This window comes from Juglans regia, chromosome 9 (genome assembly GCF_001411555.2).
Source record: "Juglans regia cultivar Chandler chromosome 9, Walnut 2.0, whole genome shotgun sequence".
NCBI classification, from domain to species: Eukaryota; Viridiplantae; Streptophyta; class Magnoliopsida; order Fagales; family Juglandaceae; genus Juglans; species Juglans regia.
Genome location: NC_049909.1, coordinates 22,693,957 through 22,832,617, shown reverse-complemented (window position 1 = coordinate 22,832,617; position 138,661 = coordinate 22,693,957). Strand labels below are relative to the sequence as shown.

The 138,661-nt window shown below is 34.6% G+C and overlaps 14 protein-coding genes, 1 non-coding gene and 2 pseudogenes across 20 annotated transcripts; 7 read left to right on the top strand and 10 right to left on the bottom strand.

The window, feature by feature from the left end:
* The first annotated feature begins 13,987 nt into the window (after positions 1–13,987).
* LOC108993291 (transcription factor bHLH123-like) lies at positions 13,988–17,068 on the top strand. Of its 2 annotated transcripts, none has more exons than XM_018968159.2 (7): positions 13,988–14,439; positions 14,624–15,212; positions 15,315–15,422; positions 15,554–15,619; positions 15,748–15,813; positions 15,980–16,033; positions 16,195–17,068. In XM_018968159.2, the coding sequence occupies exons 1-7, from the start codon at positions 14,138–14,140 to the stop codon at positions 16,342–16,344; spliced, it is 1,335 nt and encodes a 444-aa protein (XP_018823704.1). In that variant the 5' UTR covers positions 13,988–14,137; the 3' UTR covers positions 16,345–17,068. The 2 variants fall into 2 exon arrangements, with proteins under 2 accessions (XP_018823704.1, XP_018823712.1); XM_018968167.2 differs by having other exon boundaries at positions 14,007–14,439; positions 14,627–15,212.
* A 4,378-nt stretch (positions 17,069–21,446) lies between these two features.
* LOC108993306 (NAD(P)H dehydrogenase (quinone) FQR1-like) lies at positions 21,447–25,217 on the bottom strand. Its single transcript, XM_018968188.2, has 4 exons — positions 25,017–25,217; positions 22,608–22,701; positions 21,945–22,207; positions 21,447–21,864 (listed from the first exon to the last, which is right to left on the bottom strand). Exons 1-4 carry the CDS (start codon positions 25,037–25,039, stop codon positions 21,633–21,635), a joined length of 612 nt encoding a protein of 203 aa, XP_018823733.1. The 5' UTR covers positions 25,040–25,217; the 3' UTR covers positions 21,447–21,632.
* Positions 25,218–35,224: 10,007 nt separating this feature from the next.
* On the bottom strand, positions 35,225–39,184 carry LOC108993282 (G-type lectin S-receptor-like serine/threonine-protein kinase At4g27290). Its single transcript, XM_018968147.2, has 7 exons — positions 37,514–39,184; positions 36,974–37,105; positions 36,678–36,835; positions 36,400–36,610; positions 36,037–36,274; positions 35,807–35,957; positions 35,225–35,671 (listed from the first exon to the last, which is right to left on the bottom strand). Exons 1-7 carry the CDS (start codon positions 38,781–38,783, stop codon positions 35,369–35,371), a joined length of 2,463 nt encoding a protein of 820 aa, XP_018823692.1. The 5' UTR covers positions 38,784–39,184; the 3' UTR covers positions 35,225–35,368.
* Positions 39,185–45,487: 6,303 nt separating this feature from the next.
* LOC108992222 (calcium-binding protein PBP1-like) lies at positions 45,488–46,199 on the top strand. The gene has a single exon (XM_018966712.2). It carries the CDS (start codon positions 45,717–45,719, stop codon positions 46,077–46,079), a length of 363 nt encoding a protein of 120 aa, XP_018822257.1. The 5' UTR covers positions 45,488–45,716; the 3' UTR covers positions 46,080–46,199.
* Positions 46,200–52,016: 5,817 nt separating this feature from the next.
* Positions 52,017–52,754, bottom strand: LOC108993262 (universal stress protein PHOS34-like). Its single transcript, XM_035693878.1, has one exon. The coding sequence runs from the start codon at positions 52,752–52,754 to the stop codon at positions 52,017–52,019; it is 738 nt and encodes a 245-aa protein (XP_035549771.1).
* A 1,148-nt stretch (positions 52,755–53,902) lies between these two features.
* On the top strand, positions 53,903–53,984 carry TRNAS-AGA. The gene has a single exon. It is a non-coding gene; the product is annotated as a tRNA-Ser (tRNA).
* Positions 53,985–54,449: 465 nt separating this feature from the next.
* LOC108992215 lies at positions 54,450–56,091 on the top strand (annotated as a pseudogene).
* An 8,378-nt stretch (positions 56,092–64,469) lies between these two features.
* LOC108993240 (transcription factor MYB41-like) lies at positions 64,470–66,496 on the bottom strand. Its single transcript, XM_018968091.2, has 3 exons — positions 66,266–66,496; positions 65,910–66,039; positions 64,470–65,520 (listed from the first exon to the last, which is right to left on the bottom strand). Exons 1-3 carry the CDS (start codon positions 66,399–66,401, stop codon positions 64,728–64,730), a joined length of 1,059 nt encoding a protein of 352 aa, XP_018823636.1. The 5' UTR covers positions 66,402–66,496; the 3' UTR covers positions 64,470–64,727.
* An 8,870-nt stretch (positions 66,497–75,366) lies between these two features.
* LOC108993248 (vesicle-associated protein 4-1-like) lies at positions 75,367–79,244 on the top strand. Of its 2 annotated transcripts, XM_018968103.2 has the most exons (7): positions 75,413–75,929; positions 76,363–76,433; positions 76,958–77,039; positions 77,176–77,294; positions 78,365–78,442; positions 78,539–78,658; positions 78,770–79,244. In XM_018968103.2, exons 1-7 carry the CDS (start codon positions 75,656–75,658, stop codon positions 78,827–78,829), a joined length of 804 nt encoding a protein of 267 aa, XP_018823648.1. In that variant the 5' UTR covers positions 75,413–75,655; the 3' UTR covers positions 78,830–79,244. The 2 variants fall into 2 exon arrangements, with proteins under 2 accessions (XP_035550085.1, XP_018823648.1); XM_035694192.1 differs by lacking the exons at positions 78,365–78,442; positions 78,539–78,658; positions 78,770–79,244 and adding an exon at positions 78,115–78,358 and having other exon boundaries at positions 75,367–75,929.
* Positions 79,245–81,086: 1,842 nt separating this feature from the next.
* On the bottom strand, positions 81,087–82,153 carry LOC108991989 (annotated as a pseudogene).
* Positions 82,154–83,457: 1,304 nt separating this feature from the next.
* Positions 83,458–85,051, top strand: LOC108993228 (dynein light chain 2, cytoplasmic-like). The gene is made up of 2 exons (XM_018968069.2): positions 83,458–83,684; positions 84,721–85,051. Exons 1-2 carry the CDS (start codon positions 83,547–83,549, stop codon positions 84,907–84,909), a joined length of 327 nt encoding a protein of 108 aa, XP_018823614.1. The 5' UTR covers positions 83,458–83,546; the 3' UTR covers positions 84,910–85,051.
* Positions 85,052–85,833: 782 nt separating this feature from the next.
* On the bottom strand, positions 85,834–92,478 carry LOC108993207 (cyclic nucleotide-gated ion channel 4-like). The gene is made up of 7 exons (XM_018968037.2): positions 91,804–92,478; positions 89,993–90,208; positions 88,568–88,881; positions 87,603–87,711; positions 87,289–87,525; positions 86,738–86,824; positions 85,834–86,542 (listed from the first exon to the last, which is right to left on the bottom strand). The coding sequence occupies exons 1-7, from the start codon at positions 92,461–92,463 to the stop codon at positions 86,024–86,026; spliced, it is 2,142 nt and encodes a 713-aa protein (XP_018823582.2). The 5' UTR covers positions 92,464–92,478; the 3' UTR covers positions 85,834–86,023.
* A 6,478-nt stretch (positions 92,479–98,956) lies between these two features.
* On the bottom strand, positions 98,957–100,541 carry LOC108993220 (transcription factor ORG2-like). Its single transcript, XM_018968058.2, has 3 exons — positions 100,162–100,541; positions 99,476–99,853; positions 98,957–99,226 (listed from the first exon to the last, which is right to left on the bottom strand). Exons 1-3 carry the CDS (start codon positions 100,504–100,506, stop codon positions 99,095–99,097), a joined length of 855 nt encoding a protein of 284 aa, XP_018823603.1. The 5' UTR covers positions 100,507–100,541; the 3' UTR covers positions 98,957–99,094.
* A 4,590-nt stretch (positions 100,542–105,131) lies between these two features.
* Positions 105,132–106,803, top strand: LOC108993199 (chlorophyll a-b binding protein 13, chloroplastic). The gene is made up of 3 exons (XM_018968024.2): positions 105,132–105,452; positions 105,547–105,708; positions 106,105–106,803. Exons 1-3 carry the CDS (start codon positions 105,309–105,311, stop codon positions 106,612–106,614), a joined length of 816 nt encoding a protein of 271 aa, XP_018823569.1. The 5' UTR covers positions 105,132–105,308; the 3' UTR covers positions 106,615–106,803.
* Positions 106,804–107,455: 652 nt separating this feature from the next.
* Positions 107,456–120,641, bottom strand: LOC108993191 (myosin-2-like). Of its 2 annotated transcripts, XM_035694290.1 has the most exons (25): positions 120,507–120,641; positions 119,629–120,213; positions 118,845–118,946; positions 118,607–118,750; positions 118,360–118,510; positions 118,228–118,255; positions 117,905–118,070; positions 117,644–117,707; positions 117,501–117,514; positions 117,332–117,416; positions 116,500–116,603; positions 116,262–116,400; positions 115,319–115,437; positions 114,918–115,070; positions 114,742–114,831; positions 113,754–113,831; positions 113,299–113,457; positions 112,367–112,570; positions 111,918–112,123; positions 111,528–111,663; positions 110,407–110,533; positions 109,912–110,022; positions 109,726–109,832; positions 108,473–108,685; positions 107,456–108,290 (listed from the first exon to the last, which is right to left on the bottom strand). In XM_035694290.1, exons 2-25 carry the CDS (start codon positions 120,067–120,069, stop codon positions 107,841–107,843), a joined length of 3,591 nt encoding a protein of 1,196 aa, XP_035550183.1. In that variant the 5' UTR covers positions 120,070–120,213; positions 120,507–120,641; the 3' UTR covers positions 107,456–107,840. The 2 variants fall into 2 exon arrangements, with proteins under 2 accessions (XP_035550183.1, XP_035550182.1); XM_035694289.1 differs by having other exon boundaries at positions 119,629–120,641.
* Positions 120,642–127,195: 6,554 nt separating this feature from the next.
* Positions 127,196–128,962, bottom strand: LOC108993187. The gene is made up of 2 exons (XM_018967998.2): positions 128,145–128,962; positions 127,196–127,839 (listed from the first exon to the last, which is right to left on the bottom strand). Exons 1-2 carry the CDS (start codon positions 128,746–128,748, stop codon positions 127,451–127,453), a joined length of 993 nt encoding a protein of 330 aa, XP_018823543.1. The 5' UTR covers positions 128,749–128,962; the 3' UTR covers positions 127,196–127,450.
* A 4,176-nt stretch (positions 128,963–133,138) lies between these two features.
* Positions 133,139–138,398, bottom strand: LOC108993177 (ADP-ribosylation factor GTPase-activating protein AGD5-like). 3 transcript variants are annotated; one of them, XM_018967987.2, is made up of 11 exons: positions 138,159–138,398; positions 136,694–136,752; positions 136,335–136,425; positions 136,166–136,220; positions 135,961–136,051; positions 135,595–135,820; positions 134,762–134,951; positions 134,456–134,634; positions 133,993–134,196; positions 133,810–133,868; positions 133,139–133,514 (listed from the first exon to the last, which is right to left on the bottom strand). In XM_018967987.2, the coding sequence occupies exons 1-11, from the start codon at positions 138,207–138,209 to the stop codon at positions 133,355–133,357; spliced, it is 1,365 nt and encodes a 454-aa protein (XP_018823532.1). In that variant the 5' UTR covers positions 138,210–138,398; the 3' UTR covers positions 133,139–133,354. The 3 variants fall into 3 exon arrangements, with proteins under 3 accessions (XP_018823532.1, XP_035550056.1, XP_035550057.1); XM_035694163.1 differs by having other exon boundaries at positions 134,771–134,951; positions 138,159–138,379; XM_035694164.1 differs by lacking the exon at positions 138,159–138,398 and adding an exon at positions 137,668–137,778 and having other exon boundaries at positions 133,147–133,514.
* Between the last annotated feature and the right edge of the window lie 263 nt (positions 138,399–138,661).

The window sequence follows — 138,661 nt, the reverse complement described above, 5'->3', positions numbered from 1 at the left end:
TGTGCACCGGTACCCTTGTCGCTCAAGTGACCCAAAAAATTAGGGTACACTGTTTATGCATGCCTCTCATGTAAGCCACGCCGACATATTAGAATAACCCAGAATTATTCATATCTGATCTAGGCCTTTCATGACCAACGATCGAAATTAGGAACTACGTACCTATAACGTTATAATAAAGTCATATATACTTGCCGTAGTTGCCTCCGTCGCTTCAAAAACTCGTGTAAGAAAGTCAGGATATGCATGCATTAATTCTCTGTCATTGTAGGGCTACTGAAAAAATAATGAAGCTGTCATGTTTTAATTAGTATTTTGCATGTAGCCTCCTGACTGTGAATGGATGGGTTGGGATTCAAAATTCCAGCTGTGATCATGTCCGGAATGATTCATCTTTCATTGCCAACGATTAAATCAGTATTTGGGTAGGGGATAGGCACTGAATATACGGGTATTACCTGCTCATCACACATCAGTTCAAATTAATACGCTCCCAAATTTCGAGCAAGTGCAAAATATTAGACTTGCATGGACCAATTTCTCTCGTCACCAAAAAAGATGCACATGGGACTCATACACCCAACATTACTGTTCTAGAGAGTTACTTGATAACTGGGATTTCTGGCATTTGGATTTTCAAAAGAGAGAGAAAATGATGAAGGCACACTTCCAATGTCTGTGAAAATATTACTCAATATAACTACAGATGCTACTTTGGAATTCTTCGACTCACAGTATTATAGCTGGTACATGGGAGAACCCAATCATGTCATATAAAAGAAAGTAAACAGTATCCTTCACTGAGATTTTGTTGACTTGGACTTCATGGAAGGTGCATAAATGTTGCTATTGACACACTGCTCAGAGAGAGAGAGAGAGAGAGAGAGAGAGAGAGAGAGAGAGAGAGAGAGAGAGAGAGAGAGAGAGAGAGAGAGTGTGTGTGTGAAGAAAACCATCGAAAAAGCATACATGGCACACAGATTAATCTAGTTCAACTGCATGGGTTCTAGCTGTCCTCACCTTTCTAGCTAGACCTCGCGTCGACTGGTCATGACATTGATGATTAACATTAGCAAATCTTGTTTGAGGCTAAGATTATTAATAATCAGGTTAGCCAGGTCTGAGGAACAAACCGCAACGTCTTGATTAAAGGGAATTTATTTACAATAATAAAAAAAGAGAAAGTGACAGCACCAGATTAATGGCGCTATGGCCTACAGAGAAGACCTTATAAGGAATGCTTCCCGATTAGGAAAAAAACGGCATTAACAAAATCATGATTGGTCCTTGGCCGAATTTATTCAAATTCTGGAGCCCAACATAAAAGAAGACCAACCAAATGGGTGACTAATAAAATGAGTTTGTCGGCTACTTTTGCGGGCCGAGATTGGACAAGATGTGATAACCCATCGTGCCTATGTACAAACATTTTGATTATGGTCTAGCATGTAGCTAGGAGAGGATAAACTTTAATCTAAAGTTGACAAACATGACAAGATTGATAAAAAAGAAACTGCAATGCATGAAAAATCAGCAAAAGATAATGAAGGTGACCAGGGGGCTGTACATGTGATTCCAAAACAAGGATTCTCCATCGATCTTTAAGCATGAACTTGGATTCACTATAATTGTTGTTCCTGGTTTCCTAATCAAAAGCAAATGCATCAGAGTGACTTAAGACTATGGAGTTAATGTCCAATCCTAGAGACCAATTTGCCTAGGAACACCTTTCACCCCATCTTTTCCTGTCTCTAAACTCGCTGGCCAGTGCGATCTTGTGGCGAGACCACCCGCTTGATCACGAGTACGTAGGGGAAAAAATTTCTGTTTTAAATTATTATTGCAATCACATAGAGAAGGGGCATACTTGAGGTTGCATTCAATAAGTTTCAATTATGATTGCAGTCACATAGAGAAGGGGCATACTTGAGGTTGCATTCAATAAGTTTCTTCCTTTCTCTTTCGAGCTTTTAATTCATTTGTTTTTAAAAAAATAGTGCAACAAAAGGCATGAATTTAGACAACAGATCAGACGGGAGGGGGAAGGGGGGGAGGGACCAAGTAAGGGGGGAACACATTCATATAGCAGTTGAAAATAAATAATGCAGATCATAGGCAAATAGGCTGCATTACAGTGTCCCTTGCTTTGAATGCGTTTAGAGATTACAATATTTTCCAATAAAAACAGATTCTGGGGGTGCTTCGAGTGGACCACAGACGTTTGAAAGAATATATAGCTGGTTTGTCTAGATAGTGCAATGGAATAAGGAGATAAAACCCTATTTTTAATGTTGTCTTTGCCATTATTATTTGACTTGTGCTTGTGTTTGTGAGGTTGTGTTCAAAGATGGGGGCTTGGAGGAGGAGGGGTTGGTCCCATTTGCATATGCATCTAAAGGAAGAGTGTCATGTCATGTCCCTATGATCTACAATTAATACCCATGATGAAATGGAAAGGAGATCGCGTAATTGTGTCCTGTAATTGTATACTTTTGGCCCCTTAGCTACTCTGATCGATCCCCTGCTAGCTTTCTCACCAATTAGGAATGTGGAGTAACATATAAAGAACATGATCTCGTTGTAGGGCCTCCACGTACACACCACCTGCCTCGCGAGATGACTCACATATATATGTATTTAAGACAATATTGGTGATATCTCCACCAATGCCAAACTGCCACATAACTAATTGCTCTCAATCTCTTCTTCATTTTCTCTTCCTATCAGAAAAGAAAAACTTACTTTCATGCATATAATATGCTTTATACAAAATCTATATATATATATATAATATAGGAGCTTCCCATGTCAATACCAAAGGGCGAAAATGATAGTCCGACTGTCTGAGTACTTGAATCCCGAGATCCGGCCGGGGGACTGATCATTCAATGTGCAACCCAGCAACTCACAATTGGACGACACTTCTGGTGATGGTGCTGTCGTTTACTCATCAGCCATTATTTATGAAAGCTTGTTTAAGACTCAGAAATCACACTACCCTTTCAAGAAAGTCAGACCCTTGCATTTTCTGTGCAATCTGATCAACATGTTCTTGGGTGGGTCCTTTTTGTTAATTTGGATTCATGGAAGAAATTGCTTGATGGGATTTCCATTAACAAGCGGGACAACAAAGTTTGTAACATACCTCTAGTTACTTAGGAACAAAATATATTGAAATTATTCACTTCAATAGGAGCACCTCTAGAAAGAAAATGAAGAAGAAGCTAAGAGAAATAAAGTAGAATTTTCATTAAGTTTCTAGATGAAGAACTCTAGAACCGTTGGCTCGTACATAAAGGAGATGATCCCTACATTGCCCAGACTAACACACTCAAAAGCATACAAGAAAATAAAATCAAGATCAAGGGCCACTAACTATATTGTAGTCTAAATAACGGATAGTATCAAAGTAAATGAAATTGTAAATAAAATTAAATTGGCCCATGGCCCAGTATTCGGTTGGTGGACTTGTGACAAAGTTCGTCAGAAAATTTCCAAACATCATCTTTTGTTTTCATTTATTGTAATCTATTTTCGAAGTACAAGCTAGAAGACTACTACTTTTCCTTTTGATATATAGATGCACAGCACTTGAGCATTGATGCCCAAGTATGCGGCCCATTGTTTTCCTTCTGTTGTTTACCTTGGGCAACCTATATGGGCCGCTGAGCCGTCTCAAATCGATTCCAAAAGCGGGTATTTGGGTCTTCGAATTCTCTGTTCATTGTTTGGGTTTTTCTGTCGGGTCTAGAGGTGAAGCCCATTACAAAATCCTACATAATCGGGGTGTACTCTCTCTCTTTCATAGTCCAGTTCATTCTTGTACTCCCTCCCTCGAATCCTCCCCTAACTCCCATTCTAGGTTTATTTATGACCTTTTTCTGTTGCTCGATCTTGAATTCTCCTCCCTTTTCACCCATCAATTCGCTCTGTTCTTGCACCTCCACGGAGAGGCTCAGCTTTTATCTATTGTCATCTACAGAGGCTCCAAGAATTTTTCTTTTTGAGTCTTTTACATCTTCCCCTCCATTTTAATCGGCACCCAAGACCAACGTCTCATGATCAAAGTGAAATGATATTTACAAGATATGCAAATTCCGTCCACTTTCTTTAAAAAAGAAAAAAGAAGTTGATAAATATATGCCTATATGAAAAAATCATTTTTTTTTTTTATATAGTACTCAAGTCAATTTTTTTCAAAATGAAATGAATGCATGAACTTGCACATTTTAAAACTGTACCTAGTATATATCATTTCTCAGCAAATTTTGCCATATACCTATCATTTCATTTATTCAATAATGATCCATGATGATATATATTTATTTCTCATTTATATAAACTTTTGAGACAGTGATTTAATCGTGCATTAAATCAGAATTAGGTAGTGTCGATCAAATGATTCTGCTACGCTTATAAAAACAGCTATTATATTACAAAAAAAAAAAAACTATTGAGAGTTATTAGGCTACGCTAGCTAGCTAGCTGCTGATATCGATCGCCCATTGGATGAATGAAGCAAGAGCAGCCCATTTGTTTGCCTTAATCCTTTTTAAGTTTGTTTGAGTTAAAGCCTACCTTTAATTTGTTGATTCTGGTTACCGATCGTATAGACCCTTTTTTAATACTGCATGATGGTCATGTGAACAGAAAGATCAGGGCGGCCTTCATTTTAATCATGACAAGCGAAGAAAAGGAATTTAAGTAGTAGTAGGTCCACCCAATCCTTCTTGATCTTCATACTACCATCATGAATTTGGCCTTTTAAAAAAATAAAAAGGTCGAAAATTCTCGGTATATGATGCAAATATGAGGTCACATATATATGCTCTGCAGTACCTGTTGGACAAGGAGGATCAGACCTCGATCATGATCAGTACTCTGATCCAGTTCGCTAGCTTATTCTCCCAAAAATCGTGATCTCAGGTCAATTAATTCCACATGTTTCCGCTTCAGAAATCAATGGGCAAAACATGACTTCTTGATCATTTGTAATCTCTTAACTGAATATATATTTATGTTTTTCACAAATTTAGAGATCAGGCAGTACTGCATGCATGATGCAGTCGATTACACTACTGATGAGTTTGAGTTAGTAATTGGTGTGGAATAAAATGACAATGTGGTATATAATTAATTATAATAAAACCAAAAAAAAAAATCAACAATGGAGGAATCATGCTCACCACGACAAGGTACGTACTTAGTGGAAATTAACGCCATGTTCAAGTTAGGTTTCACTCGCTATTTCTCACAAGAAGAGGAAAAAAATTAAAAAAAAGAAAGAAGGAAATTTTATAGGCCACACGTACAGGACATGAAGGAGATATTAGAATAGTTATGGTTTTTCAAGAAAGCAAAAGCAGACAGGAAATAATATATATAGATTTCAACCAAAGTCTTCAAATATTGTAGGATTAAAACGGCCAGGTTTTGACAGGCCGTGGGGACCCATTGATTACCAAAGGAATGTTTCATGAAAGAGGGTCAAGATCCATGTCAACCCACCAGGGTAGGGATAGAGACTATATATTTCAGTGACAAGACACCAACCCACTAGTCAAATTTGTTTACTTGCTTATCATCATCATTCTTTTGAAACAAGGGCTCCTTCCTTCTTTCTTTTATGGTTGAAATTGCAGTAACAAATTTTCAAATGGGAAAAACTCGACCTAATATTATAAGTCAATGACAAGAGAGATGGTCATTTAAGCTAAGGCGCCACACATGCAAGCCTGATCAGATCGATATATATTAGAACAATTTGAATCATCATGAGGTCCAATTGGCCGGGTCAGTAGTGCAATGGAGATGATGAGCCATGGAGGAAGAAGTTGGTGAGGATAACTAGCATTTGGACAAGTTTAACAAGGAGACAATTTTAGTACGTTAATTTTCCCAATACCGCACGTTTAAACGTTTTGTTCAATATCAAATCATCATGATCATGCCAATATATATATATATATATATTCGATCGAAATGGCAAGCTGAGAAAATTAATTGTACGTACACTGGTTCTAATTATATATAATTACTAGAATAATTAGTCGAAACTATGATATATATATATATGGATACGTATTCATTTTGTAATGATCTGTATGAATGAATTATTTATTATTTTTAGGTCTTCATCAAAGTTCAAAGGTTCTCTCTCCCATTAGCTAGAGCCTAGACCTTTGTCCATTTGGAGAGGCAACTTAATTTCCAAAAGTTAGCGCAGACTACTCATGTCTTAAGATTACATGATATATTATAATAAGCTAATAGCTAGCAAGCTGGCTAGGGATTGGCATATATGGTGCAGCCAGCGAAGATCATGAAGAGAGTGGAAGTCTTAGTTGGCGGTTAAAAGAAATCAGTATTTAATTTGATGAGTGGGGCGGAACCACGGGACCATATTAATAGTATTCTTTTGTAATGAGTAATTAAGCGACGAAATACACTCAAAAGATAGAGAAAATATCCAACTTTACTGCTATATATAATATAATATAGCCCTGTTTGCGCCCTTGTTAGCTCTACGCGGCCGCTGTGTTTATTATATATAATGCTATTGACTGTTGCATTTTTTGTTTTTTTTAAGATATCTTTGTCCCGTAAACAAATTTGTTTCTACTTTAAGAGATGGGGTTGCAAGCACCCTTCTTTGAGGTGGGTCTTTTAAGTTTTAAGTCGTGTTTTGTCCCAATCGATCTGCAGCCAAGTGCATGTTTTCAGTAATCGCTGTTTATTTCCTTCAATTTTTATGTGATACCTATGAAACAACCTAGTTTTTTGTTCACCTACCAAGTTTTATGCAGTTGAAGAGATTATCTTGGTTTCCAAGAGTCAGTGTTTTCCAAGAGTCGAAGGAAAACCACGAGACGGAGGAGTACTGGCGGCTGTTCCTCAAATCATGTCATTTTAATAATAATAGATCAGAGTCAAAACCAATTGAGCTAGCTAGACCATTGAATTTGCTTGATCCCCAGGCTGCTCCCAAGTCAACCTCAAAATTAATTTTATGACTTGTCTCATATTTTTAACTAATTGACTATTAATTTCGAGTGTTTCTCTTGCTTTTTTTATTTTTTATTTTTTAGAAAAACTCTCCATCCTCTCTAAAAAATTTAAATGTCTTCGAATGTTTTCATCGGAAAGGAGTGTGGAGCTATATGTATATGCTTTGTCTTTCATGATAATGTTTTTATTCCTTCCCTTCCCTTAGTTCGGTTTTGGTCACTCTCCGCTACGTTCCAATTCCGATACCGTTTTGTGTATATGCTTTAGTTTTCATGGTAATGTTTTTATTCTTTCCCTTCCACCGGTTCGGTTTTGCTCAGATCTACTGCACTCCAGCAACCAAGAGTCGACACACGTCCTACCACGCAACCCTATAGCTACCGATCTACTGGTACGATGCGGAATCGCGTCGAGAATCCCGGTGAGTGACCCTCACACACGGCTTGATTCAGCACATGCCTTCACGCGCCACCGCACCCTGATGAGTCCGTCGGCTACACGCGCCACACTAGCAGATCTCCCACCTCAAAATTTTTTAGATTTGCCCCACCTCTCCTCACAACCATTGACATGTGGTCTCCACACGCCACCACATGTGTGCAGGAAGACAAATACTTTGCCACAAATTAGTCCATCTAATGCTGATTTTTCTATTATGTTATCGATTTTCCTAATCAATGATCTTGAAAAAGGGATTACAAATCTCTTTAAAAAATATCTTAAGATAACAAACTGCAGTGCACCCATACCTTATATCGCCTCAAGCGATGACTTATTTAGGGTGAGTTGAGTTGAGTTGAGATGATAAAATATTGACAAAATATTATTTTTTAATATTATTATTATTTTGAGATTTGAAAAACACTACAAGAAAACTGCTTATTTGTGGCCATTTAATTCCAGCGAAATGACTATTTACAGCCAAAATGAGTCTGTTTTGGTCACAAATAACATTTTCGCCGCAATTAAACGGCCACAAAAGCCCATTTTTCTTGTAGTGAAAGTTGAATTGTTTATTATATTTTGTATTGGGATTTGAAAAAGTTGTAATGATGAGTTGAGATGAGTTGAAAGTAGTTTACTAACCAAATGCAGCCTTAAAAATTATCTTTTAAGATGGCACCATCTTTGTAGAGTATGAGTAGTGGGGACTAAGAAATTGGTCTCAAAATCTGTTTTATTTTCATTTTTTTATTATTTTTGTACTGTAATTATTGCATTGAGATGTTTATTGGAGAATCCTAACCCCTCCTATGTATCATCTTTTCATTTTTTAATAAAATTTGATCGCGTAGATTTAATAAATAAATAACAAAAAAAAAACTAATTGACTTATTAAGACTTGATGCAGCATGCATGACCCATCGGATAATGATGATGATCACCGCAGCAGTCTATCACATATATAATTACTAATAATTAAGACTCCGCCAGTGTGTTCTGACTTGTTATTTTGGATTAAGCAACTTGAGAGAGACTGTGTGTCACATCGAAGTCAACCGGACAATGATATAAATTTATTTACTACTAATTAATTCCCAATCAGTACTTAATTAATCCGGTTGACACGAGAGAGAGAGAGAGAGAGAGAGAGAGAGAGAGAGAGAGATGGGGTTGAGAAACTTAACAAGATTTTGGGAAGATGGATGGAGTCCATTTCAGAACTCGCGTGTGTTTCAGTACTACTCATATTTATCTTTCTTGGGCTGACATAAAACAAAGAATGTCATGATCAACAATGAATTAATTGGGAAAGAAACATTCAGAGATATCAAACTCAGGACTCGGGCGGGCTGGCATGTGTGTTGAATTGGGAAAGAAACATTCAGATGGAACATAGATCGCTCAGGTGCTTTTGCATTTGTCTCTGCTTCAATTATCCAATGCTACTCAAACAAGGGCATACGATCAGCTGGTACGTCATAATCTCACTGAATCTTCCTCATTCTTCATCCAGTACTCGTACGTACGTACGTGTGGATTGTCCTCTGAAATGTCGGGAAAGAATCGAAAGATTACAATATAGCTACTTCGTGTCTGAGTTTAATTTAATCTACCAATTAAGTCTCTAATTCGATTAATCATGACTTTGTAATAAAAAATCATATGCATATATATATATATATTATATATGTATGTATGTGTGTATGCGCGCGCATGCACCTCAAGCTTACAGCAGTATGACATCATTTTCTATTATATGACGATTGAAGGGATCAATATTTCTTTTCGTACATGTGAACAAGTAATAATATTATTGGTGAATATTGAAAAAGTATATTTTGTGATTATTTTGATGAATCTAATTCATGGTGTGGTTGCAGTAGTACAAATTAAAGCTGATGTACCCTAGCTAGCAACCTAGCTATTGCCACTCAACAATGACTAAAATTATTAAAAATAAAAAAAAAAATCCACTAAGCAGTAAACTAATTCAGAAAAAACAAGTCCAACGACAAATTTAATAAACCCGACTAAAGAATTTAAAAAAAATTGCCAATCAGACGGATATTAATTGCATGATTAAGCACTAAAATATATAGTGAAGTCTGAGTTATTTCTCCCCCCACGATGGACTTTTGACAGACTCTACCAACACATATTTTTCATGACAATAACGATAGATCATCAATAGATGGTGCTACAGTTACCGACCGAGAATTTGTCCCGACAAGGTCATTTGGCCTTTTTTTCATACATTTTTTAATATCTTTAAACATTAAAAAAAATTCATAATATCATTAAAAAATATTTTTTTAATCATTAAATTAATAAAATAAAATAAAATCAATCGAAAAAATGTCTCAAGACCACCTCTCGGTGCCCAAGCATTTTCATCACATCAAGCTGGTTATACATACGTACGTACGTGTGGTCATTAAAGAAAACATATAAAGCTAGAATCATGTATTGATTTTTAATTAATTTGCAAGCTGGTCAGTGAATCAAAAGATATGATGTGGATCGACCATCCATCCAGACCTTAGACTAGGCTCCTCCGAATAAAAGGATCATTATATATATATATATATATATATATATATGCAACAATAAGTTTCGGTAAAATATGGTACTACTCCTAGCTAGCTCTTTTATTCACTCATGCATACACATACATATATTAATATATGGGCATATTAATTTGGTATCTGCTTGATTTTAATAGCTAGTTTATGTAATGATTATATATATATAATGGCTAGAGAATATGGGAAAATTTAGTATAAAAATATATTAAAAAGAATAGATACACAACTATTTTTCAACTTTTTATATAACTATAATTTAAATAAGGAGTATTTTTATAAAATATTTATAAAAATAACACGGGTATCAATATTACTCAAAATATTTCCTTCAAACAATTAATGGACGTGGGTCTGAGCAACAAAATAGTCTACAAAAGTGCCCTCGCTAAAACACATGATTCGCAATTCAAGATAATTCCTTATATATATATATATATATATATAAGATGTTATCAAGTTACTAAGATGTCTTAGTACAGCTTGTACTCCTCATTGTTTATGGAGCAAATTAAAACCCTATGCACGAAAATCTCCTCCTCATCATATGAATACATTCAAATTTTTTGAAATGTATTATGTTTTATTTTTTAAATTCATTCATGTCCACGAGAAAAACGTTTTTGTCACTCTCAGTCACATAAATTCAGAGATTGATGGCAAATAAAAAAGAAGAGAGATCAAGAAGAATGAAGAGGTGGATGACCGATGATGGATGTGGGGTGGTGGGTACGTGTAAATACTGAAGGGTAGGCCAAAATGCCAAATGATTAGGATGGAAGAATATTATGCAATAATCAGTCACTTTCGGGGCTCTGACTCTTAGGTGAGGTTTGAAAAAAGAAGTGGATCCCACGTGTCTTCGCACGCCTGCACGCCGTGTGGACCCTACTCGTTGACCCTTTTTTCTAAGGAAGTCATAATATTATTAGTATGATACCAGTGATGGGTCAATGTTTATAAATATATATATATATATATATATATATTTATATATCAGCCCCTCATGTATTCAATTTCAATTTCCTTTCTTTTTGTTTTCTTCAAGTCAAAACAAATTACGGCAGCTCGCAAAGAAAATAAAAAGGTATAAAGTGAAAAAACCACAAAAACTATAAATAATTTGGTGTGGTGAATATTGGTAGGTGCATGATTTAGGTTGATCTAAATTAATTTGTAAATAATAATATTTTATGAGTCTTATTAATATATATTTGAATATAAATAAGTTAAGATATGTGTTTGAATGTATGAATTAGATTGAGATGAATTTAACTTTTTATGAAAAGTTAAAAAAATAATGAATTTCATTAATTAATTTTTGGTTTGAGATGGATTAAAGTGATCTTAACATTCAAACATAACCTTGAGATCCTTTCGAGTTGGATGACCCATATTGTTACTATCTTTTCAAATTCGTAGGGCTCGTTTGGATACAGAAACCATCTCACCTTATCTCATCATTTATCATCTCATCATTACAACTTTTTTAAATTTTTACAAAAAATATAATAAATAATTCAATTTTTTAGGGCTCGTTTGGATAGTGAGTCGAGATGAAATGAGATGAGATGATTTTAGATGAGTTGAATAAAATATTATTAGAATATTATTTTTTTTAATATTATTATTATTATTTTGAGATTTGAAAAAGTTAAATTGTTTATTATATTTTGTATGAAAATTTGAGAAAATTGTAATGATGAGATAATATGAGATGAAATGAGTTGAGATGATTTATGTATCCAAACGAGCCCTAATGTTAAGTTTATAAAACAATTATGAAATAAAATTTACAAATTGATATGTCTTAACGTAAAAATTAAAAATTGAAACCAAATATCTACTAATAAGGCAAAAATGAGTATAAATATATGATTTGATAGAAAATAACTAATATTGCCCTTAATCCAAAGAATATATTAAGTTTTTCCTTTCATATTTGTACAAATTTATCTTCTTAAAGTAGTACTTCAATGCAATCAACGTAGAATTTGGGCCTAGATACCCCATATTTATCAATTTGGGTTTGCAAAAGAAATCCTCTTATCAAATTAATTCTCAAAATTCTTGACTATATATAATATATGTATGTATGTATAAATACTGATGTCAACGCGATCTTATCCTTGACTGAAAATAATCACCTCACATTTGACGCTAACTTTGAATTATTCCAACTTTCTGATACATGATACTGATCAGATCATCAAATAGGTTTGAATTAGAAAAACTGGTGCACGCGTCATAAATTGTCATTGTAATTAGCAACCTAAACAAAACAAAACATGAGACATTCACCCAACATTTATGCTCAATGTGACGTCTTTTCGGTTGTTCCCATGTCAGATTTTCATTACTACTACGTTACAATGACCCTTAATTACTTGGTATATACGACGAATTTGACCCTCCCACTATATCATGTATATGTTCTTTGACGAGCTGAGACGTACGTTGATAATTAATCACAAAAATCCAGCTTCCAGGGGATCCCATTTTTTAAATTGGTTGTGCTTCATGAGTTGGCTGACTTTTTATATATATATTGGAAAATATTTTCAATGAAAAGATATATAATTATCAATACTTTATGATTTGCCTTGAAATCAAGAACAAGTTGCGTACGTATATTTATATTATAAGAAGTGCTATAGTTATAAAGAGATTTTATAAAAATAAACTTACAAATTGACATGATTTTATATGACAGTACGTCATATCTATTTTACAATAAAATTAATTTTATAATATGACATATCATATTAAAATACATTAGTTTGTGAGTTAAATTTTATGAAATTCTTATGTAGAGATCAAAACTAATTAACTTACGGCCTTCATGACTACCAAGTTTTACATTTAATTAGATACTGTCGGTCGTTTTACACAAAGTTTAGTGATGCTGTGGAACACTTTGCTGTAGATCCGGCCTGCTGGCATGGGCTAGATAATTAAGCTGATACATATTGGATTTGGTAATTATTAATCCAAATGAGTGCATGACTTAATGACGACGCTAATTCCCATAGATCGAGTACTCTATATATATATATATGTTAGCTACCTTGACGGTAATCACAGCTTTTGGCAATTATTATTATTTATTTATTTATTTATTTATTTATCATCTAATTAAATTACTTTTTTCTGTAACACTGTAGATATGTAATCCACTCTTATATATATATGCAGTTTGCAAAATGAGTAGTAATAAATATACACACCAAAAATCCAAATCATATGAACGATTAATTAATGATACGCGCTCGCGTAGATCAAAATCAATTATAATATGGTTTTCTGTATGTAGCCATACCCTTGGATCGTGTTCTTTGATTGGGAGAGTGATTCTCACGTGGAGGCCTATCTAGCATAGAGTCGGGCTACTCTGCTATCCGTTCTACTTGATTGTTGTTTTTTAATTTTTTAATTTATATTTATATTTATATTTTTAAATAAATTTAAATATTTTAAAAAAATAAAAAAATATATCAATACACTTAAAATTACTTTTTTTTATTACTAAATAAAAAAAAAATTACTAAACAGTACATTTAAGCGATAAATTTAGGACGGCATAGTAGTTTTTCATCTGCATAACCTGACTAGTTATATATATAACCTGATTAGGTATATATATATATATAACGTGGCGATCGATGTTATTTTCAATTTTCCTTTATTATTTGTTGGATCAGAGTAAAGAGAAATATTTATAATAGAATTTAATGGAATTTTAAAAAAGAACTAATTAATGAGACTTGAAAAAAAAAAAAAAAGCTTCAAAAAGTAAATATCAGAGAAGGGAAAATTCAACCCCAAAACGACCTTCTTCTTTGATATCAAGTACCGCGGACATTCCGGTTACTTAATTCTTTCATTACTATACACACCAAACGGGAGTAATCGAAACTATAAATACCGATAGAAGCAGCAGACCGTTTTCATTCATTTTATCGAACCATTAAGGCTCAAAGAAAACAAACAAAGAAGGCGAAAGAGTTGAAGAGTCTGAAGCCAAACCAGATCGGAAAAGGCTAGAGGAGCGAATATACAGCATAAATTAACAAAGAAGCAGTCGAGCTTATTAATCTGTGATCATGGCGGACGAGTTCAATACAAGTGGGAACTGGTGGAATTCTTCAAGAACCAGGTTCGAAAGCGGGACATCTTCGTCTTCGGCACTCAATAGCTTAGGGAGCTTTGGATGGCCAAATGATTTAGCGGAAATCAAAGCGAGGACTACCATGGATTCTATGTCGGTGTCGGGTAGCTCAGTGGTTTTCCAGGACACCCAGAAGCTGCAAGGACATGAGTCAGCTGGTGCCAGCGATGATCCCAACTTACATATGATGGGTTTAGGCCTTTCAACTCAGGCCATGGATTGGAACCAAACTTTACTGTAAGTGCCAGAACTCTTTCATGCATGTCTACTAATTAAGTAAAGAACCAATGTTCTTTCAAGTTCGGTTTTTTTCTTGATATAATTTCTTTGTTTTGGAAAATAATATATGAAATTGAATGATTTGTTACTAGCATTAGTTAATATAATCGAGCTTTATTTTAACGTTTATATGTGGCGACAGTAGTAGTCGTGGTGAAAAGGCGGACAGCGGTTTCCGTTCGATGCTTCAAGAAACTGGGAACATGGGATCTTCTCAAGTTCAGTGGAGGGAAAGACTGTTTTCTGGGATGAGTGGGAGCGAGTCCTCCGCCAACGAGTTTAAGCAACTTAATCGTGGCTTTTCTTTAGATCAATCCCCATTCAGTCCTCAATATAGTTCCGGGGATAGCACTGTGACATGCCAGGGCTTGCCTTCTAGTTTTCAGATGGATTCGGCGTTGTACGGAAGCCCTTCGGCCATACTGCAAGGTCTGTTGGGACCGGATAATCAGCCTCATCAACAGCCTTCACTCGAGAATAGGCCGATGAGTTTTCCATATCCGGCAAACTATGGCTTGAATTCTACTGAATTATTGCCTTCTTGGTCCAAGGTTCCTCAGTTTTTGAGAACAACTTCACCTCCGAAACAGACACCAAGCAGTCACTTGCATCTCTCGAACAACGCCCCGTTTTGGAATGCGTCGGAAGCGGCCATGAAGGACGTTCGGCCGAGCTTTTTCCCATCCCTGCAACAGCAGTTTCCCACTCCAAACTTTGATGAAAAGCCAAAGGTATGATGAATAGGATAATTGAGAAAGGAAACCTCGTTGTATTCGTGAGTAGGGTTTAAGTATTGGGTTTGAAAAACTTCATATATATTCATTATTGAGCAGAACATATCCGAAGTTCGGGACTCATCCACAGTGGGGAAGAAAAGCGGCAACGAAGCTACATCTAAAAGGCCTCGTAATGAAACGCCATCGCCTTTACCAGCTTTTAAGGTACAATAAGTGCAATAGGCCTTTTGACAAGAGGAAGCTTTAAGCTTTTGGTTGTTTCTTTTTTCTCGAAAATTAAATCCGATTTCATAAACATATTGGCCGGATGAGAATTCTTAGCTTTGGTCTGATAGGTGAGGAAAGAAAAGATGGGGGACAGAATCACTGCACTCCAACAATTGGTATCACCTTTCGGAAAGGTAAGCTTCTGAATTGATCAATCGATCCTTTACTTTCACAAAGATTGGAGTGAGTGATCATTTTCTTTCTGAATACATGAAAAGCGATTTACTTTGAGAGATCTTAATATCATGCTATATTGTGTCAGACTGATACTGCCTCGGTGCTTTCTGAAGCCATTGAATACATCAAGTTCCTCCATGAACAAGTTAGTGTAAGTCCATATATATATATGAACCAAGCACCTCGTAATTACATTGTCGTTCTGATAATTAATTAGTTAATAACCATATATAATGAGAAACCAAGTTCAGCCCCCTTATATATGGATCAGATTATCAATCGTTTCTGATTAATGCCTGTGTTTTAAATAATATTAGGTCTTAAGTACTCCTTACATGAAAAGTACTGGAGCTCCCATACATCATCAGCAGGTACGTACAATATTCTCCAGCATCCTGATAGCTAGCTAGCTTATTATAAATCCAATTATGACAATAATTTAGTTCTTTAATTTATTGCGTAATTGAAATTATTTTGGTATTTTCTTTTTCCTTTATAAGAAAGCGTGCTTTTTTTTTCTCTCTTGATACAGGATTTTGATAAATTAAAGGATCCTGAAGGACCAAAACAAGATCTTAGAAGCCGAGGACTATGTTTGGTACCGGTTTCAAGTACATTCCCTGTCACTCACGAGGCCACGGTTGATTTCTGGACGCCAACATTCGGAGGAACTTTCAGATAGAGCAACAAGAAATGGTCAAAATCCAGCGCCCTCTTCTCTCATGTAATTAACTAGTATATATATATATATATATCAGACGAAAACCCAAGCCAACTTGGGAGTGATAGGGTCAGAGAAAAAGATGGAGAAGAAAGGCACAGAAAGCCCACATTATCGTACGACTAGTAAGAGTGGGCAAAGAAATTCAAGAAATGGTGAAAGGTAGAGAAAAGGAAATGACTTTCCAAAGGACAGCCATTGTTGGCCAGTTACAGGCAAAATGATATTGCAGGTGTGGCCAATATTGGAAATGACGCTCCAAAGGACAGCCATTGTTGGGAAGCTACAGGCAAAATGATGCTGGGTGTGGCCAATACTCGGGACCGATGGAATTAGCAGCATGCATACTAATTATTTGTAATAATAGAAGAATTATGATTAGAGGTGGTTAATTAATTAAGGTATATATAAGAAAAAAAGCTGCTGAATTTAGGGAAAGTTGCAGGCTGATCTTTAGAGAGAATTTGTTGTTATTAGAGGATAAAGGAGCTTTTAATTGTTCTTAATTAATTATTAATAGACCTGGCACTAGCCTTTAATTAATTTAAGAAAAAGCTAGGGAGGAGAAAAATGTGAAGGAATAATTGAATTATAGAATAGAAGTGAGTGTGGGGATGTCATCTGATTGGAAATCTCACTCTTGATTTGTTTATGTGTTTGGAATATATATGTTAGTGGTAGTCAGATGCTGGCCCACAGCTCCTCCTTTCATGTTTTCTCATTAGTTTTTTAAGAACATTGAAAATTGTTTTTTCAAAAGTACATTAGAAATTGTATGTCCAGGTACGGGTGCTAGCTACCAGCTACTTGTTAAGCTTTCGTGCTCTTTATCGACTGGTCACATTGAGGGGCTTCCATTGGAAGCTGGTGGTGATCATGAAGAGAAGCCAAAACCCCCCTATTAACAAAAGGGATCGAGAAAATTATATATATATATATATAATCCTGCAAACATTCAAGATCATGGTCAATTTGCGTGCATTCCAAACAAGCATAACGCAAATTTATGTGGACAATCAAAACCAATTAAGGTTATGACAACGAACGAACGAACGTGTTTGCCAACAATGTCGTTTCACTTTATAATCATGTACTGGTGAATGATATTTGTTCCACTTTTGAACGCTGTACCATTAATTAGCTTTAATTTGTTCGATCCCTTGATCAGTATTTGCATTGCATTAGCTAAAAAGAACAAACAAATAATTGCCAGTTTCCACTCCCCGCGATTTGTGGTAATTATAGCTAACTTTTTTTGTTTTTTTTTATTAATTCCATACAAGTTTTTCTTATACCTAATTTGGATAGCGGAAGATGAATTCTTATTTCTAAAGAGTTAAATGCGAAATCTTATATAATTCTTTTGTTTGGCAGCATTAATGTATAATATGCTTTTTGCATTAGATCGAATTAAGATTTCTAAAATATGAATTAAGCTCCAAAAACTGCCGTTTTCTTTCTTTTTAAAAGGAAGAACCCTCTAGTACTTATTATGGGTGGCTAGCTATCTCCCTAAAATTTTTTTAAAAAAATGATCACCAATCCTTTTGGGATGATGATCCGATCGAGCAACCCAAGGCCTATTGGGTTAGAAGGGGGACTGGTCCAACCAACTCTGCACTTGTATACTTCATCTATCTCGAGGATGGAATTCCTGCCCAAACTATGGATAAGAATAGCTTTCCCATTTCAAGGATATATATATATATACGGCAAACTAGTTAACGTATTTGTGTTAGTAATAAATCAAATAGTGCAGAACCAGATTGAAAGCTAATGGACATGGTGATGAGATGGACCAATGAGTACTTTCTGAAATCTACAAGACGCCGAACCACCGCAAGATTTTAGGGAAAATGCATGTAGGGGACTGTTAAGGACTAAGGAGAAACCATGCAGTTTGTACTTAGTTTGAATACGAGATTTCCTCCTTGCATGATTGCATCGAGAACTAATTAACTGCATGCTGAATTAAACAAACAGGATTTTCTTGAACATGAGCAAACTACTATATATATATATACCTCTTTCCCGTGGCCTTGAGGTTAATTTCATAATTAAGGCTGACGGCCTACTCCTTAGGGGTTTTTTCTTAAATTCATTTGAAATCTTGGAGGTGTATGTTCTATAATTCGGTATTTCTGAGAAAATTATCATGGAAGTCTAGATGGATGTGGAAGAAGTTAGAGAACAGTACTACTGACAAGTGGAAGAACTTTATGGCAGGCCACAATTAGATAAGATTGCAAGTTGTTGTCTACCACTCTATATACCATATATCCAAACCAAGTTGCAAACTCTCAGGCATTTTCTCTCTTTTTCCAAGCATTTCGAATTGAACAAGTGGATATGGCGGCCAGTTGCAGAAGATCATATATGTAGACAATAGGCAGTAGAATTCGCTGAATAATATGTGACTGATTTTTCAATGAAAATAATGGAAAAACTAGTTTGTATTAGTTCATATCTAATTCTGATCTGCAAGTGCTACCTGATCGACAGTCTACTTCATATATAAGATTCGGTTGGGCGAAGGGCTCTAATGCTGTTTTTTGCTAGCTTGTGATCGATATGATCAGATAATGTGTTTCTGGCAAAAGAAAGATCCAACTATCTAACTTACCAGAAACTTAGACCTGCTCATCGATGCCAGCATTCTACAACTGGAAGGAACGCTGCTGAAAAGAGGCTCCTAGTTAATATAAATTAGGCCATGGATTTGGAGCTTCTCTTTTTGGATCTAAGGAATCACAACACTGAAAAGCGAAGTAAAAAGGGTAGGTTTGGATATAAAAAGTATCCCATTTCATCTTATTTAATTATTATAATTTTTTTAAATTTACGTATAAAATATAATAAACAATTCAATTTTTTTAAATATTAAAATAAAAATAATATTAAAAAATAATATTCTAATAATATTTTATTTAACTTTTAAATTTATTCTCGTCTCATCTCAACTTATTATCTAAACCTCCCCTAAAAGGCGTCAGTTGATGGTGAAAAATAGAAGCCAATTTGAAGGCTTCTCGTTTAATATTGCTTATATTTTCGAAGATCAAGTCGAAGGTATCAAAATTTCTTCAGTACGTACTGTTTAAATCCTAGAAGATCAGAATAAGGTGTTGGGCTACGGAAAAAAAAAAAAAAAAGGTGTTGGGCTACGGATCCAAAATTAACATGAAGATTGATTGTCGTGTAGACCAAAAGATGCAATGAAGAATCAAGACTTGGCATCTATATCCCTTTTGGCCCAATGCTCAGAGCCTAAACGACTACCTTCTGCAATCCATATACTATTTTTTTTTTTTTTTTATAAGTAATAGATAAATTTTATTGATGTGAATGAAATAGGCATGTATCATGTACATAGGAAGTATATAAAAAAACACCTAAATACATTCTAAAAACGATGAACTAAAGACAAGAAATCATAAATATCCTCCTCGTTTAATACAATAACGGAAAACCAAAGTAATAAAGTTTGTAGAACAAAATTCTTCAGCTCTACCATTGTGCGTTCTTTGTCTTCAAAACAGTGCGCATTCCTTTCTGTCCAAATACACCACATGATACACAACAGAATCATCCTCCAAGTTGCTGCCACTTGATGACTACCTTGCAATTTTCTCCAACAACTCATCAAATCCACCACCCTCAAAGGCATCACCCAAGCAACACCAACCCTTCGAAAGATCTCATCCCACAACACCTTTGTTACATCACAATGTAGTAAGAGATGATCCACCGATTCTCCATTCTTTTTACACATGTAGTACCAGTCCAACACTACACATCATCTTTTCCTCAAATTGTCTATGGTCAAGATCTTCCCAAGAGCAACATTCCAAACAAAAAAAAAACAACTTTAGAAGGCACCCGAGACCTCCAAATGTTCTTCCAAGAGAATGGAGTGTGATCATGTGTAATCAAAAGGTTATAATACACCTTAACTGTACATTTCTTTTGATCCTGAACCCTCCACTTCAAGCTATCATGTTGTCCCATAGTAGTCCTCGAGTAATGTAATAGGCTGAAAAAATTTGAAACCATAGATAATTCTCAATCATAAATATCCCTATTAAACAATACATTCCACTGCTGCGAACCATGAGCCAAAAACCGCACATCCGCCACTGAAGCCTCCATATTAGTTGCAATACAATATAAAACCGGAAAAACTCTTTCCAATGCATGATCTCCACACCACACGTCTCGCCAAAAACTGATTCGGTTGCCCTCATCGGCTACAAAATGAATATGTTTTTCAAAACATGTCCACCCCTTCCTTATAAACTTCCATAACCCCACTCCATACCCCCTTCTCACTTCTTTGGAACACCAACCACCCCAAGCAAAACCATATCTAGCGTCTATAGTTTCCTTTCACAAAGATCTCCCTTCCAAATGATATCTTCAAAGCTATTTCCTCAAAAGCGCTTTATTAAAAGCTCTCAAGTTACAAACACCCAACCCCAATTCACAATTAGGGCACATACTATTTTCCAATTAATCAAATATAATTTCTTCTCCTCCCCTGTGCCTCCCCATAAAAAATTTCTAAACAATTTCTCAATCTTATTCACCACCCTTATTGGCATAGGAAAAAGAGATAAGACATAGGTAGGAAGTTTAGTGATCCATATACTATTCCGACGATTATTCTGAGAAACCACCAGTTTTTTTATCAGGACATGATTACACGGATTTCAATACCATAAACACGGTCGTTTTTTATTTTTAAATCGGCTACTAATTGACTTCAATCAATAATCAATGGATTGTACGGTGAAGATTTCGTGCTCGAGTAGTGCGATGTCTATCTCACCAGGCATTAGCTTTGACACCAGTATAGAAGTAGTTTTGTCATGTTCTAAATTAAGAGAAATGATTTCTAAATAAACAAACTCTATATAAGCTTTTATAAAAAAGTAGATCTCATTTTAAAAAAGTGTAAAAAAAATTATTATTTATTAATAAGACTCATTATTTTATAAAAGACTTATATGAGACTTATCTATTTATATATAAGCGGAAAAGAGAGCAATTATGCACAGATGGGATGTTCCAGCAAACTTTTACCATTTATAACAACTGAACTGTGTGTAACACATACAAACCGTGCATCAAACGACACAGTAATTATTGCTTGCAAACACATATAGGATAATAGGAATATGAAAATCTAGGAGTATAAAATTGGAAAATGGTTTCAAATGATATCTTTATGGTGAGTTACTTCGGAAACTTTAAGCAGCGCCCTTGAGTTTCTTTGTGATGGTGGCAATGTATTTTCCCTGGTGGAATGCTTGCTCCAACTCAAGCTCAGATGGCTGTCTCGAGCCGTCTCCAGCGAAAGTTCCAGCACCATAAGGACTTCCACCCTTCACTTTCTCCATTTCAAACATGCCAGCTCCGAATGTATATCCAATGGGTACAAAAATCATTCCATGGTGAACCAGCTGAGTAATTGCAGTTAACCTAAGACATATTGATGGTAAGTCAGTTTTATTTTCCTGGATTCAGAATAACTCAGTTAGTTTAATGATTCATGAACTCACGCAGTTGTCTCTTGTCCACCACCCTGAGATGCGGTGCTGTAAAAGATCCCAGCAGGCTTGCCTGCTAGCTGTTGTGTTCTCCATAAACCTCCAGTTGCATCCAGAAAAGCTTTGAATTGAGCAGCCATCATTCCAAATCTTGTTGGGAAGCCAAAAACAAACCCATCAGCCTCAGCAAGCTCATTGGGCGAAATGATTGGTACATCAGTCTTTGGTGGTGCACTCAGCTTCCCAAGCGCCTCTTCTGGTAGTGTCTCGGGCACCTGCTCCACAAGTCCACTATAGTCAGTCAGGGAATTTATCAACCAATTACTGAAAATGAAGAGATAAATCTAAAAATAGATTTTCTCTAACTTATTCAAGAATGTAAAGCTTTTGGCCTTCTACTGAAAACCATGGCCCACCCAAGACACCATTGCTTAGCCATAAACAGCCCCAGTTGCTTGAATTTGTTGAATTGTGACAACCAATAACTTGGACGAAATTCTGATTTCTAGATGTACTGATCGACAAACTTTGGATGACATTTTGAGCATATATATAATAATATGCAAACCAGAGACTAGGTTATTAAGATTAAAAAGCAAACAGAAAATGAAAAAGATAAAGAGATAAAATGGCAGAGCATGCAATGCAGAGATGATGAGGAATGGACATTGTTACCTGCCATAATTTGGCTTCCACACCTTCAACAGATGCAGCCCCTTTCTTTATCTCTTCTGCTAGTTTCTCTACATGTCCATACATGGAATAGTACCTGTAGCAATAAGACAACAAAAGATTATGAGAGTTGTATGACAATCCAATCCCCACGGTAGCAAAATCAAGAATAGACTCTACCGAGAGAGAACAACAAACAGGGTGAAAAACAAATCACCTTACATGGATGGTATCTCATGAAAAATAATAATTTGCTTTTACAATTATATAATATTGTATTTGATTGAGAATTAAACGAAAAAAATGAGAGCATTAATGATTAAAATGCCATGAATACTTGCAAATCTCCGGGAAAAACAACTTGCTCAGATTTGACATTTAATGGATTGCTGAGAAGGTTCTTTCGGAAATTTCTTGCAGATTAAAGGCCAGTGGCAAATCCCCAAGGTCCACATCGCAGAGAAACAGTTGACTGACAACATTTCAAGTAACAAAATGGCCCTAAAAATGTCACTATTAACATTACAGAATGTTCTTGACCACCTATAATGCTCAAGCTAAGAGACAACTTCAGAAGATCACAAACATCAGAGCTTGGCAATTAATTTTTGCAGAACCGTAAAGAGAAAAGGGGACGCAGAATGGCTTGGATTAGTGGCAAAGGAAGAGAATTTATGGTGACTTGGGCTTTCAACAAGAACGAAGAGCAATGATAACGCTCCCACAGCAGACATTGGCTGGCTGCAGCCACATGTAGAAGGAACCGTTTAGCCAACTAAACACAATACCATTTGAAAGAGATTTCTAAAAGTTTATTTCCATCCGAATCACCACTCTTAGAGCATTAGAATTGGTCTATGTATATACATATGCAAAGTCATATTTGCATAATATGACCTTAAAATCTTCCACATTGACTTATACATATCTAAATATTTAGCTATCTATGCATAATTTGGATAATTACTATTCACCCTACAAATCATATTTAAATAATTATTTCTCTCCTCCCACTCTCTCTCACACAATTCTTTCATTTTCTCCCTCCTTCAACAACAAAACAAACCTTCACTTACACATTCATTTTATTATTATAATATATTATATATTTTTTTTTATTTTATTATATTTTTAATATATTATTATTAAAAAATTATATTTTTTATTATTACATTTGTATTATTAATGTCAAATGTATGTAGTGGATATTAATTGTAAAATTTATATAAAAAATTGATTTTAACAAAAAAGTAATAATAATAAAATATAAATATTATTATTTTATCTCAAATATGGATAAGTCAATATAAAAATTTTGCTTAAATAGTAAAATAAATATATAAAAAAAATAATTTTATATATGCATATGCATAAACTAACACTAATACTCTTACGCTTTTCTAGATCTAAACTCGGGACTTTAGGTGTGCTTGAACTTTCCATGCTTCTTATTTTGTCCTACCAAGCACCCAATCAGAGGCAAAGCCGAACGACTACAATGGATGACCACATTTGATTGTACTTTTCACGTTCAACCTGTGCATCCTACACCTACAACTCCTGAGACATGTGGATAAATAATGCCGACACCCAGCTAGGAGTGTAAACCACGTCACACAAAAAGAAGATCAAATCAAAGCTTTTTTCACTAGGGCCCACATCAAAGCACAGACTGTTAAAAGTCTTTTTTTTTTTTTTGAAGAAAAGACTGTTAAAGTCTTAATTAAACGAAAAGAATGGTGAGAATTGCGCAGGATTGCATTGCAGAATTTATAACCAATGGAAGCTATGTTGACTAGGCTGTTCCTGTTCGTCATTGGTGTCCTCAGATCTTATATTGCAAAAGTAGAGCAAGAGGCCCTCTACATTCTGCAACCTTTCCAGTTACAGGTGAACAAGGAGATTATTTTAATTCGATTTCTTATGAAAAAAGAACAGCTATAAAGTAGAAATGCCAAAACAGAACGAACAGAGTCGAACCGGTATCATGCCAACAAGATAATTCAAAACTGTGAGACTCACTAGCGAGAACAATTCAACGTGCAGAGCTCTGACCTAAACAAAAGCCTCTTGCGTACCAAAACCCTTTTTCTTGGATTTCAGGTCATTCTCCGTTCATCAAATTAAAAAACACGTATTTAAAAGATAATCCTCACGATAATTCTCTCGGATCAATAACAGTTATTACAACCAGCAAAGAAAGATTCCAAGAAAAATTACCTTTGCAACTCAAACAAAAGTTTCGGGAATATATTATAGAAAAGCAACCCGCAAATCAATCGTCGAAAGAGAATATAGAATTCGCGGAATCAAATGCAAAACCGAAGGATAAGAAATCCCCGCAAAGAAAAAAAAAAGGAATACAGAGAAAAAGGCAGAGTATTAGACGAAATAAGGTTGAGTGATGCATACACAATATACACTTTGGTGGCCATTGACGGAGTTGTGAAAGGTTCTCTGTGATTTCTCTCTGTATTCTTCTCTCTGCGATTCCGCGATCCAAATCTAGGTAACTTTGGCTAAATGCGTAGTGTAGGGAGGAAGGGAAGCCAACAGCTCTATTTATAATTGCACATTGCCCATTGGCTTAGTTTAAGCAGTCTAACTTTGGCGCAAAGTAATCGGTAAAATCGATTAATATAAAGGTTGAGACTTGAGACGGTGTCGTGTTCTTGTGGATTTTCCTCACCAATTATGACCCTTTTTTTTTTAGAGGGGGGGGATTAAAAGGATTAATGATGGTATGGTGGTGTCGGCTCATCATCATCATTCTCGCTGCTAACTTAAATAAATCCTCTAGAAGATGTAATAAACTCTTTCTCTCATAAAGTAATGTTAGATAAATAGTACAAGCGTCGTGTATTTTTTATTTTTAAAAAAATATAATTTATAATTAAAAATTTTAATTTTTTTATATTTAACTTATTTTATAACTGTAAATATCATTTATCTTATTTAAAATACATAAAAAAAATTTCCAATAAAAAGATAATTTATTTGTAAGCACTCAATATATAATTAAAAAATATGCAAATTAATTGATTGCATATATTAGTGCGACTGGGAGGATTTATCTGAGGCGTTGCTATTTGGGACAGAATTTGATTTCAGGTTAATTGGAGTAGTGGTCCATTGTTCTGATGGATGGATTGAATTTGACTTTTGTAAAAGCTGGAAAATCGCCCTCCCAAAAAAAAAAACGAAAACAAAAACAAAACAAACAATACGATTGGGTGTGGGCAAAACGAGATGACGCATCTCACGCTGCATGCTGACGAAAATTAAATAAAATAAAATAAAAACATTAATTAATTGACATTTATGTCCTACCAACAAAATTGAGCAAACTGTGAGATGGTCGATGGATTAGTTAAAAATTAAATTTATTGAATATTTAGTTATAAAAAATTAATCATAAAAAATTAATCAAATTTTAAATAATTAAAATTTAGTTACAGTTATATTTAAATAATTTTTAAATTTGAATATATTTATTCATAAATCAAATTATTATTTTATGAATTATTTCTCTCTCTAGCAAACTAACATATCTAATTTTTAGAAATGTTTGTTGAATGGATGCTAAGAACGGTTCATGTGCACGAGTTCATAAATATTCTGTCCAAATTTAATAAAAAAATATAGTTAGATGAGAATTATAGAAATTAGTAAAATATGATAAAATAAAATAAATTAATAATTAAAAAATTAAATATTTTTTTAATTATTAATTACTCATTATTATATAATGAATAAATAGATAATTCAATGTGAAAATTTGATATGAATAGCCAAAGTCAAATTCATTTTATATTATTTTATTGTTATATAATGAAAAAATAACTATTCCAATGTAGAGACTTATGTGAATAGAATAGTTAAAAGTTAAATTTATCTTACATTCATAAAAAATATACTTTAATTTTAGTTAATACATTGAGAGTGCTTTGAGAGACAGAAAGGACCACTCTTCAAAACTTCTTATTTATGAAAAATATCTTAGTTAAATTAGATCCATAAACTGGCATATGTAGTACGTCAGATTATAAAATTATGTTTAATATAAAATAGATCTAACACATCACGTAAATGCACGTCAATTTATAAATTTAATTTTACTTAATTTCTTAATATCTTTAACAGTTATTATTTATTTATTCTCTCTCCCCAAAAAAAGTCAATTCTTATTTTGCAATAAAAAAGATATACTCCCTGTTATCTTATAGCCAGTCTGTATGCACAAATTAAATTTCACCTAATTATTCGGCACTATTTTATTATAAATATATATAAATAAGGAGGAGGCCGCCTCATGCAGTGTCTTTTTGGGGGAAATGAAGAACAATGAGCTCGAATCGTTCCCTCACGTAACATAAAATATATTTCGAGCAGGAAGCCAAGTCCTCTGTTATTATTATTATTATTATTTTCGGTCAGCAAAAGCCTACGGCTAAGGTGTTCATGTCCATTCCAATTTATCTATTTTTATTTTTTTAAAAAATGCAAGATACTTGCTCATTTTAAAATTATATGTCCATTCCAAAATCTTACGGCCTGATAATCTCATTTCGACGTCAGAATTAAAGGTTTGCAGAGTTGGGTCCAATACCACCATATGTATGTATATGAACACGAGAAATGCTTTTGTTTGACGTACATGGCGTGTAGTCCTTGTTAATCTGATCAGCTAATGACATCATTTTTAGCTCGTTTGTTTTTTAAGATGAGATTAGATGAGATTAAAATTAAAAAATTAAATAAAATATTATTAAAATATAATTTTTAGTATTATTTTTATTTTAAGATTTGAAAAAGTTGAATTGTTTATTTTATTTTGTATTGAAAGTTAAAAAAGTTGTAATGATTAGATAAGATGAGATGAGATGTTTTTTCAAAACAAACGAGACCTTTCGGCAACTCTTTTTATCTTCTCGTTGAATTACAACTGACCTTCTACAAAAAGACATTTTTTTTTTGTTCCTACCACCAATATTAATTGTTGTTTAGGGAGGCTTATTAGAAGTCTCAGAAGAGCACGATTTAGGGCATATATTATAGGCAATCTTGACGTAGATCAAACTATTTTTTATTGGCAAAGGATTATCCAAGAGAATAATATTGCAATAATAATCTTCATGGGGCCGTTTAGACGTCCTACTACTACTGCCCGTAAAGTAGGTAGTTAGGCCTTTTCAGTTTTCACACCGTGATGGGAGTTCAGTAAGGTTTAGCTGATCGAGGAGGCCCCCCAACCCCCACCATTAATAATGACTGAAAAATGAAAAACAAGCTTTGGCTTCACGAATTTGTTTGCAATCACTCGGTCTATCTCTTCTTCCCCCACATAATGTTAATCAGTCATGTTGCCTTGTTCTGAAAGTCATGCATGCAATGATCCATCATTGGATCAACAGAAAAATATTATATATTAATAATAATAAAATATGGATATGGAAAATGCTACTCTTCCGCTGGTGCACTCATTTGAACAGGTCTTCACGTTCATGAGTACGTCCCATTTCAGCATGATAGTTGAAAGCAACTGCACACTCGATCGCTAGCTGGGAACGATCGATGCCAAGGTTGGACTTGGAAATTAATGGCCGTCATCAATATATCGTCCTCGTCGACTTTTATACGATTCTGACCGACGAGTTCTTTCACAGATTACATATGCACGCATGCGCTATAAATATTTGACTAGTCAAATATTAATAAAATTTAAAATATAGTTAAATTCTGTATAAATCACTTTCATTAGACTAGTTAAAATCTTTTATTTTAGATTTTGAACTACATGAATGACATTAAAGGAATTTTTATATATGAAGACTTACTGTTTATCCATTAAATTCATATTTTATTCACAAATAATCAGTAAATGTTTATTAAATTCTTTTTAAAATTTTCATTGGTAAATAAAGCTATATTATGTCTAGATTTTTCAAGAAATGTTTTTATAAACAATGTTATAGGATAATTAGGTTGATATAAAAAAAATAGTTGAAAAATAATAATTTTAAATAAAATTTAAATTATTAATTAATATATAAAATGTATTTGTAAAATACAAAAATAAACTTATTAAAAAATATTATTATTAAAATATAGACTATTATATTATTATACAATATATATTAATATCTTCAATCACTCTAACTTTAAGAAAACTGGCATTGGACTCATAGTCCAACAAATGAGTCCAATATTTAAAATTTGATGAATTTCGCTCAAAACACATGGCATTGGATTCACCTTTTACTTAAATGTGAAGCTTTCAGCTCCAGTGGAGTCTCATTTATCTTCAAACTTGATGAACTACTATTCAACGTCCATCGGATTATTTTATTACGAAAATCACTCTTTTGCACGCGAAATAGTTCTTTCTTCACTTTCTACTCTGCTTTCTTCCTCTACTCCGAAATCTCCAAATCCCCAAATCCATTTTCTATTCTTCATCTCCCTTTCTTTCTTTATCTCCTCTCCCTTTCTTTCTTCCCGAATCTGGGATTTTATTCTTTATTCCCTCTCTTCTATGCTTTCTTCTCTACACCCAAATCCCTTTTCGATTCTTCATCTCCCCTTCTTTCTTCCTCTCCCTTTCTTCCTGATTCCCAGATTTCCCTTCTCCCTCTCCCTTTCTTCCTCTCCGTTTCTTCCCTCCATTTCCTCTCCTATTTTTCGCGAAGCTTGTATTATATCATTTGCTGATAAAGTGACCAATTCATCTTCGTGAAGCAGATTTTCAAGTTCGTACGAGGTGTTTCAGGTGAAAGACGACCTCCATCACCTCCATAGGCGCACCGTTGCCGCTCCTTTCTCTTCTGCTCCGAACGTTAACGTTCTCCATCTCCGTGAGTTCACTCTCTCATATATGTATGTATGAGAAATTTTGCACTACATTTATATGATTTTAGATGAGACGTAAATAACTGGGATCCACAAAGCTAAACCCCAATTAACTAGTATTACAGCTTGGTTAGGTCGTATAACTACTTCAGTTTTATATGGCTTTTGAGGCATACAATGTCAGCATGGTGGATAAAGATGATATCTAGCTATGACCCAGAAAATATGTTTCAAGAAGATTATCTACTTGCTTATAGTCAGCAAAATGATTTTGAATACCACTGGTTTACAACTACCAATAACAACAATAATATTAAAGGAATATTTAATTCAATTTCTTTATAAAAAAAATTTAGAGACTTGAATCAACTTGGGGATGCCACACAATAAACCTCTGATACTATCCTGCAATGCCGTCTGTTAATGTTATTCGACCATTGCGTTGTGTGATTGAAGTCCAAACGTTTACAAGAACTGTTATTCTTGATTTTAAAATTACATCCTATTTGGTAGTACTTATAATTGTTAACCCGATTTTTTATTTGATTGCTTTTTAGTTCTTATTTTCTATTTTCTTATTATATTTGCCTTGAATAATCATAAGATGTTTGAAATTTAATTAATAAATTTACTTATAACAGATAAACGTTCTTGATCTGACAGATCATGACACAATGTCAGGCATCCTCGAGGCTCTAGAAGCTGCTCGAAAATTTAGAATCAAGATAATTCCAGGTGTTGAAATTAGTACAATATTCTCTCCAAGGTAAATTTCTGAAGTTGTGGCTTTGGAAGGCTTATACATACAGACAAGTGTGTTCCTGTAGTTGCTTGGAGTGTTTAATTTTAGTTTCCCCTTACATTAGAGAGTGCAGTTGCCTAAAACCATAATTGTGACTGGAAATGGCAAGAATTGTGAGAACCTAGTTTTTCCTTATATATGTCTATGATGTTTGGACACTGATATCAGTGCTCAATCTGATAATGTAATCTTAATTGTGACTTTTTGTGGGCTGTTGTGATCGAAACATATTCAAAGTATTATCCCATTGTCATGAAGTTGCTTTGAACAATTTTTTTTTATAATGTATACTGTTCTATTTAATGCTGTAATTAATAAAACTCTGTCTTTGCTGGAATTCAATACTGGAATTTTTTTCGGGTATTGCTAATTGTAATATTGTGTAAATGAACTTGTTGTGTAACTATTAGCACTTAACAGTTTAATCAAAATGAACTTTGGGAAAGTAACATGCAGCATGGTTTGATATTTTTTAAAAATGTGCTGCCTTATATCTATTTTCTTGTGCTGCCTGGTATCTATTTTATTGTACTGCATTGTATCTATTTTCTTGTACTTATTGTGTTGTCCTGTATCTATTATCTGATTCTTAAAGGATGGACACCCCATATGAGGAGGACCCATTCTTCACCACTCTCTTACAAAGTGGAGGAGAAGGTTGCACTCTAACATATGAGCAATATTCTAATGTTATGATCCAAACAACTCCCCTTTACGATGAAAAAAATAATTTAATTGAGGAAAAAAATTAACCGAGAAACAATAATTTAATTTATTAATTAATATATAATTAGTATAATTGTAAAATATGAAAAAAAAATTATTATTAAAAAAATAATATTATATTATTAATTTAATGAATTTAATGACTAATTCAATATAAATTTATGAATAAAAAGATTTTAAATATATAAAAAATATGTATTTTTTATTAAAATTTAAAGATAAATTTGATGAATTCAATCAGGTAAACTTTAACCAAATTTTAGACTTGAGATTTGAGAATGACTGGACTGGATGGTATAACTCTGCCCGTTCTGATCTGTCTCCGTCAGATTATTTTGCTTTTCGTTTTCCAAAATGACAGGTAGCTTTTTTTCTTTTTCTTTTTTCTATTTTAATTTTAGTTTTGTGTAAGGTGAACGTAATGATGACATTTTGTATGAGATCCACGTCAATATCAGCAATGTCAGATACGGTGGAACATTATCTATAAAAGTAAATAAATATAAAATTTAAGTAAAAAAAAAATTATTATTTTCAACAGTAAATTTTTATTTTTATTTTTTTTAACTAGAATATATGATACTTGCACAATCTATAATATTATTCCTCTAATATTGATTACTCTAGAAAAAACATCTAATATTGGTTCTATTGTTTGCCAAAATAACATTTTGGAATTGTTAATAATAGAATATATTCATAATATTTTAATCCATGTGGTAATATGACTTATTCTCTATCATATTTAATTTATTAGGTAAATCAATCAGTATCATCGATTTATTGTATTTTCATTTTTTATCTAATCTCATTCTGCACATATGTTATATGTTAAAAAACAATTGAGAGTAGCAAATATGTAGCTCTCAAAGTCTCACTCCCAATTTCTCTATTCTCCATCTCCTTTTCTATTTTATTTTAATTTATATATGGTATCAAAGCCCTTTGACGCCGAACATAATTTAGATTAATTCTGGTGACTAGTTTCAACAGATAATCAAAACAAAGAAGACAATAGATTCGCCCAAAATATAGAGAAAACAACTCTATTTTCAATTGAAAATGATCAAAACTCCAGAATGTCCAACCAAACTCACAAGCCCGAAAATAGTTTTAAATCGAAAAATATCATGATTTTACCAAAAATAGAAAAATCTTAATAAACATACCAAAAATAAATACATAAATAAAGAAGCAATCTGACAAAAATCTGGTCAAAATCGGGCTAAAAATCAATTCCTAACCGAGAAACAAAATATTACTATAAAAGGCAAAAATATCTAAAATTAGAGTTTTGAATTGGAAAACAGCTAATTTTGGACTTGAAAACAATGCTCACCAAACATAACTTGGTGATCACGGCGTATGCGCCGAAAAGAACTTTCCGAATTGAGGTCATATGCACGAATCCGATACATGTAGCCAAAGTTATGGTTAAAATACTAATATGTGCTCAAAACTTCCACAAATCAAGGAAAAGTCACTGTTTTATATTGTACCTGTGCTCAACTACTGTCTCAAGGTAGTTCAATGCCACCAAGGTACAATCTGACAGTTCAGCATCATCTGATTCGGGTTCCCCTACATCACCCTTGGCTAACGTCAGGCTCAATTCTATGGAATATTTCTCTTAAAGTTCTTCCACAGGCTTTACGTCTCACAAATTTTTCTCAATTACGTCCATTTTTCAATATAATTTTTCTTATATCAAAACACCAATCAACTGCATGAGTTGTTTTCGACATTTGGCATTAGAGCCACCAACTTCTTAGTGTCTCTCGTAATGTTTTTTCTTTCTCATTTATGATAAGTCTCATATTTAACGTAATATTTGGCATTTTTTTCGTTCACCACACATTTTCCAAAAACTTCCTACGCATTTAGCGAATCACTATTTGTGATAAGTCTCATATTTATCATGTTATTTGGTGTTCTTTTTTGGTTCACCATACATCCTTCAGAGACTTCGTATGCACTTAAAGGATTGATGCCCTCCTTTTCATCATCAATCTCGTACATCGATTTGTTTCTGTTTGCCATCCACTTGCGCCATAAGCCACCGAGATACCTTTTGTCAGGTCGTCAGTCAAATCCCCAAGTCTCATCCGCCTAGTCGAGAACGTGATCTTATTTACAAACTCAATTTAACGTCTTCATCAGCATCCTAAGTTTGAGGCGGATGTTAGAATATTATCATACATATTAGTACATGTGGTAATATGACTTATTCTTTACCGTATTTAATTTATTATGTAAATGAATCAATATCAATCAATACCATTGATTTATTGAATTTTCGTTCTTTCTCTAATCTCATTCATTTATAAATATAAACATATGCTATGTACTAAAAAATAATTGACAATATCAAAGATGTACCAGCAAAATCTCTCTCCCTCATTCTTTTTTTTTTCCTAGGCAAACATATTATATATATATATATACATTTAATAGTTACAGGATACAATAGTCAACAGGGTGAGAGGCCCCAACATTCAATCCAAACCAGTAAATACAACACAGGAAATAAAAATAAAAAAAGGGATATGGAGCCAATAACTTAACCCCCACCCATTTCTCAAAAGGGGAAGCTACTTGAAGTGGTTTTGATACAATTCGATAAACGGACTTTGGGCAGGTTTGGGGGTGGGATGAAACACAAAATTCTCATCTCATTTCATCTCATCATTACACATTTTTCAAATTCTCATACAAAATATAATAAACAATTCAACTTTTTCAAATCTCAATTCAACTTTTTCAAATCCCAATACAATAATAATACTAAAACATAATATTTTAAACACTAAAACAAAACACAAAATTCTCATCTCACCCCCCAAACCTGCCTATGATTGAGAGTTACAGTGAAGTGAGTTGTGCTGCATTTCACTGGACCAGATTGGCTGAAGGAGACTTTTACTACCTCTTTCCTACAATCTTTAGTTAGGAGAAGCGGAAACATATGAAGATGGCAAACAGAAGATGAGTCGAATCGCTAGATGATGAACGCCAGGGACTATGGAGGCGCGTGAAGGCCACGCGCCACTCTATGAAAGTGGAGGTTGGTCGGATCTGAAGGATTTGAGGTTGTTGGTCCCGAATATTCCTTGCGTGGTGGCAACAGGTACACCCCGATGCGGTGGTGCATGGATCTCACGCCTGGGTTGAGCTACAGGTGTGAAGCACACACTGCTCCTTTTGACATTCATTTTCGACCGTATGAAAGATCGACTGTATGGGAGTTCTTCGGTGGGGTGCGTGACAATCGTGGAGGGTCGAAAAAGTAAGTCGGTGCTTCTTCTTGATATAGATGGAAAACATAATAAGAACCGAATAAAAAAGGCTGAAAACTACAATAAAAAACTGAAAAACAATATAAGTAGGATGAGAGAGGGAGGAGCCAAAGCTCCAATTTGAGCTGGGAAGATGGGATCTTTGAGAGAGTTTAAAATATTATGTTTTAATATTATTATTATTTTAAAATTTAAAAAAGATAAATTGAAATTTAAAAAAGTTGAATTATTTATTATATTTTATATAAAAATTTAAAAAATATATAATAATAAAATAAAATAAAATAAAATGATAATTTTATATTTCATCCCACTCCCAAACTTCCCAATTGGACGGAAAAATCGTCTGGAGAGAGCGAGGCTGGAGAGTAGTTACAAGGGTTTATCTGTCTCACTCATTATATCTTCTCCATCTCCTTTTCTGTTTTTTTTTTTTAATTTTTTTCACATGAATTTTTAAGAATCTTAAAAGGTTACCTCCATCATTAGTTCTATCCTTTAATTGCGTTTCTCAAAGCAAAATTAGACGTGAGTTTATAGCATGCTTGAAGAGAAATTGATTAAAGAATTAGTGGGAAAAGAACATGCAGCTTTATGCGTAATGATTGATAGACTATATAATTAAGCAAAATGCGTGCAGTAAAAGCAACCAGCTCACTTTAACGATGCAAAGTGGAAAATTTAATAAGAGAAATGATTCTACAAATTTCATGCAAGTTTTTAAAAAATGGATTTCACTTAAAAATATATATATATAAAAAAAATTATTTTTTATTAGTACCATTTTTTTTTTTTTTTTACAAAGGACTCTTATAAAATTTGTCTATTTAAAATTTATATCTAACAATATTACTCATTTAATAAATATAAAGTGTAGACTTAAAAATTCGAACTCAAGCTCTATTAATAATTAATAATTTAAACTATCATTTATCTCAAAAATTTAAACTCAATACAAATCTAATTATTTAAGTCATTGCTGAAGCTAGAAAAACCTTTTTCCTTGGTTAAATATTATACGTTGAATTCATTACTACTACATAAATCTCAGAAGAACCCTCTGGATCCCCTTCTGCTCCAACTGGTGATACTCACCGTGCTTCAAACAATGTAGTGCTGATTCCATTTGCTGAATAAGTTGCATGCTGATCACTAGATGAATAATCTGACTTCTGTGAATCTATATAAAAACCTGGCTGCCTTGGCTTATGCAGTAAACTCTCACCACTTAACATGAGAACCACAGATGACATGTTGGGTCTATCTTCTGGATTATGTTGCACACATAACAAACCCACCTTAATGCATCTTAACGCTTCAGATTGAGTGATAGAGTCGCCTACTGATTCATCGACCAGTCCCATTGGCCTGTCTTCAACCAAAAGTCTCCACGCCTGAAACAAATAAACACCCACATCTTTCTGAGTCGGACTGCCTCCAGATTTTCCGATGAGTATTAAGATGGGTTTAAGATGGGTTTCTACTAAAAAACGAAAATATATCAATAGGGTGCCATTTTTCTTGCTTACATGTCCAAGAAGATTAAGGTTGTGGTCTGGATCACAGAATCCCCTGTTCTTCTTCCCACTTACGAGCTCTAGCACTAAAACTCCAAAGCTAAATACATCTGATTTTACTGAGTACTTCCCATGCACCGCGTACTCGGGAGACATATAACCACTGTAAGATATCATTGCAAAGAAAAGAAAGTTCGTAAGCTGTTCGATGTAACCAACAAAAGAAGTTCAAATGTACTTACTATGTTCCAACAATCCTATTGGTCTTGGAGTCCACTTCATCTCCCCCAAATGATCTAGCCAGGCCAAAGTCCGAAATTTTTGGATTCATGTTGTTATCTAGTAAGATATTGCTAGCTTTGAGATCTCTATGGATAACTCTCAGCCTAGAGTCTTCATGAAGATAGAGAAGTCCTCTTGCAATCCCCCCAATGATGTTCATGCGCGTTTGCCAGTCTAGTAATTTAATCTTCGTCTGATCTGTCAAATTTCACATTCTTGTTAGTACCATTCTTGCTGAATTCTCAACAAACTTCTTCAGTAACGAAAGATGATAACGCTAGCTGAAGATGAATGTCCTGATTTAGAAGGGTCAAAGCTCAAACCGAAAATAAAGAAGTCCAAGCTTTTGTTAGGCATGTATTCGTAGATCAACATTTTCTCATCTTCTTGAATGCAACACCCGAGAAGCTTCACTAGATTGCGGTGCTGAAGTCTGGCAATAAATTGAACTTCATTTTTGAACTCTTTTGGTCCTTGTCCTGAATTCTTTGAAAGCCTCTTTACTGCTATCACTTGCCCATCTAGCAGTGTACCCTGAAAATCCATAGGTTAGGAAATGTTACCGGAAAAGATAAGCTTACATAGCTAGGATGTTCTTTACCTTATAGACAGGTCCAAAGCCACCTTCTCCCAGCTTGTTGTTGCTTGAAAAGTTATCGGTGGCATTAGCTATGACTGTCAAATCAAATATCGTCAACTCCATGTCTTCGTTCAAGCCTTCATTGTCGCAATCTTTCTTGTCGATTCTTTTCTTCATTCCTGAAATATTAGGAACTAAATTGGGCACTAAAAACTTGAAGAGTATAATTGAATGGAAGCCGGCCAGCAACCACCTAATCTGATGCATTAGAAATGATGATCAGATTCAGAGTCAGAGTCCACATCTTACAGATTTACCTTTGGAACCTAGTCTCTTCTTCCGTATATATGTGATCACTCCAAGTATTAGAATTACAGTGACTAATATTGCAGACCCTATGATTGATGCTTGTTTTAACTTGCTGGGTTGCTTGCTTTTCTCTTTTCGATCTGCAAGATAAGAAGTATGGTCAATATAATATATTTGCCACTATTGATTTTTGTTTCCAAAGGGGTATTTGCCAATTTTGATTGTTCTATCACATAGCAATTAAATTGGAATCCAACTGCTGTTGTTCCTGGCTTCCAGAGTATTATCGCTTTGCGAAGTTGAATTGAAGGGAAGGGGAAAGTATCTTAATTTTCACTATCTACTATATAGCTTGTAGTTGTGTCGGACTTCCTCGGCCAACATCCAAAATTTGTTTATTTTGTTCCTAAAAATGTTCCATTGTTTCGAAGCTAGCATGCTTGAGAAGTATCAATGGAAGACGAAGCCATATAGCGGTCGATTTTGTCCTCTATTTAGCGAAAGGAAGCAAATCCATGAAAAAGAAAAAGAAGAAAAGTAAAATGTACCTAGTTCTGAATTGGCCAGCTTTAAATATAGCTCTTGTCCACCCTCGGAGAATACTCTAATATCAATCAGGTTATCGAACCAAAGCAAGCAGCCACTTCCCTCTCCCCTAATATCTAGATTTGAATATGCTGTGCAAGAGCAGTTTTTTAAACACAATCCCTCACATTCCTTGAGGCTAGTAGTCTTATTAAACCAGGAGGAAGATGTGTCGGGCAATTTCAACTCCGTGCACTTCAAGAAGCCGTCTCCATCATTGCATTCCAATGGAGTCCTCCGAACACACCCATCGGACCAATCATTTGAATTCCAGTTTCTTTCAGACTTGGGTTCGAATCCCTCAAAACATGCACATACTGGGGAGTTATTGGGATTGCAGGTAGCATAGGCACCACAGAAGGCATAATTTTCACACTGATCCAACTGGGATGTAACGAACCGCTGCCAACTGTGTGTCCGATCTATCCATGTGAAGCGTTCGGATATGCCTGACGGATTCAGTACAAGTCTTGAAAAAACTGAACTGTTTAGGAGTCTGTTCTCATAATAGACCTCATTCTCATTTAACACAAACGTATAATTAATTATCGGATTCGGTCTAATTAACCCAGGAATCCCCGAAAATGCAAGGCCATTCCATGGCCCCGCTCGAAACTTGATTGCAGCTCCCTCCATAGCAACTAACTGCGGAAGCCCATGAGGATCTATCCTTACCGAAAACACACCTTGAGCAGGATCTTCTATGCTCTTCCAAGATGATAGAAACCTGTCTAGACCAGTTACCAAGTTCTTTCCAAGCTTCATTTCCGGTAGGAGCGTGTCACAAGGATAATCAAAACTTTGCCACAAAAAATTTCCTGGGTCATCAAAGTTTCCATCCTTCACAACTAGATTTCCAGCATCCAAGAGCTGTGCAACTGGAATTTCTGGAGTCCTTGATGTATTAGACGACCAAACAGTACTATTTGTGCTGTTGAGAAGGACAAGAACTCCCTCATAAGTGATCCTTAAGACTCCTGAGTGATCGTTAAGAGGAGTGTCTCTGTTGGCTACCCATACAACAATTTCAGAAGATACTAAGTACCATATTCCCACATATCGACTCTTTGAACTACCTGGGCTGAAGAATCCCAATCGAAAACTTCGATCAGCTGAAACTAAAGTGTCGCCGTCTCTAATTGGTTGAATTGGGGTAATGGTGTCTAGCGTAATGGAGCTTCTTAAGAGGGAGAGTAATAAAGAGTACACAACAAGATAGGCAAAAGCTTCCATTGATTTTTCTATGGCTTATCCGTTTTTTCAGATCTACAAAGTAGTGCATTGAATATGCGCAGAGGTAAGCAATATAACTTCGGAATATGCTATTTCTATTCAATTATCAATTTTCTAATGTTTTTTCTTTTTTCTTCTAAATGTTAGCCAATGCTTTTATTAGAAATCCGTGAAGAAAAACCTGTTAATATTGCAAGGACCTTCATCTCCTATTTTAGTAAAACTTATTCGGATGCGATGATTTCCAGAGTAAGATCTAGTACTGTTTACGCCATCTTCTGGGATGCAGTCAACAATGCGTAATTCAGGGTCTTCCATCGATCCCATATATCTTCTCGATCGTCAGGAACAAAGAGCAGATCATGAGTTTTCTGAATCATATTTCCTTTGAGATGGAAGAAACAATATATATGTATGTATATCATATATAGAAGGAGAGATGTTCCTCAAATGGCATGAATCCATCACGTCCACAAGTCCAACTTATTGAAATAAATCAGATTTGTATTAATTGCAGTAATCATGAATGGACTACAATTCAACAGGTGGAAGGCAAAAAGTCTTAATTAATTCCTGAGTCGTGACTCGTGAAGTAATTTACACGGCGAGGACTTTACAGCGGCCACATCCTTTTTCTTTCAGAAAACTTGTGAAGCAGCCTAGTTAGGATGACATACAAAAGTTCTTTCTGCACCACATTTTCCTTGCACGATACTTTCAAATTACAAATTAAATACTTTATATTTCGATAATCCGACAAAAGAGCCGGTTATTGATAGAAAATATAAGCTAAAATAAAACTTATAAAATGAAGAAAATGAGGGAGAAAAAAATTAAAAGAAGAGATACATTTTTACTGTTCTTAATTATAATTGAATATAAAACATATGTCTCTATATAGGAGGATTATATAAAGATGAAATAAAATAAATATCTTAATTTGATATTATTTTTAGAAGGATAGAGAAGAGAAAAAGACGAAAATAATTAGCCCTTAATAAAGATATCTTGTCAAACCTAATATATATATAATAGTGCAAGGCTTCAATTATTGAGGCAAAGCTATCAGATTATATAAAGATGAAATAAAATAAATATCTTAATTTTATATTAGTTTTAGAAGGGTAGAGAAGAGACAAATACGAAAATAATTAGCCCTTAATAAAGAGAAATTGTCAAACCTAATATATATATATATATATTAGGTGTGGAGTGACGTGCAATTCACCTTATTTTAGTGATTAATATTCATAAAATATTAAAATGTAAAAATAATATGTTTTTTAAAATAAAACTAATTAGTCAATAATTTAATACACAGGAATAGAAAAATAAATTTTAACAAGCATTATAATGATAACAAAATATTACAGTAATATGAAAATTAAATGATTTTCAATATTTTAGCAATAATTTTCTTAGCAAAATATATAAATTTTAGAATTCAACTATACTACTCAATGATCTAGGGAGCATTAAAAAAATACAGAGTATTTTATTTCTATATTGCTCTCACATTTTTCATCATATAGACGTTTGGATTCGAAGATGACTTGAGATGGATTGTAAATAGTAATGAGATGAGTTGTGAATAGTAGTGAGATCTGTGAGTTAAAGTTGCTGAATAGTAATGAATAGTAGTGAGATGAGTTGAAATGAGCTACGAATACAAACGTCTAGCTCTTCTATTTTGGAAACTCCAAAAATATTATAATGGTAGAAAATAATTTTATCTAAATGATTTTAATTAATTAAGAATATTATGAGATTTAAATTATGTTAAAAATTCTAATTATTTATATGATTTTATTTTCTTAAAAATATTTAACAAAACTCTATCATTTATTTAATGATGAAAGACTAGTATTTTATAAATTAAAGTTGGATTTATATTTTAATTATCTATTTTAAGTTAGTTTATTTTTAATATTTTAACCTCCATTGTTGGATCAATTTTGGAGATTCAAGATGAATGCTTGAGATTTAAAGTCTCAAACCCTAACTTTTCTCCTCATTTTTCCCTCTTCCCTCTCTCTCCTCCCTCCCTCCGCTGCACGCCCCTCTCCCTCTCGATCTCTTCTCCTCAGCTCCGCCTAGTGCCACCGGCCGTCTCTATCGCGCCACCACCAAGCCCAGTCACCGGCGACCTTCTCCACGCCGATCTCGTCCCCACAGACCTCTCTCTCTCTCTCCCCCCGCAACGGCCGAAGCCCGTAGCCCTCTCTCTTCCTTTACACGCACGGGTTTCTCCCCGTAATGCTGCCGTTAGCCACCCCTACGATACCGCACCACCACCACCAGCCTCGTCCTTCGCCAATGACCCCTCCACTTCCTCATTTTCTCCAGTCGACGACCCCTGATTTGTAATTTGTGTGAAAACTTGTGTGGTAATTTGGTGATTTGTGTGATGATTTTGTAGTGATTTTGTTGTGAGGATGTAGAGAGGAACGCGGACGAAGAAAGGGACGTAAGGAGAAGAAGAAAAGTGTAAAACACGTATTACTGTTCATTATTGTTCACGTTTATAGCCACTTTTAAATATAAGGGGGATACTAGTTGTAGAGTTACGTGCAATGCACATTTTCCTAGTTAGGAGAAAAAAAAATTAGAGATGACTAATAGGAGAAAAAAAATTATAGATGACTAATATTCACAAAAATATAAAAATAATATGATTTTTTGAAAAAAATTAATTAGTCAATAATTTAATGCATAGGAGCATAAAAATAAATTTTAACAAGCATTATAATGATAACAAAACGTTACAGTAATATGAGTAATATGAAAATTAAAAGATTTTAGATATTTTAACAATAGTTTTCTTTGCAAAATCTACGAATTGTAGAATTCAACCACAATACTCGATGACTTAGAGAGCACTAAAAAAATACTGTCTTTTATTTCTATATTGCTCTCACATTTTTTCAGCATTAAAGTAAGTCTCTTCTATTTTGAAAATTTCAAAAATATTATAATGGTAGAAAATTATTTTATCTAAATGATTTTAGTTAATTAAGAATATTATGAGCTTTAAATTATATTAAAAACTCTAATTATTTATATGGTTTTACTCTCTTAAAAATATTTAGCAAAACTCTATTATTTATTTAATGATGAAATATTAATATTTTATAATTTAAATTTGAATTTATATTTGAATGATCTATTTTAAGTTAGTTTATTTTAATGTTTTAACTTCTATTGTTGGATCAATTCTGGAGATTCAAGATGAAAGGCTGGGATTTAAAATCCCAAACCCTAACTTTTTCCCTCATTTTTCCTCTCTCTCCTCCCTCCCTCCAGCCGCTCGCCCCTCTCCCTCTCAATATCTCTTCTCCTCGGCTCCTCCCAACACCACCGGTTATCGTTACAGCGCCACCACCAAGCCTAGTCACCGGTGACCTTCTCACGCCTATCTCCTCCCCACAGACCTCTCTCTCTCTCCCCCCGCAACATGCTGAAGCCCGTAGCCCTCTCTCTTCCCGTCCCTTTGATTTCGGCATGAAAAAGATGATGCTGGGAAGAAAATCTTGGTGTTCTCCGTATTTTGAGTGATCACCAACTTAATTGATTTGGTATTCTCTCTTCGATTTCTTTTGATTATATATGTAAATAATAGCTTGTTCTTTTTTTTTGTCATTTTTGTACATTCATATACAAATGGCCATGGTATTTTCAGTGTTTTAATTGTCTCATTTTCATTAGTAAGATAGATGATTCTATATATTTGCTTTTATATATTTCCTGATTTTTCATGTTTGTACATGGATTTCTGAGTTTGACCACTGTACATATGGAGGAAATTAGATGATCAGAGAGCTTGCCCTCTCTCTTCACGGGGATCTGTTGTGTGGTGATATTTTATTTATTTTGTGATGATTTTATGTAGTGATTGTGTGATCTGGTGTTTTGTGAAGAATATTGATGTGAGGATGTAGAGAGGGACGAAGGAAAAAAATATAAAATAAGAATATTATTTATTACTGTTTATTAGGCGATAGACACGTTTAAGTATAAGGATATACATATATATATATATAAATATAATAGTGCAAGGCTTTAATTATTGAGGCAAAGCTATCAGATTGAAAAAGGAGGACCGGGTTACCTGAACTTCGGTCCCAAAATAATTTGTTCCCTGGCCCCTTCAAGGAAGGTAGGGCCAGAGCCCAATAAAAAATAATGGGCGGTTTTGTCCAAAGCTTGAGGCCGGCCTGGCCGCCAATACGGTTTGTCGTTGCAAAACATTGTTTAGAAGACTAAACATGAAAAGTGAAAATACGTGCTGTTACTTTTTTAATGTTTCCTAAAACTGGCCATCATTACGATGCCCAGGAGCATAAGCTCAAGCTTAGTATTCTGTTGTACCTATTAATGGGTCCAGCGTAGAGGAATTGAGGACTTGTTTTTAAGGCAAATGCGACTGTTCGTGGTAGTGAATAATATTTTAAAAATGGTGGATCCAAATTAAGGATTTTTGTACTTTAATTGGGGGCACGGAAGGAAGGATAAAGGAAGCTGCACTGAAACTTCATTTGTTCTGAGCGATAAAACCAAATTCACTCGACAGTTCACTCCATGGTGTGTCGCCATTATCGCAGTGTCTAAAATCTTGTCCTGTTTTATATTTGAAAGCATCTCTTTTTTGTCTTTTAGGTTGTGTTTGTATATTGAGTTGAATTCAATTCTTTATAAATAATAATAAGTTGAGCAGTAGAGAAAGTTATGCGAAACTCATCTAAACTAAATTTAAAATGTATTTAGATGTTAAGATGAGTTTAATACTTTTTATGAAAAGTTAAAAAAGATTGTGAATCTCACGTATCAATATGTGTTAAGTTGAAAAAAGTTATAAGTCTCACGTGTAAGAAGGTTTTGAGTTGAGATGAATTTAATAATTTGAGAGTCGAGTGTTTAAATGTTAGACTTAACTTAAAATTAGACTAAGCTCAACTGAATTTTACAACCAAACCCAGAGAAACACAGCATACTTTCACAAATTCCTTCCAAAACAAAAAAAAAAAAATCTTTCCAAAACCAATTCCCAGCTACACGCATGATTTCCTTTCGCTTTTGGACAAATTAATTAAGACATTATTCAGACATGTTAAGAAAAAGAAACCACGGTGGGAAAGATCCATGTGTCACCCTGCCCTGCCCTGCCCCCCAATTTGTAACCCCACTTTTTTAACCGCATGCATTTGCTTACAAAATATATATAAAACACAAACACGCACATAAATGTTATTGTCTTCAAGTTCATGAAAGGTTATTGTGTCGAATTCATAGTTTTGCCATCTCTGCAATTTGTGATCTGGATTGTTGGGATTCGTCTCGAACTTAAGGCAAAATTTCAAACCTTATTGTTTTTGGGGCCAAAAGTACATTTTGGTAAGGAATGCAATAATTTACACTAAACAAGGACAACTTGGTAGTATATTGTAAATCAACCTTAGCCACAATTTTTTTTTTTTAAAAGTAAATTGTAAATAATAGTGATATAATTTGTAAATAGCAGTGAAATGATTTGAGTTAAAATTTTTATGAAATTTTGAAAAATGAGAGAGAAAGGGTTCATAAAAATATAAAGTTAAAATAGAGTTATAATATAATTTTTTGTTTTAGAATTCGAAAAAGTTTAATTATTTTTTGTGTTTTGTTTAGAAGTTTAGGAAATTTGTTATTATTTGATAATGATTAGATGAAAAAGTTAAAAATTTGAAATTGAAAAATGTTGGCATTTGAATGATGTTTGGATGTTAAAATAAGATGAGATGAAATGCATGGTTTGGAAAACCAAACCAGACCTTAGAAACTAAAAGCTGACTTGTATTGATATAGTACGTTAGATTATAAAATTACTTTTACTATAAAGTAAATCTCACAAATCATATAGAGCAATGCCAATTTGTAAGTTTTTTTTCAGTAAAATCTGTCTGTGGCCGCTTGTTGTAGCACTTCTCAAAATCAATCTCAATGTATCCGTTTCCAATTGATCATAGATTAATGTTCAAACCTTATTTAATTTAATGGATTGAAATGGGTGGCATTAATTTGGTCATGAGTAATAGAGCAGTCATATATAATAGTACTCTATCCATTTTGCATACAGATCATCATGGTTCAAAAATTGATCTAGATCCAGCTCATGTAAACTACTATATGCAAAAATTAGGTTCTAAAATGGTTGCATCTATTTAATTTTGGATAGATTTTAATTGGCCTAGCTAGTCGGAAAGGAAAAAACTGATGACACTGGAGCAACTCAAGTTCAAGTTGGGATCGAGATTATCATACAAGAATGTCATATACATATACCACTCTGGTAGCGTCGAAGTCCTGCCTGGGCAGGATTTATTCCCATTTTCTCGTGTCTTATATATATTAAGAAACAAAATATGGACCACACACAGACATACCAACCCATACAATAAATAAATAAACACCATAATTGCCATGCAAGCATGCTAAATAATATATATTTATATATTTATTGATAAGGGGATTCTAAAAGAGTATTTTTTTTTTTTGGAGTGATTCGTCTTAATATAAGTAATTGGTTAACGCACGTTGAACACGATCGAGGAGTAGGCCACGAGCTAGCGAAGCGAGGTGGTATAGCTGTAATTTAAAACAACAGGTTAATGAATTATGAGCTTCTTACATATATATCCGATGCAGCTTCCAGGAAGGAGAAGCTCTTCACACATCCTGATCCATTTGTTGGCTCCTCCTCAATGTCTTCCCTTTCCACGAACGCGCGCCTCCATCTCTTTCCTCCCTTTGCTGCTCGTATAAGAGCACACCTCTCTCTCCCTCACTTTCCATCACTCCTCTTCCCAACCTTTCTACTGCATTTAATTAAGCTGCTCCCTCCCTCCCTAGCTAGCTCCTCCTTTTCACGTGCAAATTGGCCTGCAAGTTCGACCGACAATGGCACAATATCTGGCACTAGAGAATTATGCAGTCGATTTCCAGGACCACTTCCCGTCCATGATTGCACGGCTGGGAGCAGAAGCGTTTATAGAGGAGCTCTGCAACGGGTTTCGTTTGCTGATGGATTGCGACAAGGGTCTAATCACGTTTGAGAGCTTGAAGAGGAACAGTTCCCTGCTGGGGTTGTATGACATTGGGGATGAAGAGCTTGTGTGCATGCTTCTGGAAGGTGATCTTGACGGAGATGGGGCGCTGAGTCAGATGGAGTTTTGCATTCTCATGTTAAGGTTGAGCCCTGGCTTGATGCAGGCCGATAGATCTAAGAGATGGCCGGAGGATGACTTTGATGTTAGTTTCTGATCAGATGCGTAGAGTAGTACTGTTTTTTAATTATTTTCTTGTAAACTAATTGAGTACTCTCTCAGTGCTCATCCGGAGAAAATAATTAAAAATGGCAAATCATGTTGTAGGCTTTATTAATGTAATTGTCTTCTTTTTTATTGGTTAATTTGTTTGAGTTAAATGTTTATTAATTTGGAATAAACTTTTTAGTATAATGCTGATCGTGTTAGTGAAGAATTAGTGATCAAACTTGCACAATGCATATATATATATGGTTCAAAAACTACTGATCATTTTAGAGGTACTCCTAATTATTCTAATCAATTATTGAAGGAAAAATTATGGATGCAAAGTGCTCGTTAATTCCATGGTCATTACCAAAATCATATACGTGGCAAGAAAATGTAATTAAATACTTCTTTTTTTTTATACAAAATGATGAATACTTCTAACCTGATTCTTCTATTTAGAGATCAGAATTTATGCCTTCTAATCTAAAGGATCTTGACAATTAAATGTTATTACTTAATCGATATATAGGAACACAATTAAATTAGTTTGTCTATACATATATAGGGCTATGCAAAACCCGATAAGCTTCATGCATCTTCTTCGATCGACATTTTTTTTCACTCCACAAGTATCAACCCAAGTTAAAAAAGACTAGGTTTTGTAGTGTGAAACTTGTGGCTTTCGTGTCTATCTCCTACCAGTGCATATTTCAAACGAACTGAGAATTGGAATTGGAAAAGCCCACCATTAATTTTCAAAAGACGTGCGGAAAGCAGGCTCAAATAATAGGCAAATCCGAATTAATGTGGATAGAAATCATGATAAACATGTATTTACATAAGTTGTGGGTGGGTTACATAGGGCTGCGCAACAGAAGACAGTATCCGGTTATAAATTTCAAATTTTAAAATTAAAGTTATAAATTTCAAATTTTAGAACTAAATTATACTTAGGGGCCCGCCCCCGCTTCCGCCCCTCCTCCGTATGGGCGGGCAGGCTACCTTCCTCCGCCCATGCAGGGGCGGGGTCCCCCGCCCCGCATAGAGAGAGCCTAGCGGGGGAGGGGGGTGGGATGACCCCAGCGGAGCCCCGCCCCGCCTCCCGCCCCCGCTCTACATATAAATTTATTTTATTTTATTTATATAAATAAATATATTGTATATAAATATATACAATTTATTAAAGACTTAAAATTATATTCAAGTCATTAGATTGATTTGACCTCTTAGACCAACCTTTATATAGGAGGCCAAGACAATACAATAGTCATCCTTAAACAATGTGGGACTTACTAAAATCTAACTCTAATGAGTTTAAGTTTTTTTATATTTATAAATTTTAATTTATTATTTAAATTATATTATAATTTGAGTCTAAAAAAATATTTTTAGACAAAAAAAAAATATTTTTAAACACAATGTTTTGCCTACGTGGGGGGCGGGGCGGATTGAATTTTTTCCCCCGCCCCCGCCTCCTGGGGGCGGGGGGAAAACCCCCAACACCCACATGGTGCGGATATCACCCCTAATTATACTTACGTGCTCTAAGTTGATAATAGAAGTTTTCATTAATTTTATGTAATTTTATTTATTACAAAATAGAAATAATATTTAGTCATAGAGTGCCGAAGTACTGTCCATTCTTTTTGAAAAAATGAGTGAATATGTAACCATCCACTTTGATTGAGATGCCCGACAATACATTAAACCTTGTTTAGATTTGGAAAGTGTTTCATCTCATCTTATCATTACAATTTTTTTAAATTTTCACACAAAATACAATAAACAATTCAACTTTTTCAAATTTCAATTCAACTTTTTTAAATCCCAAAATAATAATAATATTTTAACAATATTTTTTTCAACGTTCAACTTTTATCGAAAATCATCTCATATCATCTATGAATCCAAACTAGCCCTAAGCCTATCATAAAATTCATCAAGACAGCAAAAGAGAATGGAGCAAGATAGTACTAAGCAACGCTATAAAATCACGATGATTGCATCCCTAATCCCCCAAACTCGAAGTTCACACGTTAGAGAATCTTTTGATACGAGACATAGAGAGCATTATGTAATCTACCCTTTTAGCAAAGGGTTTCAGAAGAGAGGCGCTTCAGGCCGGAGTGCCAAAAATACTTTCACACCAACCAATAGATAAGTGCCACGTAGATACTCCAAAAAGATCAGAAATGAGCTCGCATCCATCCAATTATCTCTCTCTCCTTCTTCAAATGCATCTCCCTCCCCCATCTGCATAATTTTTCTGAAAGCCCTATCTCTCTTTCTCTCTCTCTCTCTCTCTCCCTCCATCCTCAATCTGGCCTCAACGCCAAGAAGCTCATAAATGAACAATATTCAAAATTTACCACGACAAATATGCCTAAACTTCCACTCAACATCATGGAGATCCCTTGTGATAAATTCCTAAGCCGGTGGTTGTTCTGAGAAATCCTGCAAGACCAAAAGAAATGGAAAATACAACAATTTTTCTTCTCCTTTTTTTTTTTAGTAATTTTTTTTAAAAGGAAGTAATAGGCACTACCAATGGAGGGAAAACTTTCTCAGCAGCACGATGGGAAATAGAGAACCCTCCATGGGTACTAGTGTCACTCGCTGTCAATGTCTTGTAAAAGTAATTGGTGGGCTGCTTGCTTGAAATCCCCAATTCCAGAGGTAGGAACGTATTCTTTTGCTCTTCCTACGTGATCCAACGAAAAAGTAACTTTACAATTCAGAAATGGTGCAGCTGGGGGGAGGGAGATGCGCATTCGAAGAAAGAGAGAGAGACAATCTGGTGGATGCAGATTCATTTTTAATCTTTTGGAGTGGCTATGTTGTATTTATCTATTAGCTGGTGTGAAAGTTTTTTTGGCACCCATCCAGCCTGAAGGTTTTCCAGTTTCAGAAACCAACAACAACAACTCTTCATCATGTTAGCTGATCCTTCTAAACTGTCTACAACACCAAACTAAGCATAATGATGAATGACAGAAGTTTTCGACACCTATATCCCTACTTGCAGTTGGGAGGAACATGTCACTCCATTCTCCTGCTTAAGCATCTACCTCAAAATAAGCAACAGATAGTGATGTTTGTTTATGAGTGATACCAAGCAGTCCAAACATTACAGGGTTTCAATCGCGATGCTAATAATCTGCATGAAACATGACTAAGAAATTATGATTTCTTTTTTTCTTTTTCTTTTTTATAAAAAGTATTTTCTCAAAACTTTCCAAACCATGCCTAATGATCTAAACGAACTCCAAGTTTAGTCCCCAGTAGTCAGTGCCGTGAGCAAGGCACCCAGCTCGATCCCCATACAGTCTAATTTATTCCTCGAGCAACAAAACAACACACCAAAGGCACGGAAGCATAGTCAATAACCAACCACACTTTGCACCCGATAAGTTCCCATCGTACAATCATGAAATGCAAAACTCAAAGTAAAAAAACACCTTAGAGCATTGGTAATAGCCTAGTCATTTGCCTATGCAAGTTCAAATTAAAAGGGACTGTGAAAAAAAAAAACCTAGCATTGGCCTAGCTAAACATATCAAGTTTAACATATCTGCTACAGTAAATGTTAGCAGCTCACCAAGTATGGAGAGAGATTGTATACACACAAAATTAATTTTTTATCATTTCTCTAACTCCCATTCTTTCCTTCCCTCGATTTTTTTCTTCTTCATCCCTAAACCTTCATTTCATCTATTTTTTTTTCTTTCTCCTGAAACTGTCTTCGCCCCTTTCTTCTCCGCAAGACATTTTCCTTCAGCCCCATTCTTCCCCAGCCCGCAGCGCCCCTTCTCTCCAGCGGTCGCATTCTCCAGCCAAAAGTCGTCTTCTTCGTGGTCTTCAACAGTTATTTTCTCTTCCTCGCTCTTCTCTCCCTCTTCTCTGTGTATTCTGTCTTCGTCCATTTCTTCTTCAACCCGCAAGACATTTTCTTTCAGCCCCATTCTTCCCCAGCCCACAGTGTCCCCGTCTCTCCAGCGACCGCATTTCCTAGCTGTTGTCGTCGTCTTCATGGTCTTCAACGTAAGTCTCTCTTCCTCGCTCTTCTCTCCCTCTTCTTTATGCCGTCTCTTCTCTCTGTTTTCTCCGATTCTCACTTTACCTTCATCGAGTGATTAAATCACCTGCAAATTTGCTACCCAGGACAAATAATTATTGAATCGGCTTGGCTCCATGAATCGTCCAGAAGGCACTACAAATTTATTCATGAATCAGCTTGGCTCTACCCTATACAACATCTGCCACTAGAAATCTAGTTGTACGATTTGGATAAATGCTTTGTTATTATTATTATTATTATTTTCTTTTGAGGATGAAATGGTATAGTGGATTTATGGTGTATTCACATATTTGCTTGGTTTTTTATTGGGTTCCATGATCTAAAATTTGTGATTTCATCTGTCATTGATTCTCTGTTTTGGCATATTGTGATTGGGCAATTTTAGTATTTCGTTTGATTCTCTAAAACGGTATGGTGTATTGCATTTCATATTGGGTATTGATTCTCTACTATCTCTATTTTGACATATTGTTTGTTTATTGTTTGTTGATTTTGGCATATCTACAAGCCCGTGAGAGTAATATTTGTTGATGAAGTACCTTGGGTAGTGTTCATGTCCGGCATATTGTTTGTCTATTATTTGTTGATTTTGGCATATCTACAAGTCCGTCAGAGTAATTTTTGCTGATGAAGTACCTTGGTAGGGGTGTAAACCGGTCGGTCCGGATCGGACCAGATCGAACACCCCATAGGGATCGGACCGAACCGGTAGTTATCGGTCCGGTCCGGTCCGGTCGATCCATTTGGTCTGACTTTTTTTTTTTTAAAATCAATTAATAAAAAAATTTATTTAAAATACTAAATTAAATTAAGTGATTTGTTAATGTGGATTATGTAACAAATTCAATAAAAAAATATTTTATATAGTCAATGATAATAAATTAAATGAAAATTACATTATTAATTTATATAATTACTATATAATTAACTAATTGATATTATATATTAGTTAATTCATAGAATATTAACAAGTGTTAATAACATATTTAAAATTTTATATTGTTAATAGTGATAGGTTAGATGAAGATATATATAAAATATTGTTAATTTATAGAATATTAATAAGTATTAATAACATATTTAAAATTTTATATTGTTAATTGTACAATTATTATATAAATAATATATATAATATTTTATTTATTTTTATTTTTTATTCGGTCAGTCCGGTCCGGTCTGAGAAATCTCCACTCCAAGACCGGACCGAAGATCGAAATTTCCCTATTTATTAGACCGAAATCAACCATGCATTTGGTCGGTCCGGTCCGGTCGGTTTCTCCGATCCGGACCGACCGGTTTACACCCCTATACCTTGGGTAGTGTTCATGTCCATAAATGATCGGTAGCACTACAAATTAGGTCTCTCCCAACCAAAAACTTAATAACTCAATTGGCGCACACTTCGCAATTTGTTTCTTTGAATTTGTTGTTATTTCGATTTACTGGAGATTGCTATGAAATAAAAAAATACTTGTAAAATATTTTAAAAAAATATTATATATTATTAAAATACATAATATATTATTATTATTTAATCTTTTAAGATGGTAAATAACTAATTTAGCTACAAGTTTATTTTATGAGTAATGCTAGAAAGAAGTCACTATAACAGTGCACACTTTACACTAACTGCATAGTTGCTTCTAGTTTATTGTTCTCAACACTCACTTAGAGAGATATGTAGTCTAAATGATGTCACATCATGTGTACAAAATAAATACTCCCAATAATAATTTTTATCTATATTTATTCTTATTTTATAGGCAAAATCTAACATTCTAACTAAATTTTTAACGACTAAATCATTGTCAGTGCTCTTTTAAGTTATATCAAAGTTTTATACATATAGAAAGGAATAAGAACGCATTAACCTTTCCGATCTTCTTTCTCCTCTTCCTTCACGTCGACCACGGCTCTGGCGCTACCATCGCCGGCCTCTTTGTCATCTGGATACCGAACCACGACGACAGGACAGACACAGTGGTGGACGTAGTAGTCGCTGACGCTACCGAGCCTACCGTTGTTGCCGCGGCGTGCCGCACCGAATCCCCTGCTCCCCATGATGACGACGTTGAGGCCCAGCCTCTCGACCTCCAGACAGAGCCTCTCCCTCATGTCGTGGTCCTTCACGATGTGAATCTTGTACGGGATCTGCGCCTCCCGCAAGGGCCTCGCAAGATCCCTGGCTTTCGAGGCCGTGAAGGCGTCGAAATCGTCCTCCAGCTTCTGCTTGGACGGCTTGGAGTCGTTCGTGGCAGTGCCGTCCTCTCCTACCACGTCCGAGGGAGAGATGGAGAGGTCTACGGAACCCCAGTCGGCGCCGAAGAGGACGGTTGTGGGGCTGACATGGAGTAGGATGACAGCGTCACCGAGGCGTATGTAGTGCTGGACGGCCCAGTGTACGGCATGGGCAGACTCGTCAGATAGGTCGATGGCTGCGCCGATCTTGCGACTAGCTCCGACGGTGGGGGTGGACATGAGTGCTGCGGACAGGGAAGAGTGGTGGCGGGGAGAAGTCGGATGGTGGATTTTGATGGTTGGAAGCTGAGGATCGAAGTCAAAGGAGGAGTCTTGCTGTTGTTGGTGTTGGTGTTGGGATTGCATTTGTTAAACACGAAGAGAGACACCGATCTGATCGGAATCGCAGAGGAAGGGCTACGTCTGGAATGAGTGAGAGATGCTTCTACAAGAGCTAAAAGAGTGAGGCGGCCTTAGCTGAGCCCAAGTGCGTGGATAATAGATATGGGGCTTAATATCACTCTCATTCGATTAGTCAAAATTAAATGATAGCTTTAATAAATATAAAAAAAAAGTAATTTTTAATTATTTCATTCACATAAATCTCTACATTAGAATAGTTATTTTTTCATTATATAATAATAAAATAATATAAGATGAATTTAGTTTTGATTATTCACATCAAATCTCCATATTAGATTATACATTTAATCATTATATAGTAATGAATAACTAATAATTTCAAAAATATTTAATTTTTTTAATTATTAATTTATTTAATTTTATCATATTTAATTATTCTACTTATTATATGTTAATTAATAATCATGTTCTTATTAAATTAGTATATCACTAAGTCAAATTAATATATTAATTATAATAAATTATGTGATAGAAAGAAAGTGAGAGAGAAATAATTAATAAAATATGTATTTGATATATGTACAGTAACCTTCAAATTTGAAAAAACTTTTGAAAGTCACTGTAGCTAAATTCTAAATATTTGAAATTTGAATAATCTAATGTGAGTATATTTTACTTTTTAATAGCTAAATACTCATTGGATTTAGCTTTTAACTAATCCAATAAGAATGTTCTAAGGAGTCCAATGGGCTTAATTTTTTATTTTTATTTTTAATGCAAAGTTTTTGAGTATTATAGATAAATAATACATTTCAGTATCGATTAATTTAAATGATCAAAAATCTTTATTGTTTTGCAAGAATTCTCAAATTAAATTCATATTTTCTAATGATATAATGGTTAAAAGAAAGAGTTTTTTTTTCTTTTATATGTAATCAACAAGACAAATGAGTCTCCAACAGATAAAAGTAAAATTAAACTCGAAAATATGGTAAAACTTTAAAGTGATTGAAGTTACATTGTAGCGATAGGGATCCAAGATTTAAAGGATTTGACCCAAGTTAAACGAGGAAAAAAAGGCAGGAGTAATTCTATTCTCTTCTCTCATTCATATTATCTATATTTAAAACTGGAGACTTTAATAAAAAGATGTGGACGTGCCGGAGTGGTTATCGGGCATGACTAGAAATCATGTGGGCTTTGCCCGCGCAGGTTCGAATCCTGCCGTCCACGTTATTTTGCCTTTTTGCATTTTCCAGTAGAACTTCGTACATTTAATTATGTATTAGATCCGGAATTTGTACCGGTCTGATGATTTCAAATATCGCTTTTAGAGACCGAGATCCTGATCATTGTCCACACAGCATGATGCATTATGCATATATGTTATATGATATGATACAGATCATGTCATGCCCGTAAAAGGTTACTTATAATTCGTTTTTATTTTTGTCCCTTTTCGTACGTTGAAATAATTCTACATTCATGCATGGAAACTATTGTTAAAACTTCAAAACATCACACCAAATAAAAATAAGCGGAGAAATTAAAGACCCGTACCGAAAGAGAGTCGGAAACTTTGTCAGATTTCCTTAAAAAACATGTATTTGTATAGAGAACTTTAAAAACAGTTTTATGTTCACACAACACTCTCTGGCTCTGGGAGTCCGTCTCTCTCCCATCAGTCGCATCTTTTGCCTTATCTACAAACTAAAATTTGCATACATCATCACTTTACTCTCCACATTCCCGATACCCCCGCTTCTCTCAAGTTCTCTTCCATGGCTGCCTCGACTCTCTCCCCTTCAACCACTTCTCATATATATTGTCTTAACTTGATTTAGGACTCAGGCAAGTAAACTTCGATATGACATCTGAAACTCAAAAGTAAAATGTTTATTGTGTTTGCTTTCAGCTGTGCTCTACTAAGAATGGGTTGTTTTCTTCATCCCAAGCTTTTATGTTGAAGCCCACGATGAGCACCCTGTTGGCGAGAAAGGAAAAGGGTACAAAAATCACTTGCCAGGCCACCGGCATTCCAGCCGACCGAGTACCTGACATGGGCAAGAGGCAACTCATGAATCTGCTTCTGTTAGGTGCCATATCCCTCCCCACGGCTGGCATGTTGGTTCCTTATGCTTCCTTCTTTGTCCCACCAGGGTGAGTTTCAGTTTTTCTTTCTTATACAATGGAAGAGCTAGCTGAGTTTCTAACAAGGAAACTTAATCGTGAAAATTGCATTTTCTGGAATTGGTTTTTTATAATGGACTCAAGGATTTTTATTAATTTGAGTTTCTTCATTTCACTGATTCAGATTCAAAGGGTGACTTCTTATGTTTTCTATTCCGTTTTGATTAAACAACCTCGTAATTTGCTATGTTTGATCGGTTTTAAGATTTTCTTCCTCTATCTGTCTTGAATCAATAGTCGTATTGGTTTTATTGTTGATTCACTTTCTTACCCAAGAGAGTCTTTCAGTTTTCATATTGAGGTAAAATCTTGAGATTCCTGCAACTCCTTGATTTTGATTTATATTTAACTTTAGTATGGGCAACTGAATAGGACGGGTGGTGCTGGTGGCGGTATCGTGGCAAAGGATGCTCTTGGAAACGATGTCATTGCATCTGAATAGCTTAAGAACCATGGCCCTGGTCACAGAACCCTAACTCAAGGGTTGAAGGTATATCTCATATTTCATTACTTGGGTATCCGTATTCTAGATCTCTTAGCACTAATACTATATGCTCTGTATACTAATGACAAATCAGCCATTGTAGTACCAAATCCAAATGTTTCCAACTACTGCAAATAGTCCTTCTCGATCTCTTTTCCAACAACAACATTCTTATATAGTGAGTTTTGAATTTTGGAGAATGCTGTGTAATGTGTTCAAAATTCGAAATTTCAGGGAGACCCAACATACCTTGTTGTGGAGAATGATAGGAGTCTGGCAAACTATGGCATTAACGCTGTCTGCACACATTTAGGTTGTGTGGTGCCGTGGAATGCTGCTGAAAACAAGTTCATTTGTCCTTGTCATGGTTCTCAGTACAATAATCAAGGCAGGGTTGTTAGGGGACCTGCTCCTCTGGTATGTCACAAAATGACGAACACTCTGTTCCATATGCTCTCTCTCTGCTAATTATCCTTCTGATCGTCCTCATTTGGAACAGTCCTTGGCTCTGGCAGACATCGATGATGGGAAGGCGGTGTTTGTTCCCTGGGTTGAAACTGATTTCAGAACAGGCGATACGCCCTGGTGGGCTTAATCAATTTTTTTTGTTTATCAAATCATCGATCGTTAGCTGCGACGAACGCCCAAATTGAATTAAAAATAAGGAAAATGCTACACGCCCCGCTGGGGGCTCCGCCTGTAGCACTTTTTTATATTTTTTTTTAATTTATTTTTATATAGATATTTTTAATAATTTTAAATATTTTAAAAAATAAAATAAAAATTATAATATTATTTAAAAATATTTTCTTAATTATGAAGTAGAATAAAAATTAATATTTAATGAATTTTTTAATTCAATTAAATATTAATTTCTGTAGCACCACCCTAAAAATAATACGTAAAGCAGTGAAATTTCTGCTCTCAACTATAAATACTTACTTCTTTATATCTTTATACAAAGAATGGGCCCTCCAAAAAGTTTTCAAAATCCATACTTTTGAAAGGGCTGGTAGAGGAAAACCTCGATATGGGATTGTCGAGACAAGGTTTTCTGCCTTTGCATGAGGTCTTTAGTAACATAATCCATCATATACTGTGTCACAGTCCATGAATATAATAAATACATGGGCCTTGAACCCGTTATCTTCAATTACAACTTTAATAACTTTGATTTGTGCATGTTATTGGGACTACAATGTAACTAGTGGGCTTGGGCCCAAAGTCATATTTTCTTGTATGCCTTTACTTGTGTTAGCCTAGGCCCATGTAGGGGTCATCTTCTTTATATAATAGTCAAGGGCTCTAGGGTTGATCATTTAGAAAGTTAATGACAATTCTTATTCCTTTCTCTTATCTTTTTCTTCATTTCTTTTATGGAGGTGCTCCCCTCAAAGTGAGCAATTTCAATCTATTTTTATTTTAAGTAACTAGAGGTGTATTACAAGTGATATTCAGAGACAGGTTTTCTTCAATAGCTACTTCATCAACCCATGGAATTGAAGAAATTCTTTCATCGTTGCTCAAAATCAAGGAGCAGCTTGAACAATCACAACAACGTTTTGAAATTGTCCTACAAACATTCAAGGATGTTAGGAACGACTTTGAAGACAACCTTGAAAATTTCAATAACAACTTTAATGAAGGTTTCATAAATCTGGAACACCAGCTCTACGCTTTTCAGGAAAATGAAAAATCCACAACGATGGGGGAAGAAAAAGAGGCAGTCAATCTCGCTTAGATTCCTCTTTCTAATATTTCCAGAAATCCTGTTAGACATCAAAAATCGATTTCTTCATATTCAGAACTTCCGCTCAGCTATCGTTTCATCCCTTTCCTCTAAAAATTTATTTTCCCTTTCCCTCATATTTTTCGGTTGTCCCTAGCAACACTCACTCACTAACTGTAAGAAGAGAAGACCTAGCCATTAGACAAAAATTTGATCCCAATGGTGTCGATTTTCAGTTTCTCGGCTCCTTATCCTCACCACAAAAAAATAGTCATACTAAATTGCAACCGACAAATCTCTCTTATTTCCTTAGAAAAAGCGATGGCTCTAACCCTAGCTTGAGCTCTGTTCTTCACTTCACTCCATCACCCCACTGTTATTTCCAAGCGCCTCTATTATTTCCATGCACCATCCAGCGCGTCGCTGCAAGACAGCCTGACTTCGTGAGCCGCCATAGGGTGAAGTACACCGTTGGGCTGAGTTGCGAGTCAATCGTGGGCACCGAAAGGGTAGTCTTCTTAGCTAGTGAAGCAAAAACAACGGATTATGGGGGCTCAACGATGTCATCTTCTTCCTCGTCTGGGGGAAGAAGTCTGTACAAGGCCAAGATTTGCTACTCCTGGGAAGATTCAGGTAACTGCCACTACGTCTCCAAATGTCAGTTCGCACGTGGGGAAGAAGAGCTACGTCCAACTAAGTTATCTTCTAAGCATGTAGATAGATATGAACCTGCTGGTTATCACAGTGAAACTGAGTTTGAGATTTTTTAGAGAATCGGAGTATGTGATGTAAATAGTAGAAAAAACTTGAGCGTACAGACGTTGTTTGAGGAAATGCTTGACCTCTGTCAAGCTCGCTACTCCTCCAAGAATTTCTCTTTATTTATGGTTTATACCGGAAAGTATCCAGGTTAGAAACAACTGGAGATCAAGAAGGTAACAAATCATGTTCATTTTGTTCAAGTTTTAACGTACTTGATGAACATCATCTCAAACGAGACTACATTTGATCCCTTTACATGCATGTTCACAACTGGTGAAATTCAATTCTCAAGGAAGAAAACAATCTATGATCTTGTACAAGGTACTAGGGACATGGCACAACAAGATTGTTATAAATGTTTGAACTTTGCCTTAAAAGATCTTCAGGCATGCTACTCTTCTCTCCAAGGTGGTTTTGTTGTTTCTAGGAATTGTAATGTGAGGTTTCAACTATACCATTTTTACGACATCTCAGATTTTAGTGCTTTGAAGATAGTTGATGAAATGCCTCATGAATTATCGGACAATCAAGCCGTTATCAAGTTCTCATCGCTTTGGTATTGGAACTATAATGTAGTAAGTTATCATGAAAAAGTGATGGATTGGTTTTATGATGTATATGGCATTACCTCAAAGCTAGACACACAAGTAGGGCTGTAAATTAACCAGTCTGTTCGATAGCCCGCTCGGTTAAATTCGAATTAAACTCGACTCGTGAAAAAAAAAGCTCGCTCATGAAAGCAGAGACCCGCTCAATTTGTAAATGACACATACCCGACAAAACTCGACTCGACTCGGCTAAGACTCGTTAAGACCCGCTCATTTATGCTCGAGTCAACTCGTTAGCTCGACTCAATTAAAACTCATTCATATATTGAAAAATATATACATACACCTATTTATATATATATATATATGTATTAGCTAATAATATAAACATACCACTTTTATAATTAAATATATAATATGTAATCTAATTACTTATGTCTATATAATGAGTATACTTCATATGTATATTTTATAATTTGTATAATAATTTTTCGATAAAATTTAATATTTCATATACTAGTATGTGGGAACCATATATGAAGTAGATATATGCTATTATATTAAGTGTATGTATTAATAATATATGTAGACATATAATATATTTTTATTTTGGATAAATATCAACTAGTTAGATATTAATTATTTATAAACTTTTTAAAATTTTATAATTCAATAGATGTTCTACTTGTTAGTTGTATAAATCTAATATTAAATCTTTTATTTTATTTTATTTTATTTTATTTTATTTATTAATTATTAAATCTTATTCAAAAAATAAAAAATCCGAGCTCGGCTCGACTCGAATTCGTTTGTGGAACGAGCTCAAGCTCGAGTTGAGAGTTTAGCTTATTGAATTGAGCTCGAACAAAGAATACAAAAAAATCTCGAGCTCGGGTATTTTGAGTCGAGCCGAGCTCGGCAAGCTAAAGACCAGCTCAGCTCTACTAGGCTTGACTACATCCCTACACGCAAGGGAAGATGCCTTTGTTGGTGGATCTTCAAGCAATATCCATTTCAGATAATGTTGACTATGAAGTTATTTTCGTAAATCGCTTGGTTGATCATGAACTTCAAAAGCTTGAGAAGATAGCATGTACCATATCCAAAGAGAGTCGAGTTTCTGTTCAGGGTCAGATTTTAAGTGGTTTGATTCAGAAAGTTGCTGATCTTGTTGTTGATAGAATGGGTGGTGTGGTACTTCATGCTAATGAAATGTTGAGAAGATGGAACACAAGGAGTTGAGTTACGAGTTACGGAATTCTCTAAACACAATTATTCTTCCCCTTGGATTTCTTGATGTTGGACTTTCACGCCATAGGGCCTTGCTATTTAAGGTACTAGCGGACAGGATTAATCTTCCATGTACGTTGGTAAAAGGAAGTTACTATACAAGCATTGATGATGAAGCTGTGAACTTCATCAAATTGGATGATGGAAGTGAATATATAATTGATCTGATGGGTGCTCCTAGCACCCTAATTCCTGCTGAAGTATCAAATAGTCAGCTCCCAAATTCTATCTATGATGTAAGGAGCTATGCAAATGTCATTGGAATACCCACCGATGTGTGTTCAATGGAGTGGTATTGGGTCATGGCTCTAAAAAGTCTTATAAGTTATTATGAACCATATTCTATTTGTATTTGGAGATGGAAGGACTTTCCAATTCAGTATATATACAGTTCTTGGACATGAAGGTCTTGCTATTCTTCTTGTTCATGGTTTTGGTGCTTGTCTGGAGCACCATCGTGATAATATATATGGTTATAGCTGAAGGTGGAAATAGAGTTTGGGCCCTTACAATTTTGTGATTTGGCAAATCGGAAAAGCCAAACATTGTATATATTGAGCTCATGTGGGCTGAGTTGCTCAAAGATTTTATGGTTGAAGTTGTGGGCGAACCAGTGCATCTTGTTGGTATAGTTGTTGATATAAAGAAAATTCTTATTTTTTGACCCAAGATGGGGGACAGTTGTAGACAAGGATACCACACCTTGTGGAGAAGGTGCTTCTATAGGGGATAGTTTGTCATAGTTCATAAATATGATACATGGGCCTTGGGCCTTGGGCCAGTTTATCATTAATTACAACTTTAATTACTTTGATTTGTGCATGTTATTGGGACTACAATGTAACTAGTGGGCTTGGGCCCAAAGTCTTATTTTCTTCTATGTCTTTAGTTGTGTTAGCCTGTGCCTATATAGGAGTCATCTTCTTTATGTAAGAGTCAAGGGCTCTAGGGTTGATTATTCAGAAAGTTAATAAAAATTCATATTCCTTTCTCTTATCTTTTTCTTCTATGGAGGTGCTCCTCTTGAAATTGAGCAATTTTAGTCTATTTTTATTCTAAGTAACTAGAGGTGTGCTACATACTGTTACAATCAGTGACCATTGCTAAGGAAATCTTCCCGCCTTTGGTCTTCACTCTTTCTCAGCTCTTATTTTCCTTTTTAATTCAGATATTTTTTTTTTTGGAAAAATTTCTCAATTTTATACATTATGCCCCATTTACAAACACAAAAAAGAATTGAGAAATATCTTAATTATAAAATTTTTTATAAAAATAAATCTATAAATTGATGTAATTTGATTGTATGTTAATATTGTACCATTCGTGCCATATTCATATGAAGTTTTTGCTGCCACTCCCTCGAGGTACAACGTAGTAGTAAAATCAAGCAACAAACAATATTAATATATAATGAGAAATGCTACAAGAAATTCTTACACTACGCACTTTCACTTAACCAATATATGATTTATTATTTTTATCATTTTATTTAAACACACATATATTTAAGCATTAAGATAGAAGGACAAAAATGACAAATCACATGTTGATTAAGTGGAGGTTTGTGGTATAAGGATTTCATGTAGAATTTCTCTTTAATTATAGGTGCTGGTCATTAGGTATGGCAATATATAACATGACTAGTGAACCCAACACAAAATTAACAAGTTTGAATTTGATGTTAATGGGTTCGGGTCAAAACAGATTAACCTGTTAAAATACGATTTATAAACAGATCAACCCGCTTAACAAAAAACCAACACGTTATGATCCGTTTAGATTTTTACTCACAATCACAATTTTATTATTGTTGAATTGTAATATTGATACCTCTCAATGTACTTATATTTGTATTGTTGGATTGTAATTATGAACCTATACTCATTTGTTAATATCGGGATTATAATATTGATTTTATTATGAGTTAAAATATAAAAAATATTGATATTTTTTGTTAGTGGGTAGTCTAAATATTTCTTTGAGATATTGTGACTATTAATAAATATAAGTTTTAACTTTTACGTGAAATTATTTAATCAGGTCAAATGGATATATTATGTGGATTAGTTCAATCCTTTATATGAAACGAGTTGAAATGAATCATGTCATGTTGATCAATTTTTAATTAATTATTAAATAAATCAAAATGGATGACACGATACGACCATTTATTTCAATGGATCATGTTAGAGTTTGAAGATCTAACACGTTGAGTTTAAAGAGTCGAGTTCAGATTGAGCCGTATAGTTAAATATCCATGACTTAACATGACACGAACGTGAACATGAACTCTACAACACGAATTACCACCCTTACTGTCACTAGCTAGCCGAGGCCACCGTTGAATACTCGTGGGTTCATTCAAATTTCATATCATAATAATGTAGGCCTAAGTACTAGGTTAGGCTGTGCTATATATATAGACAACATTATAAATATAAATATATTAACGAATGAAGAGGAAGGCAGTTTAACCAATTAAGCTTTACACCTACAGTTTGTTTCCCTAAAGAAATTAATTGCTAATTAATTCAATTCCCAATTATAGCTTTCGTCACTCGCAAGATCACCGGCCTTCTGATAGCATAGACAAAATTAAATCTTCTTTAATATATGTTTAAATTTAAAGGTACTACTGAGAGCGAAAATAATATACATTGCAAGTTTTATTGCCATCTATTTAAATTCTTTTAATAATATTACATGCTTAATAAATATTATAAAATGATCTATTTCATATATTTATTTTTATTTTACTTAAAACATCAAATATGAGAAAAATTTGAGAAATCTTGATAGCAAGCATGTCACATCCCGTTATTGGACATGTGTTAAAGATATAATTTTAGAGAAAAACTTAAAACTGGTCGGGTGTCCATTCCATTTTTACACTCACTAATAAAATTGTAACACCTGGTGGACTTATTAAATTTACAGTGGGTGCACATACATTCTCTCATCTCTTTTTTTCCGCTTCTCCCTTCCCTCTAGCCCCGAAGTTCTCCCTCGAATCCAAGAGATGGTAGAAAACAATATTCTTACAAATTTTAGCTTTGTCCTCTCTATATCTCTCTTCAAGCTTGAGCTCTTCCTTTCACGCCCCTCAGACTTTGTCGTTCTCTCCCACTTGTAAAAATCCAATATTAACAAAGCCAGGATTTAACAACCTTTACTTTCTCAAAAATTTGCCAACATTTTCTAGAAAACTCGAAATCCAATTAGACCTGAATCAAAACCAATCTGGAGAAAACTCAAAGCTTAGAGCTCAACCAACGGTTCCATAATGCCAAAGTGAAAAATTTCCTTTATAACACAAAAGGATACCTAAATAACTAGAAATCTTAGTCTGATTTTGTTGTCTTTAAATTACTGTTTGGATGCTAAGGAAATGTATTTCTATTTGGATGGTGAGAAAATGTGGGATCTATTTGCTGCTGAGAAAATGCGGAGTCTTGAGTTTTATTTTTGTTTTCTTATTTCCACCAGCCCTTAGATTCCACAACTGCCACTCTAATTTATCAAGTTTTAATCTGCACCTATGTGAGGCAGATATCGTATTCTAGAGGGACATAAGAGCGACGGAGGGTGGGGGGATGGAGGGAGGGAGAGGGGGAAAGAGCTGTAAAATAAAATGTTCATATGTGTGCAAGTGTATATTATATTTTGCTACAACTCTTACGTGGCAACTTGTAATTTGCAGGTGGAAAACTAGGAGAAACATCCGACCTGCGAGGCTCTCTCATAATTTTAATAATTAAATTTATTTTTAATTTTTTTAAATAAATAATAATTAATTAACGTACGGATATTATTAGAACAGGAAGTTATCATGTCTACAATGCTAGCTAGCCCTGTAACGTGTATGCATGGTCTGCGGAAACTTCCTCGGAATTTCTCCTCTGTTCTGTAATTAAGCTATGTTTGGCAAGTGTCAAGTATTCCCACTATTATTTTTTATTTTATTATTATTTTTTATTTATTTTTTTACTATTTATTACTTTTTACCTATTTTTTACTATTATTTAATATTTTATTATTACTTTTTCATTACTTTTTCACTACTATTCATAAACATTCTCAACACTTCTCACTGTCCAAACGTAAAGTTCCTTGGAATTCCTGCTGCATGTATCATGTGCACCGAAGTTCCGTCTTTTTCATCGTTTCGAGGGCATTATTGTTTCCCCCAGCTTCTCTGTCTACTCAGATATTTCTATATATACCTTTATACCTAGAACTTAATATAATTCTGGGTGATTAAATTATCATACATATATATATATATATATGTATGATAATATATAACCAGCGCATGCAGCGTGCTTTTCTTTTCTTTCTTTTTTTTTTTTTTTTTTAATTTCCTAATTATAACTCTTATTTTAGTTTATATGTGGACATTTGATATTCTGAAACGAAGTAACTAACAATGTTGTTAACCAAAAGTACGTTAGCTTCCTAATTAACTACAAAAAGCATCCCTGATATTCCAATTAAGCTGTTAATTGCAATCAGATACACGGCTAAAACAGGCAAGCCGGAGTTGGAGAAGATTAATATTACATAATTAATATTGAAAAAAATCTAATTGTAAGCGATTTTGTTACTAATATATGCATATATTCAATATAATTAACTAGATTTTATTAAAAATAATATTAATTTAAATTTAAAACATAAAGATAATAATATTAATATACAGATTGATACGCTAACAATTTATCTGTACTTAGCAAAACTCTTAATATCGTAAGTACAACTACAAGTCATGCAGAACGTACAATTAAATCGACCAAAGCCAAATGATCTGAACATGAAACGTCACTAGCTAGAAACAGACTAAGCTGGTAAGAAAATAGGATCAGCAACTTGTTGCTGCACATTGCAGCTAGCTTCGACGTCAACACTGGCATTTAAGCTATTTGGCAAGCATATTAAACATCATAATATTGCTGCAGTAACTATCCCTCTCATCTTCAGTGCTGCAGTTGGCGTAGGTGGCCTGTAGTAGACGATAAGGGAGTGGGACTGGGTGAAGTTGTCGTTGTCAGCGAGCCAAAACTGTAATTTGGTATCTGCTGATCAATATTGTTCCTAGTCTGTAAAATTTCGTTTTCAAGTTGAGGGTCAATAATGGAATCCACATTTTGCAAAGGAAAGTCATTCCTGGCTAAATTTGGTTGGTCTCCCATACTCGGCCACAAGTTTGTCAGAGCATTTTGGCGGATAAAATTGGTAAGATTTGGAGAGAGTTGCTCCAATTTTGCTTGTGTGAGCTGAGGTTCCCTTCGAAATGGAGTGCTAAGAGCATGTGATGCTGCACAAGGTCGAGTTTCTTGCACTGCGCTATGAAGCTGGTTTACTTGTGCAGCATAAGTACTCGTGTTTAGCTCATGTATGGGATGGGAAGACTGGAACTGGTTTGAAACTAGGGTATTGTGATATTGGTTTTGCTGGGGATCATACTGAGAAGTAATCTCTGTTGTTTTGTATTGGGGTGACAGGAGATGATCAGCTGTGGCTAGACCTTGAAGATTTGGGTTTCCTAAAGGTCCGACTCCTGGCTGCTGACTGGGGAAATTATTAAGTTGAGATGAGTGGTAGAGAGATGAGCTCAGAATGGAGTAGAGTTCGAGAAGATCGAGCCGTGGGGTATGAGTCACTGGATCAATTCCCATTCTTAATAGCCTCTTTCTGATGTGGGTGTTCCAATAGTTTTTTATCTCGTTATCTGTTCTTCCCGGCAAGTGAGCAGCAATGGCGGACCACCTGAAGACACAGGGACACAGAATTGAATATGGCCGATGCATGACACGACAATTAATGGATAAAAAAAAATTAATATTTTGTGGGCAATGAAACATTAAATATTCGCCACGAGTTCCACGACATCATTGACTAGCTTGCACGAATCTAAAGCTTCTACAATTCAAAACTTATCCTGCAACATGACTCAAAACAAAAAACAAAACGAAAGAAGTTACACATGAACACAAGAAGTCCATGAGGTAGGTACCTTTGCTTTCTTTTTCCATCAGCAATCATATTTTGCATAATTAGCATTTTTAATAATTTAGTTTTGTGGAAATGAAAAAGAAAATGAGCAAGTAGATACAAAAAGTCATGAAAGCAATTAAGCGAATGATGAATGTACTCACTTATTTCCCAAAACACCGTGTAGTTGTATTATGGTATCTTCTTCTTCAAATGAAAACCTGCCTCTCTTGATGTCTGGTCTCAAATAGTTTGTCCAGCGAAGCCGGCAACTCTTTCCACACCTTTTTAGACCTAAAACATTAAGGAGACAAGAAAAAGCACCATTTTAATCGTCATAAAACAGAAAGAGTACGCAAACAGCACTTCACTCATGAAACCAGGAATCAGTACTTAATTATAATAAGGACTAGTAAAATTGACCTCAAAATTAAAGAAATATACGAGAATCAAACAAATTAACTCGTCGCGTATCAATATCGAATTTATAATAAAAAAGAGGAATCATTAGTGTCTGAACCTGCATTATTGGGAAGGATTCTCCATCTACCATGCCCATGTTTCTGAATATAATCAAGCAGTTTCCGATCTTCCTCTACAGTCCATGGACCTTTCTTTAAACCTTCCCGCTCGTCACGACAAGGAGACTTTCCCATTGTTTTGTGTCTAACTTGGAGAAAGACTCAGAGAGATCAGGGAAGTAATTATATATGAGCTCTAATAATTAACTGGAAGCAAGTCATGTACTATTGCTGTTGGCTACATGTATGAAGATGAGTATATATAAATGCTAGAGAAGGAAGCTGGCGATCGAGCTTAGAGAAAATGATTCAAGTCAACGGGATTCGGTACCGGCCTTTGTACTCTTTAAGAGACGTGTCTTGTTACGTAGAAAAAATTACAGGCACAGTCGCAATTTCTCTATCTCTCTGTCTCATCGTAATGTAATACGAATTCTACTCTCGTAATCAGTGAGGTCAGAGCAGAACATTTTTTGACATTTGATTCTTGAACTTAAATCTGCTGAGCAATCGTTATTGTGTACGTATGAAGTGGCAATAAGCTATTGGCTGTCGTAGAAATCCACAGAAATTAGCTCCTCGGATATATAATCTGGTCTCCCTCAGCACCGTCTCAGATTGTAAAACATGAACAGTGGATGAGATTGAGATGCATGCAAAAAAAAAGTTTGAAAATTATTATCTTCACCGAAAAATGCATCGTATTGTTGTTATTTGCTGTCACCGATTAAAGATCCAAATCATTTCGATCGAGCCAATCGATGTGCCACCTATTTGACTTTTGGTATTAGCTGTCACCAACAATATTTCGCCACGTTATACCGGACTGGCGCTTTCGTAGACAACGTTACAGGAGCCTTTCACGTCCACTCCCAACTCTATTAATGCATGCATGGAATCAAGCCGCCAAGCCGATCGATCCAGTTGGGTGCACTGTGGAGAGTCGGCTTCGCTTATCTTATATATGCCTCGTAATTTCTTATTTTTTTAATTTATTTTGTTTTCCTTTTTAATATTTTTTAATTACACGTACGTAACTTCTCTTAACTAGTGCATCTTTTCAGAAATATATATTTTAATCATAAAGAAAGCTCCTACAAATAAATTCACAAATTTATATAATTTGATTTGATATATTAGATTATAAAATTAATTCACAAATAAATTAACCTTTAATTTACCTTTGCATTTACATTTGATCGATAGGCGCGCATGTGACGCGTTAGGAGAAAATATGAATGCATTATATTATATAGAAAATGACGGACGATCGATTCAAAGAGTAAGCAAAGCCATATTTCATTGGCATGATTAATGTGTATGGGGTCGATTGATCATTTGGACAGAAACGCGCGCGGAAGAGTACTCTTACAGTGCATGAGTACTAAGGATCGATCAAACAAAAAGATCATGAATGGTTTTCTGATTCCTCCTAGTACGTACCGCTCAATATGCCAGACTTCAATGGGACATGCATGGAATTAAGATACCTTGAGACAACTATATATATCTATATATATATATGTTCCATGCATGTTGCTATATATATTAAGTCTGTGACCATCAAATTAGTCAATTGTACGAATTTCCATTCTTGAATTTGACCATTAATATTGGCCTCTGAATTATTGTTATCATGATCTTATTGGTTGGTTTTCTTAAGTTTGAAATTTTCATATGATTTTTTATGCTTCCCGGCCATGAATTGCATGACAAATTAGATGAAGAAAAATAGCAGCAAACATGTAACAATACTACAGATCAAATGATGAACATGATAGGTTCCTTAACATGTGAACATGAACATCATTAAAAAATAAAGGTCATTAATTAAGAACTTTTGCTCATGATCTTCACACACGAGTAATTAATTGTTTCCTATGATCAATGCCCATTAATGTATGCCATATATCGTACCATTAGGTTTCTTTCAAAGTACTGTTGTATATATTGACCCATGCACCAATCATATATATAATCTTCATTCTATCACATTCTTCTTCCTGGATCCCACTCAGTTTTCCCGATTACTATTGGCTGCGCGCTTAATCAATTCTCGTCAACAAAAGTTTGGGGGAAGTTTGAAACATCACGATGAATCGTAATATTATAATTTATATGGTAGTGATCATGGAGATGACACCCAACATATATATATATATATATAAACACACACTAGCGGTGGTAAATCACGTTCGCCACATCTGTCAAATTGAAGAAAAGAATAAAATATAATTTCGAATATTAAAATAATCTAATGTATAAGAATAAAATTATTATTTATTTATGTTCATCATTTATTATAAAATTTAAATTATATTAAAAATTCAAATTAATTAGATAGTTTTTTTTCTTAAAAATGTATAGTAAAATTTCATCATTTATTTAATGATGAAAAATTAGTATTTTATAAATTAAAGTTGATTTTTAGTATATGATATAATATTATTCTTTTAAAAATATTCAGTAAAACTTTATCTTTTATTTAATGATGAAAAATTAGTATTTTATAAATTGAAGTTAATTTTTAGTGTATGATAGAATATTTATATTTTAATTATCTATTTTATGTTAGTTTAAATCAATATTTAAACTTCTATCGTTAGATTAAATCTGAAGATTAAATATGAAGAGTTGTAATTTAAAACCTATAAACCAATATTTTTCCCCACTTTTCCTTTCTCCCTCTCTCTCATTACCCACGCACGACTGTGGTATTACATCGCACATTGGCATTCACACAGACAAACCCAGAAAGAAACAGAAAAACCAAACAAACATGAAAAAAAAACCTATTTACTGTTCATTACTGTTGATGATCAGTCATGAACAATATAGGGATATGCGAAAAAAAAACCACACAGCCTTTTTACTATTCATTATTGTTGATGAACAGTAATAGAATAACCTCTTTTAAGATATAGGCAGATATATATATAAATTGAAATTAATTTAAGTGTATAATAGAAGATTTATATTTTAATTATCTATTTTATGTTAGTTTAAATCAATATTTAAACTTCTACCGTTAGATTAAATCTGAAAATTAAAGATGAAGGGTTGAAACTTAAAATCTAAAACCTAATCTTTTTCTCCACTTTTTATTTATTCCTCTCTCTCATTCCCCATCCACGATTGCGGTATTATGTCGCACATTAGTATTCACACGGATAAACCAACAAAAAAAAAAAAAAACTAAACAAATATGCGAGAAAAAAAAAAAAAATTTACTGTTTATTACTGTTGATGAACAGTAATAAGATATGCGGAAAAAAAAATACGAAAAAGAAAAAAAAATCGTTTTACTGTTTATTACTGTTGATGAACAATAATAAACCGTACATATATAGACCTTTTTAAATAATGTAATGTAATAAGCAGATATATATATATATATATATATATATATATATATATATTTAAACATGCATGTTATCTATATATGGATGCAACTAGCTAGGTAACTAGGTTCCTCCTATCTGTCAGTCTTTTTGTCTTTTGGCCAGATTGACATGCAGCATGTCCCAATATTCAAACCTCGTAGAAATATAATATTCGCGTCCTTTCTGAGGTCTCATTCTTCTTTCGCATCAATTTAATTTTAGTATAGTTAAGGTGCTGTTTTGATTGAAAAATGATTTTCAGTCATCTTATTTATAATTATTATAATTTTTTTAAATTTTTAAATAAAATATAATAACTAATTTAATTTTTTTTAATTTTAAAATAATAATAATATTAAAAAATAATATTTTATTTAATTTTTAACTTTCATCTCAACTCAATTTAACTCAACTATCAATACAAACGGGACCTAATTCTCCAAAATAAATTGTGGAGTATTGGAATAATTCTTGTACAAATTTTAAAAAAATTAATGACATGATATTATATATTATTTATTAATGTCAGTAGTCAGGGTAGACGAAACTGATCATTTATAATCAAATCTAAATTATATATTATGGAACTAATTATACAATTGACCCTATTTAGATTCAGAAAATGTTTCATTTTATCTCATCTCATTATTACAATTTTTTCAAATTTTTATAAAAAAATATAATAAATAATTCAACTTTTTCAAATCTTAATTCAATTTTTTTAAATTTTAAAATAATAATAATATTAAAAAATAATATTTTTTTAACTTTTATATTTTATCTAAAATCATCTCATCTCATCTCTCCACTTATATTTTAATCCAAACCAAGTTTAATCACGATGATTTCGGGGAATACAAGCAAAAAGAATTGGGAAGAGTCAATTTTCAAGAGGGATGAACCCATTTAGATTTGAATATTGCATGTGTCGCGATTTTCCGAAGCTAATTCTTAGGGCGGGGTCCATGCACAACTTACTTTTATCAATCATTGACTGATCAATTTCGTCATCAATATGAACACAATGACTAGAATGTGTGTCTGTTCATTGTTGACTGCTTTGAACATGCCATTAATATTGCATGATTATTAGGTGAATCGTGCATGCAGCACTTCATGCATCAATTTAGCACGTGGAAAGTGAAAAAAAAATATTTTTAAATATTAAAATAAAAAAATAAAAAAAATAAATTATATATTGATTAGGTGGACGTCATGTGTAGTATAAGACTTTTATGTATATATCATTTTTTTTATTCTATTAGAGATTGAGTAATATTGTTATTTGAAAGCGTTTACACCACACATTATTCATATTGTATAATTTAATTTATAACATGAACTTTCAAATAAAATTATATAGTCATTAGAAACGAGACTTTAAAGTTGCTCGATCTATTTTTTCAAGTACTCTACTAGAAATTAATGCTCTAATTTTCTTTTTTTCAAATCATGGTACTTAATTATAAGCTAGCTTGAGGTTGAAGTTGAACATTATGCGAGAGGAAAGCCAATTAGAAGAAAACCGATCCTTTACCATGCAGGTCAAACTCAAGCCGCTGATAAGTTTGTTAACCAAAACATGTAGCAAAACCATAGCTAGTTGATTCTCAGTCAAAACGAACATAACGCGCGTACCGAGATAATGACGAGGAACTACACATGCGTTCTAAATTAATGGAAAATCTAAATGCAGTCATTTTTGTCCACCTCTTCTCTTGTACACGAAATTAGCTGGTAAAAAAAATGTTGCCAGATGACGATACCGTCCCTCCAATACAAAAATGTACCGTACATACTACATAACCAGAAGTCTCTCTCTCTCTACCTACCATACCCTATGAATTGTGTAACTAGTTTCTTCGTAACAAGACGTTCCCCCGATACCAAACAAAAAATTAAAAAAAAACAGACAGAGATTAGAAAGATTTTTTATTTTTTTTACTCACACATCACATCCTATATTTTTTATTATATTTTTTAAAATTTTATTTATTCTTCTTAAATTAATTAACTTCTTTATTTTTCATCTATATACTATATATTTAATAAAAGAAGATAAATAAAATTAAAACGATACACAAGCGCGAGGCGGGGGCTAGACCGCTGGCTAGATGATTGGTCCTGATTTGATTTTCAATTAATGATATCTTTATACTTCTTTTATTATCGTTTTATTATTCAATTTTTTTAAAAAAATTTAAATTAAAAATCTTAAAACATAACATTAGTGCATAATTTTACTCAAAATAAATTCAATCTACCAATACAGTGAATCTGTCATTTTCAGCTATTATTTTCCTTGCGAAAATGAGAGACATGGGGTAAAGAGTCTGTCAAGTCCACCATCTTTTCTTTTTGCGTTTTTCAATTTCTTTTTAATAAAACAAGTGCTAATGTCAGTTGCGTACTCAATTCGTGCACAAAAATGATTGAGACTAGCGCTAATCTTGCATGGATATGTCACTTCTCTTAATTTTTTATTAGATTTATTTTAATTTGTATAAATCTATAACGTAAATTAACTTTATATGAATTTTAATTCTTATTTTGTTGTTTATTATAGAGTAATAGATAGTCACTTTATTTTTTTTGATTAAGGATAACTCAATTCATATCAAACTAATCATTCATAAAATTTAAGTATTATTTGGATTATAAGTTAATCTCATATAATAATTATAATTTTTTTAAAACTTTTAAAAAAAATTATAACAAATATGCCTTTTTATTTTTTAACCAAGTGGTATGTGCAAGGGAATACGTGCCTTGCACATAGCTCCTAACTAGTCAATAGTATGTATGTATGTATGTATACTAGCAGTGGGTAACGTCCAAGGGACGTTTGCCTATTTTTTTTTATTTTTTATTTTACCTAGTGATTAAAGAAATGTTTTTTAATGATGTTGTAAATTTTTTATTTTTTTAAAAAATGTTTATGATGATTAAAAATATACATGAAAAAAAGAAAAGAAAAATAAAAAAAGTGAAATATACATTCAGGACATATTTTCGGATTATAAACTAAATTTGATAGTTTATGTATCATATGCTATTATTTATATGGTTTTAATATCTGAAAAATATTTAATAATGACTTAAAATATTTATCTAAGGACTTAAAAGGAAGGGTTGAGATTAATTTCTTAAAAATATTTAATAAAATTTGATTATTTATTTAATGATGAAATATTAGTATTTTATAAATTAAATTTGATAGTTTATATATGATTTGTTATTTATATTTTAATTATTTTAATTTTAAATTAGTTTAAATCAGTGTTTTAATAAGAGAAATTATTTATATATAAATTTTAACAAGAGAAATTATTTATTATAGTAATAAATATTACAGTTTTATAATTATATCTCTAAATTTTAATAGAAATTATTTATATAATTTTAAAATGTGTAAAATCTGCACAATTTAAACAAATTTTAGATCCCAAACATTTTATTTTACGGTAAAACCCCTGCCCCTCTCTCTTCCTCCCTCACTTTTCTCCCCCCGATCTCTCTCTCTCCTCCCTCTCCTTCAGCGTACGCCGTACGCTCTCCCCATGCCCAATTCCTCCACTGCCCAGCCCGGAGCCGCCGTGCGCCGGTGAGTCTCACCGCCCCTTCCACCGGCACCACCTCACTCCGGCGAGTCCCCCCACACTGGTCTCCCTCTCTCACGCTCTCTCTTCCTCTCTCTCGGTAGTGCACAGCCCGAATGGGCTTAATGTTGCTGAGCTGCCGTGCGCCGTCCTCCGATGCCACCACCTCCACGGTAGCCTCCCCTGCCACCGGCCATCCTCCTCCAGCGAGCTCGGCCTCCATCTCCCTGCCGTTTGCCCCGAGGAAGTCCACCTCTCTCTTGCACGGGTTCTCCACACCCACGGCGGAGCTCCACCTCCTCACCGCACCACCACCGGGACCTCCTTTGGCCACCGACCATCTCTCGTAGCCATCCCCACGTCCAGCCGAGCCACCATGCATACTCACCTCTCTCACGCTCTCTCCCTCTCACACACGGCCAGTTTCCCCTCCACCACCGTGATTTGTCTGGTGATTTTTTTATTTTGTGGTGATTTTGTTGTATTTTGTGGTATTTTTGTGATGAATTTGCTGTGATTTTGTGGGGATTTTGCCGTGGTTTTGCTTTGAGGATGCAGAGAGAGGGACGGGGTCTTGCCTTGATTTTGCTGTGGTTTTGGTTTTGCCGTGGTTTTGTGGTATTTTTGTGATGAATTTGCTGTGATTTTGTGGGGATTTTGTCGTGATTTTGTTTGAGGATGCAGAGAGAGGGACGCGGTCTTGCTTTATTGTGCCGTTGTCTTGTGGTTACTGTTCATTACTGTTGATGTTGAACAGTAATTTATAGGCTCTTTTAAGTATAAGGTTGATATACAAGAAAAAAAGTCGTGTCGAAAAGCGGGACTTGGATTAGACTTGCAGCCCGCCTCCTGGTATAGAGGTTGAGCTTCCCAAACGAGCCCATAGGAGTTTTGAACCAAAAGCCCAATCTACTCCAGCCCTCTTCCGTTTTCAACGAACATTGTGCATGGCCCAATATGTTTGTTGACTTCTCATAGTTTTTCAGAGGCTTGACCGCAAAGAACAATTTCTTTCTGAACATCACATTTTATAATATATTTTAAAATAATATTTTATTATTAGGATACTTTTGCAAAGAGATATATATTTATATCTTATTTTATAAAAATATCTCTCATTTAAAATATAATTATGCAAAGTAATGTGTAAATCATTTTTATTTTAAAGAAGTTGGATTTGGATTCATGACTTCAATCTCCAACAATTAAAGGCTGGGGAAAAAGAACAATCCTATGACAAGTGGCGTATTGCGCGTATGAACAATTTGACTTTCAAAACCAGCGTCAAAAGAGTAGATTAACCCAAATCGGTGAAGCCGTACGTGGTTGATTTTCGAGAGTTGAGACTTTGGGGTTTGGTTGATTCTGACTGCCAATGCCAGCCAGGAGATAATTGGTTTCAATTTTGAAATCCAGAGATTCAAAAAGGGATGGGATGGGATGTCACAAAATCACCTAATTAATTCCTAACGTCCCAACTAAATCCATGCCAACAAACGTAGCCGACCATTGTAAATGCCTTGCGCGTACCTTCACCTAATCTGCAAACACCCCCGCCCATCATTTCAAATCCGATGCCCTTCCTCTCAAGGAACATTGCCCTTTCTTTACATCTTCCCACCCAACCCACATTACTCAACTACAATACAACCTTTTCCAATGTCTTTCACCCGTCTCTCTGTCGCGTGACACACTACGTTACAACTTCCAACTCACGCCCACACACAAAACAAAAAGGAAACCTGGTACACACCACACGTGCTGCTATCTCGCATCTTATAAACAATATCCTAATTAAAATTAAAAAAAAAATAATACTCCTAAATTCTAATATGATGTCTCAGTGTCGACTTAGCGCATAACTAAAAACACTAGATATATGCAGTTAATTCATTCCGTCTTGCCCACACGCGGTATGGGTGTGTTGGGAACGCGCCCTTGCGAGAGTCGGTAATTTTACCGCGTCCGCGGCGTGTACCATCGATGGAGTCTCTGTCACTGCAGCCCAGGGCTGGTCTCTACCACCCCTGGAATTATGACGCTCGCCCATAACTACCAATTTAATTACTTCGAGGTCCCAAAGTACCATCTGGAGCAGCATCTTAAATGATCTCGATCGGCACGTGGACAAGCGCACGAACGTCAGATCATTGTCAATTCCAGTAGAATCCCGATTCCGCTCTCTTAAAAATTCGACTTTCTTTCTTATTTATTTATTTATTTTCTCGGTTCTGTATCGGTCACTACCTCCATTGTCTTTGCATCTTCGACTCGGAGTCCCCAAATCAGACGACAGATTTTCTCAGAGGGTAGGAAAATTCGAAGAACTTTTAAAACCTTCGGATTTATTTTTATTTTGATGTGCTAACCACTAGCATCTCGACACGTGGCGGCTCCCGGCGAGACCATGGCCCTAGCGGACCACCACCATCACAGGACACACTCCGACCTGAAGCTCTTCAGGCTCTGCCCTTTTTGGCAATCGGGGAACACGTCGTCGTCTTCCTCCTCTACGCAGAACCTTACGCATAGTAACCGCGGCCAGGGGAACCATAGCAGCCGACAAGCGGACGGGCCAATTTCAAAGTCGTCCTCCAAAACCGTGTCGTCTGTGGCGCGATCGCTGCTCCCTCCTCGGCGTAGGCTCCGGCTCGACCCTGCCAACAACCTGTACTTCCCAAGTACGTTGTCGTCTCTCTCTCTCTCTCAAGCTCTTCACTTCGAACTTCGATCAATTCTAACAACTTGCTGCTGCATGTTTGCTTAATTAGATTGCGGATTAGCATTTTGTTTTGTTTTTTTTTATCTTTTTTCGTTCTTACCGTTGGTTTGTCACTTTTGAGTATCTCTGTGCTTCGTTTGCTCGCCTTTTCTAGAAAAAACAAAACAAAACATAACTCCTTGGGTATGGAATTTCGTTAACCTTTGAGGTGAGATCTTACGGAAAACTTTAAAAAAAAAAAAAAAAAACAGAGTATATTTCCAGAATTGGCTTCTTCAAGCTTTTGAGATTTTAAGCCACAATAAAAGATGAAAAAGTGGTTTCTAGAATCTAGATCATTTCAATTATATGAGCCGTTGAATTCACTATATTGCGTTTTGTGTATCGTGAAGATGAGCCGGGTAAACAGGTTAAAAGCGCGATCAGATTGAAGAACACTAGCAGGTCTCATGTAGCTTTTAAGGTATCGTTTTCTCTTTGATGCTCCTCTCTTTCGACGTTGTTTCAGGATTCACCGATTTTGCAGCATTATTTTTTTACATACTTTGTATGCCAGGCATTTTGAAATTATTTAATTAGGCATTCTGAAAATTCGGCGGTGTCAATTGATACGGGCCCTAGCTTAATGGACCACATGGTCCACTAGCGTAATGGACCTCTAGCTTAAGTAAATTTAGGTCATCATTAAATACTCTATATTCCACTCCAAGGGATTTTAATGGGAAGGTGGATTAAAATCTTCTGCAACTCTCCGACACGCACGCTTTTTACAACTCGAGGAGAGATACGGTATGAGTATCTCATAGCAATAAATATTGTCAGCTAACAGTATGGACCCTGGCATTATATATATCGGGTCTATATGTTGTATCTATATCTCTATGAGTTATAGAAAGTATTTAGATTATAAAATTATTATGAACTCAATCCCTTTAAAACAGCTCAACTCTATAGAAAATCTTAATGGGTTTGTTTGTCCTGCTTCAGTTTCAAACTACAGCACCAAAGAGTTGTTATATGCGTCCACCTGGTGGCATCCTTTCTCCTGGAGAAAGTATCATTGCAACTGGTATTACTCGTGTTTAGGATGTTGGAATTTCATTTTTTTAATTGTCAGGCGAAACTGGCATGGAATTTGAATTGTAATTATCTACGTTTCACTTCCCAATATATTCTCTATTTCTCTCACATGCATGAGTGGACAGTGTTCAAGTTTGTGGAGCATATTGAGAACAATGAAAAACCAGCGGACCAGAAGAGCAAGATTAAATTCAAGATCATGAGTCTGAAGGTGAAAGGAGGAGTTGAGTATGTACCTGAATTGGTAAGTTTTATTGCTCTAGTTTCACTGATGTTAGTTTATATCTGCTATTCTGTGAGTCTGAAACATGTTTGATTTTTATGGATGAGAAACAAAAGGGAATAACAGACTAGAAATCTAAGTTGTGGTATTTGGTTAGGTTGGAAATTAAACGGTAGTCATGACTGTTTCAGAGGAATTGTTGGAAATCTTGTGATTCCTGTTAGCGTGTTCCAAGTTTCTCTCCCAGGAGTAATGGATACGAATTGGGCATATATGACCTAGATAGGCAATTTGTCACCGTGACGTTCAAGTTTCCACCCATTCCACCAACTCAACGAAAAATAGTTTTATTCCATGGCAGTTAGTTGAAGCTTGTGCAATTATTTTGTGCATTTTTATGTCTAGTGCTTGAAATTGCGTCCATTGCATTTATCTGTCCTATATTGAAGCATTTGGCTTATATCATATGTACTGTTAGTATTTGCAAACTTGATTCAGTGTGGACACGTTTGTGGTTTGCCCTTCGTAGGGTTGCCTATCCAATATAACAGAGAATACGCTTATCAATCTTTCTTTACTCACTTTCACAAACCTCATTACAAAATATGTCAAAAAATTTGTATCCACAGAACTTCTCATTCTGTGTACCCACTCTCACCAAAACAATTACAAAACACATTTCAAAAACTTTTCAGGAATTCTATAAATTTAAAGAAATTCACTTAGCAAACATGCCCTTCAGTTGGATATAAATGTAGTGGTGGTACTAATATTCTTTTAATACATATAGCCTTATAGGTGTGGTGAAGCCTGAATTGTTCCTTGACCTTTGTTCATACGGTTTGATGAACAAAAGGATCAAGTTACTATTCCGCTAGTTAGTAGTGGGATTAAAATCTCTTGGCTGTTTGAATCCGTGCAACTGTCCTAAGTATATTTGTAGTATTTGTGTTGAGAGGAAAAAAAAAATCTGTCCAAGATTTCATACATATGTCAGTATACCTTCCCTAGCTCACCCTTTTTGCATTTTGGCTTTTTGGATATCTGTTGTTGCTGAGCTACTATTTTTTGTTTAATCTTTTCTCCCCCAGTTTGATGAACAAAAGGATCAAGTAATAGTTGAGCGAATTTTGCGGGTTGTTTTTATAGACTTGGAGCGTCCTAGTCCTGTAAGTTGAAGTTCAACAGTTTGGATAATTGCCGGACCTGTTGTGAACAAGTGTTCCATAATAATATTCTGAGTGTGTTCTCCACTTACTTCCTAGGCTTTGGATAAACTGAAGCGTCAATTAGCTGAAGCTGAGGCTGCACTTGAAGCACGCAAGAAGCCTCCCATAGACACAGGACCTCGGGTAGTTGGGGACGGGCTTGTAATAGATGAATGGGTACGTATGCATATTTCATGTCTTGTCTGTTGTGACAAGAATGCCCAATCTTTGAAGTTTCTTCCTTATTCCATTTCTTGTTTTTATCCATGTTTCCCTTGTCTATTTCAGAAAGAGCGGAGGGAGAAATATCTGGCGCGGCAACAGGTTGAAGCAGTGGAGTCAGCGTAATGTGTTATTTTCTCCTGCCGCAACTGCTTCTCCAGGGGAGAAAAAAGAAGTTTTGTGTATTGTTTACTCAATACTCAGGATTCATTGGGTCTGGCGTGAGAAGATGGGTTGGCAACTCGAGTGTCATGTAGAGAAAAATCTCCCGTTATGTCATGACTATGCTCGAGATGAGCGGTGTGAGGGTGTAAAGGTACCTGATTTTGGAATGAGCTTTGTACTTTTCAGATAGTGGATTTTGCTTTGTATGAAAATAAATCCATGCAAGTATTTGTCGCTAGGATGCCAAGATTATGTAGTATTTAGTCCTATTTTTGCAGTCAATATTTTATTGGTAATTCATCGGTTTCCTTGTAATGTAATTCCTGATCTTATACATTTTGTTGGATATAATATTAGACATGTATTCCGGGCACAATAGGAGAACTGAATTACAGTATAGAACTATGGATAAAACAGCCAACATCTTAAAACAAAATCAGTAAAGAGACGTCTGAGCAATAGTCAGTGGTAAATTCCCAAGACCTCCGCGTGCTTTGAGTTTTTGTTTTTTATGAAGTTCGAAAATGAGCTTACTTAATTGAACTTGGCTGATGGGGCCTTCACATGTATACTTCCAGTCTTCCTAGTTCCATGCACGGTGAATAAAAAGAGCATGCACCTTCTCCAAACAGCAATTAATAAAAGAGAACCACATCTAAGCGGTCAGGCTGTAAATCGTATAAAAGCAGCCCTCTATTCAACTATTGCCACATAAGAAAATACACTGTAATTTGAATAGGCTCCACCACAGAGAATCAAGAGGAAATATACTATGATTTCGTAGCCTTCTCTTCCGTCTTCCTCTTCGAGTTTGCCCCTCTCTTCCGTTTGTTTGCACTGCCCCAATCACAGTTCGACGACGACGCGACGAAGTCTTCATCTCTTTCGTCTTCCTCTTCCTCACTGCCCCTCTCTTCCTCGCTACCTCTCTTTGCACCGCCCCAATCTCAGTACCTTTCTGCCCCTCTCTTCTTCTTAGAACTTTTATCAAACACATAAAATGCAAAAAAACAATATTTATGAGGCTTCCATCATGTGATTTCTTTTTTATTCACCAGTTTACATTCTAAGCAAATATTTACATTCCAACTAGTTTACATTCTAATAAAAAACAGAAAGGTCTCTAACGAAATATACCAACATAAAGGTTTCCTCTTATATCGTAATCTGATACCCATATTCGAATTTAGGGTTTTCTATAACAATGGTGAAAGGGCATACAACATAGGGAATTCGAGGGAGTTCAAGGGCTACGCCTTCGAGGGGTTAAGCTTTATCGCCGCTGCGAAGGGGGCTGAGACGCGATGCTGACGTGAGGGGTTGAGCCTCGATAAGGGGCTGAGATCTCGAGGGGGGGCCGACGTTGTTCGAGGGGGTTGAGCTTTGAGGGGGTGCGAGGGGGGTAAGGGGCTGGGTGCTGAAATTGTGAAGGGGCAAAGTTGTTTCTGATGTGGTGCGGATTCATGGTAACTGTGGTGGAGTAATATGTGTCACTTAACTATTGGCAGGCTGTTATTTGGTTAATATTAGTTCGACCGGTCCTATGGAATTCTCTTAATAAAACCCGAAGAAAAAAACAAACATGGCAATCAAAGCTACACACTCACACCATTCTCCTGAATGTAATGTGAAATCATCAATTATCTCAAAAATTTAAATTGATGGGAAAAAATAGATTTTATTATTTATTTTATATCTTAAGACTTATTTCATGTGAGAGCCAGACTCACTTTCAATGGATGGCTCAACATATGGAATATTTAATTAAATGATATAGAGTGTAGAGTCAGGATTTTGAACTCAGGACCTCTGTTTTGATACCATTTATTATAAATCCACTAGGTAGAACTCATACTTAAAACCAGATTACAAGGGAATGATGCTTAGGGGCTTATAAACCATCAACTAATCTCATATTTAGTCGATGTGGGATTATAACAACCACCACGCTCCGTAGCCGACGTCCACGGTGATCCCAGTGCTCACATGGGTTGGCTGTGCGCTAAGTCTTTCCTAACTCCGAATGAACACTGCCATGCCGGCATCACCCCTTATGCCGCAAGATTGCAACTGTGCCAACATGGATTGCATATGTGGGGTGGCTTTGATACCATGTAAATCACCACTTGTCTCAAAAGATTAAACTAATGAGAAGATGTAGATTTTATTATTTATTTTATATCTTAACATGCTATACTTAGGGATTCAATTCTAATCATAAAAAGAATAATTTTACTGTAATGCAACTATCTCCGCCCCTGCATCTCCTGAATATAAACTTCAGCCGGTACTTAAAAAACAACACAGAATATAAAAGCAGAACACATCCAATACATACATAAACGGTCTAATGTCTGCGCCAGAAAAACGATTCTAGTAAAGAACATTGGTGTGTCCACCTCATAAGTTCTCCGGCAACTGAAAGTCCTGCGAGCCAAAAATGTGATGAGAGCTATTTTGAACAAAGACAGTGAGGCCACAGTTGCTGCTATTGAATCCTTGCCATAAAGGGAAATTTACAGTTCCGGAAATCGTCTTCTTGGCAGACATATCTTTGAGGGCGTAGAGCTTTTGAAGTTTTCTAACAACAAAGTCAGTGTATAGAACTCGACCTTTGTTCTCCCCCTCGAGGCAGTCTGTGACCAACCTGCTTTCGTACAATGCCACCATGACATTGGCACCACGATTGTCCACCTTTGTCCTTAGACATCCGGTTAGGGAGACTTGCAAGGAATCCAATGTCGGCCTTTGGAAGGTTGCCTGTTCAAATTAAAATTTGCTTAACGATCAAAGTTTCATACTTGAAAAAGATGAACATTTTCCTAGAAACTAAATTTCCTTGCAGAAGGCTTCATTTCAACTGGGACCCGATATAACATGATTAGCACATAAGAAATATGGATCTATATTTTGATAAAAAAATAAAAAATAAAAAAATCCACGAAAGTAGAAAGAAAAGAAATATACTTACCCGGAACGTGGGAGCAGGATGCCAGGAACTCTAGGTTCATTCTTGATCGCGGCTAATAGAGCATTCTCATCGTTGCCAACACAATGGGCCCTACCCTGAACCACCAGCTGGGGCGTGAACATGGTGTCGAGCTTGGGGGCCTCAACATAGGCCTTTTGCCTTACGGTCAGCCTCTGGCGACGTGAAGCAGCCCTGCGAGGAGAACAGCTCCACAAACACCGGCCCGCTCCTCTTCCGCCGACACATCTGCCGTGGCGTTTTTCCGTTCCCTGAGTGAGGACGACCTCATCGAGGTGCGAAACAACGAGGCGACATTAATGTGTATCGTCTCGTCGCCTTGTTGACAAACCGTGGCGGTGAATAAGAGATCACAAAAGGGAAGGGAGAGAGCAGCTTGATGCAAAAGAACGCGACATATGATATAATAATACCTGGAATAAGGGAAATTAAGGATGATGGGTTGATGGATGAGAGGTTTTGACTGTTTCGTTTGCTTAATTTGATCTTGGGAGGGGAAGGGCAGGAAAGAAGGTGGTGTTATGGGATATGGTTGGAAAGTACCGTTCCGCTGTAGAGACGAAAGTGCCGGTTGTTTGTAAATGACAGTGAGGATGATCAGCCATATCGCCACCGCATTTTATGAGGTGGACTAAGGAGGGAAGGCTTTACAAAAGAAAAATCTTGAACGTTGGTCTTTAACGTCGAAAGGCATTCGATCCGTTGCTCCAACCCTCCGGCCACAACAATGGAGATTTTTAATTTGTATCCAAAAAAACAAAACAAGACTTTTTTAGTTTTTTTTTTTTTTTTAAATCGTGATTATGGTGATATGGGGAAAATATTTAAGATCCCTTAAAAGGGCTACTTAATTTAATATGAATCGTTGAGTCTATTAATTCCAATGGACTGAATTGATCAGTACTTTAATTAGATTGGATGACAAATTAATAATATTACATATCACAAAGCTGGTCTTATAAATTTTCTGTATCGAGTTGCTGATGATCAATTAGATTCATATATCTTACTAGTTAAGTCACATGATAAACATGAAACCAGCGTCGTACGTGTCCCATGACAAAATCTGGAAGCCACGAGTCTCGATCGAACAAAATAGACTACAATTAATAGAACTTGGCAACATGTTAGGTTGCAATCAGACACATGGCAAGATCTTGCTGATACGCCACAAAAGAGGAACCAAGTGTCCAAGATTAAACTTGGGACCATAAATTAAAAGCTGTGGTAATTTTTCATAGACTTAATTTACTATATAAATTAATTCTAGATTTCATCTCAAGTACGCCATGTATCATGTGCTGGCTAGCTGTTGACCATAATGGTGAAGCCAGCTAGAGCCTGATCAGAGCCATTTGCCGTCAGAATGATCAACTTGGCTCATCACAGTATATATATAACCAAAGTGGTTATTTGCCATATATAATTAATCCACACAGCATCGATCATGATCTGCTGCATATATGGTGACCACAAATATGCCATCAAGATATAATATTAAATCAGCCGCCCTCTTTTGTTTTTTGGTAAGTGGCTGACCCACTTGCCAGGACCAGCCCCTTTATTCCAAAAGTACTCTATATAATCTCCACCACTCCCGTCTTACCCTCATCCACAATCAAGTTTCCAAAAACTGTACGTTTAAGACATTACGTCCTATTACATCGATCTCTATTGTATTAGCTAGCCATGCTAGAAGGAAAAGCAGTTGTTGGAGAGACTGATATGCTCCAAACCATGCAGCAAGATGCTCTTGATCTTGCAGCAAAAGCGCTCGACTTTTTCGATGTCACTGAGGCCACCGAGATCGCCCGCTTCATAAAACAGGTACATGAGGACTACTACTACGTACAAATTTTTTTATGTTTTCAACATGTCAATATATTATGAGATGGAGTTTTTGCACTCTATTAATTGATGATGCTAATAATTAATTAGCTCTATCCTGAAACAACGTACGATAACTTTATCAGATCATCAATCATGAACTTTTGAATTAGAAGATCCGGTCAACAGATGGTGTTATGATCTGTCATCTGCATAGCTACCCTTATCATTTCTGGTTTTTTTTTTTCAAATATTAAAGTTCTGATGCATAGAGAACCTAGTACTCCTGTCACTGTTATAAATAGCCTTGTACGCACATGCTGTGTTCGAAATCTTTGAGAAAGCCTTTCCTTTCCAAATTACCTGTGTCATTGATTTCTTATCTTGGTTGGCTAGTGCTAGCTAGCAGTACTCTGGCCTGTGCATATTATAACAAAAACTTAGTCAAAATTGAAATGATTTAGGTGCCACAAAAGCTTTGCAATTGGCTGAAAAATGTCATCAATGGTTCGGTTCATATCTGGGCCGGCAAGTCGTTTTCAATTAGTCATGTTTTCAGGCAAGGAAATGCTCCTGCTGACTTTTGGCCCGAATGGCTTCGGATGATTGTGCAGGTTCATGGTCTAAGATGGATCTAGTTCCTCCTCTTTTGAGGGGCTTGATTCGAACAGATAAACTTGGCTTCCCTTATTTTAGAAATGCCTTGGAATTGGCTTAATTGGTATAGTTTTGCTTTTCCTGGTTTGTTTTTGCTATTGAAGCTGGGTTGTAGCTGATTGCTCACATTGTTACCACGGTTTCTCAGCCATAAGTGAGCTACAATAAAATCAGGAGGCGCTGTCCTCCAAGTTATATATAAAAATAAAAAAAATAAAAAAAAATCTGGGCCGGCAAACCATGAGTGCAACTTTCCAAAAGATCCGTGCAAATATATCTATGGAAGTGCAACCTTCCAAAAGAACCATGAGTATTTTGGCCGAATGATTGGTCTTTTGGAATATTGATTCGGCTTTAATTACTTGTATCATGATTGCAGGATTTTGATAAGGCGCATGGACCTGGGTGGCAATGCATTGTAGGGACAGATTTTGGTTCCTTTGTGACCCATTGCTCTGGCTGTTTCATCTATTTTTGCATAGGCAGCCTTGCAATTTTGCTCTTCAGGGGATCTGCGGGTCCAGAAGCTGAGACAAGCCACTTTGCAGCCTTGGAGACGAAAGCATGATACATATTTTCTTCTTAATTCATTATTGTTCTTCTTGTATAACTTCTTCTGTACGCGCGTAATTATATATAGAAACAAGAAAGATCTTTGACAAAGCCATAATTCAATGGCCACACCCATCTTAATTAACATTATTTGGTCCTGGAAGTTTGATCTGATCAGCCCAAGCTGCCTCCGAACCTAGCTAGAAGATTATTACACTGACAAGTACATATATAGAATATATATAAGCATTAAGAAGATTTGTGATCTCTTATAAGCGAAGATGGCCGGTGATAGAACAATCAAATCAAACCTCTTTCATCAACTAATGCACGAAATTAAGAAAGAGAAGTTCCATCCTACAAAGAGAACTAGAAAAAGACAAACCAATGAGTAATATTATATAATTAATTTTTTACTCTACCGGGACACGAATGTACATGAAGAGTTTACTGCTGGACGATGATTAAAAAATGTACCACAAGCATTGCACTGGTTATTAAAGCAGAAATTTATTGAGTAAAAATTATGCTCAAATATCATGTACATCACCCACAATTGACCTATTCACTAAAAACGTGAAAAACGTTTGACGTACGTAGCCTATCAATTCAGCAAAGGATTCACTCATCATATCTAATTTTGACCAACATCGATCATTTTTTAATTTCTGATATTGTCCTTCAAATAGTACCAATTCATGGACATCTTGAAGTAGTACTACCATATAATATGAATTCTGGGTACACTTGATCTTTGGAAGTAAAGTGTAAAAGGTGTTGGCCCACAATAGAATATTAATAAAGAAGTAAATATTATGACTGCCCCAAATTTAAATTTCTTTGCTTCAGTCTATCAGATTGAAGATTGTTTGTTGATAGGCAATTTCACTAAGAAATGGCGCGCGCGCGGCTGCAGATTTCTGGGTTTGCCAACAATTAGTTTCAGTGCCACGATCCCATTATTATAATCTAATAAGTATCTGATCATTAGGGAACCAAGAAGCTGGCCAGGTCAATTCCTTTAATGTTCTTCGAAGACCATTCCTAGCATTAAAGGGAGAATAAAGTACTACAGATCGAAGCCGGAGTAACTTCACAAATTAAACCATACATTCAGCTTTTGAATGATTTTAATAGTCGAAAAAATCATCTTGATCTGGCTTTGGCGAAGTTAATAAAGCCGTGTAAAGCCGGAGCCTGTCCTCTCCCATGGAAGAACACCGAGAGACAGGCCTCCTTGGCCTAATAAATGACAGAGAGTTTAGCGTTAACCGGTGCTTATACCTCCTCCAGGACAATTGAATTGCCACGGCCGCCCATGTCCTCCATCCGGGCGAGTAATATCTGGCGCTCCTCTTAACCTTCTCGTTCACAAATGTGTAACGAAAGTGCTGCGTGACATATTTCACATCATCCGCTTCCAGCCCAAATGCTTCTGTTGTTTCGATGGTGACTAGTGTTGATGAAGACGGTGGAAGCCTTTCGATAAAGGGTCGTCTGAGGCACCAGGAAAGAAGCTCATCCCCACTGAAGTTTCCAGGGCCTAACATGCAGCAACTCTTGACGCCATCTCGAAGAACTTGGCTGCTTTGAAGGTGACCCCTTACTATAAATAGCATTCTTTGAACTGGGTCACCCTCTCTGGTAATCTACATTATTAAAGATAATCGGAGTTACGGGAGCTTGGTGACCGATCGAGTAATTTAAAGGAAGAATATATGCATCTTAAAGCAAGATATTGACAAAACAACTTCTTCATGGTTAACTTTACTCGAGCTTCCAATTCTTCTTTCTTTTTTTAGCAGTGTAATTATTCCTATATTCGAATTTATTTTGCAACTTACAGTTTCTCCCTTGGTGAATATGAGGGACTTCACGCGGTCGCATATGTTCTCTAGGACCAGATCATCCATGTGCTGGAACAATGGCACCTGATCATACAGATTCGACGAAGTTAGCACTTAAACACAATCCGTAGCACATGCACTTAAACACAATGTCCTTTTTTTCTTATTTTATTATAGAACTTATGCCGATGCTAAATTAACATGAGTTTTTTGCTAAGGCCTCGTTTAGTTTGGGACAATAATTACTCGTAAACCAAGCTCAAGTCAACTAGTCTCGAGCTTGATGATCCATCAGGTAATTAGAAGGGCTAGTGTCGCTGGCTTAATTTAGACTGCATGAACAGCTATTATTTCATTTTGTTTTGAGTAATATAATACTAGCTAGTTACAAGCTTAAACCGTAAAAATGTTACGCAAATTCTTTATAGAAAAGTGAGTTTCACTAAAAATCATTAATATTACTCAAATAATTACTCAAATAACAATATATATATATATATATTTAAATCCCTTTAATTAATGAATTAATTATATATTTAGGTAGGTACCTGTCTAACCAAGTCCAAGCAGAGATGATACTTGATGTCCCTCCTAAGGCCAACGGGGAGATTGCTTATCATCTCGCATTCATCAACACCACGCATAGCCGCCCATCGTTGCCTCTCATAGTTACGAACACGCTGCCTGAACCCCTGAGGCAACCGCCTCTTCTTCATCCACCACTCTATATTCCTCATTTTCAATTGCATTGCTTGTTTCTTCGACGTTGTTGCGTGCAAGAACACCTGCATCCATACCCATAAATTTTGGTAATGCATTACTCTGTTATATAGTAGCTATATATATAATAAAAAAAAATTACCTTGATATTTCCAATCAACATGGTGACCAAAAGGAGTCCACTGGTAAGAACGATGATATTGAAAGCAACCTCTAACCATTCCGTAGTGCTCTCCAAGCTCCCAAAGGTGCTGCTCATAACAAAGAATATTGATTAATGAGCGCGCATGCATGCAATATTATCAAATTAAATGTTCGGAAAGGACAGTGCATGTATTTGAAGTTTTTTTATTATTATTATTTTCTTTTAATTATTTTTTTAACATTTTAATTATTAAGAAAAAATAAAAAATATATATAATTTTACTTAAGTCTTGTTTATTTTCATAATTCTTCTTAACTCATCTCATCTTATTATTAAAAATTTTTTAAATTTTTATACAAAATAAAATAAATAATTTAATTTTAAAATAAAAATAATATTAAAAAAATATATTTTAAAAATATTTTATTCAATTTTTAACTATAATATTAATACAATTCATCGAATATCATCTCTTATATAAAAATAAACTAAGTTTAATTTAATTATTAAGTAAAATAAAAAAGAATAATAGCTAAGTAGAAGTACGATATTAGTCCATCTTATCCAATCGGAAAACAACTGCTTTGACAAACGTGGCTCTCTCGTAACAAGTTAACATCCATCACATCTGGCAATATAACGCACTTGAAAAAGCCATATACATATCATGTCAATGTGATTTGAGAGGGGAAAAAGGCGATGCACTTGAAGCCAAATCTATACGCACGTAAAGTCTTACTTTTAAAACTGTTTTACCACTACTTTAAGATCATCTCTTTAAAAAGTAATGGTTTATACTGCATTTTCCTCACCCGGCCCGAGAAAATTTGATTCTCCATCTTCTTAATCAGCTACCAAACAAAACGTGATTAATTGGAGAGACATATATAATTACTTAAAACAAATACTCTGGGTAGGAGAACCGATCGAGAAGACAAGTAAAACGGGTAGAAAAATAGTACCTTAGAGTCATTAGGCCCCAAAAGATGGGAAAAAGAATCTTTTCCAAGCGGCTATCGTTGGTAACAATTTGAACAGTCCATTTATAAGCTCCATACTCGTAATTATCGGCGCTTTCTAAGCAAGTAGACCTAGCCTGTTTGTTCTCTGCCCAAGCCAATCTAACTCTTTCTCTCACCATGCTTGTTGTTCCATAGTATATAGGTTCTTTGCAAGATAGCATACTTAACCCACAACCATTTGTTGCTCTGCATTGCTCTTTCAGGCATTTTGTAGCTCTTTGGATTCCCAGCAGGTACCAACATGCTCCCGCCGCCTGATCACATGAGTGTACACATATCGTTAATGAAAAATACAGCATTCATGTGTGTGTATATATATATTTGTTAATTTTGAATGAATATTGGACTGTCATGATGATCATCCAAGGCAAAATCTTAAATTTCTGAGCATACACATATAAACACGCGTACAGTTGAATAGTAATATATAGTTAAACTCGATTAATTTTGTTACTTAGTGAGGCACCTAGGGTCTCGTGACTATTTTCAAGATTCCGACGTGTACAGATCATGATAAACCACAAACTGCATGGCCCATTTGATTGATTTGAATCTGACATAAAATATATGTATGAATATCGATTAGTGGTACTTGGGTATATATCCTTTCGGGATCAAGGATTCAAGGTTCCCACGATTCTCCTTGCATTAACTTTATGCCTAAGTGATCATTGTGGCTTTTTCTTTTTGGCAACTTTTTCTCAGAGGCTTATAATGATCACTATTCTCCTTGTGTAAGGCTTTTGTCTTTATGACAACTTTTCTACCTATTATACCTAGGTGTAAGTGATACGTATTTTTCTCCATGCACCTCAAAATATCGGAAATGACTAGTAAATGTGCTGTATACAATTATACTGATCTAGATCAACTATATATATATCTGACATTTTTTCAAGATATAAGACTCGATCAAACGGTAACATGGCATGGCATGCACCCATAATTAATATGAGGAGGTTAGTAGTTTGAAAGGATCATTTGTCTCCTTTCTCATATATAAGAGAGCCTGGAGCTTGGAGTCTATATACATGCATGGAGATCCCCACCCCCCCTTATCAAAATAATAATGAAGATCAGGTTAGTACTATTTTTAACTTAAGTTACAACGTTATCCTTGCTAGCTAGCTTTAATTATAAAACAAAAATCAATGAAGATAATTTTGTTTATGGTTTAGCTGATCTGTACGTACGTACTTGTATAGATTCCTCACAATTTTTTTTTTTTTTTTTTGTCTGCTAACATTAATTCATCTTAACTAATTAATACTCGTAAGTTCTAGGCGGCAGATCAAAGAAATATTACTATAATATATATATATATATATATATATATAAAGAATGAACCGGAAAAAGGTAACTTACATGCGAGGCTACAAAATATGCAATCAAGTTGAGGGCTATTCCCCACCAAACTGTTCCAAAAATGTAGCCAGAGAAGTTTTGCATGCGACGTAAGAGGTAGACAGAATGGTAGATCTTCGGTAGATACTGGAAAAGAAATATGATCAAGTACACTGTCATCACGATGGTTACTTGCCCTCTTTCCAGTAGCGACGGAATGGCTACCCATAATACCACCTGCGACGATACGTTGATCATTTTATTTGTTAGTACCAAACAGTAGTACTATAAACTAAGTATATTATATAGTGTGTATATATATATATAACCTTATATACAAATTTTTTAAGGTTATATTAAGTTTGTTCAAATCATAAGTCTCTGAAAATTCTTACAATACTTTCGATCGGATTGAACCGCCAAGAGAGTACTGGACAGCTCGACTTGGGCCATGCATGGTGGCCTTGAAATGGCCTACTTCAAGACCTGCATCCCCCGTGGATGGTCTTTTGTTTTTGTTTTTGTTTTTTTTTCTCTCTATTTTTAGTACGATTTATGGTTTTGATTCTTAGCTAATTTATGTTATTACGTTTATTTAATTTTATTTTTAAGATTCTTAATTTCTAATTTACTCTTTAAACTTTAAAGTTTTTAATTTTGGTATTATTTCTAAAAATAGTAACTTTTATTTTGTTTTAAATGCTTTAAAAAAAGTTTCTGTGTGAATTTATGATGCATGAGTGATAGGACGTTATCAGTACATTAATTACAAGTGCCAAAGTTGGACGGAAGCATCAGCTTGATCATGAATATCACATCCTTTTTATTTTTTTCTTGTTTTAATCCTAGAGAACAATTTCAAACGAAGTCAAGCCTAAAGATTCATACAATAGTTTTTCTAAAAAATATAAGTCTTATGAAAAATATTATATATGATTCTATCAGCATCATTTCATATTTTTTAATATGTCATTAACTAATGTATATATAAATAAAAAAATTCAAGCATTTATTATCCGGTCAACGTTATAAGAAGATGATTAACATGATATAAATACATATACTTTAGCAATAAGAAAAACTAAATAAATAAAATAAAAAATTATGTGTGGTATTAAGAATGGACGATGCTACGTCCATCGCTCCCAGCTCCACCATTAGGCATAATTAGTTTTCTTCGTTTTTGTTGTCTTTTTTATATATTTTTTTAAAAAATAAAAAAATCATAATATTATTAAAAAATAATTATTTAGTCACTAGATAAAAAGAAAAATAAAAAATTTTAACGATAACACCGATCACTATAAATTAAACCAGTTATGAGAGTATTATTTTTCTTAATTTTTGAAACGGCACTACACCCACTACTGGTTCTTTGAAGTTATTTTAATGTATTTTTTTATATTTTTTTTATATGTATTTTTTTAACACTTTTAAATAGATATTTTTTTAAAAAATTATAATATTATTAAAAAATATTTATGATGTAAAAAAAAAAAATCCAGCGGTGGAGCGGGAGAACTACCATTACCCATTAAGAATAGGAGAATTTTTCTTTTTAAAATTCTACGTCCTAAAAACGAGGAAAAGAGACTGGACATCACATGTTCGGAATGGAGTGTGTCAAGGGTACACTGCACTGCATCAATAAAAACAACGAGTTGAATGTCATGCACTCATCATCATCATCAGTGGCTAGCTATGTCTTGAATCCTCTTTGTAATGAAATTAACTGAAGATAAACGATCATGTTCCAGGACGTACGAAGACAACTATGATAGCTAGTTACCATTTATGAGCTTAATGATCATATATAGGAGAAAACTTCTAACCTGTGGAAGAGGAAGAATCACAAAGAGATCAAAGAAAAAGCCCTTCTTGGCCTTCAAGTACTGGAGAGCCACGGTGCCAGCACTGGTGTCCCTGAGCCCAGTCGTCGTTCCCGCCACGGCAGAGGACCGGTTTGCCATTTTGAGCTGTAACCACATGTTCCAGACATGCAAGACGTCGGTCATGCACCGGAGCACCGTGACGGTGATGGCGAACCACCCGTCTACGAAGAGGCACATGCAGGTGTCGCTTATGGACAGCGCGTAGAAGAAGAGAGGGTCTACGAAAAGCCCCGTGGCGCAAACTAGAAGGAATACCCTGTTCCATTCTTGAACCCACCTGGCTCTCGGGTCCAAGACCTGCCCTAGTGACCAGCCTCCCCTCCGGCGAGACCCGAACATGAAGTACAAGTTTTTACAGTCACCATGCGAGCTGCTTTCGTTTTCATCCTCCTCCTCCTCTTCTTCTTCTTCTTCTTCATCCAGTTGCTCTTCTTCTTCACTATCGCTGTGGTCGTCATCGGTCATGGAGTGCGTGCGTGAATAAGCACGTGAGATTTCTTGCTCATGGCTAGCCATGGGAAGAGAGAGAGAGAGCTCGGAGATTTTTTTGACTAGGGAAAAATGGCGCACGGATATTAATTTACAGGATGGGGCTGGCATTAATCAAGTGGCCAAAAGAAACGACACAATAATTGAAGAGGTGGAACTTGCATGGGAGAGATAGGGAGATAAAGTACTAGGTTGATCAAGCTAGCTAGGACGGTGACAAATTTTTTTGAATGTACCATAATGTCCTCCAGTTCTGATCCACTCTGGCGATTTTTCCACTTAGTTTGAATATCCAATCCATGCAAGTCTTTAGAACGGCTCTTTACAGGTCGGATTCTAGCTTGTACGTACGAACCGGGCCGGGTTATATTCCCTGTATGAATAATTAACCTTATAAACAACATCTTTTTTTATTTTATTATATAAAATGTATTATTTTTTAAAAACTCAAATAATAGTTAAATGAAAAATATCACCTCATCGTAATCTAATGAAAGTACTATATATAGTTTGTAGAAATTTTCGTTACTATATATCTCACTTCATATTATAATATTATTCATCACTTTTTTAACTACCATCATTTTCTTATTTTTTAATATAGTGTTAAATGATTAACAAGTTATTTATTATTTTTCACTTATCTATTAATTATTTAACAATATAATATATATATAAGGGTAAAATGAATAACATTATTTAAAAGTTATACTATGAATAACGTTTTTTTTTAATTAGTTAATACAATCCAAACATCCTCTGTACGTATATATAGTTGCTTAATTAATATTTGCACCTTTTAAGTTTTGGAAGGAAATTGCATTGGATTTTAGTACTACTCATGTATCGCACAACCTCTGCATGCAACTGCAAGATACCTTAGCCAGCTAGCCCAAAAATAAATTGGAAGCAAGATATATATATATATATCAGTATCTCCTTTCTACGCAACATTAATTGTTATCGAGATTTTATGAATTGTTAATAAATGTTAAATCGTTCGATCCTTTCAAACAAAATAATCAATTGAGTTTTAAGTTCAAATGAAGTCTGGCCGGGCGGGTGCAACATGTCGAGGTAGGAGGAGGCCGCCCGTGTCAACTCGTCTGATCGATCTTGCTACCACGTCTGCATGTTTCATTGAGATCGCGCAAGGGAAAGTTTTACCTGTTCTCGACATGAAAAAGACGCAAAGCCCTACCCGTTTTGGCTGATTAGAATGTTTTCAAAGCCTAAACTCCCCAAAACAAAAAGTAGATGGAGACATGATCAGTACGGCAATTTAATTATGACCTCATGTGCATGCATGACTTCGATTTTCCACTGAACGCTTTGTATATATATATATATATATATGTATGTATGTATATGTATATATATACTAACGGTTATATAACATGCAAAACACGTTTGTCTATTTATCTAATTAAAAATAATATGTCTAAAAATAATATGATGTATAAAAATAATATGTAATTTTAAAGAAAATTAATTAGTTAATAATTTAATACGCAGGAGCAGGAAAATAAATTTGAACAAGCATTATAATAATAACAAAACGTTACAGTAATATGAGTAATATGAAAATTAAAAGATTTTAGATATTTTAACAATAGTTTTCTTAGCAAAATATATAAATTATGTAGAATTCAACCACAATACTCAATGACCATGGAGCACTAAAAAAATACAGAATCTTTTATTTCTATATTACTCTCACACTTTTTCATCATTAAAGTTTGGAACCACAATTCCTCTCAACTCATCTCAACAACTTTTTCAAATTCCAACACAAAATATAATAAACAATTCAACTTTTTCAAATTTTAAAATAATAATAATAATAATAAATAATATTCTAACAATATTTTATTATCTCAACTCAACTCACTTCAACATCCAAACGCAACCTAAGTCTTTTCTATTTTGAAAATTTTAAAAATATTATAATGGTAAAAAATCATTTTATCTAAATCATTTTAGTTAATTAAGAATATTATGATATTTAAATTATATTAAAAATTTTAATTATTTATATCATTTTACTCTCTTAAAAATATTTAATAAAATCCTATCATTTATTTTACTGTTTATTACTGTTCACAAATATTGTTTATTACTGTAATATTGTTCGGCACTGTTGATTATTGTAGCATATTCGTACTATTTAGCACTGTTTATTATTGTAGCATTGTATACTGTTTATTACTATTCACTTCGTTTATAGTCACATTTAAGTTAGAGGAGATATATATATATATATATATGTAGCTAGCTTTGTTAATTGTTTTCTCCTTTTAAGTAAGTAATTAATCTTTTAGCTAAAGTATTATATGATTAATTAATTTAATTTCTTTGAAAAAATATTAATTTAGCAACTTCTTTCCTTAGAACTTAGAAGAAAGTCAGTCCATGATATATAGAAAGAGTACTTTTCATAGTGGGGAGCAGTAGTACCATACATATAACATATATATATATATATATATATGTTAGACTTTTTTTGAGATTTTTTAGTACTATGCAAAAGCTTCCTAATTTATGGAATTAAGGTCATTATATACTAAAGCACCAAAAAAAAAAAAAATGCACCACAGAGAAACCATATATATAAAAGCAGTTCAGCTTGAATCCATTCTATGGAAAATGTGACAATATTAGTACTAGTCTAATATCTAGATCCACTAGCTTCCAAGTCAAGTCAAGCTGGTTCCATACAGTTTTCACCTCCTTTTTACCATGTAGATTTTGAGATATTAATTAAGCACCGCGCGAATTCCAGGATGGGTCTGGGAGATAAAAGGAGGAACACGTGTTTTAGCAGAGAGATAAGAAAGGTGTGGTGAAAGATTGACATTAATTATGTGTATCATTCTTGTTCTTCCTTTTCACATCCCACGATGCTAAGATCAGAAGTAAAAACCACGTACGCCAAAAGGAGGGCGGGCCCAAATCACGCACTGTCATTTTGAGGAGCCACTAAAGGGTTTTTGGTTCCATTTTGCCAGAGCATTGAATACGGCCTTTTGGGGTGGAAAGCTGAGCTCTGAAATGTGGAAATCATGGAAGACATATACTCTTACTCATTAATTATCATTTATATACGATAATCAAATTCTCCGTCTTGTTAATGTCACCATGGGATCAAACTATCATGCATGGTGGTATTTTTTTCGTGAGATGGTTTGAGAGCTCTGAAAAAGTACTAGATCATGTTTGGATAAGCCTAACAAATCGCACCGGCCGTCTTTTCAAACTTAATACAACAAGGGGTATTTCGGGGAGTCGAGAGAGAGAGAGAGATTATGATCAGAATGTGTAGGCCACTATTGAGGGTAAGTTGGAAAAGGACTGCAGGGGGGATGTGATCTGATTCACATGAAATAAGTTTGAAAAACTGAGGTTCGATGCAGCTTCGTTTTCTTTGTTTGTTTGCTCATCAATTATCATGCACGTACAAATGCATTTGCTTTGCTTTACGGTTTACCCATAAAATATGCCTGACCGGTGGAGGCCCTTTAGCCACGTCGTGAACTCGTACATCACGTACTATATATAGGTCCATAACTTCTAGGATTTACAGACATGGAACCTCTGACCTGTCTCGATCCCTCGGCCTGCACAAACAATATTATATATTGTACGCATTATTCCTACAGTGATAGAAAAGAAGAAAGCAGTATTCGTGAATTAACATACCAACCGAAAGTCTCAATATATACAACGATGTCCAGTGAAGAGCCGTGATTAATTGTCTTGACCAGCTTTCAACTCTTGCGTACACAGAAACTATAAGGGGCTCGATAATCAAATATTGGTCCAGTGGAGCAACAGCCAAATCAATGTATAGTCACATGCCTGGCCGTATGCGTAACTCTACCTTCTGATCACCTAATACGGTCACATTTTTACTTAATTAAGCAAGCACCATCGCCAGCTTCCTCACTCACCTTAGACAATATTTGACGTTGTTCTCTTTTCTTGAAGTCATTCCAATATACTTTTTGTGTCGTTAGATTCGATAGATCTATATGTTCATCGTCCAACGACGCAAGACGAGATTTTTAATGCATGCAGTATATAAAAAATAAATATTTATGACGAGAATATCGTGATTTTGATAAAAAAAATAACTGAAAATAAAAAAAAAATACACAATTTTTTGTAGTGACGACTTCATGCTTCGCTAGCTATGAATATATATATATATATATATATATATATATATATATATGTAGAGCTAGCTGTGTTAATTTCTAAAATCTGTTGAATTACCAACAAAATGTAAATAAGAATTGTTTTTCGTTTAGAAAAACAGTGCTAGTACTAGGAATCATTATAATTATATTCCTGGTTCAAGAGCCATATATGCATGATGAACAGTGTGATGAGATCAATTAGCATTTTTATATAGTTTTTTTTTTTTAAAACACACTATTAGTTTAATAGGTAGATGTGATCAATTAGCATTATTATTATTATTATTAATTGTATATGTACGTTCCAAGAAGGTGTCGCGAAACTTGTGATTAGAGTACGTACTATATATATATCTTCCAACATTTATTAATCTTCGGATGATCAATATTTGTACGAAATAAAAATTTAAAAGTTATTAAACACATGCATTCGCGATCGCTTCGGTAGAATAAAAAAATAATTGAATAGTAACGCAGATCGTAACCTTTTGACTCACGGGGCGCCCAAAAAAACAGGATGGAAAGGAAGTATTAATTTTATTTATAACAGATAAATGATATTTGTAGTATCATGTAAATTTTCGCATTTTTTTAAAAAGTAGATAAATTTAAGACATGCATGAAAAATTATTTTTTAAGGATAAATTCCATTTTTTTTTATCTTAAAACTATATCTAATATTACTATTTAGAATAGAATAAGGTTTGTTGATGCTCTAAATATACTATAATCTTTTTTGTACCACATTGTTGTCCTAATTCTACATTAATCATAAAGGCTAATCATGTAGATCTCCAATAATATATATATAGTGATTGAGAAACCACTTATAATGAGCACGAAGGCAAATTAAGGGCCATCATGTATTAATGTAGTAGTAGATTGAGGTCACTTAGGAAAAGCTAAAAGGACCACATGACCGAAAGCCGGGTTGCAGTTTCCTTCCTAATGCAGCCAACGTGTTTTTGGGTTGTTTGGCATCGCATTCCCATGATTAATGTTGTTACTACACATGATGAGGAATTAGATTAAGCTCATCAGCTTTTATATCCGTACACCTATCTTGATGGAAAAGTTTCCATGCCGTCGTTCCATCAACCTTAATTCCAAGAGTACTACTTCTTTTTAGATCTAAGAGCTGGTTTGTATTTAGAGATGAAATGAAATGGTTTTAGATTAAGATAAAAGTTAAAATAAATCTTATAATGATATGATAAGATGAGATAAGATAGGATGAAATATTTTTTGAATCCAAACGAAACCTAAGTAATATCGAGAGATTAATACTTGATATAGTTTTAGGATGTTCAAGTCCAATGCATTCCTTTTGAAAAAAAAAAAAGTAATATCTAATATTAAAAAAATTATTTTTTATATAGATCCTAGATTTATCATTATTTTAAAAAAAATATATATACGAAACTTGAACATACTAGAACTGTAATATCATTTCTCTAATATATAAGATCATTCAAAAGTTATATCCTTTCTTCTTCTTACTTTTCCTCCAAGAGCCAGGCTGGTAACCAGTTGCCTGCGATTTATTACATATGGCATTTGTATTTATTGTAATAAATAACATGTTACGCACCAACTTGTAAACATTAATGTGATAGGACAAAAATATCACATGTTCAAAAAGTCATAATTTCTAGTAGTTACACTGGGGACCGAATCCCTTATCGCCTCCTTGTAGTGGGGAGCGGATTGAAATGTAATTGTCGAATGATATTTGTTTGAAAAAGAAAAACCACAGCGATTGTGGAGATCATATTGAGCCCACGAAGCCAAACATAGACACATATTTCATGGACGCTTGGTAGAAACGGACTAACCGATCCAGGGCCCGGAGGTCGCTGGATGCATTTTTTAAGACTGAAACGTACGGCAAGTAGTTTAGAAATGGTCTGTCCTTTCAAAAATAAAAAAAAATAAACGTAACACATCGCATCTCAAATGATTGAAAAGCCACCAAAGGTGCTAGACCAGTTGGTAAAGGGCCAAAGGTTAAAGATATCGTTCTTCCCTTTATTGTCTAAGGTTATAGGTTTGAAACGATTTATCTTAGTAAAACTTGTAAACCAAAGTCTTGAGAGCCTTTGCATGTTGGCATCTTGGTGTGGTTGTGTTGACAGGCTGCTCCACTCGGAATTAGTAGCCATGACTCAAACCTAACATGCCGTAACGAGTGGAGCCCTTATGATCACACCCAGTGGGAGAAGCTACAATGGCTGCCCCTCCCCTCTCTTTTGAAGGAAAAAAAAATGAATGAAAAGCAGTGCTCAAACCATATATATTTCTAGTTCAAATTCAAATTTGGGGCACAAGTTTAATCTGAATATAACTCTAAAAGAAATACTATTGGTGCACGTACATGTTTTGTTCATGATGTCTTTCATTTTATATCGCTAATTTTGAACTAGTACTTAACAGTACGTGACAACTGAAATAAAATAGCCACCATAGATATGGAAATTAGGAGTGATTAAACCTAGATCCATAGATATGGAAAGGAGTGATTACACCTAGATCCCCATTAAATACTAAATAGGCAAATCGTTGAAATGAATAGAGCCAATAGTACGTTTGTCATTAAACTCTTTCCCCTTCATATGCAACGACGGGAAATTGATCTCATTCCAAACTTCACGCTCCAATATGCAAGTCATGTCCACCTGAGGAATATTCAAAATATGCGAATTAAAATATGTTTAATCAACTTATATATAGTCATGTAATAAACATGAGAATATATCATAGAGATGAGTTCGCAATTATCCAATATATATATATATATATATATATATATCTAAGACAGATAATTAAAGCTATGAAATTTTTACTTATATCAAAAGTTTAAATTGATGAGAAGGCTAAGTAGATTATATTATTATAATTTGTACAAAAGAATTAGGACACCATACTTGGAGGTGCAGATTGTAAACGGCCGTTCCTCCAAAGGAGACGACCGAAGAAGCATTTAACAGTAGGAACCCATCCTTCTCTAAATCAAACAAGATCTCAGTTAACGGACTCTTTTGAAGCTTATACGTGGATATCTGAACCATAACTTCTGTATCATTAAGCCAATTTGCCGATACAGCATGAGATGAAGAGATTCCAGCTATAGTACTCTTTCTATGAATATTTCCTTGATTATTTTGTTGATCTCCTTGCGGCTTAGAACTAGAAATCCTCGAGAGAAGAGCTTCCTTCTTTTGGATCAATCCTTCCACTTGCTGTTGTAAATCTGGGATGTATTTGACCACGCGTGAAACTGTGGCCGGAGTACTTAATTTTTTCTGTATCAAACGTCAGATGTTAAGAAGAATGGATTATTTGCGAAGAAGTTGACAATTAAGCTTGTAATTATAGGAAAATAAATATACCAAGTTGGTTTTACAATATTTATTAGTGCTAATATGGATTTTTGGAGTTGCTTAAAATATTTAGTAAATACTACGAGACTCATCTATGTCTACCTCTTTTATTAGTAAGGCTCTCAAATCTAAATAAAACTTAGAGACCTTGTTCATCCTTAGAATACCTAGAATATTATATACGAAAGAAAAATGAAAACAAAGTAGTACTGAAAGAGAGGTTTGAGTACCTCTTGATCAGCAGCAGGAAGTAATGAACGCAGAGTGGAGTACAAAGTATTGATCTTCTTGCGACGATCACGCTCGCTAGCATTGTGGTCAAGCTTCTTAAACGTGGTGATGGTGGGCATGAGCTCGCTGCTCATTGAGGTGGATGGCGTGGAGCGATTGAGCTGGACTCCTACTTTTGTCGACCCAGATGGATCAGGGCAGTGAACCAAAGGTTCACATGCTGCAATATTAATGTCTGAGTTGATCGTGTAGCTTTTACGCTCATGGCTTTTGGGATCCTGATGATGATCAAGATCAGGCCATGCCATTGTTGAAAAGGGAGTTGGCGGCGGTGATTCTAACATGATAGGTTATTACTCACCCAATCGACTTTGTCTGGTGGCCGCACTGGCACTTCTTTAATTTGTGTTGTTGTAGGAAATTATGGAGGGGACCATGGAAGGTTTATATATAGATCGAAACAGTCATAATATTTTCGAGTTTAAATTAATACAAGTACTAATATTTGATAACTTCATCTTCCCCGGGTGGGAGGGAGTGAGGGAAGGAGTTAACGTTGACAAGTGAACCACAGAGAGAGAGAGAGAGAGAGAGAGAGAGAGAGAGAGAGAGAAATGATGTAAGATTGAAATGATGTTATTCGCGCGACAAATATTTTGTTACCATATATGAAAGATTCGACATTTGTTTATATGTATTAAAAGTTCTTCCCAATCATTATTTATTATTTTATTGATAAAAAAATCTCTATATCCTATAAAAAATAGGGTGGGGCTACTCTGCGCCCCCACCTTGACCGCTGGGCATACTGTCCAGTTATTTTTTTTTATTTTTTTAATGTATTTAAATATTTAAAAAAAAATACTTCAATATACTTAAAATCACTTTCTTAATCATTAAATAAAAAAAAAAAATCAAACGGTCACTTTGAGCGGTCAAAGTGGGAGGTAAAATAGTATTTTTCTAAAAAATATCTTTATATTATAAAAAAAATAGATGTAAAATGTAAAAATAAATAGTAACTGATACATAAAATTCCTCTATGTGTGTGTGTATATATATATATATATATATATATATATATTTGATGTCTAAAGGTGCAATTATCTTTCAATCTAACCACTGTCCATTGTGATGATTCTTCTAGCCAGAGAGATCATCGATCAGAGATATTTAATTGACATCTATGCATCTCAACCCATAACACATTCACTACTTCATCTTATTATAAAATGTCATGTTATTAAAATCTAATTTTATTGATGTGACATTTTGTAATAAGATGAGAAATATAATATACAAAGTTTTAAGTTTTGTTTCGATAATTACTTTAAGTTGATACTGAAATAAAATGGATACCAATATATATTGATATACAATTACTTGTGTATATATAGACATATTATATATATATATATGTATGTATGTGAATATGTGTATGAACTTGGCATACAGTAATTGTATGAGCGAGTGATGATCTGTGATGATGCAGGCATGCAACCTAAGCTTTTATATATGATACCTTTGTCAAAATTGAACATATTTGTATCATAAGCCTCTCGTTGAAGATAAGTTGCACTTCATTAGTTATTTAAATTGATTTATAATTAAATAAACTTTAAATTGTTAGTCATACGTATATATACATATATGTCTTTTCAAAGGAAGACGTGGCCGGATAGAGAGTACAGTTAAAACAACCGATCGAGGTCTATCTGCGTGCTCAGATCTAACGAGATGGACGGAGGTTTATATTTGCTTTTCGAAAAATTATCAGCTTGTGCGATGATTTCATAGGCTATCATGATGATCATCTCCATCTTCGTCATCAAAAGAATCTAGTTCGGAGAAAATAATTATAATATAGATAAATCATATTTTTAGTCAAACGTCGGTACTCATTTTGATAAAAATAAATATATATAAAATTTATATAAAAAAATTTAAATTTTTAATATTAATTGATCTCATGCACACTTTTTTTTTTTAAAAAATATCACAATCATGCCTCTATCTAATTAACAACTACGAGACATGATTCAAATAATTGTTTGGTTGACAGTTTAGATAAGATGAAATGAGATGTTTTGAATAATAATTGAATAAAATATTATTAAATATAATTTTTTAATATTATTTTAATTTTAAAATTTAAAAAAATTAAATTATTTATTACATTTTTATATGAGAATTTATAAATATTATATTAATAAAATGAGATAAAGAGATTTGTGTATCTAAGCCTACTAATCATTAGAAGCAAATGATTTGATTGAATTGATTATGATATTGTTACATTAAATTAAAGAAGCCATTAATTATATATTGGGACGTCACCATGAGTACTACCGACCCCGTCCGTCAAAGTAAGAAGCTAAATATAAATAATAAAAACCGTACCTTTGACAAACTTTCAATTGGTTCGATCGATTGCAAGGGGTGGATTTGTTAGTCAACAATACATGCAATATTCCAATTGGATTGTTTGCATGCATGGGTTCGATATTTCATATATATATATATATATATATATATAAATATAATTTAACTCATCATATTCGAGTCAGGGATATGTCATCATGACTACTATTTGGGATGGCATATTTCATGATTTCCATCTCAAATTATTATATCACGAGTCATGCATTCCAAATTGGAAAAATAAATGAATGATTTTGTACAATACGAAAGCGTGACTCATTGCTGAAATCATTCATATATATGTGTGAGTTAGAAAATGAAAATGATAGAATGATCCATGAGAAAATTAAATTAGAAATGCTTTAACTATAAACAGATCATATAATAGTAAAATTATAAATTGACATAATTTGATGTGTTACGTTAATTTGTAAAATTATTTTTATTATAAAATAAATTTAACGTATTATCTGAAATTATATTAATTTATCGTTTATATTTGTGGAATCTTTTTGTGATAATAACTATACTGCGTTCAAATCCCTGTATTTGTAACAGTACAGCAACCACAATGGATTAATATTTTCTATGCACTTGTTTAAAGGGGAAGCATTTGACCATGAATATTCATTTTTAAGGTTAGAGCATTTGTGAAATCTTTTTGCGATTATAACTATACCGCGTTCAAATCCCTGTATTTATAACAGTGCAACAACCGCAATGGATTAATATCTTCTATGCACTTATTTAAAGGGGAAGTATTTGACCACGAATATTCATTTTTAAGGTTACAGCATTCTTATTAGTTTAGTCAAAGTTTAATTATAGCTAAACTTTAATCAATATATGCCAAAAAACCATCACATTGGATTAGGCATTGCTATAAAATTTTATACTTCAACTACAGTGATTCTCTAAATTTGTAGGTAAACAGTAGGTTAGCCAAACATTAAAATATTCAATTCTCACTCCTCTCACAAAATTTGTAGGTATTTTTTGTAATTAAAAATTTTGGTTCGATTTATTATTATTAAATATAAAATGTAATAAAAATAAATAAATTTGTTAATATTAATTATTAAGTTAATTCTAATATAATTAATATTAATATTAATATTTAATATTTAATAAATGTGATAAATATTAATATTAATTTAATTAGAATATAATTATTATTAATATTAATCTTTAATGTTAATTTAATATTTAATAAATGTAATAAATATTAAATTAATTTAATTAGAATATAATTATTAATAATATTAGATTGATAGAATTATAAAATGTGATACAAATAAATTAAATAAAGAATTATTAAATTAATAATATTTTATTATTATATAGAGAGTAAATGGTTAATCTAATGTGGAGATTGAATTTAAATGGAACAGAAATGCTAAATCCATCGAAAGTTGGGTTCCGAAACTAGGGGTGGGCAGCAGGGCCCCGCCCCCGCATGGCGGGGCAGGCAACCTCGCTGCGCCCATGCGGGGGCAGGGTCCCCTGCCCCGCATCTAGGGCCCCTAGCGAGGGCCCCTAGGGAGAGCGGGTGGCGGGGAGGGCCCAATCCCGCCCCCATTTTTTATATATATATATATATTATTAAATATATATTTATATTTTAAAAATTTTGTATATATAAATATATATTACAATTTGTTAGACTTGTTCACAAAATATGCATTGACAAATTTAAAAATTATATAGTGTAAAAATTAATACACTACAATTTATACAAAATATTCATTGATAAATTTAAAAACTATATAGTTTAAAAACTAATACACTACAATTTATATAAAATATGTACTAGCAAATTTAAAAATTACATAGTTTTTAAATTATAGTCATATTTTTTACTTAATGATTAAGAAAATATTTTTTAATGATGTTGTGAATTATTTATTTTTTTTAAAATGTTAATGATGATTAAAAAAATACATGAAAAAAAAAAAAGAAAAAGAAATATACTGTTCGGAACACATCTTTAGAAATTTTTGTGGTGACTGTAGAAAAACTCTAAATGAAATAGATAAATATAAAAAAAATATATAATATTAATTAAATTTTAAAGATAAATTTAATCAAGCCAATGTAGATGCTCGGTGAAGCATTTTGGCTACTGAGCCCAAAAAGTACCTTCTGGCACCTGCCAAGTTTAAGTAAAATCATAAAAGAAAAACGCATAGCATCATTGCGTGGATAGCGCACTGAAGATCTGAAGGCATGGAGGAGAAAAAATGTGGATAGACAGATGTGAGTTGGAGATATTCAAAATCTTTTGAGGCTTCTGATTGGTTGATTGCAACCTCATGTTCACCACCACACTTTCCCACTCTTGCATTCATCACCACCCATCTCTTTTGGCTGTCTTTCACCCATTACAAATTATATTTCCGTATGAGTTTGATATTAAAAAAAGAAAATTAAAATCGCAACAAATAACAGAGTCTGTGATGGAGGAGATAAAATGTGGATAGAAAGATATGAGTTGGAGATATTCAAAATCTTTTTGAGGATTCTGATTGGTTGATTGCAACCTCAGGTTCCCCACCACAATTTCCAACTCTTGCATTCATCACCACCCATCTCTTTGGTTGTCTCATTCTCTTCGCATAATATTACACTCATGTTCCCCCCCTTTCTACACACTTCCATACACAGTTCTCAAAACTCTTCTTTCTAAGAGCAGTCTCAATTGTAAAATAACTGTAAGATTGGGAGCATGGCGGCAATGGCAATGGCAGCAACTGCTAGCTCTAGCACTGTTCTCAGGCCAACTCCATTTCTTGGCCAAAACAGGGGAGCCAACGCCAACGCCAACCCTCTTAGAGATGTTGTGCCCATGGGAACTGGGAAATACACCATGGTACTTCCTCATCGATCTATTTCTTTTTTAATTTTTTGAGTTTATTGGGTGCCTAACACTGGGATTTTTTCGTGTTTGCCTGTGGCATGAATAGGGAAATGATCTGTGGTATGGGCCAGACAGAGTGAAGTACTTGGGACCCTTTTCAGCTCAGACTCCATCATACTTGACTGGAGAATTTCCAGGTGACTATGGCTGGGACACTGCTGGATTATCTGCTGATCCGGAAGCCTTTGCTAAGAACAGGGCTCTTGAGGTAAGTGATATTAGATGAAACTGAGCCATAAAAGAAACCAGTTTAGTATTCAAGGGTATATCTTTCCAAAGCTGGTTGTGTCTGCTTGTAAAACTGTCACTTGTTCTTTACTCTAAATCCGTGCATATGCTTATATCAATGCCATTAATGTACTGTCAATAACACAGCTGTAGCCTTTGCTTTATTTTTTCCTCTTCCAAAAAGAGAAAAATAGAGCCAGGATGAAGTCATTATTCAGATTCTTCATTGCTGAAAACTTCTCATTGAAGTATGACATTTTTATAATCCATATTATACACCAAAATCCTAGACCAGATTTATTGAAGTAGCATTGTGAATATAGCAACAGTAGATACTAGAACCCATGACAATACTAAGTCGTTTGTGGAAAATTAGGTGATCCACGGCAGATGGGCAATGCTTGGAGCACTGGGCTGCATCACCCCAGAAGTTCTTGAGAAATGGGTCAGAGTAGACTTCAAAGAACCAGTATGGTTCAAAGCTGGAGCTCAAATCTTCTCAGAAGGTGGCCTTGACTATCTGGGCAATCCCAATCTTGTTCATGCTCAAAGCATCCTAGCAGTGCTAGGCTTCCAAGTCATTCTCATGGGCTTAGTCGAGGGATTCCGCATCAACGGCCTTCCTGGAGTTGGAGAGGGCAATGATCTTTACCCAGGTGGCCAATACTTCGATCCTCTTGGCCTTGCTGATGACCCTGTGGCATTTGCTGAACTCAAGGTGAAGGAGATCAAGAACGGCCGGCTAGCCATGTTCTCAATGTTCGGTTTCTTCGTCCAAGCCATCGTCACCGGCAAGGGCCCGCTTGAGAACCTCTTGGACCATCTTGACAACCCTGTTGCCAATAATGCATGGGTCTATGCCACCAAGTTCGTGCCCGGATCTTAAACTGAACTTGGGTCCCTCAATCTTGTTTCGTGTGATCTAAATAGAATTGGAAGTCCATGTGTAGTTAACGTAATTTCAGACTTAAAAACTTACAAATGTGTATTTGCTTTATCCAACGATGGCCATTGATTTTTGGGTTGTGCAAGCCTTATCTCTGGTTGAACAATCTGAGAGAGATGGTATTCCTAAGTTTGATGAATGAAAATGAATAGGAAATTCATCTGTAGGCTAGGAAGTAAGAAGAGTCATTGTGAAAGAAATGAAATTACAAAAGATGATAATAACGCAAACTCGCAAAAACCGCTAAAATTTGTTTGAGAATACAACTATTTTTAAATATTCTCATATTACTTTACTACTGTTCACAAACTATTTATAAATTATTCACTAATATTCTCATTACTATTCATAAATCATCTATATCGTTGTATTTGGATAGCGAAGAACTACTTTATAATTATTTTTTCATTACTATTTACAAATCATTTGATATTATCTCACTATCCAAACGTAGTATTTATCTTACGTTTGGATAGTGAGAAAAAGTGTTGAAAATAGTTGTAAATAATAGTAAAAAAATAATAATAGAATATTAAATAGTAATGAAAAATAATGAATAGTAATAAAAAATAGATAAAAAATAATAATAACGTAATGAATAGTAATAGAATATTATAAGAAATATCCGAGAGGTATTATTGGTATCCAAACATCGGTTAAACACTTTTGTGGGGTGGGGGGAGAGAACCTTATACGATAATAGCAACATCTGTCCTTTTGATAACAAATAGTTCAAACAAGCACATTGATGCAAAGGACAGGCAGTATGAACACTTTCCCTTCTACATCCTTCAATATTTTCTGTTCTAAATATTCTCATATTACATCAATGACAACCGATTATAGACAAATACAATGACATATATATATATATATATGTATGTATGAATAAATACGCATCACCGTCTCTCAACAAATCCCTAGTTGGCTATGCACAAGTTTATGAACACTTAAACCAAGTAACAAAAATTGGTAGGTATACAATCTCTCTCCTTCACTGCCTCTCACATTATGGGAACACCCATATATGTCACCATAAATATAAACAAAGAGACCGGCTCCAGAAAAGCGAAGAGGCGGTTTTTTGAACATTTCTTTCTCCACCATTTTTGTAAGCATATTCATCAGTCCATACTTGGCAAGAGATTATGTAGAAAGAATGCATACTATGATGCTCTTGAGCTTAGTTTCTCCCACCATGTCCGTCGACCTTCCGAAGGCCTTAGTTTATGAAGCTTTGCCTTTGTCTCCCGTAACCTAATTTTGTATTCTTTTTTCCATGCCTCAAAACTGAGCTTAAGTTTCCGAAGTTCATTATCGGGATTTACAACAGAAGCTGATTGCCCTGATTTGATCCCCACCAGAGCTCTGGCATCATTGTTAAAAGTCTGTCTACGCTGCTCAAATTCCTTAACCAGATTGTTGACCGCATTCAAAGTACCATTGGCATCTCGTCCCGCTAATTTTAATGGTGTGCTTCCACCAGGAGTTTGAGATCCCATGGACGCGTTATCCTCAGAGTCATAATAGTGCGGAATTGAAGAAGCATCTAGTTTTCCAGGTTGAACTGATGCATTGTCAGCAGCTAGGCCCTTTCTAGCTGCAGCAAGACTCATCTGCATTAAAGTTGCCATTAAAACCCTTGGGCATCTGAGTGATCCAATCAGTTAAGGGTGCAACTCTTACAATCACAAAAAAATAATTAAGCAAATAAAATTTTAAAGAGAAGCACCAAGACCCTTTTTTTTTAAACTTCAATAAGGTGTGAATTGAACTATGTATGAGCATGCAAACTTACTTGCAAGGAGGACATCTGCTTTTGCCACATCATCTCCATTGATTTCATCCTCACTTCATATTCTGACCACCTTGTCTCATTCTGTCGTAGTTGCTCCCGCAGTGCAGTATTTTCCTCTTCCTTCTGTTCCAGAGCTGCTTCCGCCTTCAGAACCCGCATTTGAAGCTCTGCCAAAACCGAAGGCAGAGCCTGAACTTGCTCTTGTGGTATATCCTGCTCAAACAAGAAAAGTGATCTGTTTAGTCATCCAGGTTGATAAAATTTAACAGAGAAGCAAAACAGTAAACAGACTTCACCTTGCATTTATGAATAACAGTTTAGATAAAAAGGAAAGAATAAGCACTTAGCATTTTCTGCTTTGTTAATTACAAGTGAGGATATAATATGCAGATAACTGTGTTTATTAAAGAAGCATCCCCAAAGAGAAATGCGGTTAACATCTTATTCTTGAAGAAGGAACCCTAAACTGCCTCGTGCAATTCTCCATCTCCATAATGTAACATATTATACATCTTCAGCAATCTATGTGCAAACTATACCATTTGGTTGTGGTCAATGCAAGTCGAGGTAAAAGCCATAGGTGTAGTCAAGGCCATGCAGGCAGTTCGAGATATACCACTATCATGGATTGGATGTGATGCATTGGCAAAGCTAGTTCTGTGATTATATGCATTTCATAAGCAAATCAAACCTGAAATTACAACTTCCATTGGAAGGAGTAAGCACCACTTCTTTTTTTTTTTTTTTGGGGTGGATTTCTGGAAAATTCAGCATCACACTTGATACAAATTTCATGGCACTTGGGAACTATCTTGGAAACATAATGTTGGCAATGATAACAGCTGATAAATAAATCTTGATTCTTTTGGCCGTGCTTCTAGTTTTTTTTTTTTTTGGTCAAACAATTAAATTTAATTTTTTTTTCCGAAGAACAAGGCTCAAGGAAAAGTATTCCATCTTGGGAAAATTAAATCTAATTTTTTAATTTATTTTCAAGCATTGAAAAACTTCTGTATATATTGCAGTTCCCAATGCCCAGCAAAACTTCAGGGGCTGGGGGAACTGATAAAGATAGGAAAATACCACTTCATGAAAGAAATATTGACTATAGCCTAAAATTAACATTGGAGGGACCAAAATAGATGAAGAGTTCTCTTGGTAATCCCCATGAGTACCCAGAAACACTATTAATAAAGGAAAAAAGAATAGGAAAGTGAATACTCTCGCAAGCTGACAAGTTCATCACAGAGTACCTTCATTTCTGAAACCTTTCTGGTTGGCTTCTGCTTGGATTTTGCATTCTTGGTAGGTAAGTTACGCGTGCCATTGGCATGCCTCCGGACAAGCCATCCACGGATTACTACAATATTTGTATTAGAAAATCAGAAAACCGTATGCAATTGAACCACCACAAAACCAATGAATGAAATAACTTTTACCAGATTGTAAATATACAGCTGCTTGCAGCTCATTAAGGATTTTGGGAGCAATAACAGTGCTGCACTTTATCCTAGCATTATACTTCCTCCTAGCGTCTTCACCACGAATAACTGCATTGATTCCACCAATTTCATCAATCATTTCTAAAAAACTTGCAAAAAAATATTTTGAAGACCCAAAAAGGATCAAGGAAACCCTAAAATCAATTCAGTCTTTAAGCAACAAATTCATTTTTTTAGGTACTTCACAGCGAAAAAGTACTGAGGCCTACAAACCTATACAGTCCTGGAGAGAGTGCAATCGTATGGAGTAGAATCTTTTTTATACAAATACCCAAATTGTATATAACAGTAAAATTTAAAAAAAATAATAAAAAAAAAAAAAAAAAAACAGAATAACATACCACAAACAAGATTATAAAACAAGTTGCTTTCAATTGGATATGGATGCATTTATAACAAACTAAAAATTAAAATTGGATATGGATGCACTACATGATTGTAACGTTATCACTCCTTTGACTTTGTGGAAGAAACGGCGACCCTGTTGACCACGGAAGCATTTCTGAATACCAAGTATACCTTGCAGGACTTGATTTCTCCTATTCTCCAATGCACCAACCTATAAGTCAGTAAAATATCACAGCATCATATAAACCATTGCAGACGATAAACTCAGTTCAATCAGAAAGACAACAGTCACTGTTTGAAAACTCAGCAGTTCAAAACTCTTCCAAAGGATTGAGATTAATTTCAGTTGACAGAATACACTTTCAGTCTAATGTCAAAACTGGTTTTTCTCCATATTCAACTATCAAGTAAATTTAGCAATGACATTGGCCCCAAAGTATTAACCTCAAAGCTTTATTTTCATTCTCTCTTTTCCTACTCTACCTTTTTCTCTTTCTTTTCTTCTATTTGATATCCTTACCCTCAGGGGCCCATAAAGTGATCTGAATATCCAGGCCACATTGCTAAACCTAGAAAGCCAGTTTTAGTGTCGATCAAATCAGCACAGTACCATGCCTAATTTTCAGACACAAAAAAATTTGGGAAAAATATACTTCATTCCAGCTTGCATCATAGACCATTTGAGCTAATCAAGAATTTCTGGGTGGTGTTACACAATTTGTGCATGGATATCTGAGAAGGACATAAAATTCAGTGCAGTTAAAAGACAAATTTAGAAAAGCATTTTGGGGCTTGATTTATAGGTCATTTGATTTAACTGATCGAACAATGGAGAAGATTCCTGGTAATTTCTGTAAAAAAGTTATGTCAATTATTCTGAGTGACATGTTAGTGGAAGCAGTTGTAAATCAACTATAACCTCTCTGCAGACTTGGCAATTATGAGTAGTCTTGTATGGATAGTGAAGATGGCTTTTCTTGCAAGTTCTTTAGAAATCCTTCCAAACATTTCTTCTTCTTTTTTTAAATTAATCTAATGCTTTTCATTCATGCATGATAGGAGACTATCTTTAATACACTATAACCATAAATTTGACTCTGTTTAGGGTTTTGGCTTCCATGTCTAGGCAGAAAAAGACTTTCTGTTACATACATGCATATCTCACACACACACACACAACACACCCCCAGCACATATGAAATTACCTGCCCCATTCTGAGATACAATTTGGTATAACCAACTTGGTACATTTCAGGGAGGACATGAAACTGCTTTAGCACTGCAACTGAAATACTTAATGGATCTTGAGATACATTATTCTCTGAAAGTAGGAACCCATACCTGAATATACAATAGCAAATGAGAAGAACTTACTCATCTTAAAAAGGGAGGAGCATTAAACAATGAGTCAAGCCGGTGTGTAGAGCACACCATCCACATCACTTAAAGGGTAACATGTGATTTGTAAAATTCAAATATTAAAATTTCTCTTCCAAATCAAATATGCCATGTAAGCACTTTACTAGGTGTGTTATCCACACCGGCTTATAAATAGACTTTTTCTTAAACAATTAATGGATGGTTACACCCTCTACCTTCCTGCAAACTCTTGATGTGTAATTCTAGTAGGATATCCAGATTTTGAAATCCTAACAACCTCCAAAACTCCACAACACCTAAGCTGTTGTAGGGCAAGGTCCTCTTCATATATTCCAGGAAGCTGCTTGCTATTTGGCTTTATGCAGCGAATGAAGTGAGGAGTGGTGTTCTCCAGCTGGTGCATCAATTTGAACAGTTGACCCTATAGGAACCCAAGAGATTCTTCAGATTTTGCAAAACAAAACTTCAGCTACATCTCAAAGTACCAGAAAATCCCGTACTCATCATACTACTGAAAATACAGTAATTTTCCAGAGTGGAACTCCAAAATTATCTAATACGGTCACATGCAACAGTCAATTTTCAATTATTTCAGCTTTTGATTTAAAGTACACTACAGCAATTCATATACATAATTGAAACAAAATTCAGCTGGCATATTTACCTTAAACTTTGTACCAACACTCTGCTTTGGGGGCCCTGGTGCACCCATCAGACATGAAGAGTTTGCTGGTTTCTGAGATTGGTCAAGAACTTTGGAAGCAAACAACTGTAATGGTTGGCAACTGCATGATAAGAGGAGTTGGATCGAATCAGAGTGCAGCCGATCTCTGTTCTTTTCCAGGAAGCCATTTGTATCGTATATAACCTAATAAAACTACAGATGTTAGTGGACCATACACGTTGTGAAAAAAGACCTCAATGGTTCATTAACTCACATTTACTTTAAAGAAAGGCATAAATATTTTAGAAAGCTCGGGCCTTCATTGTAGCTATAATGCTTATGCTGACTAGCAAAATTAGGAAGACCTAGCAACAAGTCATTATTCAAATCACCTATAGCTAGTCATCATTTACTAACATATATTTAACTCAAAACTCTGTACATCATATATATCTGGGGTAAGAAGTAAGCAACCACAATATATCAGGATTAGAAAAACAGTGCTACTATATATTGATTGTCAAGATCAAATAGAAAATCAAATATTCAAAGTTTCAGGGATATACTGTAAACTTTGGCCCAACATTTCAAAAGTGAGAAGATTATGAAAGCAAAGCAAAATGCTGACTCCTTCAATTTTGGGAATGACTGTATGGATAGTCAAAGTAGTGCAGCATATTTCCATTAAAAGCTAAAACATGATTAGTGGTTTAGATAAAGCAAATATAAATCAAAGCCTGTTCATAGTTGAATTACAGTTTATTTTAGAATTGTATCAGAATCAGAACCAGTTCTCTTAAGTAGAAGATATTTAGCTTCTTTAGCCCAGATGAGTCATGAGTCAAAAAATCAACTCGAATTTCCATAGTGCAGGTTAAACCATCCTAATTCATAATATCGGGAACCTCCTAGAAAACTGAGCAAAAACGAACCTCTCCAGCATAGTGACATATTCTGAAAGCCCCGCCTCTTTCTCCTTTAAAGCACGAATTAGAATTTAAGTGCTCTTTAAGCTTACTAGCAAATGTCAGATCAGTGGCTTTGGGAAAATTTGATTCCTCATCCAACAAAGACAGTAGACCTAAAGGTTTCTGCACAATTCACCACGCGATAAAGAATGAGTGTGATAGAACTACAAAAACAAACACTTTGGTTTCACACGAAAAGAAACCAATCCAAAGAGCTGAGTAGATTATATAGATGAAGGAAAAAAAAAGCTTTTTTTTCTGCTAAAAAACACACTAACAGGCTTAAGGAAGGCACACACATTTTATATTAAAAAAAGTACAAAATAAAGTCAACTAAAAAAAATATGGGATAAGATACAAATCAACTCCTGTTACAAGGTAGAACGTGATAGATCAGAAGGTTGAAACCAAGTAAATACCTTCTCAAAGATATCCAAGCACTCCTGATTGTCTTCAAAATCAACTTTTGTCCAATCAACCCCATCTAATTCATAGTCCTGCAAGGAAATTGTGACTCAGTGATTCATAACAATCGTATCATATGTTGATAATTGGGAAGTTTTATCATATCTTCTTAATTGAGAAGTTCTACTGGAGCAACGGAAGAGAAAATACATCCAAAAATTGGTTCAAGATGGATAAGTTAAAATGAACTTCTGATTTTGCAAAACCAACTGCAACACTGGAAACATTACAGAACCATCAACATTTTGCATCAACATTTTGCAGAATGTCGTCAAGTACTTTTTCCATTAAATAATTAACACTTAAATTTCACTCCCTTAAATTAGTATACACTTAAAGTTGGCTTGTGGTCAGCAACTAGAATCGTTAACAACTATTTATTTGAACATACAGCAAAAGGTTCTAGTTCAAAGCATAAAAATAAAATATTAAAAAAAACAAATGCGGCTCTCACTTCCTAATTCTCACAAAAATATGTCCCTACTGTCACTGTCAAATGCAAAGCAACCCTGCAACGAGGAAAAAAAAAACAACTCAACTAGTAAAAGACAGAGACATGATCAAAGATAAGGGTGATAGTCAAATAACATAATTATCTGTCACGGAGACAGAGAGAGGAACAAATGAGGGTGATAGTCAAATAGCATAATTACTTTTCCTTTCCATTTTTCTTGTCTTAAACATCAAATAAATAAATGAAGAAGAAAATCCCCATCCTTTCTTTTATACCCCTCCCTCATAATTCATTCTCTCTATCTAGTCTATCCCTTCATAAACTCCCAAGTCCACTGTTAAGTATGCAAAAGCCACTTAGGATTACATAGTATAATATGACAAGACACCTTATTGTGAGTCTTTGAAGCATCATTTCATTGGAAAATAACTTTTAAAAGATGCAATTGTATTGAAATTAGAAGGTTGCAATGCATTTAATAGGCTCACCTCCTGCTCAAGTTTAAACAGATGGCGGTTGAAATGTTGTTGCAGCCTCTCATTCGCATAATTTATACAAAATTGTTCAAAGCCATTTCTCTGGAAGCAAGGAGATGATATCATCAGCTAAGTATGCAATATATTGTGCCAAAAACGTTACTATATAAATGAACAAAAACATGTACCTGAAATGACTCAAATCCATATATATCAAGGATACTTATGGATCTCCCAGTACGTCGTTTGCCCACTTCAAGTGACTTGTTGATTTGTTCTACAAGCCAGTCAAACATGCTTGCATATATAAATTTTGCCAATGCATCTCTTGTGTCGATTGCCTAAATTTAGATAAGAAATGGGCTCTCATGTTACATTAAAAGAGTGATCTACCAAACAGAGAAGGGTGGGGGGATAAATGTAAACACAAAAGAGTGCATCTGAGAGCTGCTTAGAATAAAGGGATAGCCCTGTTAGGCCTTATTTTGAGAGCACTAAGCACGCCTGCTGCAATTTCTTTATTTTTTTATTTTTTTTTATTTTTTTATTTTTGATAAATAAGTTCAAATTTTATTGATAATCCACGCACCTGCTGCAATTTCAATCCTTTTGCAATAGTATCCTTGCCAGCTTGGATTTTATGGGTAGATAAAGCTAGAACCAGTTCCTGGGAACTGCAACCCATCAGCCCAGCAGCATTTCTTACCGCTGCCAAAAGGAAAAGAGAGTAGAATTCATGTCAAGTAGGTTTATGTATTAGAGTCTTTAAAGAATATATGCACAACTTACCAGCACAGAGGGAAAAGCAGATGGCTTAAACCAAGTTCTTGATAAAATGACACGACATGAAATGATATTTGTATAAATAAACGGACAATTTAACAAATGTATGTTAGAAGAGAAAACATAGACTTATGACTCTAAGATGAATTCATATATAGGAAACAAGGAAAGAGAGGGGGAACAACTACCGTGGAGAATTAGTTTTTCCATGTGAAAAGTTTCTGTATCTTACAATCTCTCAAAAAATATGAGTTACAACTAAACCATGACACATCCATAGCCAAAATATTAAGGTCTAAGCCAAGGGAATCTATTCCATAGTCATTTTGGTCACATAAACTGGCATAAGAAGACACATTTTTTCCTTAATAAGTTTGTAATCATATATACTAGTTTTTTCAACATTTGTAGTAGCATACCTAAGAAACCTACACTTCGTTTACTTAAGTCAACTTTCCAATTGGTCACTTCATCAACAAATGCACACACATACTCTCTTCTGAGGACGGATGACCTGCTACTGACACAATAATCATATTCCCTCCACATACTGTGTAGCGTGGATTTTATCACTGCTCAAAATATTACCATATGGCGCTAAACCTTAAGAATTACAATTCGAAAATACTAATTAAAAGGATTCCAGATGGTACAACTAGCATCAACTATTCAGGCCATCAACACTACCAATATAGAAACATCAGGTACATGACATCTATCAAGGTCATGAGCCAAACACATAAACTTACCTTCATCAGCTAACACCTCTACATAATTTTCATTGTCAATTACTTGAAATGATATGTTCCCTAACCATAACACCGCAGCAAGCATTGTAAATATGAGATCTTGATCTTCTTTGCTAATTCGAATAATGTCTAGGGCTTCCTGGAACAATAAGACAACAATAAGGATATAGGGAAACAAATGAATGGGAAAGGGGATATAAACAATAATAGTAGTAGAAATAACTCAATGCACAGTTACCACAAGCAAATGAAATTTCCGAGCATCATCAACACCATGAATTGCCAAGCAATCACTCTGATTAAGATACTTGTACTCACTAGCAAGTCTTAGGTTCAGCCTCTCTGCAAAGGAAAACATAAATTAATTCCAATTATCACATAATAATTTATCTACAACCCCATTTAAATGATTATATCAGAATATTGAGAGGACACAATAGCTGGTTGTAACTTTCGAAAACGCCTGTGTGATGGCATGTTAGCGCTTTGGTTTTCTTGCTCGGCATAAGACATACAAATATGACACCACCTTGGCTCAAATTTGAAGCACAATGAAGATTATTTCAGATTATCACTAAATTTAAAAGGCAAGGTCGGTCAAGAGAAACAATAAGGAAATCTGATAAGATCGTAACTCGATGTTTTAAAGAGAGAAATGAACATTTGAGTAGCCTACAAAGAGGATCGATCACTATTAAGGTCTAGCTGTTTTGGGACTCCACTTTTTCAGTTGTCTGTAACATCTAGAAAATCCCTGGTATGCCATATCACATAGCTGGTTTAAATAGGCTGCAAACCAATTGGCATATGGAAAGAGTACCCGTAGAAGCAGAAAGATTCTAAGGGCTATGATGCAGTGACTTCATAAACATTAGAAAACTCAACTTGCCCGCACAAGAACAAATACAATCAGGAAAAGGTGCGTGACTTCACTACAATGGCATGACTTATAGAGCAATTTTTGTCACATTGGAGCAACAATTATGCATGTTGAGAGAACTTGAATCAGCTAAATATGGAAATTAAACTATAAGAAATTTGTGTGAAAAGATTAATAATGAATGTCCAACCTTTAAGAACCATCGGAGCACCAGCACAAAGTTGATAAAATATGTGGTATGACCTCTCACCATTGACTAGTTGAACCACTCTTGACTGGCCAAAGGAGACAAGATAATTTCAGAAGTGAAACATTATAATATAAAAGTTCCAGGCACTTCAGATGGGGAAACAGGTTACCTTTTCTAACAGAACTGTCCACATTTATTGCAGGTATATTGACATTTGATACAGGCATGGGGTTGAACAACAAACAAGTCAGTTAGCGCACAATATGCATTGCAGCATAACATGACAGCAACTTATTCAAACTTAATGCTTACAGGTTTGGATTTTAGCACCGCATATCTTCCCCAGTGAGCTAAAATGAATTTCAATCAACTTCCCCTGCACAAAATCAGAACCTATGTAAACAAAACTGCCTAGTCTTAAGATCTCATTTGTAAATAGCAGAAACAGAGGGTAGTCATCAATCGTCTATATAAAACCCTAGCAGTCCACACCAAACAAAAACATCTAAGCTATGAACTGTGATAAACCTAGGAGTACCTTCTGCAATGAAGAAAAGAAAGAAGGAAACTCACAAATCGGCTAGAGTTGTCATTCCTAGATGTTTTTGCATTTCCAAATGCTTCCAGTATATAATTGGTCTGAACGATCTCATATTCTATCCCGCAACTGCCACCAAGAGCAGTCAAATATTGCATTGCAATTTTAGCTGTCTCAGTTTTCCCAGCTCCACTTTCCCCACTGAAAGAAAAAAGAAAGATTAACCCATGTGCTACCAATCAAATATACAGAGTGAGCTCAGAGACCAGTATAGAAGAATAGTAGCTAAATAATAATGAGGAAAATGGCAACAGCTGAGCTCCAAGTTAGCGGAAGATTTAATTGAAGACCTCCTAACCTTATGATTATGGACTGATTTACTTCATCTGCAAAATAAAATTATAGCAAAAAGAAAAGCGTTCAGCAAGAATTTATGCATTGAGCCCCCCCCAAAAATAAAAAAGTTAAATAAAACAAATAATTTGCCCACCTCTCATCATCTCATTATAAGCAGTGTCTGCTATGGCATAAACATGGGGGCTGTCCATAAGCTTCTGCCTATAAGCTGTGACAAAATCCTTTCCATATATTGGTACATCTTTGAACGGATTAAGTGAAATTAAAACTGGACCTGCTTTACTCTATAGAAAGAAAATACAAAAACCATCAAATGAGAGTGAAAATGGAGACAGGAATATGACTTTCAAGCACAAGTAAGAAGAGCATATCATACTTACATATATCTTATCCCGGAAATATCTATACTGAAGATTGTAAAGAACTGATGGTTCATTCAAATAACTTAGCTGTATAAGGTCGTCAACACCATCCAATATATCTGGGTTTGCAGGGAAGAGCTCTCCTCTGGGCACGTTCACAACCTGAAGTAATGACAAAAGGTAAGTGCAGGGACCACCAACCGATAAAAGTACTCATAAACAGAATTCAGAAATGCCCAAAGGTAATGAAATTTACATTTCCACTAGAGAGTGAAACAAGTGCTTCCTCTCCCGAAGTTGATTGTATCGTTCCAGACTCCCAAAACCCACTAGTGAGCCGACACCGAATACGAAGTTTCTGCTAAGAAAAATTTACTTTCAATATATAATATATAATACATGTAAGCCTACAATTAAACTACTGGTAGAAATTCACAAAAAAAAACTAATTCATTGTTACTTTTTGAACGCATGGAGGAACAAGTTTGGTGGTGGTCCAGAGGATAAAGCAGATGATACACTTTGAAAGTAAGAAACCCCGGCCTCTCTAATCAACAGTGCAACTATGCTTGACCTCTAATTTACATATTTATCACATCCGATTATATATTCCATTGCATGAGGGCCGACATATCCATGATAATAGACAAAGAAAAATTCCACATTTTCTTGATCACTCAGAGACCAAGGCCCAAAAACTTTATCCGAACACCATACAATAAAATAAACAGCTAAGTTCTTGGAATTTATTGCACGCCTAAATGCTGACACAACTTTGAGTGCAACCAACACACCTTACCAGGACAAGTTGACAACAAAGAATCAACCAGAACTTTGCAATTGCCTCCTAATGCAATAACCAAATTCCTCGTTTTCTTGATCACTCTTTCTTTTCTAGTATAAAACCCGATGCAACATTCTTGTGATTTGTTATAAAAATTCCTCATGCAAGATTTTCATTAATACATCTTTACCAAGACTAATAGAACAACAAAGAATCAAACCGAAGAGGATATTATTTTAGCTATTTTCCTACGCACCTTTTTTATGAAATAACCGATGTTGTCATCCCAATCCAATTCTCTTATCTTCAGCTGCGAAGCACGCGTCGCAGCAGACTTGCTATCCGAATCTACGCCCTCGGTGAGCACATTTTTACCCTCCTCTGCCTGCACAGCATACGGCGACTCCACATTCTGATCTTTCTTCAGCTTCTTGCTCCCAAAACTTCCTCGCTTGAACCCCAAATCGATCTCTTTCCTCTTTCCTTCTTCTTTCCCATTGCACTCAGTCGGTGCACTTCCATCACCTCCCCCTTCGCCGACCTTGAAGTTGGTCGGTAGAGAGCGTCGCGCCGGAGGCAGCCGAGCCCTCGACGTCGGTCGAACCGGGAGTGCCGGTGGCAAGTCCTTGGGCTTCTCGCGCTCGTCTCTCCGGCGCAGAGAGTCCAGCATCTCCTCCAGTGAGCTCCGCGCAGTCATCTTCGTCGGGGAGAAGGTGACTTTCCCCCTCGAGCCCCGAAGTTTTCACAAATTCAAATCCAAATCCCGCTATCACAAGCTCAAATTCCACCTCTCCTGAATGAATTCGAACCCTGCATTGTCGAAGACACGAACCAGGAATCCCTGATTGCAATCAAAATATCAGAATCGTCGTCCGCAGAATAAAAGGCTGCAATTTCGACGTGGAGATGTCTCGAAAAAAATAAACCGTTTCCTCGTTCGTCTCCGAAAGCGCATTTGGCTAAATAAACCAGAAGGATGCGCTGATTTCCATAGTGAAAAAGCGTATTTTACGAGGTTCAAGGAGAGGTTAAGATTGTTTTTGAAAAACAAACCTCGTGAGAGGGAAACACGAGTGAAAGAAAGTTGTCACCGATGTTTTCTCTGTTCCGAAAAAACAACATTTTGGAGCTTACTTAGAGGAAGGATTTGTTGCCATTATCGTTGTTCTTGTTGCTGCTGCTGATGCTACTTTTAAGGTGCTATGACGAAATTCAAATTTTTGCAGGTGGGGGCTGAGCATTTCGTGTTTCTTGAGAAAACCGTTTGGATCTGATAACTATAATGGGTTAAATTTATTTTACAAATAATATATAAATATATATAGAGAGAGAGAGAGATGAAACAGTTTTTTAGCATGTATATTTGAAGATATTCACGGTTTTTAACTTTGGGTACCCTCTTCATTAATTCTTACCCAATTTGCCTTTTTATGGCATAATTCATTAACGAGTGATTTGAATTCAGAGATAAGTTGAGATAGATTGAAATGGTTTGTGAATAATATAATAAAAGTTAAATTATTTATTATATTATGTGTAAAAATTTAAAAAAATTATTTTAAAATTTAAAAAAATTAAATTGTATATTATATTTTATGTGAGAATTTGAGAAAATTGTAATAATGAAATGAGATAAATTGAGATAGATTGAAATGGGTTATGAATACAAACGATGCCTAAATTTATCCTTTTATAAATAATAAGGTGATAAATATTTAGATTTAAATGGGTTAAATTATCCTAGAATATATGATATGTCCTTTTAATATCTGTTAGTGCTCTTCTTGTTCTAAGCAATTTACACTTGAATGTAATATACACTAAAAATCCTATTATTAACAAAACGTTGAATTTAGCAAGAAATTAGACAAGCTTGAGATAAATGAGTGATTAAAGATTAAATTATTATACATTTTGGAAAAAATGGTAGCTATAATTAAATATCAATATCATAATACATATATATATATATATATCGAAGTTGAGAAAGATGGCTCAAGGCAATGAGTTTTAGCTAGTTGATAAATGATATTTACATTTTCAAAGTGTTAAGTCTCGCGCACTCTATTTCAAATAAGTGGATAAACATAAGAGTTACATGAAATTTTTTTTTTTAATAATAAATCTTAATTTCTTTTAAAAAAAATGAGTGTACAAAACTTACCTCCACTTGATTTTACTCCCAAATAATGTCCTTCAACGTGACAGGCAGGATAAGAGAATGATTCTCGTGGCCAGGCGCCCCTTTGATTTGTTTTTTATGCTATGAATATGTTTAAGAAAAATATCGAAGATGTCAGCAATTGGTGAACGAGGGGAGGGACAATGTGACAAAGGGAGGGAACTTTGAAATGTTGGAAACCATAGGACAATAGTACCCCTTATTAAGGGTGTCCTTTTTATTATATGCTCTCTCATTGTCTAATTTTGAATTTAGGTAATTTCCAGCTTTCTATTCGATCGAGTTAGAATAAGTCAAACAGACACGTAAAATAAACTTAACATCATTTATTGTGCAATTAATCTTATTTGTAAAATTTATTTAGATAATTATTTGTTAATATCATCTAATTGATTCACTTATATGTTTTAATACTTGGATGAACAAGGCTGAGGTGTACTTGACCGTTTCAAACTAAAGGAGAAAAAATGTATTGATTTTATTTCTTGTTCACATGCATGCATGAACTCCAAATCATAAATTACTTATGGTTGTTGAATAAGCAGTCAAGGGTTTCTATAATTTTTATTCGAATTCTATAAACTACAATAAGGTTCCGTTTAGATATTAAGAATATTTCAAATAATACATGAATAGTAATAAAATCATTAATGTATAATTTATAAATAATATAAAAATATCTTAGAACAGTTATATTCCTAAACATATCTAAGAGATACATATGAAATGATCTTATTTATTTATTTATTGCAACTTGTATGTATATTTCTGCATAAATACTACGTGTATCAAACCAACTACATGTTTTTCTATGAAGGCGAGGCAATACTTCCAAGAGTTTGATCCAATAAAAAACGAGTATTAGATGTTTAAATATTCTGTATAATTTTTGAAGTATATGCTACTCTTTTTGCCAAAATTTATTGAATAATGATAGCCATACAATGCATATTTTAAAAATAAGGGTATTTTATGAAAAGTAAGGTGTGTTTATTATTTTTTAAATTTCAAATTACTCTATTCCTTGACTGTCTTCCGAAAAGGACAAATCCGTAATTTGGACAACTCAAATCATAGACACGAATTAATAATTAATTAAAGAGGAGGAATATTAGCAAAGCGGTAACGTGGCCCCCTCCAATTGGGAGGGAAAAAGTCAGAACGAATGGATAAGTCAATAACAAATCACAACGAATTACGACTAACAAAACAACCTTTTTTTTCCCTTAATGGTTGGCCTGAACCGGCAAAACCCACCTAATCCTAGGGCCAGTAGTATTGGAAATTGTTTGTTTTAACTTTTCTCTCTCTCTCTCTGTTTTTTTTTTTTTTCAAAATTCATCGCTTACTCGTCATTTGGGTTTGTGGTTATATAGTCATTCTGACCCCAATTTTATTATTTGTTCGACAAAGAGAAGATATAGTGTTAGTTTATTTTTATAAACAAGATGAGATGAGATGAATTATGATTAAAGTTAAAAAGTTGAATAAAATATTATTAAATAAATATATTTGTTAATATTATTTTTATTTTAAAATTTTAAAAAATTAAAATTTTTATTTTATTTTATATTAGAAATTAAAAAAGTTATAATGATTAAGTAAGATGAAGTGAGAAGAGATGAGCTAATATAAGATGTTTTCTAAAAACAAACAAGACCTAGACCCCAACAATTTGGTTGCATACCAAATGATGCCTGGTATGATTGCATGCGTTTAGACCAATATCTCTATGACAATGACTAACTTAATTTGATCTTATTGACTGCTAATATCTGTTTTGCTCAATGGTGAAACTTTTCGTTTTGGGGTAAATTCGGTTTCATTGTAACATACTTTCATATGAGCATTAATAGAAGAGTGGCGTGTATTTAGATTGCCATCTTTAAGATCTAGAGTGAAAGAAAAATAATTATATAAAATCTAAAGTAAATTTTACAATATTTATTATTGCTCATATAAACCTTTTTGAAAACAGTAATTAATACTCAATAAGATCTCGAGTGGAAGAGAAAAACGTAAAAATATATCTATTTGCTATCGTTGGAGTTATTTTCATTAATATCAATTTAAAATGTGAAACGTATAAGTGACACATTTTCGAAGAAAGACGTAAAAGAACAAGAGAAGTGACATGTGCAAGTTTATCGATAGGGCAGTGCTAGATGAAGAAATTAATAGGCTTAATTCATTTCATAAAATCGGTTCAATAAGAAAGGATTACTCATTGCTTATAAACATGTACAAGACCTTGTCCACAGTCAATGTGTGATTATTTTTCAACACCCTCTCTCACGTGCAGGTCAGTATTTTTTCTGGTCCTTGTCACGAGGTAAGTAGTGTGGGTTCCCATTCGTCTTGTGACAGACTCTGATATAATGAAGAAATTAATAGGCCTAACTAATCTCATAAAACTTGTTCAATAAGAGAGGATTATTTATTACTTATAAACATGTACAATATCCTGTTCACAATCAATGTGAGATTATTTCTCAATACTAGAACTACCGATAGTGGCTCCATCCCGATACTGCCCACTGAGACTAAATGCCTCTTTTTATATTTTCGATCTTTTTCTCTCACACGATTTTTTGATTTGATAAAAAAGCTTGGGACCGAAAATGGAGAATCCAAGCATTTCTCTAACCGATATCTAGAAAGTAATATCAAGCGCTGAAGATGATGTAATTCTATGAAACCTAATCATTTCAATGCCAAAGGTCAGAATTTAATAATTTATTACAAAAAGAAGGGGGTCTAATAATTACTGCATGCGCGAGTTCCTAATTATCATTCAATTTCCTAATTAGTTGTTAATGTTAACCAACTCAGCCTCTTAATCCCTTGTGTTGAATTTAGGAGCAATGCTTTAGTGGTTATCATGTTTTTATATATGTATATAGTAAAGTTGGTAGGTGAGGTATTTGTTTGAACAATTGATTGTTTTGAATCCTTTATCTAGCTAGCTAGATTGCCTCTTCTTTTAGTTGTCATGTACTAAGATACCTTAAAATCGATCATTGAACATCATAGTGAGGAGGATGAAGTCTCTCACAATATGCACCACGCCACTTTTTGTTTCAGAAATGGTCTAAAAGCTGAAAATAGAGAGTAAAAAATAATCAATTTTGAAGCATTGCTAAAAAAAAATATGAATTGATTAACGCCATATTTGGATTTAGAGATGGTTTTGGAGAGGTTTAGATTCAGAAATGAGTTGAGATGGGTTGAGATGGTTTGTGAATAGTGTAATAAAAGTTAAATTATTTATTATATTTTGTGTGAAAATTTAAAAAAATTATTTTGGGATTTAAAAAAATTAAATTATCTATTATATTTTGTGTGAAAATTTGAGAAAGTTGTTTTGGAATTTGAAAAAATTGAATTGTTTATTATATTTTGCATAGAAATTTGAAAAAATTGTAATAATGAGTTGAGATGGATTTTGAATGCAAACAAAGTCGTCTCATCTCATCATTACAATTTTATTAAATTTTTATAAAAAATATAATAAACAATTTAATTTTTTTAAATCTCAAAATAATAATAATATTAAAAAATAATAATATAAGAATATTTTATTTAACTTATCTAAAATTATCTTAACTCATTGATGTGTATGTAATATTAAAAAATAATTACAGACACGTCAATATTATTAAATAAAAAGTAAGATTAAAATATAATATATAATTTTAAAATTCAATCTTGTGACTTCTTGCTCTTTGGGATTTTTTTTGTTCTCTCTTAATTTCTATTAAAACTGTTACTAGAACATTTTCAACTAAAGATGTGTGACAGAACATGCGCGGGTGGGTGGGCACCAGGTTGAGCATGGCCCTCCAACTAAAGAGGGTATCAACCATGTCACAATCCAAATATACCCAAAAATCGACACAATGTAAATGTCTATGCAATGGTCTCATCCTCCACTATCTTTAACGCACATCTGCTCGATGCATGCATCAATAGGTCACCCACCCGCTAATTATCGAGGAAGATGCTAGAGTTGTATAGATAGTGCACATCACACTCGGTTATGGAGCCCACTGAGAACCCAACCCATTTGGCATTTGTAGCCTTTTCTCCGATACTTAATTTTATTAGATTAGAGTGTTTTCTATTTGCAGGTTGATGTGGAAAATAAATCTATGATAAAATTTAATTTATAAGAACTAATTTTAATATATTTCTTATAAATTAATTAATATACCTTCTCCCCCATCAATTTATAAATTAAATTTTTTAAGATGGATAAGTACAGCAATACTTCATATAAGTTATTTGGACCCATGGAGACACCTAGGCGGTCCTTGCCAACTAGAAAAATCCCAAACAATCTTGGAAGTAGCTGCTGTCTTTTCACAACAATAATTAGGCAGATCGGACGCCAGTATCCGGTCGGGCCCTTACCATTGCTAAAAGCGGGAATCACATGCCATCCGCGTGCAATTTAATTTAGGAGAGATTTGGATTTAAAGATGAATTAAAAAGGATTGAGGTAGTTTATAAATAGTAGAATAAAAGTTAAATTATTTATTATATTTTATATAAAAATTTAAAAAAATTATTTTTGGATTTAAAATAATTGAATTGTTTATTATATTTTATGTGAAAATTTAAAAAAATTATAATAATGAGTTGAGGTGAGTTTTGAATCCAAACCTCTTCTTAGATAATTTTGTTTTATATTTTTTTATTTAGTAATTAAGAAAGTAATTTTAAATATAATAGTATATATATATATTTTAAAAAAATTTAAATATATTAAAAAAATATGAAAAAAGGAAAAAAAACTAAAAAACAAGAAGCGATACAAACGAGTAGAGTAACACCGCTCTTTAGATAAATGTTTTAATTATAAATAAATTTGATAAAAATAAATTGACTTAATTTGATGTGATACGTTAGATTGTAAAATTATTTTTATTATAAAATAGATTAAATGTATCATATAATATTATGTCAATTTATAAATTTATATTTAAAAAATATTTTATAACTATAATACTTCTCTTTAAATTATATTATTGCACCCCGTAATTGAACAGATGGATATACATGGCCCATTGGCTTCCAACATCCAACACAACAGTCATTGCTGTCCTGGTTTCGATGAGCGTCTAAAAGTGGAGAATGTACTGGTTCTTGTTAGCCAATTTTTTACTTCGTTTTTGTTTGTCTTTCTGCTCACTTGGAAACCAGAAGATGGCCCAAGTTAAAACCCACAGACATATCTAAAATCCAGCTGAACTAAGGTGGACCTAGGCCCATTCCATCCTAAGAAGACATCACCGCTTCATTGAGCTCGGAAACTTGCCTTCTTCAACCTCGACAGGGGGAAGAAAACAAAGGCCCCTTGAAGATAGATAAGGTGTGGCGTTTAATGTAAATAAAGGCCCCTTGAAGATAGAAGAAATTATCTGGAGATTAGATTGGAGGACTTGAAGGCAGCTGCTGTTTTGTGAACTGAGGTGCGTTGCATTGAACTTGGTTTTGATTATGTTGATCTCTCTATTTCTGCTTGTATTAAGGGAGCGAGAATTTGATCAGTTTTTGCCTTTTAAACATTCTTAGTTTCAAAGGGCAAAGGAATTGTCTTGTAAACATTCATAGGTCTGGATGAGATTTAACAGCAGTATTCAAAGCTTCGAACAACTTTTGCCAATGAAAAGGCAATATCCACAACCCACTAGTCTCCGACTCTCTTGCCATTCCGAATATCCCTTGAATTTTTTACCCAAAGAAAATTTGGGAAATCAACAAATTTTATAATTTCTGCCTTTACAGGCCTCACTAGCATTTATCATTCTACCAAATTGCCCAGAAAACCAGAAAATAAAAAGAAAAAGACACCTTCTACGTACGTTGAACTGGTTGTTTTCTAGTAAAGTTTCTAGTGGTCACCGCGGCGTATCATCTCATGGTATTGATTCAAGGATTCCTGTCTCTGTAACCTCATTTCCTCGTTAAACTTCTTGATGAACGCCTCCACTCGCCGGTTCAACTCGTCCTGACTCGGTGACGGTTCCCTCTTCAGTCGCCCCGAGCCAGGCGACGGACTCAGCGACGAGTTGCTGCTTCGGTCGGTTAATGTCTCGGATTTCTTCATCTTCGGAGGTGTGTTCTCGTCCGCTGGCTGGTTATGCCGCACGTACGAGTCCCACGTGTCCGACTTCTTCAAGTGCCTCGTTAACGGCATGGAGCGGCCCTCCGTTATCGTCTTCCATGTGTTCTCCAGCGTCTCCTGCCTCTTCGGCTTCAACACTCCCAAGGCCTTCCCCGCTGCAAAACGAATCAAGAAAACTCACATGAGGGTAATTTAGACATTTCATAACGTTGAGTTTGAATTTTTCAATTTTATTCATTTTGCTATTATTCCATTTCATAACGCGAGAGTAATTATTACCGTTGAACCGCCGGAGTTACTCCCGAAAATACCAAATACAACGGTCATATTCACTCATCTTCTCTCTCCTTTTTTTTTTTTGGGATCCGAAATACAACGGTCATATTCACATTCGACCATTTGCATTAACAAGAGAATCTTTGAAAAGGATCAAAAGTTTTAGGGAGAGAAATCAGAATACCTTCAGGATTGGCTTTCAGAGGCTTTCGATGAGCGAATTTGGCAGAAACCGGCAGTTTCTCTCTCTCTTTACTCGAAAACAAAACCTCCAAAGAATCTTTCCTCTCCAGCTCCCCGGCCTCATCGCCCCTGTTCGCCAACATCTCATCGCTCACGGCCTGCTTCTGATCCACTCGTCCCCACACACCCTCCGTATCCACTACCTGCGCCTCAGAAATCGAAAATTTCTGCCCGACGTAGCCGTATTCACTCAAAACGACGCAGTCTCCGTAAATAACAGTGTCATCCGCTACAATCCCGGAGACCTTTGTCGGAGGTGGTTGACCAACCGGCATATCAGGCTCCAGATCGTCGTGTTTCTGCTGGAGCTTGGAGGAGGCGAGGATGCTGACGATGATGAAGTTGATGACGATATAGAGGTACGGAGGCCTCAGCCATGACAACACACAGCTCCAAATAGAAGGGATTTCATAGGCTACGAAATCTGATACCACTGGAAGCGAAAGCTTCAACATCGCAGCTAGGGATAACAAACCGGTAGAGATCAAAACAAGCTTAAGAGAAAGGGTCCAGTTATTGCTCAAACTCGCTGAGATGTACGCCATTTGTTCCGGCGATGTTCGTGAGTCGAACTCTCGAAGAAAATCCAATGAGTGGCGAGAACTTGCAAGTGCAACCTTAACGGGGGATATTTATAAGGGAGAATGGAACGGAGGGGTGGTGGTGAAACGTGGGCCGTCAGATAAAGGAGAAAATGGCTTTTTTTTTTATTAGAAGGTATGGATGGATTTGATTGAGTTGAAGTAAAGGCATTTTATAATGAGTTCGTGGACCAGAAGCGGTAAATGAAGGTGCGGGTGGGGCCCTTTGGCCTTCCCCATGTGGAGATGAATACGTGATCTGGAGATGATGAGTTGGTAGGTTGTCACGTCAGCTTTTGAACATGTGGCACTCTCACAAATCGGATTCCATTGCATTTGCCCACGTTGCTTAGTTAAAAATATGAACACGGTGATGGATAGTGTTTGATATCAATTATTTCTACTTGAATCTGATGATCTCATAATATCAATATATCAGCACATTATTATGTTCAGCGTCGGATGGGGTTATATACATATACTTTGATAAGCATCATTAAATATATAATGAATATTGTAGAAATTATTTTAAGTGTTTATATTTATCTTATTCTAGACTATAGAATTCAAAAAAAATTCGAATAAATTCAAATGACATGGCGTATATAGCAATAAGTTGCTTGAAGTTTATCCATTTTCGCCTACCATGGTGCATAAGATACTGCAAATTAGATTATTTACCCAAAAAACTGAGTTAATGCGGAGATGCTGAATTATGTATTAAAGTTGGGGTACATTTAGTAAGCAATCACTTCACTTGCGCTTTTCTTTATGGTCATAATAACCTAAGTATTTATAGTACATAATAACGCAGTGGGATGGATGTTGTCAGAAATCTTGTGAAAATGTGAAAGATGCATTCATTCTCAACGGCTATATTATTTTGACCGTTAAGTTCGGAGCTGTTTTAGGATCCCGAATTCCTGGCCCATATGAACTCGGTCTTTGTAGGGTGCACACCTAGCTAGCCGACCACAACCACAACCACGACAATAATAATAATAATATTAAGAATAATAATAATAATTAAAAACAAAAAAACGACAAGAACGTGAAGTGATTGGATCTACTGGGAAAAAAAAATGTACTTTGCCACACAATTTTAATAACATAGTACTAAACAATCCTTTTTATATAAGATTAATCAATTAACATTACGTTATAAACTCTACTGCCGCCGATCAGCCTAAAAACAATTTAACATGTTGAAAATTATGGAGCTTTTTCATGTCTACACTCTAATAAAAGTGATTGAGCCACGGACTCCATACCAGAATTTCACACGGATAGAGTGTAAACTTGAGTTTGACCATGTGATGTTATGCCTCAGTTTGTGTAGTGTCCGTGTTTGTATCAAGGCTTATTTGGATACTCTAAGGTCCACTTTGGATACTAAGCTGAATTAAGCACTTTATAAATAGTAATGAGTTGAAACGGTGAAGTAAATTTTGTGAGATTCACCTATGATGAGTTTAGATGTGTTTGAATATTAAAATGAGTTTATATATATTTATGAGAAATTAAAAAATATTGTGGATTCTGCGTGTAAAAAGATGTTAAGTTAAAAAAAATTGTGTATCCCAAATATAAAAAGGTTTTGAATTGAGATGAATTTAATGAACTGAGAGTTAAGTATTTAGATTCAGTTTAAAATTAAACTGAACTGTCCAAGTTCTAAATAGAGCCTAAATGATACAAAAGGCGTACCCTTGTTTTAACTTTATCCACACCATAAATTATAAAGCACATTTTAAGTGAATGATCTCATCCTCTCTCACAACAAATTAGTTATGGATATACTTTTAATATGAATTAGGTTGATATAATTGGAATGAAATATGAATTAGCAATAATTAGTCGAAGAGAAGTTCATTTCTTTAGCTGTCCTTGTTTTAGTCCTAGAAATCCCGACCGACCATCCTAAGACCACCAAACTTGCCTGAATTATGAGAGCTAGCTAGTTGGCTGTGGAAGAAAATTGTCTTGGCAGAAAACATGACCCGTACGCATCTTCAATGTGCATCATCCATGGTGACTAATAAGGGTTTTATGATCTACCAAATAATATGTTTGGTAGCTGATGATTTACTTGTATATTACTACTGACCTACGTACATGGATATATAATATACGTGGCAGCTCTCTTGTTCACGTTTTGTTCAAGTTTCAACCAAATGATTAGAATTTAATGTTCAAGTCTTGGGTACGTAAATAGCGTAGAAGTACTACTCAATTGCTGCATGCTTCTCCCAATTAGTCATACATTTGGATGGTTGAGTTCTGGAGATGGCGACAACGTTGGAAGTCATGGCCGGTCATATTTATTTTGTTTTGGGAACTAAATTGAGTAGAAGAAATGCAAAAGAGATCGAGGACATCAACATATAACAAAAACAAGATGGAATAGAACGCTGGTCCAAAGCATATCTAGATCTGATTCTGGCGTGAACATTTTGAGGGCTGTGGAAAATGACAAGCCTACTAAATTCTCCTTATTGCAAACTAAGTCCGAAACAACCGCACGAAAATGATCAGTTTGAATTGTGTTTTGGAGTCATTTCAGCACAGCCATCAAACATATTCCTACGTTTCCAACTAATTAAAGCCGAAATGAACCATAAAAAACATGCTCGACATGATCGAGCATGTTTTTTATATATGCAGAAACAAAAATAGGGTTAAGATATATGCAGAAACAAAAATGAATAAATATAACAAGAGTTAAGATTTTTTTTTATTTTCCTAAGCAACTAACAAAATAGGGTTTCGAGATTCAAATACCTGCTGAACACGAATGAGAAGGTGGTTTAAAAATAGAAAATATGAGTTTCCGACAAGATTTTCGAATGACATGCACATGAACATTTTGATGTTGTATATTTATCTGTTTGAATTAGATAAACCAATTAGCATATAATATTATTGAAAAAAAATTAAAGGACTTGTTTTAGGTTGGCTCCGTTTGAATTCAGAAAATATTGATAATATGAATCTATTTGGATATAGAAATAGTTTTTTCTCATCTCATCATTATAACTTTATTAAATTATCACATAAAATATAATCAACAATTCAATTTTTTAAAATTCTAAAACGATAATAATATTAAAAAATAATATTATAATAATATTTTATTCAACTTTAATCTTTTATCTAAAACTATTTCTATCTTTTCCCTTCTTTAAATCCAAATCAGACTGTTGCGGTGATTTTTCAAGATAGAGATAGAGTTACTGTACCAGCACCGTCTAATGTGAGGATTAGTGACACGTGACGCCATGAACAAGTACATGGAGAACCCATCTTCCTGGATGATGGATGGTTCTCCAGATTCAACTCTAAAGTAATAGTCTCCCCCCTACAGACAACGCCTCTGGCCTGGTTCTTTATTGTCCATTTGTTTTCTTTCTTCTCAAGTTCAAGGTTTGTGCCTAACTTTGATGTTGTATATACCAACAAATCGGACAAAGCTCAGATTTTAATTGGCAGGGAGCTAGACGCGTGGACAGATATGAAATGAATGGTTTGAATTCAGATATAAGTTAAAATAAATTGAAATGATTTATAAATAGTAGAATAAAAATTAAATTATTTATTATATTTTATGTGAAAATTTAAAAAAATTATTTTAAAATTTAAAAAAATTGAATTATTTATTATATTTTATATGAAAATTTAAAAAAATTATAATGATATAATGAGATGAGATGAATTGAGGTGAGTTGAAATGAATTACGAATACAAACGAGTATGTCTGCTGAGTTATGTTTTTTATAAATAGTAATAAATTGAAATAATAGAATGACTTCTGTAAAATCTATTTAAAATAAATTTAAATAAATTTAGATATTAAGATAATTTTAAATATATTTATAAAAAATTGAAAGGATTGTAAGTACACATATAAAGAAACGTTAAATTAAAAAAAGTTGTGAATGCTTTTTTCCGTTTGGATGTTAATTTTAATTTAAAATTAAATTGAACTGAATAGTTGAAGACGAGAAATCGGAAAAAAATACGGGGGGCAGACTAGCTACCAGCTTTTTCGTAGCAAGTCAAATGTGTACGTATTAATCATTACCTGCAAGTATGCATCTAACCAAGCTGACATGCAAGACACGCAAGAAGCCGAAAATGAATTCATGGTTGATCACAAACGCTACTTACCCAGATGCCATAAATCCAGTGGTAATCAACACTGTGGGACGAAATTGTATGCTATATATTTAATAATTCAAAATAACCCAATTTCTTCCCCCCCTAGACTGCCAATCCCTGCATGACTTTTTCAAAAGGTAATCTAGAATTCTATCAGTAGATGCAGATTAAAGGAAAAAAAAAAAAGAAAAGACAATTAAAATCAATCTAAACTCATTTTTTATTACTACAGATACAACTACTGGTACAAATGAACGAATCACTCAGATATGGAGGGGAAAGAAATATGAACTGCCTCTACAAATGGTTTACAACCCCGAGTACATATAAGAAATGTCCAAGTGCTATTTTCCTGTAATTAATCTAATTTTGTATAGTATGGAAAAGCAAGCATTATCGCCCGAAAGGCAACTTACTGTTTTGAGAACATCCCTTGCGTTAGGGAGGAGAAATCATGATCATTTCCTGCTCGAGTCGGAGGCATAGATGGTACTGCAGATGCCGATTGAGGTTTACTCACTGCACTGGTGGCGGCAGTATTAAATTGGGTGGATTGCCCCATGGAATACATGCTGCCAACAATAAACGGCAACAGTTGTCAGTCAATATGAAATTAGTGAAAAGCAAAATGAATTTTATTTTATTTTTTTGCAATAGCATTACAATATCAAACACTGCTGAATATATCAAAGTCGTAGCCTTGCATCTAATAGCACCGTCTAACTAGTCAACCAATATTAGAAACTGATAAAGTTACAGCTCAATTCAGTCGACAACTGAAACTTAACATGGATCATGAAACAGATATTGTTTTCTATTTTTTGAGTTTCCAAAACCAATTCTAGATATGAAAAATTCACGAAATACCTAGATGTAGGATATGAAACAGAGCCGCCCACTGGATATGCTGGCACCATGTTCCTTGTCTAAACTCAGGAAGAAAGATAATAAAGTCAGAAACCCAGTAATAGAAATTAATAAAGTAGACTTTAAGTCATTCACACTATGTACTATCCCTGCATTAAATGTTTGTGGTTCACATGGCATTACCATTCCAGGCATCGGGTAGCCAGCATTTACCCAACTTTGAGTGGGCAAATTGATACTGCCATTGGACCCAGGTTGTTGTGCAGTGCCAAGAACTTTCAGTTCCCCACCAGCAGATTTAGCTGCAGCAGCCATGAGAAGGGACTGTTGCTGAGCAAGCATCATAAGCTGTTGTTGATGCATAGAAAATGGCGACACCATGCTTGACTGCATTTTGAAACATGTTAATATTGACAATAATAATTTTTGGATAAATTATAGTGAATATAAAAATTCTTCAGCCAAATCAAATACAAATGTCGTTTTTCAAAAATTTATTAAGGTAAATCAATTGGACCTTATTTTAAATTGGAAAAATAAACTTTTATACAGAAACTCGAATGGCAAATAGAAAAGTTAATAAATAAAGTAATCAAACAAGCAATACATTTCGTAACAATCTTATAAATGATAGTGAAGCACATACCTTCTCAAAAAGGCTCATAATATCATTATTCCCATGTTTCTGGGGTTTCTCTGAAACTAGAGTAGGTATAACTGAAGGTGAATTTTTAAAAAGATCCTCAATTCCAGAGGTAGACTGGGGACCACTTTCAACTGGTTTTGTCGTACCAGTTTTCTCAGCTGTCATTGCTTCTCCAGCAGCTGCAACCATAAGACAAAATCACAACCATAACTTTTAACCTCAACGCAATTGTAAAGAAAAAAGTCCACAAAACTATCAGCTTTTGATGATCCAGTAAGTAAAAAGAGGTGGTCAGTAGAGATGTACACTGAAAACCTGCCCAAGAATTATCATCAGGTGAAGCTTCTCCTGAGCCGTTTTCACTTGGAGCATCCATGGTTAACATGTTGAAAAGGTCAGTTGCGTAGTCAACCTTTGGTGGAGAGACAGCAGAAGCAGCATTCAAAGGCTGCTTTGTTGCTTCAGCTTGGGGCACCGCTGGTGCTGGTTCTATTTTCTGTGTGTGTTGAGATTTAGGAACAGGAGTAACTGGCTCATGAGTATATATTTCATGCATAATGAACATAATGCATCAAATCTATATTTCAAATATAGAGAAAAAGGCTAATAAAGGAAAAAGGATTTGGAAAAGAGCGAGGCAAAACTGGAATCACGTAGGTCAACCAATCTCAACCATTATAGCTTAAGAGATGAGACAATGCATTGAATTAGACTGCATAGATTTGACCATGATCACAGCACTACATTGGTATTTTATTCCTTAATTTTATTCCATATATCATGAATATTATGGCAATGATTAGATTTGTGAGCCACAAATGGCAAACACCCCCATAAATGGTCCTCAGGCCAAACATTGAGCCAAGTAGTGCTAAAAACACCATGGCCAAATAATCTTATATAGAAACCACAAATTCCAGCAAATCAACTCAAACACTTTCAGATACACCTTAACATAGCCTATACTTTAAAGAGATAACCACAGTGATTAAAGCATTTGCACTTTTAATCCTATCCCATTGCTATGCAGAAATTGATGGCTAAGGCATGGATATCTCATAAATAGAAAGGCTTTGTTCTTTGAAAGCAGAGACACAATAAATTAATGCTTATCAACTAGGGAAAACAAATCAAAATACCTGCTCAGGTCCTTTAGGTGGAACAGGAATGCTCATTTTGGTAGAGGGAATAGTACTAGATGGTCGAGTGTTCTTCCTTTCCTCAAATGTCTTTTCAGAACCAGAACTAGGGCCCGGACCACTTCTTTCCCCAGGTCTCTGCCAATGCACAGAAGCCTTGTCTTCCTGCCCTCTAGTTGATGATTTTGTTTTTCCATCCTTTGGAATCCATCTCTTGTCATCGTACCTAGAATAATGTGCTATAATTAGGAAGAACATATAAAGAGTGATCTTACAACTTTTACTAGATGCACATAACAAAGAATAGCAATTAACTAAAATGATATAAAGAAAGATACTAGTTCCTAGGGCCTCTTACACACATACTTTGCACGAATAAAATTTTCAATTCCAACTCTATCATAATTTGGAGGTAGTTCGGCTTCCCAGTAACTATTTGCCTTCTCATTTCCCATGGCTATATGTAACAAAAAAAAAAAAAAAAAAATCTTAGGCAGTTTATCAAGCTTAAGTTCAACGTCTTATCAGTCATAATAAATTCAAGCCCATGACATAATGGACAAGCGCTTACATTGAATAAAGGCAACCTGCTCTGGAAGCCAAGTGTCCAGGGTAGCAGACCGCACCTGCAACCAAAGCCATTTTCAAATATGTAAATTAGCCTATTGCATGAAGCTCATAAACTGGGAAATGAGTAACAATTAATTGACAAGTAAAACAGAAAAAAAAAATTGTATAACCTTCGATATGTGTACCCCAAGACTTCTATGGATCCCCGAACACTGCATACATATAAATATGCCTAAATTCACACTAGCCCATCTTGGACCTCTGCATAGCAATAATGTCATTATAAGAAACTCATATAAGTAAAATGTACTTAACTAATAACACACTTATATTTGATATAACCAAAGAAGATCGCTATTGTTGGATATAATTCTTTCCAAATGCACTTGGAATTCTACCGCTGAATAATATCTACATCATCTCTTTAGAATTCCTCATCATAAATATGTTATATTTTTTTGTATAAGTAAGAAAAATAAAGCTGTTAGAATATCCAGATCATCTATTTTAAACTTGTCAAGGGACATACTTAGATTTGCAGTCAGCACATTCCCTATTCTCTGGCAATTTAAGAAGTCCTTCCAGTATCTGCATAGATTTAAAGCAGGAGGTAAGATCATAATCAAGAGAATAGACTGGTGAAAAGTATAGAAATAAAATCACAACCAAGGAGAAAGACCAGATGCTTAATCAAAGTGTCAGCATAATTATTATTATTTTTTATCGAAATCTCCTTTCTGGTTACATGTGGGTTTTGATATTAAAAAATGTCGGCATAAGTAAGTCCAGTAGAACCATTACAGTCTAAGACCAAGCTAAAAATGGCATATAAGGAACATTGATGCAAATTGAAAAATGCCTCCTGAATGGTTAAGGGTTTCAAAACCCAAGATAATGATCTCAGTTCTAGTTTAAATATTAACATATACACATCTCATACAAGAAGAAACCATTTGAAGAAACAGCATCTAACATACTCTCCCATTGTCATTTGTTTTTTCTCATACACCGTGTAAGGAAGGCTCCACCAACCAAAATAATCATATTTGATGCAATAGCAGGTCATATTTGCATATGATAGACAAATTTGAAACGCATAAAACACTCCACCCTCTATATAGAACTCCATCCTACAAGTTTTATAAATATAAATGATAACTTTATAACTTTATAAATGAAAAGAAATATCTGACAGGTAAAAAAAGACTAATTTATGGAAACGAGGTGTTCTCTTTTTTGTAAATATCATAGAAAACATATCATTTTGATGACAAAGATAGGAGTATCATATACCCTACAACTCGTCCTTGCTGGTGCAACCATCTTCTGAACCTTTTTTTTAATCAATCTTCTAAACTAAATGACATAGATACTATAAATCGATCATGTGAAAAGAAAACACTAGATATGATTGATAAAAAACCGACAAATCTAATTAACGACGACGCTTTTACGATGTAAGCTTGATAAGAACACCATTCAATCCGATAAAAATACACCCACCGAATCCTTATTCCATTCTGCGTCAAAGACTCAAACCGCCACCGAAAAATTCCGGAATCCAAGTAGAAAAAAAAATGCAAAACATCAATCACATAATAGCACTGATCAAATTCCACACGAACTCCAATTAAAAAAATAACAATAGAAAAACTGATCACGCAGCGCATAATCAGTGATAGGAAAAATTAGCACCGACCAGGAAATCAATGGACCAATTTCATCAGAACATTTCTGGTCCAAGTTATACAGATCAAATCCGAAATGTTCCCAAATCTTGTACCGGCCAATTAACAAAAAGTTCAAAAATTTCCAGCTGTTCCGTTATCTCTCATCAAATTCTGAGCAAACAATCTAACATAATAATGGAAGATGAATGATCCGATAAATTTTTTCAGAAAACGGGTACGGGTGGCAACTTAAACAATTCGTAAATTTTTGGGTTCCATAATGGAAAAGGAGAATAGGAGAAGGAGAAGAACAATAATAAGGACCTTTCTGTGCTTGGCGTTGAGCTCTTTGGAAACGTTGGCCTTCTCGTTCATGGTGTCTCTGCAGAAAGGAACAAAACGAAGAAGAAGCTCGAGAGAGAGGAAGAAAGAAGACCGAAGATCAATTTGGTCTTTTCACACCCTTTCACCTCCCTCCTCCTCTCTCTAACTTGCCGTCCCAGAAAGAAAGAGGAAGGAAAGAGGAATCAGAGATCGACAACAGAAGCCGCTCTTGACTTTGACATTATTTCGTCCGTTTGTATACCGATTTCATTAAATTTTTTTAAAATTTTTAATAAAATATAATAAATAATTTAATTTTTTTAAATTTTAAAATATAATAATTTTAAAAAATAATATTTTAATTAATTTTTAATTTTTATCTAAAATCATCTATCAAAATCTATTTCTTTTATAATTTTCATATTATCCAAAATGTGGATCCAAATTTTTAAAATGGGTTTTACCCGATAACCCCAAGGCCTACGCCCATTTGCTATAAACTG

Coding starts and splice junctions, on each gene's coding strand:
- LOC108993291 (XM_018968159.2), top strand. CDS start 14,138: ATGGCGGACGAGTTCAATACAAGTGGGAACTGGTGGAATTCTTCAAGA. Junction 14,440..14,623: donor GATTGGAACCAAACTTTACT/GTAAGTGCCAGA, acceptor ATGTGGCGACAG/TAGTAGTCGTGGTGAAAAGG. Junction 15,620..15,747: donor TGGTATCACCTTTCGGAAAG/GTAAGCTTCTGA, acceptor ATATTGTGTCAG/ACTGATACTGCCTCGGTGCT.
- LOC108993306 (XM_018968188.2), bottom strand. CDS start 25,039: ATGGCCACCAAAGTGTATATTGT. Junction 22,208..22,607: donor TGGAAGCCAAATTATGGCAG/GTAACAATGTCC, acceptor CTTGTGGAGCAG/GTGCCCGAGACACTACCAGA. Junction 21,865..21,944: donor GGTGGACAAGAGACAACTGC/GTGAGTTCATGA, acceptor AATATGTCTTAG/GTTAACTGCAATTACTCAGC.
- LOC108993282 (XM_018968147.2), bottom strand. CDS start 38,783: ATGGAAGCTTTTGCCTATCTTGTTGTGTACTCTTTATTACTCTCCCTC. Junction 36,611..36,677: donor GCTTTGGACCTGTCTATAAG/GTAAAGAACATC, acceptor ATGGATTTTCAG/GGTACACTGCTAGATGGGCA. Junction 35,958..36,036: donor AATAGGATTGTTGGAACATA/GTAAGTACATTT, acceptor GATATCTTACAG/TGGTTATATGTCTCCCGAGT.
- LOC108992222 (XM_018966712.2), top strand. CDS start 45,717: ATGGCACAATATCTGGCACTAGAGAATTATGCAGTCGATTTCCAGGAC.
- LOC108993262 (XM_035693878.1), bottom strand. CDS start 52,754: ATGCAATCCCAACACCAACACCAACAACAGCAAGACTCCTCCTTTGAC.
- LOC108993240 (XM_018968091.2), bottom strand. CDS start 66,401: ATGGGAAAGTCTCCTTGTCGTGACGAGCGGGAAGGTTTAAAGAAAGGT. Junction 66,040..66,265: donor AATCCTTCCCAATAATGCAG/GTTCAGACACTA, acceptor TTAATGTTTTAG/GTCTAAAAAGGTGTGGAAAG. Junction 65,521..65,909: donor CACGGTGTTTTGGGAAATAA/GTGAGTACATTC, acceptor CTGTGTCTTCAG/GTGGTCCGCCATTGCTGCTC.
- LOC108993248 (XM_018968103.2), top strand. CDS start 75,656: ATGGCCCTAGCGGACCACCACCATCACAGGACACACTCCGACCTGAAG. Junction 77,295..78,364: donor TTGAGTATGTACCTGAATTG/GTAAGTTTTATT, acceptor TTTCTCCCCCAG/TTTGATGAACAAAAGGATCA. Junction 78,443..78,538: donor ACTTGGAGCGTCCTAGTCCT/GTAAGTTGAAGT, acceptor CTTACTTCCTAG/GCTTTGGATAAACTGAAGCG.
- LOC108993228 (XM_018968069.2), top strand. CDS start 83,547: ATGCTAGAAGGAAAAGCAGTTGTTGGAGAGACTGATATGCTCCAAACC. Junction 83,685..84,720: donor TCGCCCGCTTCATAAAACAG/GTACATGAGGAC, acceptor TCATGATTGCAG/GATTTTGATAAGGCGCATGG.
- LOC108993207 (XM_018968037.2), bottom strand. CDS start 92,463: ATGCCAGCCCCATCCTGTAAATTAATATCCGTGCGCCATTTTTCCCTA. Junction 87,712..88,567: donor TGGGGCCTAATGACTCTAAG/GTACTATTTTTC, acceptor TGTTATGAGCAG/CACCTTTGGGAGCTTGGAGA. Junction 86,543..86,737: donor TATTCACCAAGGGAGAAACT/GTAAGTTGCAAA, acceptor TTAATAATGTAG/ATTACCAGAGAGGGTGACCC.
- LOC108993220 (XM_018968058.2), bottom strand. CDS start 100,506: ATGTTAGAATCACCGCCGCCAACTCCCTTTTCAACAATGGCATGGCCT. Junction 99,854..100,161: donor TTCCTGCTGCTGATCAAGAG/GTACTCAAACCT, acceptor CGTTTGATACAG/AAAAAATTAAGTACTCCGGC. Junction 99,227..99,475: donor TTTACAATCTGCACCTCCAA/GTATGGTGTCCT, acceptor AATATTCCTCAG/GTGGACATGACTTGCATATT.
- LOC108993199 (XM_018968024.2), top strand. CDS start 105,309: ATGGCGGCAATGGCAATGGCAGCAACTGCTAGCTCTAGCACTGTTCTC. Junction 105,453..105,546: donor GAACTGGGAAATACACCATG/GTACTTCCTCAT, acceptor TGGCATGAATAG/GGAAATGATCTGTGGTATGG. Junction 105,709..106,104: donor CTAAGAACAGGGCTCTTGAG/GTAAGTGATATT, acceptor GTGGAAAATTAG/GTGATCCACGGCAGATGGGC.
- LOC108993191 (XM_035694289.1), bottom strand. CDS start 120,069: ATGACTGCGCGGAGCTCACTGGAGGAGATGCTGGACTCTCTGCGCCGG. Junction 118,511..118,606: donor ATTTCCGGGATAAGATATAT/GTAAGTATGATA, acceptor TTCTTTCTATAG/AGTAAAGCAGGTCCAGTTTT. Junction 109,833..109,911: donor AGCTGTATATTTACAATCTG/GTAAAAGTTATT, acceptor CAAATATTGTAG/TAATCCGTGGATGGCTTGTC.
- LOC108993187 (XM_018967998.2), bottom strand. CDS start 128,748: ATGGCGTACATCTCAGCGAGTTTGAGCAATAACTGGACCCTTTCTCTT. Junction 127,840..128,144: donor TCTGAAAGCCAATCCTGAAG/GTATTCTGATTT, acceptor TTCGTTTTGCAG/CGGGGAAGGCCTTGGGAGTG.
- LOC108993177 (XM_018967987.2), bottom strand. CDS start 138,209: ATGAACGAGAAGGCCAACGTTTCCAAAGAGCTCAACGCCAAGCACAGA. Junction 136,753..138,158: donor TCAACGCCAAGCACAGAAAG/GTCCTTATTATT, acceptor AAATCTATGCAG/ATACTGGAAGGACTTCTTAA. Junction 135,821..135,960: donor GAAAATTTTATTCGTGCAAA/GTATGTGTGTAA, acceptor ACATTATTCTAG/GTACGATGACAAGAGATGGA.